The 142,359-nt window shown below is 32.3% G+C and overlaps 16 protein-coding genes and 1 pseudogene across 23 annotated transcripts in view; 8 read left to right on the forward strand and 9 right to left on the reverse strand.

Moving 5' to 3' along the window:
• Positions 1-229: 229 nt before the first annotated feature.
• LOC123882957 lies at positions 230-4,196 on the reverse strand. Of its 2 annotated transcripts, none has more exons than XM_045931618.1 (3): positions 4,095-4,196; positions 1,430-2,097; positions 230-1,181 (listed from the first exon to the last, which is right to left on the reverse strand). In XM_045931618.1, exons 2-3 carry the CDS (start codon positions 2,032-2,034, stop codon positions 488-490), a joined length of 1,299 nt encoding a protein of 432 aa, XP_045787574.1. In that variant the 5' UTR covers positions 2,035-2,097; positions 4,095-4,196; the 3' UTR covers positions 230-487. The 2 variants fall into 2 exon arrangements, with proteins under 2 accessions (XP_045787574.1, XP_045787576.1); XM_045931620.1 differs by having other exon boundaries at positions 3,953-4,183.
• A 10,377-nt stretch (positions 4,197-14,573) lies between these two features.
• On the forward strand, positions 14,574-15,351 carry LOC123886949 (LOB domain-containing protein 9-like). The gene is made up of 3 exons (XM_045936214.1): positions 14,574-14,885; positions 15,032-15,084; positions 15,228-15,351. The coding sequence occupies exons 1-3, from the start codon at positions 14,574-14,576 to the stop codon at positions 15,349-15,351; spliced, it is 489 nt and encodes a 162-aa protein (XP_045792170.1).
• Positions 15,352-16,285: 934 nt separating this feature from the next.
• On the reverse strand, positions 16,286-18,011 carry LOC123884778 (glycine-rich protein A3-like). 3 transcript variants are annotated; one of them, XM_045933990.1, is made up of 3 exons: positions 17,873-18,011; positions 17,048-17,385; positions 16,286-16,679 (listed from the first exon to the last, which is right to left on the reverse strand). In XM_045933990.1, exons 2-3 carry the CDS (start codon positions 17,361-17,363, stop codon positions 16,471-16,473), a joined length of 525 nt encoding a protein of 174 aa, XP_045789946.1. In that variant the 5' UTR covers positions 17,364-17,385; positions 17,873-18,011; the 3' UTR covers positions 16,286-16,470. The 3 variants fall into 3 exon arrangements, with proteins under 3 accessions (XP_045789946.1, XP_045789948.1, XP_045789947.1); XM_045933992.1 differs by having other exon boundaries at positions 17,922-18,009; XM_045933991.1 differs by lacking the exon at positions 17,873-18,011 and adding an exon at positions 17,762-17,872.
• Positions 18,012-18,987: 976 nt separating this feature from the next.
• LOC123885251 (tRNA (guanine-N(7)-)-methyltransferase-like) lies at positions 18,988-22,057 on the reverse strand. Its single transcript, XM_045934522.1, has 8 exons — positions 21,776-22,057; positions 21,626-21,682; positions 20,775-20,850; positions 20,327-20,406; positions 20,111-20,160; positions 19,920-20,004; positions 19,674-19,772; positions 18,988-19,315 (listed from the first exon to the last, which is right to left on the reverse strand). Exons 1-8 carry the CDS (start codon positions 22,001-22,003, stop codon positions 19,091-19,093), a joined length of 900 nt encoding a protein of 299 aa, XP_045790478.1. The 5' UTR covers positions 22,004-22,057; the 3' UTR covers positions 18,988-19,090.
• Positions 22,058-22,640: 583 nt separating this feature from the next.
• On the reverse strand, positions 22,641-24,791 carry LOC123885252 (glycine-rich protein A3-like). Of its 3 annotated transcripts, none has more exons than XM_045934523.1 (3): positions 24,663-24,791; positions 23,843-24,094; positions 22,641-23,071 (listed from the first exon to the last, which is right to left on the reverse strand). In XM_045934523.1, exons 2-3 carry the CDS (start codon positions 24,081-24,083, stop codon positions 22,908-22,910), a joined length of 405 nt encoding a protein of 134 aa, XP_045790479.1. In that variant the 5' UTR covers positions 24,084-24,094; positions 24,663-24,791; the 3' UTR covers positions 22,641-22,907. The 3 variants fall into 3 exon arrangements, with proteins under 3 accessions (XP_045790479.1, XP_045790480.1, XP_045790481.1); XM_045934524.1 differs by having other exon boundaries at positions 24,668-24,686; XM_045934525.1 differs by having other exon boundaries at positions 24,593-24,669.
• Positions 24,792-25,393: 602 nt separating this feature from the next.
• Positions 25,394-29,110, reverse strand: LOC123884752 (tRNA (guanine-N(7)-)-methyltransferase-like). Its single transcript, XM_045933942.1, has 8 exons — positions 28,831-29,110; positions 28,680-28,736; positions 27,422-27,497; positions 26,837-26,916; positions 26,634-26,683; positions 26,448-26,532; positions 25,997-26,095; positions 25,394-25,838 (listed from the first exon to the last, which is right to left on the reverse strand). Exons 1-8 carry the CDS (start codon positions 29,086-29,088, stop codon positions 25,614-25,616), a joined length of 930 nt encoding a protein of 309 aa, XP_045789898.1. The 5' UTR covers positions 29,089-29,110; the 3' UTR covers positions 25,394-25,613.
• A 592-nt stretch (positions 29,111-29,702) lies between these two features.
• On the forward strand, positions 29,703-33,174 carry LOC123887447 (NADH dehydrogenase [ubiquinone] 1 alpha subcomplex assembly factor 3-like). The gene is made up of 5 exons (XM_045936765.1): positions 29,703-30,005; positions 30,466-30,582; positions 31,411-31,445; positions 31,949-32,049; positions 32,814-33,174. The coding sequence occupies exons 1-5, from the start codon at positions 29,803-29,805 to the stop codon at positions 32,898-32,900; spliced, it is 543 nt and encodes a 180-aa protein (XP_045792721.1). The 5' UTR covers positions 29,703-29,802; the 3' UTR covers positions 32,901-33,174.
• A 1,240-nt stretch (positions 33,175-34,414) lies between these two features.
• On the forward strand, positions 34,415-40,480 carry LOC123884826 (ribose-phosphate pyrophosphokinase 1-like). 2 transcript variants are annotated; one of them, XM_045934057.1, is made up of 9 exons: positions 34,415-34,624; positions 34,712-34,906; positions 35,858-36,106; positions 36,390-36,533; positions 36,931-37,098; positions 37,245-37,314; positions 37,772-37,853; positions 39,647-39,806; positions 40,184-40,480. In XM_045934057.1, the coding sequence occupies exons 1-9, from the start codon at positions 34,535-34,537 to the stop codon at positions 40,220-40,222; spliced, it is 1,197 nt and encodes a 398-aa protein (XP_045790013.1). In that variant the 5' UTR covers positions 34,415-34,534; the 3' UTR covers positions 40,223-40,480. The 2 variants fall into 2 exon arrangements, with proteins under 2 accessions (XP_045790013.1, XP_045790014.1); XM_045934058.1 differs by having other exon boundaries at positions 34,475-34,624; positions 40,256-40,480.
• Positions 40,481-42,043: 1,563 nt separating this feature from the next.
• LOC123885290 (hornerin-like) lies at positions 42,044-45,062 on the forward strand. The gene is made up of 2 exons (XM_045934566.1): positions 42,044-42,421; positions 42,985-45,062. Exon 2 carries the CDS (start codon positions 43,029-43,031, stop codon positions 44,865-44,867), a length of 1,839 nt encoding a protein of 612 aa, XP_045790522.1. The 5' UTR covers positions 42,044-42,421; positions 42,985-43,028; the 3' UTR covers positions 44,868-45,062.
• Positions 45,063-47,396: 2,334 nt separating this feature from the next.
• LOC123887453 (putative ABC transporter C family member 15) lies at positions 47,397-57,219 on the reverse strand. Its single transcript, XM_045936769.1, has 12 exons — positions 57,025-57,219; positions 56,853-56,941; positions 51,211-53,549; positions 50,998-51,084; positions 50,088-50,741; positions 49,844-50,008; positions 49,338-49,632; positions 48,994-49,208; positions 48,573-48,878; positions 48,427-48,490; positions 48,096-48,335; positions 47,397-47,915 (listed from the first exon to the last, which is right to left on the reverse strand). The coding sequence occupies exons 2-12, from the start codon at positions 56,896-56,898 to the stop codon at positions 47,782-47,784; spliced, it is 4,545 nt and encodes a 1,514-aa protein (XP_045792725.1). The 5' UTR covers positions 56,899-56,941; positions 57,025-57,219; the 3' UTR covers positions 47,397-47,781.
• Positions 57,220-66,748: 9,529 nt separating this feature from the next.
• LOC123885084 (very-long-chain aldehyde decarbonylase CER1-like) lies at positions 66,749-77,644 on the forward strand. Its single transcript, XM_045934307.1, has 9 exons — positions 66,749-66,914; positions 68,142-68,365; positions 69,852-70,084; positions 72,564-72,783; positions 73,914-74,292; positions 74,808-75,116; positions 75,780-75,878; positions 76,907-77,080; positions 77,282-77,644. Exons 1-9 carry the CDS (start codon positions 66,816-66,818, stop codon positions 77,456-77,458), a joined length of 1,914 nt encoding a protein of 637 aa, XP_045790263.1. The 5' UTR covers positions 66,749-66,815; the 3' UTR covers positions 77,459-77,644.
• A 22,120-nt stretch (positions 77,645-99,764) lies between these two features.
• On the forward strand, positions 99,765-106,059 carry LOC123885634 (very-long-chain aldehyde decarbonylase CER1-like). Its single transcript, XM_045934920.1, has 10 exons — positions 99,765-99,922; positions 100,089-100,312; positions 100,574-100,806; positions 101,549-101,768; positions 103,432-103,807; positions 104,063-104,170; positions 104,248-104,448; positions 104,698-104,796; positions 104,906-105,079; positions 105,514-106,059. Exons 1-10 carry the CDS (start codon positions 99,863-99,865, stop codon positions 105,685-105,687), a joined length of 1,869 nt encoding a protein of 622 aa, XP_045790876.1. The 5' UTR covers positions 99,765-99,862; the 3' UTR covers positions 105,688-106,059.
• Positions 106,060-107,645: 1,586 nt separating this feature from the next.
• On the reverse strand, positions 107,646-114,283 carry LOC123885287. The gene is made up of 14 exons (XM_045934564.1): positions 114,166-114,283; positions 113,736-114,063; positions 112,805-112,882; positions 112,515-112,672; positions 112,047-112,110; positions 110,694-110,761; positions 110,023-110,266; positions 109,682-109,810; positions 109,451-109,557; positions 109,322-109,375; positions 109,135-109,218; positions 108,867-109,030; positions 108,412-108,561; positions 107,646-107,954 (listed from the first exon to the last, which is right to left on the reverse strand). The coding sequence occupies exons 2-13, from the start codon at positions 114,016-114,018 to the stop codon at positions 108,414-108,416; spliced, it is 1,581 nt and encodes a 526-aa protein (XP_045790520.1). The 5' UTR covers positions 114,019-114,063; positions 114,166-114,283; the 3' UTR covers positions 107,646-107,954; positions 108,412-108,413.
• A 2,691-nt stretch (positions 114,284-116,974) lies between these two features.
• On the forward strand, positions 116,975-124,388 carry LOC123885482 (UMP-CMP kinase 3-like). Of its 2 annotated transcripts, XM_045934765.1 has the most exons (10): positions 116,975-117,226; positions 119,184-119,237; positions 119,662-119,713; positions 120,509-120,626; positions 120,878-121,034; positions 121,163-121,243; positions 121,331-121,438; positions 121,526-121,597; positions 122,864-122,909; positions 124,081-124,388. In XM_045934765.1, the coding sequence occupies exons 2-9, from the start codon at positions 119,211-119,213 to the stop codon at positions 122,870-122,872; spliced, it is 624 nt and encodes a 207-aa protein (XP_045790721.1). In that variant the 5' UTR covers positions 116,975-117,226; positions 119,184-119,210; the 3' UTR covers positions 122,873-122,909; positions 124,081-124,388. The 2 variants fall into 2 exon arrangements, 1 of the variants encoding a protein (XP_045790721.1); XR_006801167.1 differs by having other exon boundaries at positions 121,526-122,909.
• A 572-nt stretch (positions 124,389-124,960) lies between these two features.
• LOC123887740 lies at positions 124,961-125,132 on the reverse strand (annotated as a pseudogene).
• Positions 125,133-125,998: 866 nt separating this feature from the next.
• Positions 125,999-132,930, reverse strand: LOC123884416 (phragmoplastin DRP1E-like). The gene is made up of 15 exons (XM_045933504.1): positions 131,947-132,930; positions 131,785-131,848; positions 131,443-131,550; positions 130,485-130,586; positions 129,595-129,645; positions 129,413-129,474; positions 128,669-128,759; positions 128,521-128,585; positions 128,239-128,433; positions 128,049-128,168; positions 127,885-127,955; positions 127,184-127,409; positions 127,044-127,094; positions 126,499-126,957; positions 125,999-126,290 (listed from the first exon to the last, which is right to left on the reverse strand). Exons 1-15 carry the CDS (start codon positions 132,091-132,093, stop codon positions 126,162-126,164), a joined length of 1,941 nt encoding a protein of 646 aa, XP_045789460.1. The 5' UTR covers positions 132,094-132,930; the 3' UTR covers positions 125,999-126,161.
• A 1,130-nt stretch (positions 132,931-134,060) lies between these two features.
• The window catches only part of LOC123883456 (NAD-dependent malic enzyme 62 kDa isoform, mitochondrial-like), a 14,850-nt gene continuing 6,551 nt past the window's right edge, over positions 134,061-142,359 (forward strand). Inside the window, exons 1-8 of the mRNA XM_045932263.1 lie at positions 134,061-134,482; positions 139,495-139,591; positions 140,025-140,143; positions 140,257-140,424; positions 141,005-141,133; positions 141,431-141,491; positions 141,852-141,955; positions 142,064-142,147. Of these exons, the coding sequence (XP_045788219.1) occupies positions 134,303-134,482; positions 139,495-139,591; positions 140,025-140,143; positions 140,257-140,424; positions 141,005-141,133; positions 141,431-141,491; positions 141,852-141,955; positions 142,064-142,147 (942 nt within the window). The 5' untranslated portion in view covers positions 134,061-134,302. The remainder of the gene's footprint in view (positions 134,483-139,494; positions 139,592-140,024; positions 140,144-140,256; positions 140,425-141,004; positions 141,134-141,430; positions 141,492-141,851; positions 141,956-142,063; positions 142,148-142,359) is intronic.

Below are 142,359 nucleotides of genomic sequence, written 5' to 3' on the forward strand. Positions count from 1 at the left end.
ATTAAAAGTAAAAAAAAAAAGATTTACAACAGTAAAAACAGACAAATGACATTGCATATTCCACACTTTTTGTTCTAAATAACTTCGGTACATGCAGATTTTGAAATCCAGTCAAAAGGCAATGCAATGTATAAAGGTGTCTCATGAACCCAACTCACATCAATAATGAAACAAAGATAATAAGCATGTGACAGTAAAAGCTATTATGAGAAGTAGAAGCTTTTCTGAATGAGGTTAATTTTAGAGAAGTTCATTAGCTTAAGAGGTTGTTTTGTGTATCTTAATAGTACAAAAGTTACATTGTCATATAGCCAAATACATCACATTGCTAATGAGTTGAAGAATTCTCAAGAGAGCAATGTGTGGAACCTTATGCTGTACAATTTTGTAAATATTACATCAATGAAAAGCAAAGGCATATAGCATTCACATTCATTCATGTATCATGATATTGTTTAAACATATCCATTAGCATTAGCTTTGTTTTTCAAATAGAATTCCGAGAACCTCTTCTGATCTTCCTTCGGAAAGGTTTACACGCTTCGATACTAAGGTCAACGGCTGCAGCAAGTGCCATGAAGATGGCAGCATCCTCCACGCACGTCACATGTCGCAATGCCAGCTGTACTAACGGCTTACTACGCTTTCCTTCACCTTGAACTCTACAGCTCATGACAAAACCTCCAACAACTGGACTTAGTGCGCCAAAGTCTCCGCTACTTTGTGGACTAGGGATTGGACTTTCAGCAGTAGCCATGGTTCTCATGTGTTTTTCAGTATCTATGAAAAACTCGCCACCCTTTTCGGCATTTATATTTATTTCAGACATAAGACGATTGGCTCCATCTTGAGGTTCAGATAGAAGATGGAATTTGCAGCATATAGAGTCTTTAATGCCGCGCTCTCGCCATGCTTCGAGCTTTCCCCACGGCTGCCAGCTTTCGGATATACCACCAACATCTGGACGGACAATCAACCAAGCTCCTGGGTTGGATCTTGCAACCCAGTCACAACCTGAAGATGGAACAAAGGGAGTTGTTATGAAGGCTGCAGCTACAGCTGAGCCGGATAGATCATGTATCTTCACCTTCCACCCCTTTCTCTCTCTCCTCTCGGTTTCTAAGTCAGAAGTGTCGGGAGAACCCGACCAGTAAGTGCTCAACGAATCAATCTGGGAAACCCTGTCATTTCATAACTATCAAAATTTTGTTAATAACAAACTTTTAGATACACATTGTGCATTTTATAGACATTTTGGCATAATGTTGTGTTTTGTCCATGCTTCCGAATGCAAAGAAAAACATGTTACTGACTTTGATTTTAAAACCTGAATGCATGTTATCATTTGCGAAGAATTAATTCATGACTTCTATAAAGTATTAATATTAATATCAATGAATATAATCGAAAGTATAATATTTCATATCACCTGTCCTTACTAAACTTGCAACTGAAGATTGGCTGCTTTGATCCTTGAAGCAGAACTATCTGAGGACTCAATCTCGTTATATCATCGAATTGAAATACATATCTAGGGTCAGGATCTAGTTTAACTTTCAAATGTAACTCAGCACCCGGTTTTCCATTCTCCTGTTTGTTCTTGCCAATACCTATCCAACCATTGAAAAGAATCAAAGGTTTTCCTTCACACCATTCAGGACCAACCTGCATTTTAAAAACGCCAATTTGCTGCCTTTTGACACCGACTCCACAATGAGATCCCTTCTTCCCTGAAAACACGGCGATCTCCAAACAAGCATGAGGATTATAGAAACAACCGGGAGCTAACAATGCTTTTAAATCTGATTCCTCAAGGTAAAAGCTAGACGCAATGTTTTGTGTATCGCGTATAACTTCTGCAGACGTTATTAAGGGGACTGATGATGTTTGAACAGGAAAACCTCGAAGCCGTATCTCACACACATAAGATGAAGAGAGTCTTTGAATTCCGGATGTTTCAGTGCTCAGTTCAGATCCAGTATTTCTCAAACCCAGAGAGCCTATCGACAACCTAATAAAGGTCTGTGGATCCATATAATTGTCACAATTGTCCCCTCATTGTAGTATATGATATTATTTTTGCAAAACTCGGATGCCCTGTAAAATATAAGAGAGAAATGATAATTTTATCATGAATAAAATAAAGTAAAGCATACTTGTTTGGTTGGTATTAAAAAACATTACTGCTTACACAACAAGAGTATACAATATAAATGGCTTAATTTGAGTAAAGTCCTCAGGTTTGAGGCTTGGCAAATAGAAAAGACTCACTTTGCCTTGTTTTAGAATTTAACTTAATTACACAAAATAGGGGTAACAAAGTTCAAATTCTTGACGAATTGGTCACCAAGATTGCAATAACATGTCAAGAAAACAACTCTTGTTAAAGTATCATCTGATATCTCAGTATATATGAAATACAAAGATGAGTACAGGCAGAGATTGTCTACATAAAGCATTCATAAATGTGGAGAGAACTCCAACGGGAAAAATGGAAAAGTGACTGCAATTGTTTATTGTCTTGTTATATAAGTAACTCATTATATTAGAGAATTTCAGGGGAAAAAAAAATCATAACTTGTGATTTTTAATAGCGTGTTTCGGTTACATACCAAACGTGATATTGAACTTAGCAAGTTTGGTATCAAGTGTGCCATTTTCGATTGGATAAATGTATCAAGTGTGTTACTCTATTGATTAAAGGTTATTTCTTATAGAAATATGTTAGTATGTAAGTCGGTTTATAAAGAAGAAAAATTGCGTGTGCGAGAAATCTATTCAATTCACCAGTCACATAGGTTTTCTCAACTATCAAAGAAAATAGATGAAACAACATCAACTTAAGAGTGAGGCAAAATTTGGTAGAAGAAAGAGAGAGTCAAATATTTGACTGGGTTAGCTCAAATTTGTGGAAAAGTTAAAATCCACCCTCCATTTTATCTAATACCTCTATCACATGTTTCTAATTCTAAGTAAATCCTTTTCAACTGAATAGCCAAATGACAAAGTCAACTAAACCTTTCAGTTCGGTAACATTTGATATAAACTTTGAAGAGTTTTTACCTTAGACTAATCAAGTCCAATCTAATTGAACCTGTTTGGATCGACTTATTTGAATTTATCTACTGATGATGTAAACACTTCTGAAACTGTTTGGAAGAGCTTGTGTAAACAGCTTATGACATGTCCTTCCATAAACTCTTTGTGATAACTTATAAAAACAACTTATAGCTTATATGAAAACAGTTTGACTTTATTTTATTTTTTTATTATATAAAAAATAGCTTATACATAATCACTTATGAGTGATATAGCAATAGTAATGACACTCAAACTCCCAACAGCTCTCTCTTCAATCAAACATAACCTAAATTTTTAGGGATTAGTAGCTCTTTCCTATCAAGATGAAGCTCACAATTGAACTATATGATGAGACAAAAACTATAACAAGTACAAACTCTAGAAATTCAACCAACCACAACAAACTCAAGTACCCTACAAATTAAGAAATTAAGCCAACATAATTTAAAAAAGAAATAATCAATATTGAAACAAATCAAGTACCACAAAATCCAAGCAATTTTGGAATGAAGATAAACTATTTCAGAAACAGTCAATTCTGATGATGATAGAGGATCAAGTGAAAAATGTGTCTTAAGTCTTAACAATCCAATCCATAAATAGTATCTGACAAAACCAACAAGTGAAGAACAAAGTAGGAACATAAAAAAACAAAAGTCAAAGTCATACAAAAATAATAATAATAATAATAATAAAGTGTAGCAGCAAAATGTAAATACTAAATACAACTCACCTAGTTTTCATATAATGTACCACAAACATATACATACATAGATACATACATATACATGTATAAGAAAAAGAGTAAAAACCCAGAAAAAAGAATGGATTTTTAAGATGAAAGAGAGAAAACCCAAATAAAAAATCTGACCTTTTTAGCAGTATATGATTCCAAAAGATGGAATGAGTAAGAAATAGTTGTTGGGTTGGGATGATAGTTAAAGTAAAAGAGATATGAAGAAGTAGTAATTGAGTTGAGAGTGCAGAGAGATAAGAAGGAGAAGAAGAATTACCGAAAAATGAGTGAGAGATGTTTGCGCTAATTATCTCTCTTTATTCTTCTGTCTGTCTGTCTCTCTGTCTGGTTGTTATTGTTATGTAGGAGAGAGAGAGAGAGGGAGAGAGAGAGAGAGAACATATAATATAATATATACTATTTAATTGATTAATTATGATTACTTCATTATTTTTCACAAACAGATCCCAACGAGGTAAAGTAAAAGAAGCCTTCTTTGTTTTCTTTTCTCATTGTTTATTTTTAGGGTCTTGCTAACGAGTGCCCACGGGGCACTCTTTAAACATTTTATTTAAAGAAACTTTTTATTCAAAAAGTTAAACACTACAATTTTCAATGCGTTGGCTTTACGCATTCTGATAAAAATTCTATAAAAAACTTACTATTTAAGGGCTTAAAGAGTGCCCCGGGGGCACTATTTAGCATTTGCCTTATTTTTAAGTGTCTCGCCAACGAGTGTTCCTGGAACATTCGAACACTCTTTAAGTATTTCATTTAAAAAAATTAAATACTACAATTTTCAATGCGTTGATTTTACGCATTTCCATAAAATTTTAATATTTAAGGTCTTAAAGAGTGTCTCATAGACACTCGTTAGCATTTGTCTATTTTTAAAAGATTTTTTATCGTATACAAATTTGCACATTTTAAAATATTTAAAATAATTAAATTTGTATTAAAATTTATGCATTTTATATTAATATTAAATATACAGTAACTTTTTAATATAAAAAATAAAAAATTTAGTAGTTTTAATATGTGCGATATTACACATGTTAGTTTTTAAAATTTGGTATCTAGCTGGAGGAGGAAGACTGATTTAAAGGCACTACTAATCTTACAATATATTATTAGAGGTTGAACTGAAGTTAGAGTCTTTTTTCTGTATGATTTTTTTTTCATTGTTATTTCTATGACATATCATTGGGTATATTTTGTACTATATACTATCCAACCCACATTAAGTTACTATTTTTTGAATATTAAATTAATGAAATGTACTAGACAAAAATAAAATAAAAAAATAATGAAATGTATATTCATTGTTATCAAAGTGAGAGATGTTGACTTTTAAATGGTGAATGAAGAATTACCTAACATTATTATCATAAACAAAATGTAAATATCACTTAGAATTCTCTTCATTTTTTTACTTTATTATTATAATTTTAAAGATATTTTTTTAATGTATTCTTCCTTCAATCTTATATATAAGAAAAAATTTACCTTTTTAAAAAGTAAATTAACTATATAAACTTTCATGAAAATCTAGAAATTAAACGTTAGACAAGATGAGAATCAGACATTTATCCTAACAAAGCCGATCCTAAAAACTTATTGAGAAATACAAACATTTTGCCTGTATTTATAACTAAATTATTTATTTTTTTCAAAAAGTTAAGAAAAAGTGAGTTAGACATCATACCTTAACCCAAAACTTTAAAGTGTTGGGTTAATGGGTCTTTTTACTTATAAAGTGTTCAACCTTCACTTTTCTTAGTAATGTTGGACTTAAGTCATACTTACCACAAGAATCTTCTCCTCAAGTGTGAGTCCTTCAATTCTCTATGCTCCCCCTCAAACGGAAACTTTTTTCAGCACACTACACTTGCACCGTCGTTGTGGTAGCTCAACGGGACATGCCATCTAACCACCACCTTTCGATACAAGAAGTCGGTCGAACCTTTCGTCGAACCATCAGCTCTGGCACCACTGTTGGGTCACGAGGGGGCAATTGGATGATCATCTACATTAAATTTAAGAACAACAATACAAGTGAGTTGGACACCTCACTTTAATTTGTTTTATATAAAATTTATCATTTATTTTTTTTCCGTGTCTTTTTTAACAAGTGTCCTACACAGGGGCGGACCTAGACATAAATTACTAGTGGGGCTAAAAAGTTTAGGCACTAATGGAAAAAAAAATTATTTTGATAGCTTAGTTAAACAACAAACAATATATGAGATTACTACTAATAGAACATCTATATCCAAAAAAAGAGCAACAACAAATAAACAAACCAGAGAATTTCTATTCAAAAAACGAAACCAACAAACTATATCCAAAAAACCACAAAATTTATATTCGAAAAATTCATGCATATCATTATTGTTTGATGCTTCGCAAAATACTACCTTGAACCAAAATATATAGAATCCAAAATTATACTAGCTTATCAATTAGCTTAAAACTTATTAATTTTTATTCCAATTTTACCTATATTATTTTACTTGAAAAAATTAAATATTAATTAAACATATATTTTTTATGTCATTATATGATAGTTCAATTGCTAATTTTACCAAATATACTACATATATTTTCACTAATACTTAAACTAATGTGTATGAGAGACTTACAATCATCAATAATAAACTCTAAACTGATATTTACATTAATATTTGTATGAATATGTATAAAGAATAATTTGAAATAATTTATAAAATAATTTATTTATTTTTAAAAAAAAATATGAGCTTGGGCTGGTGTGGCTATAGCCACACCATGCCTTGAACAGGTCCGCCCCTGGTCCTACACCTTGTTAATATTGTTTTTATGTATGGAGTATTTATTTATTCACGTTCATGTTTATATAAAAAACATAAACAGTGCTCCGAAACTTTAGTTAAGCATACTAAAAATGAAATAAATGATAAAGTTAATGATGAGAGAATAACTTTTACATCATTAAAATATTAAATGCACAATTTACAAAATAAAATTTTCATATTAATATTCTTAACCGGTGCCCGGACACTATTTAGCATTTTCCAAAACATATATACTCCCTTTATTGTACATATATCTTTGTATGAAGCGTCGAGGGACCGAGTACTATTAATCATGTTTCGACAAAATTTCATTAATGTCACATGAAAATTAGGTATAATTAATATGAGTATGTTAGTGGGGATTACAAATAAATAGTCCAATTGATCACCAAGAAAAGAAAAATATTTTCTCCATCTCAAAGTATTACTTCTTCCGGACATAATTATAAGCAAAAAATTACTTTTTAGATTTATTGAAAAAGTAATGTATCTGGTCAATAATATAAACCAAATATATTACTTTTTTAATAAATCTAAAAAGTAATTTTTTGCTTATAATTGTGTCCAAAGAAAGTATTTATGTTGATGAGAAAATTTGTCTTAAATTATAAGTTTTTTTTTTGAAAACATCTTAAATTATAAGTTATTATATGATATCAATAAAATATTTAATATTATTTTTTATACTCTTAATTATTTATTAAAAAACTCTTGTTTCAAATATACATAAAACTTAGAAAAAGATTGGACTAAATACATACTCCTTCCTTCCCAAATTACTACTACTATACATCTACTATCAAACTTTTTTCAAATTATTGTCATGCTTTAATTTATTTAAAGGGATAATTAATGTCTAGCTCTTTTCACCCACTTGGGTTGGTGCATTGGTATTGGCTTGAGACCTGGAAGTGTGCTCCTCTTGAGGTCTGAGGTTCGATTCTCTCCGGCGCCAATTTGGGTGGGTTAATTTAGCTTCTTCAAAAAAAAATCTAGCTCTTTTCCAAAGATCGACACGTATATATGCGAAGTTTCGTTATTTAGTAAAAAAAATAAATAAATTTGATTCAATTTTTTTTTTAATTACAACATGTCTTAAAAAATTCCATTTAAATTTTACTATATAATTTGTTGATAATCCAAACTTTGAAAAAAATATAAAGAAAACAGCTGTCTCTTGATTAGGAAAAAGGAAAAAATGCACCGCCTTATATAGAAGTTGTGTATGAACATAGAACTATAATATACTGGCAGTAGCTATGAATATAGAAAACATTATCTGAATTAAGAATATAGGGAACTGAAATAATTAGTAGTTGGAATAAAAAAAAAAGAAAAAAGGAAGAATTGTTTGGCAAAAATGACACGAATTTCTTCTAATTTAATTAAAATTTTGGGTTTGATTCTTGAGTTAGACAAACAACATCGTTGAAACTCTTAAAAAAATCGATAGCTTATTTAAATTATATAAAACTCGAGAAATTAATCTTTACAATTGTGTGAGGATGATAGATTACACCGAACAAAAAGAAAGAAGGAAGAAATTGAAAGAAATAAAAAAAAGTTGAGTAAGTAAGATAGGAAGGAAGAAGAATGTCGTGAATACAGCTGTAACCAATAGAGAGTGTAAGAAATGAAGTTAGAAATCACTATCACTCACATGTGCATTACCTCATCCCTTTCCTCATCTTTTTCTTTTCTATTCTTTTTTCTTCATACTTCAACCAAATATTTTAAGGAAAATGCTACCTGGTGCTCTTGGGGCAAGGACACTGGTTAAGGAGCTAAAAAAAAATATGAATATATTGAAATTGTGTAATTTACTTTTTATAAGTATAAAAAATGTTTTTTTCAATGCAAAAATCACTCCTTTTGATATCTTTAACTAGTATCCCGAAAACACTGGTTAGCGTAATCCATATTTTAATAATCAAAATATGATAAAATAAGTTTGTATCATGTACCAAAAAAAAAATGAAGTCTTGGATTCTTCCTACTTCTCATGGACCTCAAGATTAAATTAAAGTGTATAACTTTCTTGATTTATAATGAAGTTGATGTTTGAACTCAGAATCTCTAATATATTATTTAAATTTTTTATTATTAGATCAAATTTAATGACTTAAGTGTACCTTTAACCAAGACATCACATAATATCATGTACAAATGTACTTTTAATTATTTGATCAATACGTTTTATTACATTTAATTTAATCTAATATAATATTAAAAGTTAATTTGTACATAAATATTTTTTTTTAACTTATACTAGGTACATAATATAAGATTAGTCTAATAATTTGTCACCATATGATCGACCTTAAAATATAAGCACAAGTATTGTTATTAGATTTTTATTTTATAAAATACATGCAAAACAAACTATTTTTATGTTGGACAAATGAAATAGTAGCACCGTATTGTTCTAATCTGACCCAAGTGTTGGACACATTTACTTAGAGGGTTGGGGTTTTTCTAATCGGACCCCAGTGTTGTTCTACTCCTGTTGTCTGTTAAAAGTTCATAATTTTGTCGTTGTCGCGAGTTCTCATGGATCTGGTTGCAGCGGTGTTAGTTTGTTTGGCTCGAAAAGCCTTTTTGGCTTGTTGTGTGTTGCTGCAGGGGATTGTTGGTACGTTAAGATGTTCGTATTAACAGTCAGTTCATTCTTCATTCCTTACGGTCGCAAGTTCATTCTTACATTAAGTATACTTACCAAAAAACGACCCTTAGCGCACTACCTAGTTATGCAATTCATAAAATAAACGAAGATTTTTGCTTCTTGGCCAACCATTTTCATGATATCAATTTAACCCTATCTATCCACCCTCATGCCTAGCGTGAGTCTGGGTCAAATGTCCACATTACATTATTTAACTCGTCTCTTATACAATAATGTTAAGAAGTCTCATATCAGTTGCGAGTTGGTCTGAATATATGTTTATAAAGTAAAGATCATCTTCACCTTCCAAGTCAAGTTTATAGGGTTAAGTTAATTAGACCGACTTCCAATTCTAAGATCTTCTAGCTTAACAAAGGTCTTCAGTTTGATCTATGGTTCATACAAGCAGCAGTGTTAAAACTTAAAACCTCTTAGGTAGAGCTTGTCACTCATTTAAATTTCACAAGACTCGAAAAATTAATCTCGCAATTACGTATAGAGAATAACTGACTTACGTCGACAAAAAAAAACTTATGGGATAGTTTCCACCAATCCAGCAGCAATGCTACTAAAACTGAATTTTCCATTTGTTAGAAAAACTTAATTGTATAGTCATGTTATCTGTATTTTCACTCACTCATATAACTAACTTTTTATTTTAAAATTATTAAAAGTTCTATGAGAGATAATATAAAAATATTTATATTCATAAGTGATTGGAGACAATTATCACCTTATGATCCGATTTTTCTAAAAAAGTTATTTAATTTTAGTCCTTTAAATATTTTAATATGTATGTATAATTATATATCACTCTCTCTAGTTCTTAATATATAAGAAAAAGTTCATTTTTTAGATACATTAAAAGATTGATGTATCTAGACCATTTCATAGACTAGATACATCAATCTCTCCATATATCTAAAAAATTGGTAGAGTTAAAAGGGTTGCTGGAAGAAGAGACTATTTCTTATATTAAGGATCGGAAGTAATATTATATATTAATTTAATAACTTAATTGATTTGTGTAGAACGGATCGAAGGACATGAGTTTTTTTAACCAAAATTGATCGGAAGAAAAGAAACTGCAAAAGCTTTCGAAAGATCTAAGAGAAAGAAGAATCATCATCAAACAAAGGTCAAGAGGGAAGTAGCTAAAGAAGAGGAACATTGAAAAATAACCAACATGGTAAAAAAGAAACAAAAATTGTTACTAATATTTTAAGGACTTTAACTTTTTACTAAATGCATGCATTCACTTATATATATTATCAGATAAACCCTTCGAGTAAAACTTATTATATCAGATAAAGCAAAGTATCTTTTACGTACCAAAATAAAATAAAGCAAAATATTTCCAAAAAGTTTTATCTTGTGTTGGAAAAGAAAATTTATCTTGTGTACTCAATAAGTTTCTCAACAATTTAATCACCATTAACGGCACCAAAAACTTCGTACTTGTATAATGATAAAAAAAACAACAAAGAATCTCCAAAAAGTTTTAAATTAACTTTTTTTTTTTAGCTTAAAGAAGTTACTAATTTTTTTTATTAGATCAAAATCTATTACTAACTTTTTTTCCTATGAAGTAATTTATTATATATATGGCAAAGTATCTCAAAAACGGTTTCAATTACCTTTTTTGGGATTAAAATATGTTTTGTTTTTATTAATTTATATATATGGCTTATGAATAATGTAATTTCCATATGTTTATAGCTTTTTCAATTATAAATATGTGTGTATGTGCATGGACACATATATTCAAAATTTAGAGACAAATGGACCAGAATAATACATGTCCTTTGTGCCAAAATAACTCCCTTGGTCATGATCAGCTTCACCAAACAATTTCCTCTATGAGAGGACTACAAGTTTCTGACACACCTTTGGAATTTTGTAGGGAACATGCAAATCAACTTGGTATTTGTAGCACACAAATGCTAAGCTTGGTTGAAAGGGTAAGATATTTTGTTATCTTTTAAATGATCAATGCTATCTTTATAGCATTGTTAAATTTATTGATCTCTAATTGTTGATAAATAAATTTTGTCAAAAAAAAAATTGTTGATAAATAAATGAACATATTGAAGTATTTAAGTGTTGAATTAATTCATTAATGGTTTGAATTACTTATTTGACGATATAATTCAAAATCAATTTTTTTTCTGTATTGATTCTCTGATTTTTAAGAGAATAGATCTTATAGTTAAATCTTAAAATCTATCATTCTTCTCGATTTTTAATTTGAATTCAATCAATCTTAATTAGCCTACTGGACACGTGAGTGATATGGACATCGTGGAACAATACAGAAAGGAGAATATGCCATCTATTCATGAAAAAGGAGAATCAAGGTATAATTTATTTATTTTTAGTAGTCAATTATTAAAATATATACTTATTATGTTTTTTCAATATATTAATTTTATTTTCTATTTAATTTTAATAAACACTTCATATTAATTTTTTGTACACAGCAAGGGAAAGGCACCTGTTGATGACAAAGGAAAAGGAATTATCATTGTTTATGAAGATGAAGTAATGTCCAGTAGTGATGAAGAGTAGAATAATATGATATTCATTCTTGTTATTATATGGTATTATCATTAAGTTTATCTTGAATGAAAACTTTGTATTTTGATGTATTAGATGGTATTGTCATTATGTTTAATTATCAACTTGTTTGGGCTTGTGTATTTCATATAAAAACTGTATTTTTATGTATTTTGATAATTTGTGTTTTGATGTTATGTCTATTTCATTATCATGAAATGTCAAAAGAATTTAGAATTTCTTTTATAAAACAAGTTATTAATTTAAGCATATTATAACATTAGATTCAATACAAATTCTAAAATATACTACTTTGTCTTAAATATTCAGGTCGATCTAAAAGTGAGATCAATGTTATCGAATTCACTTATTAGTACATAGAAACGTATAAACCTACGTTCTTCGGTAAAAAATGAATTAATTTGCTTGAAGATTTGAAATTTGGTAAATTCAGTTTTGAAACCGTTTTAATGGGGATTAATTCGTGACTACGGTAAATTCAAATAAATTTATACGATTTTGCATTTTTATCCTATTTTTAAATTTAGACCCTACTTTTGAAGTCCAACTCCAAAATGGAGTGTTTCCATTTACTAAACCCAAAATATATACAACGTTTCCGATGTCTTTTTATTGTCACTTATGAAAAATGAAACTTCTTCGACAACAATTTATTAAAAACTTTTTTTTTGGATGATTTTAATTTTTAACAACTTTAAGAATATATATTTTTTTATTTAGGTGAGATAATTTACTTAGTTTGATACAAGTTTACGACTTTGAAATTTTATTATGGTGATGATCGAAGTATATTTTTGCTTTATAATTAAGTTGAAAGTTTAGATTGTTGATGCATTTATGCCTTTGTTTTTTAAGCAAATAAAATATTAGAAGGATTTACCGCACTCTAAGTTGATTAGATTAAACAAAAAAAAGTACATGAAACTGTTGCGACATGAAATCTGACCCAATATAATGAAAAATACAAACAACCTAAGTGGGTGATACAAAATAACCTTAAAATTGGATCGATGTTGATAGTTATTCAACATTAGTATGTTCGCCTTCAACCCATTTGGGTTGGTCTAGTGGTATTGGTTTGAGTCCTTAAAGTATGATTCTCTCAAGGTTTCATCTCCCGGTACCAATTTTGGTGGGCTAAGTTCATACCGAGAAAAAAAACTCTGGCTTTAAATGAGGTCCACAAGTGAACAGTTAGATTGGTCTCCTTGAATTAGTTGATTCTAGAACCGGATACCAAGTTTAACAAAAAAAAAATAAGTATGTTGGCCTAATAGAAATGTTTAGATCTATTTGATCATGCTTAGACTTAAAAAAAAAGTATGTTGGCCTAATAAAAAAGTATTTTTTTTTTTAAGCAGCGCTTTATTTTATTTATCAATTCGCTTTATTATTTTAGAAATCTTTATAATTGAGGGAAAAAAAATTAACATTTAATCATGAGAGATTTATAATTTTGTGCACTTCTAAAATTTTCAAGGATAGTTTTTGCTTTTTAGTAAAAAAAAAGGATAGTTTTTGCTTTTTTTTGTTTGACCAATTCGCTTTATTATTTTAGATATCTTTATAATTGAGTAAAAAGAAAAATCAGCATTTTTTTTGCATTAATCCTCTGATTTTAGGGGAAGAACTTATTAACAATTTGAGTCTAATGTGTTGGTTTAAAGTAACCGTGAAATATTGGCATTTAGCCATGGGAGATTTATAATTTATCTGTACTTCATTATTAATTTTTTTTTGTTTACATATTTATTTTATTTTATTTTGGTCTAGTAGCATTAGTCCTCTGGTTTTAGGGGAAGACATTCGGGTTCTCCCGAACAATCCATCTTAGGAGGAGCTCACTTGAGTCTAATGTCTTGGTTTAAAGCAACCGAGAAATATCAACATTTAGTCATGACAGATTTATAATTTCTCAGTACTTCATTATATTTATTTTTTTTTATTTTGGTCTAGTAGTAGCTAGAAATTTCATTTTAAAGGTGAAAAAGTGAAGTGGAGTGTCCGGGACTCGACCGGCTCCTACATAATATATGCGATGTTCCTACCAACTGAACTAAACTCACATAGACTCATTATATTTATTTAATTATAAACGATAGATTACACAAATTTAACCATTAATTATTATATTAATATATTAATATTAGTTAATGCCCAAACACACAAAATTTATATAGATATAAAATTTACAGCTATTTAATCAAAACTTTGATTATGCTTATAAATTTTAAAGTTTATTTTTTATTGTACAAAAATTTATGTATTTATAATAATAAAATTTATTAATGATATGTTTGTTTCTTATCATTAATGATAGGATAAGTATCTTTCTTGTCAATAGTATCATTTTTATATGTCTCTTTATATCTCTTTATCCAATTACTTTCTATGACTTTAATTATAAGTAAAAGTTCATTTTTTATATTCATTGAATAAATGATGTATTTGGACTATATTATATCAGTTATTCAATGAATCTGAAAAATAATCGCATATATTTGCATGTACTTTCCACCAGGCTACTTGAAGAAAAAAAATTATGTACTTTCCATATATATTTGCATGTCTTGTATGGAAACAAGATTGGATTATGTAGACTCAAATTTATATATAAATGTGTGTGCATAGACACATATTCATCCAAATATAAACAATGCCTAGATGTATTTTATGCAGAAAAATGAGTAGAAGATGCCCTCCTGATTGTGAATTTGGCCAATATTTTCCAGCCAATAGGAATGAAGATTTTCAGAAAGCCATTAAGCTTTTTGGATTAAGTCACATATTGAGAATTATGAGATCAGTTGAGCCAAATGAAAGACAAGCTGCTGCTGATTCAATTCTCTTTGAAGGCAGTGTTTGGAGATTTTATCCACAAAGGGGACTGCTTAGATATGAGTTGGATTTGGTTAACACAATATCTTCAACTTTGAGAGAATTACAAATTGCCAATCAACTTTTGGCATTTTTTAAGGATCATGCAAATGAAAGGGTAATGATATTTTGTTATCTTTTAATCATAATTTTTTATATATATTTAAAATAATTACACATAAATAAAAAATAAAAATGGAATTGCAAATTTCAAGATCTATCATTATTTTCAAATCTAATTTAAATTTTATCAATCTTATATAGCCTGCCGGAGATATGAGTGGTATTTCAACTATTCGTGAAAAAGGAGAATCAAGGTACATTCTTATATTTTTTTTATAGTCAATTATAAAAAAAAATTTATTATGTTTTGTTACTACTATATTTTTTTTGTTGATTATATTCATTTTATTTTCTATTTATTTTTAATAAACACTTTATATTAAAATTTTGTGTGTAGTAATGCATCCAAGCAAAAGGAAGGTGTTGAAGATGGTGAAAAGGGAAAAGGAATTATTATTGAACAAGATGAATCAGAAGACAGTGATGAGGAGGAAGGCCCAAAGAAAAAATGCAGAATTTGAAGAATAGAATATGATGTCTATGTATTTTATTATATATTATATTATATTTGGTACCTTGTTTTAGTCTTGTCTTTTGAATAAAACTTTGTATTTTTATGTATTTTGGTTACTTTTTATTCAACATTGTGTTTGTTTTATTATCATGAAATTTCAAAAGAATTTAGGACTTTCTTACAAAAACAAGTTTATCAAATAAAACATATTTACAATAGTAGCTTGAAAATAAAACTCAAATCATGTTAACTTTGCAATTGCAATATTTGTATCAAATATATTTTATATTTTGAACCAAGTTAAACCTTTTTTTCTCATGCGAAATGAAGCAATGAGGTTTCAAACTATGAATCATCATCTCATGCATACTCTAAATTTCTCACCACCAAATCAATCTTATTGACATAAATCAATCAACCAACCTAATTAATCTTGTAATGGAATGAAGCAATGAGGTTTCAATCTTATTGAGCATGTTTGATGGTCATGATAAGAGATAAGATAGAATAACTATATCATATCATCTCATTTTATAATTACACGTTTTCAACAAAAAAATTAAAGTGTAATATAAGCCGACCGATCTTAAATCAATGGTCGAGATCGATTAATGCGTGAAAATTCAACATTTTTTACTCTGGTAATCAGGATTTTTATAACAACTTAATAAAGTGCTTATAGCTTAAGTGCGTATCATACAAGTGTACAACGCATAAACTATTTTTGTAACAAAAGTTAAAAATAAAATCAAACTATTTTTGTATTTTTTAAGTTTTCATAAGTTATACTAGAGAACTTATAAACATAAGCTGAAAACGGCATATCAACATGTCATAACTCATTTTCATAATAAGCTCAAATAAGATATAATTGAGAAACTGTCTAACTCAAACGGACCCTAAAGAAAATTGAGCGCTTCATATAAATACATACAACATCTCACACAAATTTGCACAATATATAGTGATGCCAAATGAAAAAAATTGTTCATTGCAATGCAAACATCCAATTGAAACTAAGTATATTGCTAATAGCAATTAGTTTACATTATTCATCTAAAATTTCAGCATTCATGATCATGCTCAAAGTTGCATATTAATTTAAATATATTGTACGTACCCTGCATCACTTCCATCTCTTACCAAATTTTCCATGCTTAAACTTGCCAAAACCAAACCTACCATGCTTCCAACGCTTGCCAAATTTTCCATGTTTATACTTCCCATGTCCATAACCATAACCATGATGATATCCTCCATGTCCATGTGATAGACGGTGAGCACCATAAGCAGCCGCCGCACCTGCGAACAATCCTCCTAAACCACCCCCATGCCCTTTATAACCACAATAAATCAGTATATATTGTGCATAATATAACATAATCTATATGAAAATTCATACATGATCATATAATATAAACCACTATATCCAGTGACGGAGCCAGAAAATTTATAAAGTTCGGACAAATCTCAGTTTTAAACAAAAATCTCAGTTTTGCACTGAAAAATCACAGTTTTGCGCTAAACTAACCTCTAAAAATCTCATTTTTACCCTAAACTAATCGCTAAAATCCCAATTTTTTTTACCACAGCCTGGGCAAGTGCCCGGGCTGTAGATCCGCCCATGACTATATCGTAAATCTTAAGTTTATATGCATGCTCGTATGTTTATTATGATAACAAATTAGCATGATCAAGTGTACCTGGAGAATATGCAGATGGATAGCCATGTGGGGCATGATAAGATGGTTGATGATGATGATATCCAGAATGAGAATAACCAGAAGGTGGATACCCTCCTGCTGCATGTGGTGGTGGATACTGTGGCGGATAATAACCCGATGAAGGTGGATATCCTCCTTGCGGCGGATATGTAGGTGGTGGATAGGCTGTTGGTGGATAGGAATATGAAGCAGGTGGTGGAGGATATGGTGGTGGTGGTGTTGGATAGCCTGTTATATGTGAAAACAAACCTCTCTCACTAGACTCTTGATCATACTTGTTTCTACCATTGCTCATCCTGATTATGTATAAGCTATTTCTGTAACAAATGATAAAATATAGTTAAATTATTTTCATATAAGTTTTAATAAACTATCCTAGAGAGGTTATGAAAATAAGCTAAGAACAATTTATAGACATGTCAAAGGCTGTTTCCATAAGCTCGTAAGTGCCTATACTAGTGGATAAGCTCAAAATAAGTCGATTCCTATTTCATCACCACAATCATTATCAATCAAAGGATGCAGTAGGGGAACAATTTGAACAAACCCATGTTTCATTTTTCATGATCAAGCAAAAGGGAAATTATAGGAAGAATCATAGATTAAACAAAGATCATATTGATTATTGATTAGTGGAATCCAAAACCATGGAGAACCAAGTTAATCATGATGCAAAAAGATATTGAAATTTACCAAGAAAGGTAGAAGAATTATAACATTTCAAGCTAAATTCAAACCAAGAAACATTGCAATATACAAAAAAAAAAAATGCTAATAACTATTGCTTGGTTGCTTGGTGCTTACTCAATTGCAAATGCTTTTTATAGAACCATCTAAAGGTGATGAAACTCACCTATTCTTATAGTTTTTGTTTCTCAATTTTGAAAAAGAATACGTTGTTTCTACGCATTTTCTTTTTGATGATGATTATTACAAGCTCCACTTAATATTTTAACAATATGGAATGGAATATATCTCTTACTTAGTCAAAAAAAATAAAATGGAATATATCTTTATTCTTTTTACAAACATGATTGATATATATTTTTCTTAAATTGAGAACTTAAACTATTATATTCCACTTTGGTAAGGATATCTTTAAAAAAAAAAAAAAACAAAATATCATATATGTGATAAAATTTCACACATCTATTTTTCGTAATTCTTTGGTAATTTGTTTTCATCTGTAAATAAAGTGAAAAACACCCTTTGAAATTCATTCACACAGTTGCGAGATGAGATTTTAAGTCAAGTAAATGTATCAGACTATCAGCCTAACAATATCAGCATTTTCGGTTGAGTTGAACCTTTACTTCTAGTTATTATTTGTATCAAGAAAAGCATACATCAATGGGTTAGTTGGTTGAAGCTCACCTAAATACCAAATCTGGTTAATAATTTTATGGATTTCACCTGCCGTTTTGGATGGGGTGTGAGGAAAATTATGCAGTGTTTTGACTAAATTTCTACAATTATATTTATTTTTGTTAAGAAAAATTTCAATAAGTTTTTAAAATATACTAATTAAAAAATTGATTTTTGTGGTCTTCACTATTTTTTCATTATAAAATATGATATCTTATCTTATTGGTAGTGATACATCTATCTTCTAAGTATATATTCTTTAGCAAAAAAACATCTTGTAACCATTTTTTTCTTCTTTCTGTAGAGATTTATTCCCATTTAACATATAGAGAGTGAGTGGAAGATATGAATTAGAATTGATATGATAGAAAAATTTAATTCATAAAATAGTTAAAGTAGTCACTGGTCAGGACAGAAATGGTCATAGTAATATGAGAGACTTATTTTTCTGAGATAAGTTTTTTTATTGGATTATGTGAAAGAGCTTCATAGGAGTGAATCATCATAATATAATCACTATGAAAGACATGTGCAAAACAATAAAAAGAAAAACATAATAATAATCTATAATCTTTTCCATAAACTCTTTCATCTAACTTCTCAATAACACCTACAAATTTTAAATTTTGTTGTTTTTATATGTGTGTGAACCGAGTATCACATCGGCTTCTTCTCGTACAATCTTCGATAGATTTTCGCTCCTTCATATTCTGCATGAATCTCTCTCTCAGTCCTAATCCCCATAGGGTTGCTTAATAACCATCCTTCACTGTCACACAATATAGCAGCGTTCGAACCATCTATGTGTCGAAGTTCATCAACTTCATCAAACTGGTTTTTCATGTCAAGTGCCACTTCAAGCACATCAGACTGCACAAACACCTGTCATAAACACGGCCAAAAACACGATACTGTTACTTTATTCTCTTCCGAAGTTCCCTTTCTTGAAAGAAAACAACTCTTTTTAAGTCTTTTCGCAGTCATGAAATATCATTAAAAGAGCAATTCAGAACCATAATGATGAGTTAAGAACAAAACGAGAAAAAAGACCGACCCTCAACATTGCTGTAAGTTTCCATAAATTTCGTCTAAAAGGGACACAACCTTTATGATAACTGTTCTACAAATCAGCATATCTTGTTAATTCCCCTTAAGAATTGTGTTCACGGATAAATTTGAATTGCCATAACGAACGATCAAAGGAGAAGTACAAGTGTATTAGAGCATGCAGAAAATATACCTGTCCACCGGGAGTTAAATTATCTACAATAGCACCAACCAAAGGCTTCTGCAAAACTCTTCTTTTACGATGTTTTTGCTTGAAATGAGGATCTGGACACTGCATGCATATTTTGGATAGACAAATGTTAGTAAAATAGCCGTTACGTTAGTTTTTATGGTGCCACTTAGCTCATCAACCACACTAACTATGCGGGACAAATCTGGACACTGCACATGCTGGGCGACATCATTTAGAAAGACTCACCAAAATTGAAACTAACTGCAGGGGTCCAGGATATGATTCTACCAACTGCTTGAAAGAAATCGGGGCATTTGCAAACAAGAAATGTCTGCAATTTAGTGTAAAAAAATTGGTCATTATTGCAGCATTGTTAAAAATAATTTGCTGAGATGTTTTAGTTTGCCAACAAAATAAAGTTTTAGGATTGATAGTACATGTTATCCAGAGCCAGATCTTTTACCCATTCCTCAGCACGCTTGACCATCTGCACATGAATGGAAGTATACATAATCAGATGGGACGATATCCTTCTATTCGAAGCTGATTGTGCCATACAAACATAAGAAATCAAAACTTACTGTGGGAAGGAGTAATCCACAACCACAAGGGCGTTCAAAACAAAAAGCGACAAAAAGAAAATTGTTCCTTACCCTTTGCCGTATTTCCAATCCCAAATAATTTCTCACTTTAGGTGTTCTTTTTGCAAGCCACATAAGAAACCTGCCGCTTCCTGACATTATGTTCAACAACAGATATGGTGGAAGAAGTAAGTGTGCTGTTTATCAGGTAGTGAAATGGTTATTTGGTTGTCCTAGAGCTACTTAATGTTCTCAATTGCGGATTGTGGAAAATAGCAGTTTGTTTAATTTCTACGATGCTACAGCGCTATGCGCCCCAATAGCTGCTATTGAAAACACTTTGTACTAAATATCGTATAATAAACATGTAAATAATCATTGTCAAAAAAAAAAAATGTAAATAATCAACTTTCACAAACATGATATCCAAGTCAATCAATAACAGACATACATACTAACATTTAACAACCAAGGTCAAATGTGTAAAACAAAATAAATTTATCAATGAAATTCAGATTACCACATCCAATATCCACCATGAGTGGCAATGCAGGGTCTGCAAAGACCTGGTTCCAGTCTGGTACTTGCGCAGGAGCCTATCAAGAAAAAAAGCAAAAAGACCCTTTGAAATAATGAAAGACAGAAGAATTTCACCGAATTAAATGCCTATTATGCCTGGTTTTCCTTATCAATATATATCATTCTTAAAATTGGTGTGGGACAAAATGTTGAAATATGATTAAATATGTCAGTGTAAAATGACAAAACATGTTGTAGTTATCAAACTATATTTCAGTATCACAGTCAAATATTAATGCAAAGTGTTGGGAAGTACGGGGAGCACGAGAGTTACAACGGACAAATAGTCCATGACCAACAAGAGAGGGAGACACACATTTTCACCCAAAACTTTAAGGCATCAGATACATGGATCATCTCTCTTATATATCCAACATTTAATTCATTCAAAGTCGGTATAAGACTAAGCACTCACTTAATTTTTTATGGAAAAAAATTTAGGGTGAGGGGATGATGCCTCAATCCAAGGCAGGGAAGGCCTTAGTGCTCAGAAAGTTACCTTACCTCCCTCCAAACACACTAGCGATGCTCAAACCCAGACATCCTGAATCCAAGACACATTTTTTGGTCTGGTAGCCTAGTGGCTAGAATTTCACATTTAAGGTGAATAAGTAGAGTGTTTGAGGTTCGACCCCTACCTACTGAGCTAAACTCACTCGACCTCCTGAATCCAAAACATGACTTTTTAGCACTAGAGATAACTACAGTACAAAGACCCCTCCTATAATGAATATGAAAGAAAAAAAATATGAAATGCGGAAACATTTGAATTGGTATAGTAAATAAACATACAGAGAAAGAAGAACTGAGAGGGTTGACATGTTGCCTGATTCTGACATGACCCAGATCCTGAAATTGGACATGGAACATAATATAGTTAAAAAACACACACACACATAAATTCATTATACTTAGAGTTGCAATGGTAATTAGAAAACGAACCAAGTTGTAAGAGAGGTTGAGGTCAGCATATTCTAATGCCACGAGTTGTGAGCTTCGCAGTTGTGGCTTTTGTAGTTGCTGTTGGTCTTGTACTGTTACTACTGCTTGAGAAGAAGAAGAAGAAGAAGAAGAAGAAGAAGAAGAAGAAGAAAGAGGACGAAAGAGTGGTAACATTAACTTGTTGTGACTATGTATCTGTAACATACGCCAACCACACCAAAAACCCATTCATAAATCTCTTTCACTTCAATTCCTCACCTTATTATGTACCAAAAAACTATACATATATATATTTATTATTTAATATAAGGGTTAAATAAGTTTTTTGTTTCGTTTATATTTTCTCAAAAAAAGAAAAAGAAAAAAAGAAATGAGGGTTGTAGTTTGGGTGAATCTTAGTAAGTTAATGATTATGTTAGTTTTTAGGGTTTGAGGTTTGAACCCTAGATATCGTTCTTAAAACTCATTTGGTACTCCTTTAACACACGCTAACCACGTGGCACATGCAACAAATCTTGACATTTCATGTCTTTGGCGAAATAATTTAACTATAAATAATAGCCCTTTAAAAGTAAAACATTTAAGGAACAATAATGTAGTTGTTAGCGGCTGGAATGTTGACGATTTATGCCCCTCGTTTTGTTGTAGCCTTTTTCTTCCTCCGAGCGTTAAGCTTTCTTTGTAATAAAAATAAATAAAAATGTTGTCGAAATTGTTAGGTCGGACACCATGACCGGGGTTGGAACCTTTGTCCCTCTACTTTGTGTGTATGAGTTTTCAATAACTTGTCATTTCGTCTATGTATCAAGAAAGACTCACCAAAATTGAAACTATCTGCAAGCTCCCAGGATATGATTCTACAAACTTCTTGAAATCAATTGTGGCATTTGCAAATTGCAAACAAGAAATGTATCCAAACAGGCCCTAAGTTGAGGGCTTTCATATACATACATACATACATACAACATCCACACACATTGGCACAAGATAGTAATAGTGCTAAATAAACAAAAAACATCCAATTGAAACTTAGTATCTTGCTAATAACAATTAGCATACATTATTCATCTGAAAATTCAGTAGTTATTATGATCATGCTCAAAGTTGCATATTTAATATATTCGCCACTGCATCACTTCCATCGCTTGCCGAATTTTCCGTGCTTGCCAAACTTTCCATGCTTAAACTTTCCATGTCCATAACCATGATTATAACCTCCATGTCCATGTGACAGACGGTGAGAACCATATCCAGGCGCAGCTCCTGCAAACAATCCTCCTATACCACCACCATGTCCTTTATAACAACAATAAATCAGTACATTTGAATCATTCTATATCAGAAGAGTCTAATTTGTAAAACAAAGATGTAATATCAAGTATGACATGAGTATGTAACTTATGCAAGAAGCATTAGAAGAAAGAAAACATCCACAAAAACATTGATTTAGTGGTTTAGCTATAATTACATTATTGATCAATGTTGTCGAACGCGGATCGCACAAAGTATAGGTTTGTTCAAATTTTGCTATGCTAATTAAAGTGCTACAATACTGTTTCAGGCTTTTAGCTACTATTTGACAACACTTTGTACTAAGTTGTGTATTGTAGAACATTAGTGATTTGTTAAAATTACCGCTATGCTATAGCCGTTATTTGACAACACAGATTTTGAAACCTAATAACGTTGATAGATTAATGTAGCCAACAAAACTTAGTATATGTTTGGATGAGCGGTCAATTTGGAAAAATCGGTGATTTTGTTGAAGCTCCAAAGTGTAGCTTTCTACAAAATTTTCGGTGTGTAGCCGTGATTCTCACAATGAATTAAACATTATATTAGTCGTGTAAAAGCTATGTAGTTGGTGGTGGTGTTGACATCACATTTTCTATTTACGTTTCTAATTTTAACTGTTAATTACAAAACTATCACGTCGTTGTTTTGACTATTTCATGTACAAACCTTTAAAAACAGGAATTTTGCAAACTCGACATGCCTAAAGATATCCTGAATATAGGATATCTTTAGACATGTCGAGTTTGCGAAAATTGGGATGATGAAGTGTACCTGAAGGATATGCAGATGGATAGCCATGTGATACAGGATAAGCTGGTTGATTATATCCTGACTGAGGATAACCAGAAGGTGGATACTGTTGTGGAGGGTAGTAACCTCCTTGAGGTGGATATGCAGCTTGTGGTGGATAATAGCCTCCTTGAGGAGGATAGGAATAGGATCCACCTACTGGATAGCCATTTGAAAACAGATTTCTGTCACTAGACTCATGATTGTGTCTACCATGGCTCATCTTGGTTCAGCCTAAAACAGTTTCAAAGATAAATCGTCAAAAGATAAAATAAAGTCATTTTTTTCTTATAAATTATAAGCTGAAAACAGTTTATGGACATATCATAAGTTGTTTTCATAAGCTCTCTCAGACAGACTCAAGTACTCATGTCAATTAGTAAGTTCAAATAAGTCGGTCCAAATAGGCTCTATATTATCAAGGGTCAACCAAATATTGAGTCCCTACTTCAGCTTGTTCATGTCTTGTCCCCATTTCCTGTCCGTCTTTTTTCGGGTTCAGGACAGGCCCAACCCAAAGCTTACGGGACGGAACAGGTTAACGGGCGGGGGTGGGGTTGTGATGCAACAAGGGAACAATTTGAACAACCTTATTTATTTTTTTTAACATGATCAAGCCAAAGAGTAGGGAAGAATCATAGAAAAAACAAAGAGAATGATTGGTGTATTTCAAAATATATTTGAATTATAATATTTCAAGCCAAATTCAAACCAAGAAACATTGCAACATACAATATTTTGTTGGCAACAGTTATGCAAAATAAAAATAAAAAAGTACTAATAACAGTTGCTTGGTGCTTACTCAACTGCAAATGCTTTGTATAAAATTAACCAAAGTCTTCACCTGTTCTTATAGTTTTAGTTTCTCAATTTTAAAATGCATGCGTTGTTTCTAAGCATTTGCTTTTTGATGATGAATATTACAAGCTCCACTTAACAATATGGAATATATGTCTTAGTTGAAAAAATGGAATATAACTTTATTCTTTTTACAAACATGATTGTTATACTTTTTCTTAAATTGGGAGCTTAAACTATTATATTCCACTTTGGTAAGGACATCTCAGAAAAAACAAAATATATATCTATATTCTAAAAAAAAATCGGTATACAATGTGATAAACATCACTTGAAACTCACATAACTGCGAGGTATTAAGTTCGAACTCGGGTGAAGGTGTCCAACATAGTGTTAAGAGTCTCACATTGAATGAGATAAGACCTGAATATGGATTTATAAGTGAGTGCAATACTCACCTTATTTTGTAAAGTTGAGTTTAAGTTTAAACCAACACAACTTTTAAGATGGTATTAGGTCATTGCTATTAGGCTACTCAAGTCACACGTTGATGTTCAGTCCTAGCGTGAAGGGAGTGTGTTAAGAGTGCCTTGGATGAGATAAGGTTTGAGCTAGAAATATCAATATTGTCAGTTGAGTTAGACTTAATATAAGCGAAAGTCAAAATATATTTGTTCGAACCGTTTTCAATAAACATTTGAACAATCACTCATGAAAAGCAGCTTAAAAATCAAATAATTTTAACTATAATCTTTTCCATAAACTCTTTCATATAACTTCTCGATAAAACCTACAAATTTGTAAGTATTTTTCTTTCTTAAGTTACAAAACAAATAAATATTTCAAAATACAGAACCCACTATAAGAAAAAGGGAATAAATGAATATCCAGCAGCAAGAGAGAAAATACTGGCAAGCATTCTAAGACAGGATTGAATTCAAGCATGACAAAGCAATCACATCTGCTTCTTCTCGTACAACCTTCGATAGATTTTCGCTCCTTCGAATTCTGCGTGAATCTCTCTCTCAGTCCTAATCCCCATAGGGTTGCTTAATAACCATCCTTCACTATCACACAATATATCAGGGTTCAAAGCATCTATGTGACTAAGTGCATCAACTTCATCAAGCTGGTTTTTCATGTCAAGTGCCACTTCAAGCACATCGGATTGTATAAACACCTGTCATAAACACAACCATAAAAGGGAAAACGACTCTCTTAAGTCTTCTCGCAGGCATGAAAATATACACAATCTTTACGACTCTCTTAAGTCTCTCTTATGCTTTATGAAAATATATAGGACACTGTCCTATATATTAGAGCATGCAAAAGATATACCTGTCCTCCAGGAGATAAATTATCTACGATAGCACCAACTAAAGGCTTCTGTAAAACTCTTCTTTTATGATGTTTTTTCTTGAAATGAGGGTCTGGACACTGCATGTGTTGAGGGAAACCATTAACTAAAGATAAATGACCTTTGAATGTAAAAACCTTTAGGTATCAACAACGTAGCGAATAAGTGATTTGGATTGCCTGCAGTCATAATCCCATGCATTCACACAGTCAGCACATCGGTAGTTGTTGGATCAAAGATTTCAAGCTCAGCATTTTAAAGTTGTAAAAAACAAAATCTGCTTGCTTTCTGCATCATCCGATCTCAATCCAACGGTCACGGTGCTGAAAACGTGAATGTGTGGAATTGTGGCTTCAGGCAATGCAAGTCTAGCCAATAAGCTATTAGGTCAGTGGCACCCAATTTCTCTTTAGTTATTTTAGAAAGACTCACCAAAATTGAAACTAACTGCAAGGGTCCAGGATATGATTCTACCAACTGCTTGAAAGAAATTGGAGCATTTGCAAACAAGAAATGTCTGCAATTCAGTGTAAAAACAGTCATTATTGTAGCATTGTTAAAAATAATGTTTGTGTCTATTTACTTTGCGGTCAAAATAAAGTTTAGGATTGATAGTACATGTTATCGAGAGCCAGATCTTTTAGCCATACCTCAGCACGCTTGACCATCTGCACATGGAAACGAAGTATACATAATTATACAAGATGATATCCCTCTATTCTAAGCTGAATGTGCGATAACAAAATAAGAAATCAAAATTTACTGAAAGGGAAGGGAGTAATCTTGAGGCATTCAAAACAAAAAGAAAATTGTTTCCTTACCTTTTGCCGTATTTCCAATCCCAAATAATTTCTCACTTTAGGTGTTCTTTTTGCAAGCCACATAAGAAATCTGCCGCTGCCTGACATTATTTTCAACAACAGATATCATGGAACAAGTAAGTGTGCTGTTTATCAGGAATTGAAATGATCATTTGATTGTCCAAGAGCTACTCACAATATTATCAATTGTGGATTGCAGAAAATAGCAGTTTGTTCAAATTTTATAACGTTACCGCGCTATAGCGCCACAATAACCACCTTTTAGAACACTTTGTATTAAATATCATATCGCAAAACAATAGAGATTTGTTCAAATTCTGCTACGCTATAGCGCTGCTATAGCTGTTATTTGACAACAGGCATACTCATTAAAGGTAAAAGAGTTGATGAAAATATTTGACACTTCAATTACAAAATGTTTTGGCTCAATAGATCACAAAGGGTGAAATCCAACCTAAGAAATAGATCATGTAAATATATCAACTACACACATACATGATATCCAAGCCGATGAAAATCAATAAGATGAATGCTAAATTCAACAATCAAGAACAAAATAAATTTTATCAATGAAATTCAGATTACCACATCCAATATCCACCATGAGCGGCAATGCAGGGTCTGCAAATACCTGGTTCCAGTCTGGTACTTGTGCAGGAGTCTATCAAGAAAAGAAAAAAACATGAGGAAAGAAAAAGACACCCCTTATAAACAATGAAAGACAGCAGGATTCACCAAACCAAATGCCTATTAGTGTGTGATAAAATGTTGAAATGTGATTAGATATCAGCGTAAAATGACAAAAGATGGCGTAGTTACCAAACTATATATCAGTATCACACACGAATATAATGTAGAGAGACCAAAAATATATATATTTTAACCACAAATGTTTATATAATATAATGATGGATTAAATATATGTTTTTAGTCCTTATAATTTTGTTGTTTTAGTCCCTGAGTACTTACTTTTTAGTCCTTACAAAAATTCTGTTCCTTAAGAGGTTCTACAAACATGCACTTTTATTATACTGTAGACATTGAAAAGGGTATATGTACTAAATACAAAATGACTTAATTGCAGCTTTGATCTTCTTACTTTCACTCACTCGCGAACTTAATCCCCTTTTTTAAAATCCAGTTTTGTTGGTTCATCGCTTAGATTTTTGGACCAAAAAATGTGATGTGTCAAGTTTTTTATTGACATGGCATCAAACTTGTTTGTATGGAATCATCGAGGTGAATTTACATATACAGATGCATTATATAAATCCAATAATCCAAGTGAATGACCAAAAAAATAGATTTTATAAAGGGACTAATTTCGTGAGCAAATCAAAATAGGCTACCATACCATTAAGCCAAACAAAACTCATGATAATTATTACTCTGTGTTAAGCCTCTGATTCTCTGGGAAAAGGGACTCTAATAATCCATAATTCGGCTAAGAGCACAGTAAAATCTAGTCAAAAATTGCTCCGACCGAAAATCGAACTCTAATTCTCCCTAATGATTCCTTTTTTTTGGTGAAATTTATTAACCACTTAAACCGGTAATGAGTAAAAACATATTTATTATTTAACCCTACTCGTGATAATGAGGTCAAAATAGCATTTTGTACCAATGAAGCAAACCAAACTCATGATAACTATTCCTAGAAGGGGACCCTGGTAACGAGGAGTTCCTCTGGCCAAGGATTGTTCCACGCAGGAATCGAACTCGGGTTCTTCCCAATGTATTAACAATTTGAGCTCATAACAACTAGAAACTTAATTATTATTATTTAACCCTATAATGAATATGGATAAAATATGAGATTGGTGTATGTAGTAAAGGAACATACAGAGAAAGAAGGACTGAAAGGATTGACATGTTGCCTGATTCTGCCATGACCCAGATTCTGAAATTTTACAAAAAAACATAATATAGTTAAAAAAAAATAATACAGAAATTCATTATACATTATCCGTTTAGAGATAAAAAAAAATACAAACCAAATCGTAAGAGAGGTTGAGGTCAGCATATTCCAATGAGACAAGTTGTGAGCTTCGTAGTTGTGGCTTTTGTTGTTGTTGTTGTTGTTCTGGTACTACTGGTTGGGAAAATGATGAAGAAGAAGAAAGAGGACGAAAGGGTGAGAGTGATTGTGGTAACATGAGTGCAGAAAGAGCACTACAATTGTGATATAACTTGTACTTGTTGTGACTTTGTACTTGTAACTGTAACATACGCCAACCACAACAACAACACATTCATTCCTCTCTTTCACTTCAATCTATCGAAATAGCGTTGTTTATTTTATTTAAATTTTAGATCAATTAAAATATATACTTTTAAATACAATATGTCTGATTCGGGATCATAACGGTGTTTTTATTTCGGGTTTCTACGTAGCTGCTAATGTCCGAAGTATCTTATTCGTAGAACTCATGGCTGTGTTACATGGTTTACACATATGTTGGGAAAGTGGGTTCCGTCAGGTTACATGTTACTCAGACTCATTTAAGTCAGTTAACCTTATTCGGGACGGTGTGTTTGCTCACCATAGGTTCGCTAACGAAGTCTTCAGTATTCGTCAACTCCTCGCTAGAGATTGGGAGGTTGCGATTAACCATAAGCTACAGGAAGGTAATGCGTGTGCGGATGCCTTAGCAAAGATGGGTCCGTTATCTGACTCGTCTTTAGTGAAAATCTCTACGCCCCCAAGTGACCTCTCTATGCTCTTGCTCGCGCATATTGCTGATGCGCAAGGGATAGGCTTCATCCGGGAGTAGCTTTCGCTTCTGTTTTGTCTTTTTGTTTTCTCTATTGTAACAAAAAAAAATACAATATGTACATTTCCATATTCATTGGGTCGGGTCGGGTCAGTGGATACCCCATGAGATGGTTGCTGACTGCTGAAGTGACCCAGAAAGAAACAACAGACTTCGTGGGTTTGGGAAGCTGGAGAAATCGAAGAAACAGAGATGGCGGTAAGGCAAAGAGCAGTAACAGCGCTTCCAAACCTCATACGCACTCTCCGCAACGAACAACCTTTCAAGCTCAAACCTCATCACAATCCCAATCATCCCAATCACAATTCCTTGCCCTCTCTCCGACGTGCTTTCTCCTTATACGATCAGATCAATCTCATTGACAATGTCCCTGAAGATCAACTCCGATTTCAAGGGTACCCTATTCCTTTCATTTCATATTATTTCGATTTTTCTTTTCATTTTGCATAATGGGTTGTTTCAAAATTTTGATTTTTAGTTAGTTTTGCTTAATGGGTTGTTTCAAAATTTTGATTTTTAGTTAGTTTAGTTAAATGGGTTGTTTCAAATTTTTGATTTTTAGTTAGTTTTGCTTAATGGGTTGTTTGGAAATTTTGATTTTTAGTTAGCTTTGCTAAAGGGGCTGTTCAAATTTTTGAGTTTTAGTTAGTTTTGCTTAATGGGTTGTTTCAAATTTTTGTTTTTTTAGTTTGTTTAGATATGGGGTTCAAGGAAGAGAGTTGAATGTGTACTGGGTTATTTTTGTTTTTTATATGTGAATAATTTTAGTGAAGATCATTATACTATTACTATATAGCCAATAATTGTTGCAGCGATTTAACATGGTTGTATTTTTTTTTGGGAAAAAAATTGTAGGTTTAATGATACTGGGTTTACTGTAAATGGAACTGAATATGAAGGAAGTTTGCTTTGTGTTGGAAATTTGATCATGTCTTGGAAACCAAAGAAGTTTTCTGAGATCACTGCTGATAGGTTTGTTTCTTCTATTTTGCCCTTGTTTCTTCCTTCCTTATTTTGTATATCATCATCGGTTTTGTGAATGAATGAGCAAAATGGATGATACGACAATAATCATGCCTTTTTCTGGTCCGTGGAGTCAGCTACATGAATCAGTCGACACCATAAATTTTGTAATGTATTAGGTCCAAAGTAGACGGTTTATCTCTTAATCTCTCTTAATGGCTTGACCTATAGTTGTCTTTAGTCTCCTTTACCATTACCTATTTTACTGCCATCAATTTGGTATATCTCCTTACCAGTAGTAGTACTTCTATAGGTACTTTTCATACGTGTCCAAAAAACGTAAGACGAGATTCTATTATCTTTTCTAATGTGTGGCTATTCCAAATTCCCTCCTAATGGTTGTATGCCTAATCCCATTTTGATTTGTGTAATCACTCATCCAAGAGAAGTGGATGATAACCTCTGATAAATGACAATGAATCATTTGATTGATTAGCCCCTCTAATAAAATGGATCTAAGTTGTAACCATCATTGTGTGATAATCATCAAACAAACAAAGAAACAGAAAGTGAATGCATCATAACAATCTAGTTGAACTACTTCAATGTTAAATAGTGGAGCTATAGTGTAGTGAAATTTGAATGAATCGTCATTGTTCCCTGAAACGCCATTTTATACAACTATTATCAAATAGTGGTTACAGTGGCGCTATAATACTGCTGCATAACAGAAATTGAAAATGCCTCTATTTTCCGTGATTTGCTAGTTCCATATCTGCTTGTATTATTTATCTTGTTTTCGTATCTTATATGTTGTCATCTTCTTTCTTGTTACAGCTTGTCACTCTTTCAGATTGTCCGCCCTATCCCAGGTTGGTTTTTTCAGTTTTGCTATTCTTTATTTGGCTAAACTTTCTGGTTTCCCTTCTCTTTTTTGGGTGCAATTATATGTAGGCTTTCATTTTTTCTATTTGGATGCTTTGTGGGGACACTTGATATAATGCCTTATAGATGAGAAATTACTTAATTCATGATTATTTTTCTAGTTCACTTGAGAAGTGATTGAAACATCGAAGACTAGTGATACGTATAGGCGTATGTACCTGTAGTTTCTAAATGTTAAGTTGGGTTGGGACCTTAAAGCCCGATGTGCATCACACCGTCACGATTATTTGAAACAGCATAATTTCAATTTCTCATGAATTTGTCTAATTCTCTTTTTACTATCCTCTCCCTCTTGCCCCTTTTAGCTAATTGATTTGAATTAATTACAAGACCCTGCTTTTTGCTCATTATGTTACTATATCAAAGCTATTACCACCTATAAAATTGCTTTTGATCCATGTTAACTGAAATTGAAAGAATTATTTGCCAGAGATTCTAATTATTGGCTGTGGAAGGAACATTCAACATGTTGATCCTGAACTAAGACGGTTTATTCGGTCTACTGGCATGAAGTTAGAAGCTGTTGACTCGGTATATATGATTCTAATTATTGTGTTTTACTTCACCTTACATTGTTGGTGCATTATTATTGTGTTTGATAAAATATTATAAAGTAAACGAGTACATAGTCCCTTAGGACATTGTACAGAGGGGAAATGGTGATTTCACAAATGGTGAGAAAATTAATGTTCAAAATAGATGACGAGAGAATTCAGGCATGGTTGTACTAATACTAGTTAGGAAGTAGTTTAATTTTAATATATGATATTAATGTAAAATTATTTCGCCAATGTCATTCAATTATCTTTTACCGCATCATTGAAATTTGAAAGAGTTTGACTGTGCTAAAATGCATCTGTCAAACTCTTTACAATGACGTGGCAACAAATAGTTGGGTGGAATAATTTTCATTTTATTTGAATCAATCAATGTATTGTAGTTATAGATTGCGAGTTTGATAAATGTACATTGACAGTGTAATTAGGTTTTTAACATATCTCACATCATAATGTTACCTCTTAAAACTCCGTTTACAATGTGATGAGATGATGAAATATGATTGAATGCCTGTGTAAAATCTGTTTACACTGTTTGCAATTGTAATTATTTATTGAAACTTTTGTCAAAAAAAATTATTTATTGAAACTGATTTTAATATAAATGTGGCTTAAAGGTTATGCATAGTACAATTCTCATGAGATAATGGGAAATATGAGATCACTGCTAGTTTGATTGCTTCTCTTTGAATTTTGAATGTTACATTAGTTAATTATTTATCATTTATTATTTACTAGAGAAACGCAGCGTCAACTTACAACATATTGAACGAAGAAGGTCGTATTGTGGCTGCTGCACTTCTTCCATATGGAGTTTCTTCATGAAGCTTGGACCTATATTCTCAGTACCTACCATTTGCTCCAAATATGCTCACTTTTGTCGGGAGCTAAAATCTTGCGTAAATCTGCAGGAAATGCATTGTTTTTTCTATGTAGAAAGTTTTGACATATCAATAGGACACTGAGTTAAGCACAGATGACTGTGTTGATGTTTTCAAATGTAATAATAATAATGATAATTATAATGTATAGAACTGCAGCTTCACAAATCCCTGCAAAGTTGGTTTTTCTAATTGATGGCTGTTTGGTTTGAATGCTACTTCATATTGTTAGAGTTGTGACTTGTGATGAAAACTTCACATTTCTTCTGTAACTGTTTCAAACCAGCAACAAATCTATCAAACTATGTGTTGGACCACTACTTTAACACAAATAAAATAACTTTGCAATTACATTTCTCAAAGTAACATTTCTTCTTTAACATACTAGCAATATAATATGATGAGTTTGGTCGTGAGGTAGGTTTTTCATGGTCGAATTTAAGAGCTACCAGCGGAGCGGCCACTTTCTTTGACAATGGAGGAATATGGAGGTGCACAATAAGGATTTTGTCCGGCCTTAGTAAGGTATTACTTGCACGTGAAGAGTAGTAGTGTTGCTCATAATATTCAGCGAGTTCAAGCCTTGATTTCTTGGAACTCACCCGAGGAAGGATGGGTTAGACTCAATGCCGGTGGTGCTAGCAAACATGGTATTATTGCGAGGTGTGGTGATTTAATTAGAGGTGTGAATGGTGCTTGGTTGGCTGAAGGTTGATTCATAAGATTAGGCCCTTGCTTGATTGAGAGGTCAAAGTTTGCCATGAGTCCGCATTCGGAGATATTCATTTTTGGGTACTTAACTGGATTTCACGTGTACACATCACTCGTATATAATTTTTTTAATAATAGTACCTAATAAGTACGAAATCCCTCCAACCTAACATCTCTTAAAAAGTTCTAAATGAGTCTCACCAATAACACATTCCGACAATAACTATACATCATTATAAATGGGACCCACAAAAACAAAATAGGTACTACTTCTTATTGTAGAACCAGTACCTATTAGGTACTCTTTGTGTTTTGCTCCAATGGGGGTACCTATTAGGTACTGGTACTTAAAAAAATAAATACCCACCATTGGAGATGGTCTAAAGGTTCTTTGCTATTTTTTTTAAAAAAAAATTAAAATATTTTTATGTGAATCATATTCTTTTAGTACAATTACAATCCTAATTTCTTGAGTTGGGTAGGACCGCAATGTGTGAGAAAATCTTCTTTTTAAGAGATTTAACATTGTTGTATTCTTAGGACTGAATTCAAACTAATAACTTTTTGTTAAGTCAGAAGAGAACTTTTATAAAAGACTCGTTAAAAATGGAGATACATAAACAAATTAAATCCTTAAAGAATACATAAACAAAAATTTATTCTTTTTGGGTCATGTATCATGTCTATAATACCAGATACATGAACATAAAATTCTAGTATTTAAGTAAATGCATTTAATTATTTTTTGACCAATAACATAAGCATGAATGTTTGATTAAAAATAAAAAATAAAAAAACAAAGCATGGACTAACAGTATAAATAAATCCGAATTGAGCGTAATATTCAGTAACACACCTGACATCACCATGTCCACTCTACTTCAATCCTCTTCTTTCATTTCTTCTTCTCCGATCAATCCTTCCCGTCCTCGCATCTCCCTCCGTAACTCCTCCGTCGTAAGTAACTCTCTCTCTCTCTCTCTCTCTCTACTCTTCTTTCTCTCTTTCCTGATTTAACTGAATATTTAATTTCTTCGATTTCAGAGATGTAACAATGTAGTTCAATCTGGTAATTTCGACAACGGAAAACCATATCGTTCAACTCAATCATCTTCACATAACGTTACAACTTCCATTCCCAGTTTTCTTCTCGCTCCTGATACTCGCAGCATCCATGATCTCGTTAACAAAAATCGTCTTCGTATTTTCTCCGGTACCGCTAATCCTGCACTCGCTCAGGTATCTATCTATATCTACAAATTTGATTCCTAGCCTCAAATTATTGGATTAGTTTCTAGTTTGTTACAGATTTTTAATTGAAATTAGGTTACGGTTCTTCGCTTATCAACATGAACTTATTGGTGAGTTCACAGAGAAGTTAAATGTAAGAGTATATTTTTAAAATTTTAGATGTAAAACCTAATTTCTAGAGTTTGTTTGGATAATCAGTTTATTTGCAGCTTATAGCATAATCGTTTACATGATAAGCGTTTATGCATAAGCTTAGATAAGCTATTTTTATAAGCTGTTTTCATAAGTTCTCCCAAACAGTCTCACAAAACTAATGTCAGATAAGCCCAAATAAGCCAATCCAAACAGGCCTTTTATATAAGAGTTTTATGTATAAGCAGCAGGTATTGGATTTGATGCATTTACTACGTAACACAATTTTGGCATCTCGACTGTTTAATATTGTTTGCAGCGTATTTTGTTGTTGTATAATCTGAGTCATATGATATGAAATTAATGACCAAGATTGATTACAACATGAAACTTTGTGGAACCACTACTGCAGGCGATCCCGGTCTGTATAAGCTATTTCTATTTGTCAAAAAGAAAAATATGGTCAAACTGTTTTTATATAAGCTATAAGTTATTTTCATAAACTTTCAAGCAAATCTTATGGAAAATAGCTTATTAACATATCATAAGTTCTCTTCATAAGTTCTCCCAAACACCTTGTCAAGTGCTTACATCAATAGATAAGCTTAGAAAAACACCATGTCATCATAGAGAAGTTTGGATTTCAAACTGACTCATGATATAATATGATTTAGGTTAATAAGGAATGGGTATTGAACTAATGAACATATATACTTTTGTTGTTTACTAATGATATTTGAAATCTTATGTTATAACACCGGAGAATATTTGTTTATTTACTAAATTTTTTGATTTGCATTTAAATAGGAAATTTCATGCTATATGGGCCTGGATCTGGGAAAAATTAAGATAAAACGTTTTGCTGACGGTGAGATATATGTCCAACTGCAAGAGAGTGTCAGGGGCTGTGATGTGTTTCTCGTGCAGCCCACTTGTCCTCCTGCGAATGAGAATCTTATGGAGCTTCTTGTAATGATTGATGCCTGTAGGAGAGCTTCAGCCAAAACTATTACTGCGGTCATTCCATATTTTGGATATGCTAGAGCTGATAGAAAGGTAAGGCCTTTTTGTCAGCTTCGTTTGTTTTGGCATATCTTTGTATATGTGTATCATAATTTGGATCTAAAGATGACAATATCCAAGTCATTAGACATTTAGACCAATCATTTACCACAGACATCTGCAAAAGTACAACTTTCGAAGTCATATATATTTAGCTCTACAAATGTTATCTAGCATTACTTGTAGAGTATTATAGGAATTTTCTCTATAATGTTTTCAAAGGATATGACATTCAAGTTCAGTTTAGTTAAAATAAAGTCATTACTCACTGTTTCAGACTCAAGGGCGTGAATCAATTGCTGCTAAGCTTGTAGCAAATTTAATCACAGAAGCAGGAGCAAATCGTGTTCTTGCATGTGACCTCCATTCTGGACAGTCTATGGGATACTTCGATATTCCAGTTGATCATGTATATGGACAGGTAATGGATTATAGTATATGTTTTTTCATTAGTATATATTAGTTTCGAAGAATAAAACGTGTGATCTGCTAAAACACAAACTTGCTATGAATGTGTTGTTGTAAACTTTTAATAATTTATAGTGAATCAAATAATTTGTTACTTTATTGCATTTAGGTATCTCACAATTCTGAATGGAAATGACAATTTCTAGCGACATGCTTATTTTAATTTTTATTGAATATATGAACCTTTAATTTTAAATTTCTGATTTTCTTCCTAACCTAATAAATCCCAAAAGCTTGCTATTCTTAAATGTATTGAAACATTATTCCCCCATTCAGGCATGTTTTTTTATTTGTGGTTAATTTTAAGTTCTTACCTTAAAACTGTCAATGTTCTTTTGTACAACTACCAGCCTGTTATACTCGATTACCTTGCCAGCAAGACTATTTGTTCGGATGATTTGGTTGTTGTCTCGCCAGATGTCGGTGGTGTAGCTAGAGCACGTGCTTTTGCCAAAAAGTTATCTGATGCTCCTTTAGCTATTGTTGATAAAAGGCGTCATGGACATAATGTTGCGGAGGTATTTTAATGTACTCTTCTTAAGATCATTCAGGATTAACTGCTTACTACTATTTTTCCCTTTAAGCTAATGAATCATATTTGATATTTATATTCTAGATTGAAGAAACTTTAGGTTTTTCTTATTGGTTGAACCTCATTTTGCAGGTGATGAATTTGATAGGTGATGTAAAGGGAAAGGTAGCAGTTATGGTAGATGACATGATTGATACTGCGGGTGAGACTATGACCCTGTAATCAGTTATATTAGTGAGTCAAAACTTATACATTTCTGATCAATAAAAGGGCTTTACTAAAAAATGTATCAATATATCTATTGACCAAGTGGTCAGGAATTCAATCCATGCAGCTCAACTATCTACATGTTTAATTAGATTATAACAAAAATTGTATGTTGGACATGTGCTCTCTCGAAACTTTAGAGTGCAATGGGATTTTGCATGAAGGCGCATGTTATAGATGCAAATCATTCCAGGCTTTATATACCTGTCAGTTTAAACTTGATGGTTGCTTCATTTGGCATAAATAATAATCTTTTGCTTAAATTTTGGTGCCACTAGGGATAATTTATACTTCTAAGATTCTTGATTGTCTGTTTCAATTCACTCTTGTTACAGCTTGGTACAAACAAGTCTACTCAATGATCCTTAATAAATTGTGAATTTGTCTTATAGGGACCATCTCCAAAGGTGCGGCTCTGTTGCATCAAGAAGGGGCAAGAGAAGTTTATGCATGCACTACACACGCTGTTTTCAGGTATAATAAGCTTTGGTGTTCTTTCAATAAGTTATTTCAAATTGTGGTTTGTGTTGCTGAGGAAGCTTAATCAGGTCAATTGTGGCGAAGTGAAAATAAAGGGACTTTTTTTTCTCTTTTAACATGCATGTTTGTACTACCAATGTGTGTTAAGCATGTCTTGGTACAAGTTGGTTTATACTGTACCAGACTACCAGTTTCTTAATTGATGGTTTTGTTGATCGAGTGACCTAGAGGCCATCAATTTTTATAAATAGATTCATAGATTGGATGGACAAACAAGGGATATGTTTTCCTTAAGTAGCAACCATTCAGTCTTATGTTCTTTTTCTTTTTTTAATTTTTATATTCTGTCCCTCTTTAATATTCTCGTGGATCACTATTACGAGTGGCATCCTTTGGTCAAGGGTTTGGATTACTGAGCAAGATCATTTGGTAAGTTAGGAAAACTGCGGTAATCCTAATTGGGGTCTGACACATGGAAACTTGTAGGACCATCCATCTCCTAGCTAGTATAATAGCTATTATCTGTCCTTCAAATTCAGAGCTAACAACTATGATGTCAGTTGATAGTTTTTGGTCATTGTGCTGTAGTTGTTCTAAAGCACTTCCTGATTCAATTTTACACTTGGTAGCAGCAGCAGCAGCTAATTGCATTTCGGGTTTTCCGGTTTGGAGCAGTTTTTAGTGACTGATAATTGGTTATTCAGTGTTAGTAAGCAGGGAAGAGGTTTACAGTACTATGCTTTGATGATAATTGGAGTCTCCTGGATAGAGTTGTCTTTCCTGTTTACTAGATATCACCCCCTCCTCGCTGTCTCGCTGTCCCCTTCCCACCCCAACCCAAAATTCTCTCCCCAAAGCACTAGATATCATTAGCAATTTAACAGGAAGCCTTGTCCACTTTTCTCTGTATTTTAACTTTTCTTGGTGAGATTTTGTTAGAAGTCCCACATTGGCTAGAGATATGGCATAGATAGCCTTTATAAGTGTATTGCAAACCTCAACTCTCAAGCTAGCTTTTGTGGTTGAGTATAGGCCTCTCAAATTCTAATATGGTATCAGAGCCTATCCTAGATCCATTTGTTGTTTGTTGTGGAGACCTCCCATATTTGGGCCACCCGTTGTTGTTGATTCCACGTTCCAGCTTGTTCAGTTCTGGACGTGAGGGGGTGTGTTAGAAGTCCCACATTGGCTAGAGATATGGCATAGATAGCCTTTATAAGTGTATTGCAAACCTCAACTCTCAAGCTAGCTTTTGTGGTTGAGTATAGGCCTCTCAAATTCTAATATGGTATCAGAGCCTATCCTAGATCCATTTGTTGTTTGTTGTGGAGACCTCCCATATTTGGGCCACCCGTTGTTGTTGATTCCACGTTCCAGCTTGTTCAGTTCTGGACGTGAGGGGGTGTGTTAGAAGTCCCACATTGGCTAGAGATATGGCATAGATAGCCTTTATAAGTGTATTGCAAACCTCAACTCTCAAGCTAGCTTTTGTGGTTGAGTATAGGCCTCTCAAATTCTAATAGATTTGAAAACTGATATCCTTTTTGCATCTGACTTTCATGATGGTGTTGGAGCCTCACCTTCATTTTCTGCCGCCTTTAACCCCTGCCACCATCCCCAAGCTTGTACCATTCCAAAAAATAAAAGATTTGTAGTATTTATTTTCTTGTTTTCTTTTGACATTGAGATATGCGAAATATGTATTACAATGATGGTTAATACTACATAGTTGTTTTTTGACGCAAGGCATTTTACTCGTGACTTATGCATTATTCTTGCGTTTGCAGCCCTCCTGCTATTGAGAGATTGTCAAGCGGTTTATTTCAAGAAGTTATCATAACTAATACAATTCCACTGGCAGAGAAGAACTATTTCCCCCAGTTAACAGTCTTATCAGTGGCAAACCTTTTGGGCGAGACCATATGGCGTGTTCATGATGACTGCTCAGTGAGTAGCATTTTTCTGTAAAATTAGTTTAGTTGGTTATTTTTTTATTCTACCAATAGAAAAAAAGGAAACTACTCTCCATAATTGCATGCTTGCATAAATATATGCATCTATTCAAATAAATTATTTTTGGAAAAAGTTGATCATGTAACAAGGAGTCACACTCCTCCAATTTTTTGCTAGAATGTATTTACATTGGCATATCTCTCGGTTGAATTTGAGTTCTATTTATCGAGTGGTATGTTAGCCTCTTCTGTTTTTACTTAAAAAAAGTTCAGTTGAGCAATAATTTTTGCCAGTTTTGTTTGGTATAGTATAGAATAGAATTAGAAGTAGATATATTATGCCAGATTATTTCTCCCTTTTATCTTTGTCAGGGTGGAATTGAACCTTTTTCCAGTTTGGGCATTGATTGAACAATTTGTTGTATCCATGTTATGCTGTTCCAGCTTATTACACTGCAGTAACAAGACGTGGCAGAATGGTATAAGTCGATTTATAGCAAAAGCTTGTCTTTAGTAATAATACCTTTTAGAGAGCTTTTGGGGAATTTAATTTTTTGTACTTAAACCCACTGTAGGTATATTTTAAATTCACAGGGAATATCATGTCTTATTTTTTTTTTTAACCCTTGATTGAGTACAGTTTTGTAAGTAAATGTTGAATTGTGTGACTGTCTTCAGTGTAATGTTTTAATTCCTTGTTTTATATGTATTGATAAGTATATAATATTAGGTCGAATTTATTACCTTATCATTTTGATATAAATGAAAATGTGCACTGAAGTGGACATTTTAGAGTTCATGAAATATATCCTAATGCAAAGGACTACTTTTGCTTGAACTTCGAGTTTCGAGTGAATAGACCAATTGTTCCTCAAAATTGTAAGCATCGGTCAAATAGAAACTCGGAATTGTATAGAGACTATGGCGTGGCATGTCAATTGAACATGTTAATTGTACATCAATGTCAACTTAATAGGGACTTCTCTTTGTATGAAATTTTGATCGTATGGAATGAGAAAATTGTGCATGAACTAAATCACTGGTTAAATTAGTCCCTGAAGGACCAAAATTATATTAGAAAATTGTTGAATAATCTCTAATGGTAAAATTTAAAAGTTGATTGTATTTGTTAATTTGCAAAAGTTAAGGACCAGATGACCAATTTATCGGTTTGCTTATGAACGGACAAGACATTTTGTTATCCGTAGAGGTTAATAAAAAGACAACTCCATGATGCCACTAATAATTAACTTGTATTATAGGGTGTCTTATTTGAAATTAACATTCTTACTGGAAATTTTGTTAAGATCCTTCCATACATGAGATAGGCTGGTATTTATTACCCCTGACTCTCCTAATGTTGAGCTAAGTGATTTGGTAACCTTTTCATCTTCTTCATTTTCTTCATCATAATTGATCAATTGCCTCATTATATCATATATTGTTCATATACAAGTTGTATGATACAAGAAACATTATTAGTAAAAGACAAAATTCATCAACTTAGTATTTCATGTTGTCTTCTCATTGTCATAAATGTACCAACAATGAATATTATGTCTTCTCATTAGTGAATCTTATTTCTTTTCACAATTTGTCCCCATGTTTCTTTTCCAAGTTATAAACCAATCAATATTCACAATAGAAATCACAAAACTTTCAACTAAAATTCAACTTCATTTTTTAACTTCAAATATCAAAAAATGACTTCAAGTAAACATGTTCTTCAAGGTGAACCTATTGGAGCTTTCTTAACTATACATGTTCCAAATGAGGTTACAAATTTTCTAATTAAATCTTTCTTACAAAGTTTCTAATTTTTCCTCTCCTACAAGTTAATATTTTGTTTACTTATATTTTTGAATAGCGATATGGTGAAATCAATCCAAATTTCTTTAAGGAACTTCACAACCATGAATTTGAAGATACTTGGAAGTTACAAGATGAGCACGGAAAATATCATAGACTTCTATTCAATAGAGACTATTGTCATCCATTATTAACTAAGGGTTGGAATAAACTAAGAAAATATTATTCAATGGAAGGGCACACTGAAATATTAATTTCATACTATGGTAGAAATCTTTTTAAAATTCAAAAACTTTCTCAAATTACTTTTACATCACATATCACTCATTTCCATAGTCGAAATACCGTTGATGATCAAATAATTTATTTTGATTACCACATTAGAAGCAAATCTTACTTAGTAAGTTCAACAAAATTCTTAGTACCCACTTTTACTATTCTTGTGTTTTGTGGGAAAAAGGGAAAAAAAATTGATGCCAACGTTATGACTGATTATTCTTTTCAACCATACTCTTATCTTGGAGATGAATGGAAGATATTTTGCACCAAAAATCAATTGAAGTTTGGAGACTACATCCGTATCAAATTTGCACGTGTTAATAAAAATCACATGATTTGGAAATGAATCCTCTTCCGTGTGGTTTTCATGCGAGGGAGTAAAGTGTTCATCCAGACCCTTCGATACTTTTTAAGAGACCGCATCCGGTCCACAAAATTAAAAATAAGAAAAACGCGAAATTCAGACCGTGAAACAGAAAGTATCAGTGCTTCTTCCCGCCCCGTTCTTATCTTACCAACAAGGCGAGTTCTTCTTCTTCTTCTTCTTCTTCTTGCTGCATGAACCTAATCTTCAATTTCAACTTAAATCACACAATTCATTATTCTTTCCAATAATTCAATGCTCAATTTCATTTCACCTCTATCAATTTACTATTCCCCTTTTCACAATTTTGGGATTTCCCAATTCTCCATTAACGCTCCCATACTTATGCTCTTGTCCAATTCATGCAATTCAACACTTTTTTATATAATTAAAGTTGCATATCACTAATTCCCTAAATAAAAATTACATTTTTTTTATGAACCAAAATCAATTTCCCTAATTTCTATTAGTCCCAATTGAATATTTTTTTATGGAAGCTAGCTTGGTAGTTAGTTAAGCAAAAAATAGGGCAATTTTAGTTCCTTTTATTAGGTTGAAAATTGAAATCATACATTTTTCTATGTATATGTATGTACTAGTAACATTTTGGTTGAGTTATTTGGTCGATTTTTTGAATTTGTTAATTTTTGTTTCATTGTGTATTATGGTGTTGTTTTCATATCTCATTTGCTATTGGAATTATGTTTTTTGTGTTTTCCAGATAAAAGTTGAACATATTGGATGGTGGTGGTGATTTGAACCAAAATGAATGTGTTAACACCTAATGTGGTGCAACAACTGTCATTTTCATTCTCAAAATCTTTGTCAAGTTTTGAATGGCAGAACAAGAGCAAGAATGTGTTGTCTCTTACAGTGACTGGAACAGAACGACGTTCTCGTTCATCTGTGATCCGAATGGGTGGAGGGCCAAGGACATACCCAGGCGGGGTGTCCAAGTGGCAGTGGAAGCGTATGCAAGCCAAGAAGGCTAAGCAGCTCCTGAAAGCACGGCTGTGTCGGGAGCGGCAGATATATGAAATGAGGAAGAGGGCTGAGCTTCAGGCTGCTGTGTCTGAGCTGGAGAGGCCTTGGGATGTGGTTGAGAAGCCCCCCAAGTTGTTCTCTATCAAAGCTGATGAGCAGCTCAAGGTTTTGGCTGATAGGTTTCAGAAGCCTGGTGGGTTTGACCTTTGGACTGAAAATGATGGACCACAGTTGTTTCAAACCCCTGATGAGTTGCCTTCTGCAAGGTTCTTTCCTAAAGGGGTTGTTCACAGTATCAAGCCTTATATGAAGGTTACTAGGGATGATTTATTGGAGAGACCAGATGTTCTAGAAGATGATGTTGGTGAAGGGTATTGGTCAGAGGGTGTTGATGATGGTGAGGGCGGTTCTTCTTCTCCCACGAATTATGGGAAGAATGGAGTGAATGTTGGTGGCCGAATGAGAAAGAATGGGAATGGAAGGAGGTATTTGTCACAGAATGTTGGTCGCTCTCATGATGGGGAGCATTCTTCTGCTTTGAGTGGTGGGAGGAATGAATTGAATGTCCGTGGTGGATTGAGAAAGAATGATAATGGAAGGAGTTATTTGTCAGAGGATGTTGATCGGTCCCATGATGGGGAGCATTCTTCTCATTTGAGTACTGGGAGGAATGAAATGAATGCTCGTGGTGGATTGAGAAAGAATGGGAATGGGAGGAGGTATTCGTCAGGGGCTGTTGATCAGTCCCATGATTGGGAGCGTTCTTCTCATTTGAGTACTGGGAGGAATGAAATGAATGCTCGTGGTGGATTGAGAAAAAATGGGAATGGGAGGAGGTATTCGTCAGGGGATGTTGATCAGTCCCATGATAGGGAGCGTTCTTCTCATTTGAGTACTGGGAGGAATGAATCGAATGTTCGTGGTGGATTCACAAAGAATGGGAATGGGAGGAGGTATTTGTCAAGGGATGTTGATCAGTCCCATGATAGGGAGAGTTCTTCTCATTTGAGTACTGGGAGGAATGAATCGAATGTTCGTGGTGGATTCAGAAAGAATGGGAATGGGAGGAGGTATTTGTCAGTGGATGCTGATTGGTCGGATGATGAAGAGCATTCTTCTTCTTCTTCTTCTTCAAATTATGGGCGGAATGGATTGAATGTTGATACCAGAGCGAGGAAGAACGGAAGTGGAAGGAAGTTTATTTCAGAGGGTGTTGATGGGTCGGATGATGCAGATCGTTCTTCTCCTTCACGTGTGAAGAATGGAGTTAATTTTGATGGCAAGTTTGGGAATAAAGGGAGTGCACGGAGGATTTTATCCGAGGATGTTGATGCTGATAGGTCTAATGGATCTGGTGATATTAGGTCGAGGAGGAAGGGGAGTGGTAGTAGGTTTATGTCAAAGGATGTTAATGGGTCTAAATCTATGCATGCAGGAAGAGATGGTTCTGGCAGAACACAGAGAGGCGGGAGTAATTCCAGTGCAGGCAGAAGCTATGGAAAATATCCTAGGAGGATTTCAAACAATACTTCACCAAGGGTTAGAGATCCAGATTCTGAAGTTTATGATATGGGTTTACAACAAGATGGAAGTTATCAATTCCTACATAGTACAGAGTGAGCAATCTGACTCTACATATTGGTAAAACTGTGGACTCTTAATCAAGGGGCATTCTTACTTATCAATGAGTTTTGATGTTAGTAATAGGTTTGCTCGAGGAAGATGACTGATACTTTGTCTACACTTCCTCAGGTCTTGGAAAAGTATATTTTGTATATAATGCATTTAATCTTGAATGAAAACGATGAATTTCAAGTCCGAGTCTTTTTATTCATTTAAAACTTTTGAACTAAATTTTTATTCATATAATGCTCGCTACTTGCAGTTATTTCAAGACCGAAGTCCGTAGATTTTGTTTTTAATGACAGGTGATAATATGTATATCTAGATACAGGACCATTTCTTGGTGATTTCTCTTATAAGTTGTGTTTGAAACCAACTTTTTTTAGTTTCAAAAGGTAACCAACAACAATAAGTCATGTTTAATCAAATTTTTTGAAATAAATTTTGTCCTGGATAGTTTAAGAGGTTTGTGGACTACATGAATATTGAGAAATTGATATTATACTTGCATGCTAGAATCTAATGAAGGTGAACTAATAAGCAAGTGCTTCTTTTGACTCAGTTTTTTAGCATAGATTTAGATGCACAATGTCAACCTCTTCATTTAAAATTTTGGTATTGAAGATATGCATAATGGTAATACTAATATGGTATACCCTAGCTGATGTGGAGGGATTTGCTTGCAAAATATTTGAACTGAAAGTGTAGTTTTTAGCTCCCAATGATCGCTTGTAGACTTCCACATCTCATAAGCTTAGTTATGGGTTCGTGGTCTTGGAAAGGTACAAGCTCATGGAAACCTTAATTGGATCTCAGTTTCCTCAAATGATTATTAGTCTATGGAGTTGCGAGCAAAATATACCTTGATTAATAAATAAAAAAATCCAAATATGGATTTATGAAGATTTATTTTCCATTTAAATGACCATTTAAGTGCATGTTTAGATTGGATTGAAGTTTGCAAAAGCAAAAACTTCCATTTCCTTCTATTTTAAACTCAGTTTGAAGGCCAAATTGAGGCAAAACTTAATTTACAATAGATTCAAGGAAAAATCAAACAAGAATTTATTTTCTGTTTTACTTTTTGAATGGTCGTTGAAGAGCCCTAACTGATAAATTCATTTACTGTCGTTTGCTGCTTCAAGAGGACCAATTGCCAAATGGAATTTGTGATCTTCTAGGCTTTAAGAAAGAAAAAGTGTTAACTTTTTTTTTTTAACAACAAATATATTATTAATTAGGTCTCTGCACAAGACGAAGATAGACCGGTAACAGAGGCGCCGTATATATACGGAACACCAAAAATAAAAACCACCTAATCGAGGTCTACCTCCAAATCCCATAATCAGAATGACACCCATCTGCTTCCAGGCTACCAGAGAAGACACTAACCCGACCCAAAAAGTTTCCACTAGACACCAACTCCCGATCTCGAAGCAAAAGTGATCGGTCCATTAGAATCCAATAAACAGCTCTGAGGGAAAAGATCGGTGGGTCTAAACTTCTGAAACATCTAACTAAATACACAAAGAAAGGAGATAGATCAGTATTTTACATATCCGCACACAGACTTAACTGTTATCATCAGTTTTTTTTCTTTTTTCGTAGGTGCCAAAATAGATATCTGACACCTACAAAATAAAAAAAAAATAAAAAAAGTGTCATATAAGTCCGTGTGCGGATCCGTAAAACACCAACCGATCCCCCTTTTTTGCAGCGTTAATTAGGTGTTGAGATATTTCATCACCATTACATGGTTAAGAGGCTTACACCCATCGGTTGACACCTTTATGTTTTCTTTCTTAAAGCACATGTGTTGCATAAGACAAGTCTTAAGCCTACAACATCACGAATCCATTCAGATTCAATGAGAAAAAATATCCTTTATTGGAAGCTTCCATGAAGCTTCAATCTCATGTTTTGGATAGTTAATTATAGTATTAAGGAATGTGTTTTTCAGTTTAGCATTTTTGTGACACAATGATCACTCCTAAAGTCCTACCGATTAATTTTACTACCCAGTTTGTTCAAGTGCCCCAAGGAAATGGTTAGAAATTGTATATGTTGATGGTGAATTGGTGATAAAAGAAACTTAGCCGATGTTTATTATCATGGTGGATACGCCAGAATCACGATGATCCATTGTGATTTCACAGAAGCTACACTCTGTAGCTTTTGAAAAATCACGGAAGCTACACTCTTCCAGCAGCAGACCTCATATGATCAATGCGTTTCAAATTTTGGTATTGAACACATGCATAATGGTATAGCCTAGCTGATGTGGAGGGATTTGCTTGCAAAATATTTGAACTGAAAGTGTAGTTTTTAGCTCTCAATGATCACTTGTAGACTTCCACATCTCATAAGGTTAGTTATGAGTTCGTGGTCTTGGAAATGTACAAGCTCATGTAAACCTTAATGGGATCTCAGTTTCCTCGAATGATTAGTCTATGAAGTTGCGTGTGCGCAAAAGCAAAACCTCCCATTCCCTTCTATTTTAAACTCAGTTTGAACTTGAAGGCCAAATTGAGGCAAAAATTAGTTTACAATAAGATTCAAGTAAAAATCGAACAAGAATTAATAATTTTTCGGTTTTACTTTTTGAATGGTCGTTGAAGAGCTCTAACTGAGAACGAACATACTCTAAGATTACACTTTCTTAACAGATTACAGGGAACTGCTTATTACAGTTTACTAGATGAGAGACTAGACATCCCTATTTACAATCTCATCCCAATTTGCTCTTTCCTGCTCAAAATTGGAACCTATGTCTCCTCACATTAGTGTCTCACATGGATGGGACCAGGAAGGTACTCCTTTCTGTATTGAAGCTGTGACTTAAACAGTTTGGAGCCTTTTTTGTCCCATCAAAGAAGTAGTTATTTAGGACTCCATTAAATTAATATTATTATCATCCATGGACATGTTGAGATGCCAAGTTGTTAAAGCTATGGGATCTGCTAGAGTACTCCTTTATAAGTTTGTAGAAGAAGGAATCTTCTCTTTCAAGTAACTTTGATGGTTCATCATATTCTGCAATTCTCCCTGTAATACAATAAGATATATATTAAGCTTCTACTTAGCAATATCAAATGTCATTGTTATGTTACTTCATTTGACTGTAGAATATTTATCGTTATCTTTCATGCTTTTGTTGGTGTAATGCTTATTTACATCGTCAGAGTATAGTTTTTGACCTGAAAACCTATTTTGTAACACACTTACCATCACTGAGAACCAAAACCAAGTCGCTATCAATAACTGTGTGGATTCGATGAGCTATTGTGACAACTGTTCGGTTGTTGAACTCTTCACAGATGATATCCTGTATCACTCCATCAGTTGCAGAATCCACCGAGGCTGTTGCTTCATCTAGTACTAATATGCTGCTTTTCTTCAGCAAGGCTCTTCCGAGGCAAAATAATTGCCTTTGTCCGGCACTCCAGTTATCGCCATTTTCAACCACTGAGAAAGAAAGCATTTCAGTTTAGTAAAAATGATTGATTATTACCAAAAGCATAATAAACTATGCAAGTTGATAGCTAATGAATCGAACCTGGCGAGTCCAACTTATCTTCCTTGGCCCTCACTAGGTGACCTAGCTGACATTTATCTAGAGCCTGAAAATGAAAATTTCATGTGTATCAAACTATATTATATATAACCTGGTCTTAGAAAATTTACTAAAATATAAGTGTTTACCTCCCACACTTCTCTGTCAGAGTATTGCTCTAGAGGATCCAGGTTTCCTCTAACTGTGCCATCAAACAAGGCCGGATCCTGTGGGATAATGCTGAGCCTTGACCTTAGGTCATGTAGACCTATCTCACATATGTCCACATTGTCAATTATAATACATCCCTCTCTTGGTTCAACCATCCTGAAAATGGCCTGTATGAGAGTTGATTTTCCACTTCCAGTTCGTCCTACAACACCGATTTTCTTCCTTCCAGGAAACGTGCAAGTGATGTTTTTCAACACAGATGGGAGATTTTCAGCATAGCGTATCTGTAACATATTTTGTTGAATAGAAGAAAACATGTTAGGAAAAACTTGAATGTTATCGAAAGAAGTAGGGTTTTATCTGTATGTTTGTCTGTCCTAAATTCTTGCTATATCAAACCTGCAAATTTTGGAAACATATTGTTCCAGTTTCGGGCCAGTTTCTTGGTGGCCGACAGTCTTCAATCACAAGAGGTGATTCACTTGCTATATTTGTATATTGAAGGATTCTTTCAACTGATATCATCTTGTTTTCTGCATTACAAATGTTCCATATAACTGAAGCTTGCAAAACATTTAGATTGATTCCATATGTTACTGCCAACCCTGCAATGCCTGTAACATACCGAAAAAGAAGATAATCGTCAATTCCTCCGAGGAGCATTATTTGAAAATAAATTAGTATATTTGCACAAAACATGGATGATTGATGATCTTAAAGGGTTCTAGTTTTATTGTACTTACTTGGATTGATGAAACCTTCAGGGAGGCTCACTAGCAAGACAAGTGAAAAGGCGAAAACAAAATTTGAAAGCAAGTTCAATCTGAAAGAAAGCCATTCCATTGCAGACACATTATGAAACCATGGTCTTGAGAAGCCATCCAAAAGGACAAGATTTGTGCTCATGAAACGGCGTTCTTGATCAAAAGCCCGTATTGATGCAGCTCCCGCTAAAGATTCTGAAAAATGGTGGAGAATTGGAGTAATTTGTATCTGTGCTAACCGAGCCAGTTCTCTTGCTGTTGGATTATAATATCTCTGAAATAAACATCATTCAACTTCTGTTAGGATCTCATACAAAAATGGTAACTTAAACATGATCAGTTTGTCTAACTAGTTTAACATGCTCTTACACATCGCAAAGTTAAATTATTATATTTTGCATAAATTTTGGAATTAATATTGAGTACACTCGTTCTATGTCCTTTCTTTCATAAGAGAGAGCAAGAAGAAAAAAAAAGACACATACTTGATACCATATGCAAATTCCAGTTACTGGAATGAAGATGATAAATACTTGCCACGCCGCCTGACACATCACTGCAATAGTTCCGAGAATCTGTATTACTGAGAAAGCACACCATCCTATTTTGTTTGCCATTTCCATGTCTAGCACACTTTGATCTGTGGAGGCCTGAAATTAAAAATTTCAATATTGCATTGTAATAACAATAAGAAAAAAACATAAATATCGCTGATATATGCATGCTTACCCTATTCAAGATTCTTCCGGTTGGGGTTGAATCAAAAAATGACATGGGGGCTCTTTGTACATTATGCAACATTCTTGTGAAAAAGGTTTGTGCTGTCCAAAGTCCACAATTTAACACCAACATGGCTCTCAGAAGAACACAAAAAGAACCAGCAACAGAAAGTGCCATATAAATAAGTAATATGAAATTCATATTATATATTGGCTTAGCATCAGCTTTTGTAGGACAAACCCAAGCCATCCAATAGTTACTTGCAATCTGAAGAATTTGGAATGAAGACTGTGCCAATATTATGATTGGTACAAGAAGTCCTCCTTTAACAGTTGTCAAATAAGACCAATAAACTTCTTTTGATATGCTTCCTGTTTCTCTTTCTTCTTCTTGAACTAATTTTCCATCATTATTTCCTTTGTTATCTGTAGAATTATCTTGCACTTTGTCAAGCTGTGTGTGCAAAAGTTCAGAACTTGAGTGTGAGTAGGTGATGCATTCTCCTTCAGGTATTGGATTTAAATTTGTTTTACTTGAGTTTCCAACCATAAGAACTGACTCTAGTGCTTTGCTATGAGCACCAACTAATAATTCAAACCCTATATTTTGCTTTAGAAGTTCTTCAAATGTTCCGGCTTGTGCTATCCTTCCATTTTGCATCACCTGGTTTTCATTTGGATTAGTTGTGGTACAGAAGTAGTTTTACACTGTCGGCATAAAATGTTTTACACTGTCAACAAACCACGACCGATCATATGTGTATCTACAGAAGTAGTTACGATTAAAGCCAAAAGTTTTTAATGATCTGATGGGTACGATTGATTGATAGCGTAAAAAATCTTTACACTGACAGTGTATATGATATAGTGTTTATTGAATGAAAAATAAATTTAGAATCAAACTTTCAAGCATCATTTACCAGAATGAGGTCTGCTGCTGGAAGAAACTCAACTTGGTGTGTAACAAAAAGTATAGTTTTCTCTTTGAGAATCCCCATAAGACATTCCTGCAGAAAACATATGGAACCAAATATTAAAACAATGAACAAAAGTCTTCATACCATGAAATATTTTACATATTTAAAGTGTGTATGCGCGTGTACGCACACGCGTTTGTGTGTATAAAATCTGACCTTAAATAGGTGAGTGCCGGTATGAGCATCGACAGCGCTGAAAGGATCATCAAAAATGTATATATCAGCATCCTGATAAACTGCTCTAGCTATTTGTATCCTTTGTTTCTGTCCACCACTCATATTAATCCCTCTTTCGCCGATCTCAGTCAAATCACCACCTGAGAATAACTCAAAGTCCTTTTTCAATGCACATGCTTCAACAGTTTTTTCGTACTTATCTTCATCAAACTCTTTTCCAAAAGTTATATTGTCCCTTATATTTCCAGTAAGTATCCATGCAGATTGTGGAACATAAGCCTTTGTTCCACTAATCTTAACATTCCCTGATTGTTTATATATCTCTCCTAAAATTCCTGATAGTATACTAGTTTTTCCGGAACCGACAGAACCACAAATTGCAACCTTCATTCCTCTCTTAACTTTCAACTCAATTTCATCAAGTGTTGGAATTGTTGTCTCAGGATCCCAACTGAATCTTCCTCTTTCAACAACTACATCAAATTCTGTTTTATCCTTTGAAACATATTCGATCACGTCATGTTGGATTTCTTCTTTCTTAAGGAAAGAAGCGATCCTATCAACCGAAACTTTTCCTTGAGCCATGACATTGAGTAAATCAGGTAGACTAAAGATAGGATCTTGTAACATTCGAAATGTCGCGAATGCTGATAAGACTCTTCCAGCTGTCAGTTCAATCCCTAAGAACATGCATGCCCAAAAGGTTATCACTGAAATGAATGTAGGTGACCCCCAGAAGATAAAAGCGGAAAACGCTGCTTGTCTTAATGACTTTAATAACCAACCATATTCAACATTTCTCAATGATTCTATCCTTTTGAAAAATTCACTATCCCATGATTGAAGTTTCAAAGTCCTCATGTTTTTAAGAATTTCTGATGTTGCTTTCATTCTGTTGTCTTTTGCATCCATGATCTTGGTTTGGTATCTTTTCTGTATTTTTGTTAAGGGTATGTTCAAAGTCATAACTGCTAGCGTCGCAGCTAATGCAGCCAATGAACCTAATCCAAGATTTGTATGCAAAATGAAAACAGCTAACGAAATTTGTATCGGCAGCATCCATATTACATTTACATACCAAACGAAATCCGTAATTCTCTGCACATCTACACTCATGTAGTTCATTATCTCACCACCGGAATGACTTTGACGCGATCGGCTAGACAAATGTAAGCCCTTCTTATATATATGAGATATCAATGCTGCTCTAAGGCGGAGACCTAATTGCCGAGCACCGAAAATCCATTGCCTTTGAGCTATGGTCTCAACCATTTTAGCACATAAGAAGCCTAATGACAAAAGGTATCCGCTCTTTACTCCGCGGCTTTCCTTCTCGGTTAGGAAATTCACAAAGTCAGTGATCAAATATGGACCAACATAAGACGCAGAAGCATTTATTATCGCGAAAAGCGCGTTGATTGCCGCTTTCTTCCTAGCAAATAAATAAATTGCCTTGTAGATAGATGGATTTGTAGTTCCATCGTTCTCTTTAACTTGTCGAATACTGTCATCAAAAGAGAAATTTAGATATTCAGCTGAGTCCTTGATGTCAACATCAGGAATATCATCCAATTGAATAGGTTTCTTATACCCTACTGCAAACAATGGATTGAGCCATGAAAAAGTTATCAATTGAAGAAGTGTAGCTTTTCCATACGGCGACGATTCTCTTAGAAACTCAGAAGAATGTTTCTCATTTTTCTCTTCCAAAAGTGGTTCAGATATACTATCATTTGTTGCAATGATAACTATACCTGTTTTACCTCTTGTTGAAATAACTAAAAGACATGTTGAAGAAACCAAACCAAGAAAATCTGCATATTCTCTTATACCAATAATACCCTTGTTTTCTACACTGAAATGGACATGAAGGGTAGTGCTGAAAATGCTCAAAAGGAAACTAAAAAACCACCAAGCTCTTAGAATCCAAGGGAAATGAGCATTTGGTTTTTTTGACATTTTGCATATTGCTATTAGAATAATTCCACATGATAACACTTGAATTATCTCTGATGTAAAAGCTTTAAGTTTTGATGTACATTGAGGCTCATGATTGAGCATCAATATTAGAAATAAGGCATGAACAGAAAACAATAAAGCGGTCGAAACTAAGCTTATTTTGTAAGCAAAACCATATTTCATGCCATTTGGATGTATATTTGAAGCCTTGTTTTGCTTGGTGATGTTGTTCATGCAATTTCTTAGGAGTTGGACTAAGAATATCACAAGGAAGCCAAATTCTAGAGGTAAAGTTATATGTTCCAAGAAGCATGGTGAGACTAATGGCTGCCATGTAGTCCAAAAATGATTTGCTAGCTCTGTCAAAGCCAAATTAAAATTGATGTTAAAATCATGAAGATTCATTGTAGTAAGATTCATTGTTCAAGCAAAAAGTAATATTGAACTTATTAAGATTAAGGTGTATAAGCATCTAAATTTCGGATTTAGATCGTGTGCAGTGTTACTTCACGTAGTCAACAACATCTGAATCATTCAATTAATATTAGACAATTCACGTTTAAATTAAAGTCTAGACTAATTTTCATATAATAAAATATTAAGTTTGAAATTTGAACTGTCCGATAATTGAACAGTCCAAATATAACTAATTTTTTTCATAAAAGAAGACAGCACAATTTTCTTTTTTAAATGACTAATTTTTGTTCAACGTCTTTTCAAATAACGTAATTTAGATGTAGAGTTTTTATTAAAAAAGTATAGACGTGAAAAATTAGGAATGTGCATTTATGTATGTACATGTAATGTATTCATTAGTCATTATCACTTTTACCATTACTCAAAAAATCTAAATTGTTTTTTTCTATAAAATTAAAATCAATCACACCTAACTAGATAGATAGTGACAAATATGAAAAATAATAGTACTCTCAAACAATCACACCTAACTAGATAGAAGTGACATATATGAAAAATAATAGTACTCTCAAAGCTATATTAAAAAAAAAAAAAAACATTGTCCCGTTTTTAATCTCTTTCTTGCCCTTTCGTCAATAATTGAGTCAATTTTGACATAAATTAGTAACTTTTTTAAAGAAAGAAAGAAGAAAAAAAAAACTACAATGAGTATGTTTGGAGATTATTTAAGTGTGCACATTTCTCAAATACATAAAGGTCACTAACAAAAACAAAATACTGTTTTAACAAAAAATTCAAATAAAAAGTTAAAAAGTGGTACAATCACCTTAAATAATGAAATCCACCCTACTACTCATTTGTTTTATTTTGATTTTCCAAGATGCCAAAAGTATCCATAAAAAGTTACTAATACTTCTGACATTTATTGGAGATAATAAGATTCAAATATCTTAAAAATTAGGATAATATTTGAATTTATCTTAGATTTGCTAATGAAATTTCATACTATTTTCTTCGTCTCAAAATAAATACACAGTTCGACTATGTGTATTATTTATATAATTTATTTTGACACATTTTTTTACCAATATATAAATATAAATATTAAAATATAAGATTTTGTTGGATTTGTTGTCTTGATGAATATTTTTTAAATATATAATTTTTAATAGATAATTTTTATAATTTTAAATATATAATTTTTTAATAAATAATTTTTCTTTTTTAATAAAAAAAATTACTACTTTTAGTTGATTTAATATGTGTACATTGTACATATTAGACAAACATTTTTTTAATAATAGATAACTAAAAATATTAATAATTAAAATTATGCTTTTAACAAATGCGAAATAATTAACTGTATTATTTATTTTAAATTAGATTTGGCAATTTAACAAGTGGAGTTTAGACAAAAGAATAAAAAAACCAAGAGAAGGAATACAATTTTGATTTTTCCGACAAAAAAATAAAGCCACCAATAGTAGAAAGATATGATGAGAAAGAAGAACGTTAGATGAATGAATGAATCAACGCACACACAATGACAAGACAACAACATTGTCCTCTCCTCACTGACACAAACAGCATATGCTTAGCTCATTTTATTTTTAGTATTTGTCCAATGTGTGGAACCAACTTGGAAACCACTTATTGGATTTCTAAGTTCTAACATCGTCCTCTAGTATCAATAATACTACTACTAATTATTTTTTCCTTAATTCAGTTATCTGGATCATCCTAACCAGTGTCCCGCGGCACTTGTTAATCATATTAAAAAAGAAAATAAAAAATAAAATTTATATTGAAAAAACAATTTTTTATACTTTTGATGCATTGAATACATGTATTTCGAGACAAAATTTTTATTTTAATATTCTTAACGAGTGCCAGGAAAATGTTAACTAGTGCTATGTGAGTTTTTTTCTCCCAACTAATATTTATTTTATAAGCATAAGTCATAAATCGAATCTTTAACCACATGCAGAACTACGACTCTTACTACTTAGATCAATTCATTTTGAGACACTTTTTAAGCACCTTAAATGATAAAATTGTGTACTGTACTGTACAAAAATTTATAGAAATGGATGAAGTCAAACACATTGAAAATTGAAATATTTTACTTTTTATTATAAAAAAAACATGTATGAATTTTCTTTATTTTTTTAAAACAAATGAAGAACTTTATAACAAAAAAAAATTATGTATAAAAATAAATAAATTATGTCACCACTTCTAACTTCTACAGAGGTGGACCATAATACTTTTAAAATCAGTAATAAAATTCTCTATTTCTTGACCCAAAAAAAAAAAAAAAAAATTCTATATCTTTTGAAGAAAGGAAGACTATCATTCATCAAATAATATAAAAATATATAGGTGTAATTTACTTTGGGTGTGGATATTATATTTCAATGTTCCACTAATGTACAAATATATATTATATTCACCGAATATATAAAATACATTTAATCACAAAATACATTTGAGAAAGATAGGTAAGAAAGTACTGTTCTTGAGAAAAGAGTTGGTGGAGTGGGATTTCTTTTGATTGTTGGATGGACATTCATACTATGATTTTATTTAATTAATTAATTATTGAAAATATTCCCTTAGAAAAATATTGAAATCAAAACTAGAGACTACTAGTGTCTAGCACATATATATAACTATGCATAAAGAAAAAAAAAATGTTTCCCACACTGAATTAATGTTGCCATATGATTCAATTTTCTCTAATTCTGAATGTCATTGCAACATGTACTCCATGTATCTTGGGTGTAAATTAATATGTTAATTATATTACTATCATATATATATAGAAACATTTGTTCAATGATCGATGGCTATGAAAAACCAACCAGGGTACAAACATCGAACACGAAAGTAAGACTGCCATGTTGATATCAATAATAATTTGAGAAAATAAAATAATTGAATGTAACATGTATATGTGTTCGGACACTATCATATCTCGGACACCAGATACATTTTCAATCTGAAGTGTATGTGCTATACAACAAAAGTGAAAAGCCACATGGTGGATACAACAACATTTTATCAAATCTGAAAATCATTTTATGAACTTACAAGAAAAATTGGTTTGGTTAATTTTCTCTTTCCCCTCTTTGAAATTTCATATAGTTCTTTATGTTTTTTTTTTTTTTTGACAAAATATAGTTCTTTATGTTAATAAGTATTAATAGGAGGGAAAATTTTATGAAATATTGATTAGGACTTACTTGTTACACCAGATAATAATATGTTGTAGAAGTTCTCCAAAGCCATGCTTGCTTCTTCTCAGCTTGAACCACAAATTCTGCTTTTGGTTCTGTAAAAGTGTCACAAAATTATTGGCCTAAGATTTCACATTAATATTAATAAATAGTATAATACATGAAAATATGTACTAACCACTCTAGTAAATAAATTATGGAATTAGAACTTGGCAATCTAGTATTGGGAGAATAAAAGAGAAGGAAAAAAATGAGGGGACATTTAGAGAGTGAAGCAAAGGAAATTTTGAAGAGTTTGCACCAAAACAAAAGAAAAACACTACATTTATATAAAGGTAAATACCATAGGACAAATAATATTTATAATTTTGTGGTCAATTATAACACGGACTGTAACCAAAAAATGTCACGTGAGAGTCCTACTACATAATTGATTTTTGTCATGTTATAAAATTGATTTTATGTGGTGTGTTCAGCTTTTGGTAGGACAGCACAAATATACATAGAATTGGTATTAAATAAATGCCAAGCATTTTTTCTTTTTTGAAGACAAATGCAAAGCTAGTTGAAGGTGATTACTTGTCTCTATCAAGGTACAAAGGTGAAAACTCAAAGAAAATGTGAAAAGGGTTAAAAATTATATTTACCCTTTGGAATGGAGAATCTCACATTTTGAGTAATGTTTTTTATATTATGTTATGAATATGAAGTATCCAATATTGTTCAAGGGTCACTAATTTCTATTCAAAATTTTGTTAGGTAGACAAGCCAAATTCTTTTCTTTTGCAACTGAGTTTTCTCAACACATAAAAATTAGAGATCAAATTTTTTACTAAATGAGAAAAATGTTAGATTTATAAGAGAGGTGACTTATTAACCTAATACCTTAAGGTTTTAATGGAGATGTGGTGTCTCCCTCTCTTGTTGTCCGGGAGCATTTGACTTGATGGGTTCTCCCGAGCTTCCCGGACTCCCCAACAAGTGGTATCAGAGCCGTGTTTGGCTTGGTGGGGGAGCGAGAGTGGATCCTGATATTAAATCAACTATAGGATATGAGAATTCACATTTGAGGGAGATTGTTGAGTTTCAAGTATGAGTAGTTAAGTCTCACATCAATCATGAATAAAAAAAAATGTTGGATTTATAAGAGAAGTGACTCCGAGAGCATTTGATTCGATAGTTCTCCCGAATTTCTCAGAACTCCCCAACTCAATTATTATTTAAGCCGAATTCAAGCCAAATTCTCTTATTTAAGGTGTTTAAATTCCTTACAACCCCATTAATGTTGGTCTATTTTGAGTAATTTAGCTATCAAATAATTGAGAATTAAAGGTACCCTAGCTAGCTAGTCCTTACCAATCCATTGTTTCTACATTTTGAGTACTTTAGCTATCAAATAATTGAGGCGATTAAAAAATTTCAAAAGACAATATAATATTATTTCCAAACTTCAGATTTTGTAATTAATATTCTTATTTAATCTGTACAATATGGTTTTAAAAATAACACTTGCTGACGAGGAGATGCAATGTATATAATATAACAAGTTGCAGTTGTTAAATTGTGATTTTAATAATTTTATATTATAGACTTATAGTTATATTTAAAAATATAATATTATTAGAATATTCATAGTTGTCTAAAGTTATTATTGTTATTATTAGTATTGATTGTATCACAATTTCATGTATATAATATAATACAAGAGCATATCTCCTAGTCATAATTTACATTTACTACTAATTATTTACAATCAATACTAATAATAACAATAATAACTTTAGACAACTATGAATATTTTAATAAATATTTTATAATACATCATCAAAATCTATGTTCCCTGTTCTTTTATACAATTCAGGTGCATCTTGTATCAGGAACAATGAGGGTATAATCTTTGCTATAAAAAAAAAATTCAATAAGATCTAATCTCTCTCTCCACAACAAAAAATATCAAAGCAAATATTTTTAAGACCTAACATGAAATTTGAATCGATTGATATATTCATGCAGTCAACACATCTATAACTGTTATATAACAGACTGTTAAAATTTTAAGTTTAATTTTTTAAATCTTTTTTTAAAAAATTAAATCCATTACTAACCATCACCAATATATGAACAGCGTAAATGTGTGGGGTTTGAATCCTCTCTTTCAATTACTTTCTCTCTCAATTTCTCCTTCACTCATTTGTCTCTATCTCTGATCTCTCTTGCATTTTCATTTTTTCTCACTCTTCTTCTTTTATCATTGTTTTTATTGATTTTCTCTCCGCTATTACACTTAGGAGAAGGATGGAAAGAGAGGCCTCTTTGTGATATTGTTGAGTGCGTACAATCCAAAACCATGCTAAGAATATGAACTTTAGATCCTTTTTTCCCTCCTAAATATTCTATTACCTTTCATTTATCATCACAAGTTCATTATTTCATCAAAATTTCACACTATCATTCTTAACATGTGTTCGGTTCCGCGTTCGCTAACCATTGTCACTCGTCTAGAAACCTAATCACCATGAAATTGAGAAACTAGTAATTAAAGCTTCACATTAAACCTAAATTTTTGCCGTGATTTTAACCAAATGCAGAAATTAATACCAAACAAAAGCTTAATCAACTAATGAATAATGAAGAGAAAGAGAAAACAATCCCACATTATGTATATACACATACGACATTAACACACATGTATGAAAAAATTGTGAATGAAATTAAATTAAGACCAAACAAACATTACGTACCTCAATTTAGATGTCACAATCTGAAAGACAACCTCAATTAATGGATTATGTTTTGTAGTTTGAAAGTGATTTTGGATTATTTAAAAGATGAGAAGTGTGTGAGAGGTTGTGAATTGATATTTCTCAATCACCCCCACACTAGACTAAGATTGACGTTATATTTATTTTGTCACGATTATATATATATATACAGGTAATATAGTATATAGTATGTATGCAAAGTAACGTGATGCTGAAAAGCTTAAGTTTGATTTGGGTTTTGGCTCTTTAAATTTCTCAAGGAGTTATTTGTTTGTTTTTTTTTAGTAAATTGCGGGAATGATAGAGAAATTCCGTTTTACTAGGGTTAAAAATAAAATAAACTAAAGTGAGTAGTTAATAAATAGGAGTACAAAAATAACTATGTGTATAAAAAAAAAAAGGAGTACAAAAATAAGTGGTTGATTTACTAGACTCTCCCGACTTGGAGAGGACCTATAAAAATAAAAGATAATAACAAATAAATTGGAGTTTACCAAAAAAAATTATACTCTTCCACAAAAAAAAAATAAATAAATTCTACTCAAGTCATGAAGAAGAATATTAGCAATATGGAATGAATAATATATTTGAGTAGTTAAAGAAAACATGATATAATATTTAATTGATAGAAGTGAAATTAAACAACAAAAGTAATTTAATGGATGCTTGAATGTTGTAACACACTGTTTTTTGTTTTGGTTAACGGTAGTCCAACTAAAGAGTTCTCGTTTGATAGAGGTCTTCGTAAAGGTGACTCTTTATCACCATTTTTGTTTTTATAGTTTCGGAAGGGTAGAATTGTTTATTTTCTTTTGTTCAAATGGATTTGTTCCATGGTTTTTAGGTTGGAAATTATCCAAATTTTTAGATTTCATATTTGCAATTTGCAGATGAAACTTTAATTGTGCACAAAAGAGTTGGTTAAATATTTGTGCAATTAAGGTCGTTCTATTATTTTTTTGAGATAATCACTAACAATAAAGTAAATTTTCACATAAGCTTATTGGTTGACATAAATGTGAAGTTATCTTGGTTGAATGATGATTCTAGGATGCTAAATTGCAAAATGAGTAAAACACCACTTAGCTCGTAATTGCTAATCTCAGTGTAATTTGCATGAATTGATAATAAAAAAAATATATTTTTATGTCTGAAGTTTATAAGTGACAATCATTTATTTCATGTATAGTTTATTTTAAGGTATAACTTATAAGAATCCTTTATATATACACAATATATTATATGAAATATAATTAAAAGTGACCAACATTTGTTAATTTTTGTTTTATTTTTAACATTCTATGCAAGTGGAAAGTAAAAAAAAATCAATGAAGAAGCCCTTCAAAAAGTTAACGTGCCACAACAAACTAAAAGGTAAAGGAGAAAAGGATGTAGATATACTATAATATTTATAGAATACTATTACTTTTCTTAAGTTTGTATGAGATTCTGAATGCAACTATAATTTAAAGAAAAAATAATAATAAAAGTCGATTCCTGAATCCTTTATAAAAGAATATTAAAAACATTATTTTATGTTGATGCAATGCCATAGTGTGACTTTGTGAATGGTGATAAACTAATAATAACTAGCACTTGCATATTATTTATCTTATAAAATAATTTGCATCCGAAAAGCTCTAAAATTTTGAGTTTAGATTGCCAGTTGGGAAATCAGATTCATATATTTACAACTGGATCATCATCAGATACTACATGGACTCATCATTATTGTTTAGGTTCGTATATATATTACCAGTTTGAGATAGTATAGGCTTAATCGTATGTTTGTTCTTTTACCTTTATTTTATATTTTAATTTAGTATTTTTTTATGTTTAAAAAGTATTTTAGATATGGGTCTAATCCCAACCATTTTTGTAGGTATTTGTACAAGAAATCAATTCTAACCAAGAGAGCAAGAATTGGAGTTTCATGCTTTCAGCTTGCTCCCTTACCGAGGTCAAAGTCAGCCTCAAAGCGAGACCAAAGCGTGGCAAGTCAGAATGTCGAGATCTCTCAAAATCAGCTTGCTCGCTTAGAGAGGTCAAAGCGCAACAAGTCATAATGTTACGAATCCCACATTTCAATAGTCTCTCTCGCTGTAGCGACAGTCGGCGAGGTCAAAGCGAGCACAAATCTTCGCTAAGCGAGCATAGGCGGTCAAAGAGCTAACATGGCAGAAACCCTCTGATGAAGAAAGGGCAGCTCGCTAAGCGAGCCATACCTTGTTAAACGAGCATATATTTTAAGGACTTGTATAAATAGCCATCAGAAACAACATAGACATTCTTACACTTCTAAACACTTTAAGGAGAAAAACATGGCACAACCAGAACCAAGGGGAAGTGAAGGTGGATTCGCACAATCGTCGAGAAATCTTCTTCTCATCTTTGTAAAGTTACTATGATAATGAGTAACTAATTTCTCTTTTGTTGAGATTAAATGTAATTAACTATTAGTAAATTCATTGAATTTTTTTTTTGATTGATCAGTAAATTCATTGAAAAAATAATAATTTGATTTGATCATTGAAAAAAAAATTGATCAGTAAATTTCATTCAATAATAGTAAAAAAGTGGCAGTCAGTCAATATGATAGAGACATTTATCTAACATTTTGTTTCAGTCTTCAAGCACATGACAACACGTGTAAGTTTATTACCATTCAAATGAAAAAACAAAACATGTAGTTTAAAATTTTAATGAATTTTACAAAAACAAAAAATAAATAAATAAAAAAATCTACCATCTCTGTTCACTATTATAAGTAAACAAACATTTTAAATTAATTGAATAATTGATATATAGTGAATTCTTTGATATTTGTTTTTATGATGAATTCTGTGATATTCAACTTACATTGATGGATATTAGTATATTTATATGCAAAATTTATTTTAACTATAAACTTTTTAAATATAAATTAATATAAAAGTATGATATAACATTGAATTTTCAGTGAGAGATGATACTCTCCTGTCCAAATTCCACTCGAGGGGCTGCAGTTTTAATCCACACCTTTCAAATTTTTTTAATTGAATGAACAGTAGACAACAATAAAGATTTGAAAAGCTGAGATTCAACAAGAGAAAAAATGGACAGGAGAGGATTTCCTCTCGTGTATCAGTAACCAACAATATAAGTTAGGTACCAGAGTTTTCACTTTGATGTATTTGATTTTTATATAATAGATCAAATCCATTAATTATTTTTTAAATTGAAAAAAATATTATTTACTTATAATAGTAACAGAAAAAGGTACCACATATCTCAGTGAGCTTAGCTCATTTGGTAAGAATATCATATTTTATATATGTAGGGGTCAGTGTTGGAACCACGAACACTCCATTTATCCACTTAGAGGATGAAAGTTCTAGTCACTAGTCTACCTGACAAAAAAAAAATGTACCACAAACAAATGTATAGTAAATCTCTTGAGGGCATTGGCGGAGCCAAGGCCCAGCAAGCTTGGGAAGTTGTTTGGGCTTTGGCTAAAATTTTTGGTTTTTTTATCGGTTAGTTTAAAGCAAAATTGAGATTTTTAGCGGTTAATTTAGGATAAAATTGAAATTTTTTGTTGAACTATTTTTATATTATCTATGAAATTTTGCTCAGGCTCTATAATTTTTCTTACTTCGCCGCTGCTTGAGAGACAGTTTTGTCACTCATTGCGGTCAAATCCTGATCAAAAGATTAGAGAATACTTGGTTAAAAAGAAAAAATCATTAATTGTTTTTATCCTTTTTTTTTTGTTTAATTGGCCCTATCTTCTATCTTTCTTTGGGCTTATTATATTTTTGGGTCCAATTTTTGTTTCTTCTGTTTTTGGGCTTATTGTTGAAACGTTTTGTGATAATTGCTACCCACACCTTCACCCACACAGATTTCTTCACACATCCAACCATATTTTGATGCAATTTTCACTTAAATATCTCTAGTCCTACTTACATCTAAATAAAAAATAATCTATTTAGACTCAAGTATAGCCAAAATAATTTTATATTTATTGAAAATGGAAATGGTTGTTGTATCTTTGGTCCAGAAATAAATATAAAATGTTACAAATTGGTGAGACATAGTGTTATTTTGGTTGTTGTTTGTTTTTACATTTAAGATCATATAATACAATTGCTCTCCTCCTGCATTGATCATTAATCCCCCTTCAATTTTACTGAAAAATATATTTCAATAGTATATATTTTATCTGAAGATATATTTTGATAATTTTTTTATAAGAAAATATCTTTAATTAGGTAGTAAACAAAAGGAGCATGATCGTTTGTCGATGTTGTCTAAGTATTTAAGAAGTTTATGAAATTGCACTACGTGGGATCCATGAAAAAGATCTTATTGACTTGATTGGGAGTAAGTAATGCATTGTCGGTGCATGTGCATGCTTAATTTGGTGTCACGGATCAAGATGCCCTGCAGTTGAAAATCACAAAGTTACATGTTGTTTTAGATCTCATCCGTCCATTTCAGATCGGTCGGTTCATATTGCATCTATACAAAATCAGTCCAAATTAATCTGAACCATTCAGATTAGATCGGACGGTCCTGATTTAACACAGCGTGAAACTGCGTGAAAAAATTAATGCAGAAAATCCTGTTCCAATTTGGTGTGCATTAATCTTTATCTAATTCCATGTTTCAACCATATTAGAAGTTTAAAGAATAATGATATAAATAATAGACGCACAATGATGATTTGGAGGACAACCCTTATCAATAAGATTGATAGCGACAGCCTCCACACAAATTCTCCTGTATCCCTTTTCCATAGCAACTTGGAGCGCTGATAGTATACCCCATAGTTCCACCATTAGTGCTGAACAACTTCCGATTTTACGCGAGAAACCGCACAACCAAGCACCCGAGTCATCTCTAAAAACTCCGCTACTTGTCCTTGGGCCTTGCAGCCGTATCCACCCTGAATAATTGATGTTTTTCTTTTAGGCCCTCCATGGTTTTCTTTCCTCCTGAAATTTACTTTTTTGGCCTTCAAAAAAACTTCGGTTGCTAAAAAAAATTCGGTTTCTTTTAACTGAATTTTTCCTGAATTTGAACTAGAAAAAATTTCGGTTTCTTCGAACCGAAGTTTTTAGCAAGGGCAAAATTGAAAATATTTGGGGTATAAAAGATACATGAGAGGCCTAGAGACAAAACATATGAACAATTCCAACAAGTGTGCAATTATTTAACAATTCAATCATCAATTGACTTCATTGACGTGATTTTCATCAATATGGACAATGCTCATGTACAAGTCATCTCTCATCACCTCTGTCTCATGCTTAGGATTGAACATTTAAAGCGTGACGAGTGGTCAGATAGTGGAAATATGCTAACATATGGCACAACAAATCATAGAAGAATCTTATACCACTTTAAAATTTTGGGTTGGGTCTAAGTCAATTTTACAAAATAGTGTGTATTGTAAAAATTGTTCTCCCTTATAAACATATGTCAGTCATCTTTAATTTAATGTGAGGTCCTTAGCAGATATATTTTAATATGAAGTAACAAGATTATTGGTGCAATTTTGTCCAGTAAAAATCTATCTATCACATTTTAATTATTGTCCACCTTATATTGAAACTATTATTATGAATGAAATGCACTAAGTTTATTTTTGTAAAAAAAAAAAAAAAAACTACAAATACATTTGATATATTTTTTTGACAAATGTTGTAAATGATCGCAATATATATTTTTGTCAAAATATGTACATTATTTTAATTTTCAGCCCCTACCGATTACTGAATTCACCACTGTTAATGTATTTGTGAATTTTTTGTTTATATCGCATTGCATTAAGACTTACTAGTAAAAGAAAGTCACATGATATAATTTTTCTTTTTAATGCTCGAAAGAATTAACTATAATTAGTGCTTTAACAAATACTACTAATACATAGGAGTATTTATGTACATGGGTTGATGACTTCAATGGAAAGCAAAGTACACATATGAAAGCTGAGCCGGTTTTATTGAATTTGAAGAGTAAGATTAATAAAATGACTGAAAACCAATAATGTTTTGATATGAATGATCTTCCAACCCCATACTGAAATTTGGTGAGACCAATAAATGATGGTAACATATATAGTCAGTGATCCATTAATAGTGCAAAACATAGTAGGCAGGGTCGGACCCAAACTTAGAACATATATGTAGGGGCCAAATTTATATGTATTTTTATAATAATTATTTTTTAAGTAGTCTAGTTATTAGTGGCTATAATTTCACCTTTAAAATAAATAAATAGAGTGCTTTTAATTTGATCTAGTGTCGAGAAATTTGGATAGCATAATATAAGATTCTAGTTTGACCCTCATTTCGAAGTTCGAATACAGACTCCTATATATATAATGCGACATTTCTACCAACTAGGTTAATTCAATAAATTATTAGGTTGAATATATAGTGTTAAATCAAGTAATATTCTTTTCAAGAAAATATTAATTTTCTTAATATTACTGTATTAGTTTTCAATGACTCATAGGCCATTGTCCCCAAGGTCTATGCTCAGTGCCAGCCCTCTCTGCCCCGATAGCAGGCCAATGATATTATAAATATTTGTTGAATTGAATATATGAAGTGAAATAAGGGAAAAACTAACATACCATGCATCTGATTCATTTTTTAAATTAATTTTTTTATAAATTAATTGCAACATACGAGGCATCTAATTCATTTTTTAAATTAATTTTGCATCCAAATTAATTGCACAAAAGAGAATTTTTTCTTTTTTATTTTTTTTACCACCACTATTCAATCCACTAGACCGTGTAATTCGGGAGTCAATTTTGACATTAAGTAGTTCAAATCTCCTCTTGATCGCAGTTGTAGAAGATAGAAAGGATCGAACTGTAATTTTCCCTATTAAGTAAAACACTAATCACCACTAGACTAATTAACAATTTACTTTTTAATTCTTAATAACATACGATATGTCCTTATAACACATGATAGCGATATCCCCGATAAATAATTATGAAATCTAAATTTGGTTATGTTGTGAAACTAATAATATAGTAAAGTAAAAAAAAATTAATTATTAAAAAAGAGAAAGGAATATTACGTGGCTATTTGCCCATGTGAATGTGATTGATGTTAGCTTGATTATTGTTGGGAATTCAAAGTGATATGAATTGTTTCAAAAGGTTAGAGTATTGTCTATAAATACTCACGTTTATTTTGTATGTATGCACTCCAAAACACACACACAAACAAAACATCTAGATATGGCTTCAAGACCTGGAATCCTCACTGATTGGCCATGGAAGCCTCTTGGAAGCTTTAAGGTTACTCTCTCTCTCTCTCTCTCTTCTTTCCTTATTTAGTAAAATATTCTCTCTCTTTAGCTGGTTTTCCTTTCCTTTTTTGGTGTGAAATTCTCTCTCACTGAACCCTACACCCACCTTTACACTAGTCATTGCATGAATATGGTATACTAACTTGCCACATTATATTTTTATTTATTTATTTATATAAAAAAGTGAAACTAGAGCTTGAACCGAATTTTTTTTTATTTTTTTACAAAAATAATAATATGAATAATTCAATAAGATGAGAAAGTCATGTTTGCTAAGGTTTATATGTTCCATAAGCATAGCTCCATTTTTATGTAATACGTAGAAATTGAGATTTTCAAACTTTGAAATATTTATTTATTCACTTTTAAAAAAAGAAATTCTAGTTACAAAGGTGTTAGCTTGTCAAAGAACCTCTTCTGTGTACAGTAGCTTCAGTTAAATTTCAGCACTCAGCCACATAATCTTTTTTGTTGCAAAGTAGTAATGCTATTAAAATAATATTGAACGGTGAATATGAAAACTTTACTCCCTTTCATGAAAACTACACGCGAGAGGATCCGTTCCCCATGCATAATTATAGATATGCACTTTTTTTCTTAAAAATAAATAAATAAATAAAACTAGAGCATGAACGTGTTCTTTTTTTTTTCTTCATCGAATTAAAAATAGAGAAATATTATTTTGACACAATTTTTGAGACAAAAATATAACACTAAAGGACAATTTTGTCATTTCATTAATAAAAAAGGAGAAATTGATAAAGAAATGATAAAGGTGGAAGAGGGAATGACATAAAATGACAAGATCGCCATTATACAGTGTATAATTTAATTTAAAATGCAATATTGTAATTTCAACTTGAGTGGATATATTTTGTCAAAGAATAAAAATTTGAGTGAATATATACTTGAATGACTATAGATGTGCACTGCAACAAAAAAACATCTGTTAAACAATTGCATGCATAGGTTAATTAGTATATTGTGTAGTTAATTAGCTATCCTAATAAAATATATTTAACTATAACAAATGAGTTAGTTTATTTATCAAAAGCTGGTAGAATAAGAAAGCTAAAGATATGCACTTATTTAATAGATATATTTTGTCTTCTTTTAATAATTTTGATCACTTCATTAATAATAAAAAATCAAAACATCACTCAAAATATATTTGTTTTTGGTGTAAGCAATTAATACTCCTTATTTAGTTTTGCAGTATGTAGTGCTAGCTCCATGGATCATTCATAGCACATATTCATTGTTGGTGAAGGATAAGAGTGAAAGGGATGTATCAACTTTTCTTATATTTCCATTTTTGTTATGGCGTGTTATTCATAATCAATTATGGATCAGTCTCTCTCGTTATCGAACTTCTAAAGGGAATAATAGAATTCTTGACAAAGGAATTGAATTTGATCAAGTTGATAGAGAAAAAGATTGGTATGTAATTAATTTCTTAAATTTATATTTGCATCATTCATTCTCCATATCATATGCATCAGCATCTACCTACCATAGCTCAATATGATACCCAACTGGCTTTACTGGTTCCAGCATAAAGCAGTGTGGATACTCAACGCGTAAAAAGAATAAGGGGTGTCATGGTTTTTATCTAGTTACCACTTCCAAAATAAAAGTTTCACCCAATCGATCAAACGTTCGACATAAAAGGTCCTTCAGAAAAGAATATGTGATTTTGAGATTTCCAAATAGTTCACACAATAATATATCAAATTAAGAGTCACCTGACCTATCTTTTCTACCAATGCCCAAGAAAGCCTAAAAAAACCATAAAACACCACGAGGATGCATTAACTCCGCACCCAACCACCAAAAAACCTCATATCAAATTGGTGAGACTATTTGGTTACAAGAATCAAATAAGTGATCAACTGATTCAGACCCTCATTCACATAGCATACGTATAGAAGCAACTAATATCCCGAATTATCCTTAGAATACTCATTAGTATTTTCTTTTTTAGTCTCATTATAAAAATTATTATAAACTATTTCCTTACAATAATCAAGTATAACAAACCAAAACAATTTCATAAAAATATATATATCGACGGATCGAGTTTTAAGTCTAATGGAAGATGCTATACTTACACAATATGATAAATCAAAATTTAAATTTCATTATTTTTTCGAATGACAAGTCACAAGATAATATTATATAAAAATGACAAAAGTATAATAGAATATAAAATATATCATAAGTAATCTGTTAGACCAACAGACTATAACACATGTAAACAAATGGACAAGTTTAAGTTCCGATTAAAAGAGATATTCTAAATTTAGTGATCGATACTCTCAAATAGAATTTAAAAGAACCACTAAAAAAAGTAGAAAAAGTTTGTTATATGTTTCTGTCAAATATCAAACATTTGGTTTTTGTCCCTTCTTGCCATTGTTGTGCCAAGTTGAGTTAGGATCATCTTAAATAAAGAGATTTCTTTGAAGAGTTAGTTTAGCACGTTAGGATCCAAATCAATTAGGTTCAATTAACATGTTCATTTTAGACACACAAAATTGCCAACTAATAATTGTATATAACCAAGCTTTTTTCAACAAAGAGAGTACCCTAATTGATGTTCCATTTCTTGGTAACATGTGCATGTGGAAAAATCTGAAATATTTGAACAAATGAAACAACAATAGTAATACTAGTAATATTTAGCCAATTAGTTAAAAAAGAAAAGTAATAATATTTAGTCAAAAAAAATTAATACTACTAATATTTATTCGTAGAACAATAAGAGTTTGATAACTCATAGTAAGTCAAAAAATAAATATAATGTGGTCTATGATTATTTATCATTGACTGAAATTTGTTAACCATTTTAATCTATGTATATATGTTTATTTGAATACAAAAATATGTTACCTTATGAACTTTTTATTTATTGATTTTTATATAGGGATGACCAAATATTGTTCAATGGGTTACTATATTATTTGGCATGCTATACCTTGCAAGGGGCATCACGTCTTCCACTATGGAGAACTGATGGAGCTATAATTACCACATTACTTCATTTGGGACCAGTGGAGTTTCTATATTATTGGTTACATAGAGCACTTCATCATCATTTTCTCTATTCAAGATACCATTCACATCACCATTCTTCCATTGTCACTGAACCAATCACTTGTGAGTAATATTTTTTCATTAAAGTATGGTAACCACTTTGGTATTTTTGCATTAAATTGACCCCTAATGTTAAGGGAAACTACTTTTCATACAGTGGTAAAATCGTACAATTGATAATAGAGTAGTACTGCAATGATGCAATGGATCTTTAATTGTGTACTTGATATTGTCATTATTATGGGAGGTGGAAATTAATTAATTGGTTCAAACTTGCTCAAAAATATTGATAATTGAATATTAATTAGTAACTTACATCAAACAGATTTTTAGTTATTTTGGGCTCACTTCATAATTACACACATTGTATGTTGTCTAACCAGAGGCGGCTCGCATGCATGTGTGAGGTGTGCGATGGCATAGGGCTTCAAAATTTTGAGGGCATCAACTCAAAATTTTGAGGTCCTATAATATTAATTATATATTATTTATACCTATAAAATATCAGATATATATTAATAGATTAAATTTTAGGCCCTAAAATAATAGTTATATATTGTTAATGTTCATAAATATCATGAGTATCAATATATTAGTTATCTATACTCGTAAATATAGTTCTAGTCCATTTTAATCTTTGCATAAAATTTAATCTTAGATTATGATGTTCCTTTTTGACGTTATATTCAAAGATAATTATTTTGTATTTCCTGTTCCATTTAATTTAATGTAAGATTTAATATTGATAATTTATATGTTTACAAGAATTTTTTTTTATATTATATGCAATTTAAATCGATAATTTTTTAATTTTTTTTTATTAAGGGGCCACTTTTATATTTTGCACAGAGCCTCCTAAAACTCGGAGACGCCCCTGTGTCTAACTTTATACAGTACTACCCTATTCTCAAATAATAATATTACCCAAACATTATACCCTTAAAAAAACAAAAATTTAAATTATACTACTAGTATTGGTTAAGAAATTTTACATCGGATGTAAGTTGATTTGAGTATAAGGTTATAAGTAAGAGACAATTTTCGTCTTCATCTTACAAGACAGTTTTGTAGGCTTGAGTTAGACTCAACTCCTAATTTAAAGATGATATCAAAACCTCTTCAATATTTATTTGGCCACCCGCTATGGGACCACCTACCATTTATATTTACGCATCAAACCTAATAGTGCTGGGCGTGAGGGGGGTGTGCTAAGAAGTCTCATATCGGGTGTGAGTTGGCCTGAACATGAGTTTATAAGTAAGACACAAGTATCACCTTACATGTCGATATTGTAGGGTTGAGTTAGATTTATCTCTTAATTCTAAAAGTTAAAATGAGAATTTGATAGGGAAAAAAACCCCTGACATGAAATTTTTAGGATTTTACAAGTTCGCTATTTAAGTAATGAACATTATAAAAATGAGAAATTTAAGAGAAAAAATACCCACAAGATGAAATTTTCAAGATTTTACATATCCGCTACTTAATTAGCAAACACAAACTCAATTTACTACTTAAATAGTATGAAGCTCTCAAATTTTTTTGTATCATAGAGGCTGTATAGGCCACCTTTGAAAGGCCCACTTTAAGAAAATAGGGCTTTAGTATGTTTTATTTTGGGCCTTACATTTAGGCCTTGTATTATGTTGTGATGGACTTAAAACTTTTAATAAGAAAATGAATTAAATTGACGTTGAACTTGGTAGGGAGGGTTGCGGTTCGATCTCTCACAACTGTGATCCAACACTCTACTTATTCACTTTAAAGATAAAATTCTAATAATTAAACTACTTAACAAAATTTAAAAAAAATACATAATAACAAACTATAGGGGTGTTGTTTAAGACTTTCTAAAATCATCTTTTACATGGATAAGTAAAAGTGTGAATTTCTCATATTTCAAAACACATTAGTTGTATTAATTAAATATATTTTTAAAAAAATAATAATTTAAAATGAAACTAACATTGATAGATCTATTTTTTTTAAGAAAGCTTATACTCCCTCCGTCCCAAAATGAGTGAGCCATTTTGACTATATACAATATTCACATATCATACCTTGACTCTATTTTTCTAATAATAAATAAAAACAAATATTAGCATATAAGATGTTGGATTCATCTCGATGTGTATTTTCAAAATATCATATTTTGATAAATTTTACTATTATACAATTAAAAATATTAATCGTCAAAGTTATGCATTGACATTCGTGACGCAGTCAACTGACTCACTCATTGTGGGATTGAGAGAATTTGTATTTAGAGACAAAGATGACATCATACATTTAAATCATAAAGTTGAGGGACTATATATGATTAACTTTTGTTCTTTTTTTGACTTAAACTTTTGTTCTTTTATGTTTCCATGTTTAATGCAAATCTTTTCAACATTAGCCAGGTGTAATATTTATGTTGATTTGATACAATAATCATTTTTTTTTATAAATTGGTAAAATAATCATGAGTTGGCAAATCAATGTTGAGCATTTATAATTGACTTATTATTATCTAATAACCATAATATTGTCTTATTTGCAGCTGTCATCCATCCATTTGCAGAACACATATCATATTTTGTTCTATTTGCAATACCCAAGTTGACCCTTGTCTTCACAAATAGAGCTTCTATTGGGGCCATGGTTGGATATGTCACTTACATTGATTTTATGAATAATTTGGGTCATTGCAACTTTGAGATTGTTCCTAAGTGGCTCTTTGATATTTTCCCACCTCTCAAGTATCTCATGTACACCCCCTCGTAAGTATATTTACAATTATAAAATGTCTGTTATAATTGATCATGACTGTTGATTTGAGATCGAGTGGTTGATATTTATAATACAATTTTATAAAGTAAAACAATCTTAGCCGTCGATCTTTGTGAGTCTTGATAACCAACTCATTTTAAAAACTTTTCCTAGACACACATACATATAGTAAAAAAAATAAAAAATATTTAGCTTGTGTTCATTTAACTTGAAATTTCAAGGATTAACATGGAATTTCAAAAGTAGAAATTGTTTTTCATATAAGCAAGAAAAATATATGACACAAACACATGCATGTGATATTTGTCCATGGATTTTTGGTGTTGAGTAAATACAATATTTCTAAACATTACTAATGCCAACCAACTTCTATTTTCTTGGGGTATAAGCCAGTTGCTTTAATATTAGTTGAAATGCATGGGGTCACAAACATTGTCTTTATGTTATGGTTTTTCTTCACCAACTACCATTATAGTAGAGAATGACAATGCAAGTTTTTTGGTTAGACTCTTTAAAACTAAGAAAAAATATAAGTGAATGAAAAATGCACACATCAAAAATAGAAAATAAAAAATAAAATAAAATAAAGAAATTGTGTTTATTCTCATTCTATTTAAGGTGAGGTGAGACACTTCTTTTTATATATTTATATTCTTTGAATATCTTATAAAGTAACAAAAAGTTAGAGATATATTACATGATATAAATTAAATACAACTTAAAAATCAATTTCCATTATTACCAATACCATACCAACAAGGTTCTCAAATCAAATAACAACAATGTAAATTTATTACTTGATTAAAATAAATGTAAATTTATAACTTAACAATATAATCTAAATAGTAACTATTTAGTAGTAAAAATATATTTACATTTTAATATTGCATCGAGTATTGAATCATCCTCAACTATGCAACAATTACATAGCCGTTTCTTTTTTTTTTTTTATAAGTAAAAAATTACATAGCTGTTGAATTTGAATGCAATACGTTGTATAATTTAATTTTGCATCCAAATTCAATTTTTGTAGGCCCGAAAATTCGGGCCTAAATCTTTTGGCCCTTTTGAGTTTCTACTAATTAATAAGTGCACTTTGTTAATATTATTATTACTGCAGGTATCACTCTTTGCACCATACTCAATTTAGAACAAACTACTCACTTTTTATGCCACTTTATGACTACATTTATGGGACAATGGACAAAGCATCAGATGAATTGCATGAATCAACATTAAAGAGAAAAGAAGAGACCCCAAATGTGGTCCATTTAACACATTTAACAACCCCTGAATCAATCTATCATCTTAGATTTGGTTTTGCTTACTTGGCTTCTAAGCCATACACATCAAAATGGTACCTTTGGTTGATGTGGCCTATCACATCTTGGTCCATGTTGCTCACATGGGTCTATGGTCGCACATTCATTGTGGAAAGAAATCGTTTTGATAATAAACTCAACCTCCAAACTTGGGCAATACCTAAGTACACTCTTCAGGTAAACATAAATATCATCAAGACTTTCTTTCTTATATAGTTTTACAATTTAATTTTATGTATCGTCAAAGTAAAAATATTTTACGGTGCCAATCAGTTATATAGTTGTATATATTATTAAAAATAATATTTTAAAAGTCGTGTATATTATTAGTTATTATTTCTTGACGGTATAAAAGTTTTACATTGATTATGCTTGATTGCATATATTGATTTATTATTTTATTTTAGAAATATCTTTATTTGTAATTAAGAGCGTAAACCTTGGCGCAACGATTGGTTTGCTACCTTTTGACTTGAGGTCACACTTTCAAAAATCTCTCGCTTACGGGATTAAGATTGCATGCATCTACTTTTTCCCGATCTCATGATAGGAGCCTCATGAACTCGGACGCACTTATACCAAAAATTACTTTTATTTTTATCAATGGTTAATTTTTTTTTCTCATGTATTAAAATTTGCTAACAAGAATATTATTTGATATGATTAACATCTAAGAGTAATTTTTTTTTCAGTACCTAATGCAATGGCAAAAAGTTCCTATAAACAAAATGATTGAGCAAGCAATACTTGATGCTGACAAAAAGGGAATAAAAGTGGTGAGTCTAGGTCTAATGAATCAAGGAGAAGAGCTTAACATGTATGGAGGGTTATATGTTAGTAGGCATCCAAAGCTTAATGTTAAGGTTGTTGATGGTAGTAGCCTTGCTGTTGCTGCTGTTCTTAATAGCATTCCAAAAGGAACAACTCAAATATTACTTAGAGGAAAACTCACCAAAGTTGCTTATGCTATTGCCTTCACATTGTGCCAACAAGGAGTTCAGGTCAACTTTTTTTCGTAATTTTTTTTTTTTTTTTTCATAATTTCTATCTTCGTTCTTTTTTATAGGCACTTTGATTATTTTTCACATAGACTCTATTCGTTTTTATTCGTCACTTTTATAAAAAAATTTGTTCTTATTTTTATTTGTTTTTAAATTCAATGCAACATTAATTATAGTTAACGTTATATTTTAGTGAAAACAATTTTAAAAAATAACATAATTTATTAGTTATATTTTATATGTAAATAACATGAAAGGGGCAACTAAACAAGAAAATAAGAGTATTAAGAAAATTTATAGTGTAATTAATGTGTGTAGTACATATGTTTTATGTATAAATTTACCCTTTGTGTATTGAGATCTCCGAAATAGGTTTTCATGTTTCAAGACAAACTTGTAATATTAATTAAAGATATTTTTTAAAAATTAATAAGTGTCTCATAATACGGGTAACATAGGAGACGGTTTTATTTTTTCCTGGAAAAATCCCTAGAATTACCATTTCTTCGCTTTCCATTTGCCTAATATTTAAAGACGCCTTTCTTTCGAACGAGACTTATAATTAGGGTTAGATGTATATATACAAAGAAGAAGAGTTTATTTTAAACATTGTTTCTTCTTAGTTGATCACATACACATGTTTTAATTATATGTACAATGCAGGTAGCTATAATGCATGATGATGATTATGTGAAGCTCAAAAAGTCATTGATCAATAGCTCTGAGACAAATTTGGTCCATACAAAAAGTTGCACTCAGATGGTAATATAGCAAAAACATGCTAGTATTATTTTTTTAGAATTTGACAACTTCAAATCTCAATCCACTTGTTTCCTAGTAATTCTTGTGAGGCAGAGTTTTACTATCAATACAATTGATCAAAATTTCAAACCTTTGATTTATTGCACTGGTACTGGTAAAGTTGGTCCTTAAACGAAATACCGAGTTTTTTAAAAAAATTGTCAATAAATAATTTTTCACTATGAAACATTTGGTAAATAATTGTCAATAAGAGTATTGGTTTTCTTGATACTACTTTTTTACATATACTCCTTCGTTCCTAAAATATAAATAAAAATAGATCAAAAATGTTAATGTATCTTCCATAAAAAAATAATAATAAATTAATGTATCCAACCTATGTCTTACACCTTATATATATATATATATATATATATATATATATATATATATATAGAGTCAGGATCCGTTGACACCAACTAGTTTGACACCAAATGTTACACCTCTCAATAACGTTTTAACCAATATAAATTTTATAAAATCCACCGTTGGATTGAAAGTTTACATCATATAGATCATTTGTGTAAAATTTCAAATAAATCCAAAATCATTTGATATGTTATTGAGATACATCAAAATTAACGGTTTTTGTATTTTTTTAAATGCCGTTAATCTTTATGTGTCTCAATAGCATATCGAATGATTTTGGATTTGTCTGAAATTTTACACAAATGATCTATATGATGTAAACTTTCAATCCAACGGTTGATTTTATAAAATTTATATCGGTTAAAACGTTATTGAGAGGTGTAACATTTGGTGTCAAACTAGTTGGTGTCAACGGATCCTGACTCATATATATATATATATATATATATATATATATATATATGATATATCAATTTTTGTTGACCAATTTTTACTTGAATTTTAGGATGGAAAGAGTATTTCACTATGTTCTAATTTTTTGTTTCTTTTTATACAATAAACTTGTTAATAAATAATTATCAATGTTCATGTTTTCCTAATTTCATGTGTTTGGTGCATAGATTTGGTTAGTGGGAGATGGACTGACTGAAGAAGAACAAATGAAGGCACCAAAAGGAGCATTATTTATTCCATACTCACAATTCCCACCAAAGAAATATCGTAAGGACTGCTCATATCATTTCACACCAGCAATGCAAACTCCAACTTCTATTGAAAATGTCCATTCTTGTGAGGTAAATTTTTTTTTTAATCTTATTTTCACCTAAACACTTATAGCATAAGTGTTTATCATATAAATAATTTTTATAACAAAAGATAAAATAATAATAAATTGTTTTCACAATTCAACATTTTTTATTTTTATCTATATTCGTACTCTTGCACGAGATCTTTACTAGTTGACGATAAAATTTTGAAAAAATAATAAATTGCAGGATTGGTTGCCAAGGAGGGTAATGAGTGCATGGCGCATTGCTGGAATAGTACACTCTTTAGAAGGATGGAATGAACATGAATGTGGATACAAAATGCATAACATAGACAAAGTTTGGGATTCAGCTCTTAAACAAGGATTCCAACCTCTCACTATTCCACTTAAAAAAATTAGCTAATTAATTACTAATTAAGCACCGGATAAATGTGTTTGTTTGTTATGTTTTAGCTCTCAAGGTATAAAATAAGTCCTTAGTTATGGTTCTAAAATAAGTATGTTAGGTACTGCACTTTTATATAAAATTGTAATATGTCTATGGTTGGTTTTTTTATTATATATGAAGTTAATTATATGTTTATGTTTATTTTTTTAGCTAAATATACTTTTAATAACGTCTAAGTGTTTCCTATTAAAAACAAAAGTTTTGCATAAATTTGATCTAAAATGGCTTACGTATCATATCTGATACGTATTCGATAGACTGATATTCTATTCTGATACACCGCCGATATGTTCTATTGATCTCATGGTCCATCTCATAGTTGTTTAACTTTTTAGTATATAAATCAAACTTTATTTTTATCTTCCGTTCCTCTTTCATTTTATTATCTTTTCTCTCTAACTTTTTGTGATGGATTCATTCGATTTCATGGTTACCAATTGACTATTTTCAAGATTGATTTTTTTTCTTCTCATGATTCCATTACCAATTGTCCATTCAATTTTACCTTAACCAATTATAATTTTCAAAATTGTGATGCACTCATCTACTACTTCAATGCTTTTGTTTGGATGTTTATAAGTCTGTTAAAAAATGGTAGACTCGATCCGTAAACAAAAAAATATTAAAAATTGTGTATTGTGTTAAACGTATCGTATTTCAATGAATGATATATCACCGTGTACCAAGTATGTATCGTGTTATATGCTCTTATCGGTCGGTCCTCTGCTATTTCCATTCCTAAGAAAATGAATTTCATGTTACAAATGAATGACGTAGTTACAACTTTCGACCGTCTAATCTAAATTAACGGACGATATCATTTAATTGTGTGAAATTCTTAGTATAATTTGAGCCATATTTTATCTAAAATCAATAGTGGAGATTTATACACTAACTACTAACTGCTTTAACCAGCAAAATACATAGGAGTACATAATACATTCACTCTCTACTCAACGCAGCAATCAAAAAGAAAAGATCTTACATAAAAGAGACACGTGTATACTATTTGACAATAACACTCCAACCCAATTTCCAACGTAGGTCACTCCGCAACATTATAGTACATGCATACCATCAGCTGTATACATCACTTTTCAACAATGTTCTAGTATGACACTAACATTAATACCACCCGACATAGTATTATGCATGCAACAATGTTGTTAGATATACTGAGCTTTTAATAACAATTAGTTTACTATATTTTTCTACAAGCCTTTTTGATGAAATTTTATGTTTCTAAATATAAGTTGTTAGACACTAATTTTTATTTTTTCTTTGGTCAAGTAGCTTAGTGGCTGGAAATTATGCTTAAGATGGATAAATAGGATGACCGGAATCTGAACCCCGATCTCTACATATATAATACATCTAGTTAGTATCCAACCAAATAGACCCATGATAATCTAAAATTTATCCAAAATATAAATAATGTCTGATAAAAAATAGTAGCAAAACAACCTAAATAGTTTGCCTTTGTAGTTTGTGACTATACTAAAATTATACGCAAACTTATTATTAGTACATTCTTTTAGCTATGATTAAGGAATGAAAATAAAATAACCAATGAGACAACTACCTTGTGGCTTATACTCAACTGCATGATGTAGACTTATAGTAACTCTCGTACTAACTAACTTTGCAAAGTATATACAATTAAAACATGAGCTATCTAACCTAAACATCAAGATTAAGTGGTTAATAAATCGTTTGGGTGGAATCCGAATTTATTTCTTGGTAGAAATAATTTTTGGTCAAATTTTGTTTATTTTGCGGCCGAACTCTAAATTATCAAGTCTTTTTTCTAAAAACGAGAGAGTTAATAAAAAAAAATGAGCTGTCTAAATAAAATTAGTACCATGCAGATTTGAAATTAGAGGAATGTGGCTCATGGCATGAATATTGAATGAGTTCATGCAATTCATTTTCTAAAGGAGGAACGATGCCACGTTACAAGAAGCATGCATTGATAACTCTTTACCAGTTATGCTGTGTAGTGTGGTCGATATTGAGATTCAGACAGATGATATTAATTCATAACTATCTCCTTCAAAGTAGTTTGTTCATCAATGAATTTGTACTTTGGTAGTTGTATGGTAATGGATTGATAAATTAATGCTTGGTCACAACTCACAGCATATTCCTCTGTTTTTTATTTTATGCATAATTTTTCAAGAGCTCTGCTATTTAAACACAATTTTGTAGACAAAAAATTGACACCGTAGTTTTAAAAGGAGGTAGTCCTCTTTATGTATGCATATCAAGGCATCCAAAAGAAAGTAAAAAAGTGCGATAATCAAGCCGATGTCGTATTTTTATTTGAAAATTTGTGTTTACATTCGTCGATACGAGAAGCAAATTATTGTGTGAAGGAATCAATATCTTAACATCTTTCAATTCTTAAGGAATTGAATAGTAGAAATAAGGCTTCATATACTCTATGCATTCCTATTCCTATTTTAAAGGAATCATTCTTATGTTGGTGGACATGAAAGTATGTATCGTGTTATATGCTCTTATCGGTCGGTCCTCTGCTATTTCCATTCCTAAGAAAATGAATTTCGTGTTACAAATGAATGAATGACGTAGTTACAACTTTCGACCGTTTAATCTAAATTAACGGACGATATCATTTAATTGTGCGAAATTATTAGTATAATTTGAGCCATTTTATCTAAAATCAATAGTGGAGATTTATACACTAACTACTAACTGCTTTAACGAGCAAAATACATAGGAGTACATAATAATACATTCACTCCCTAGTCCCTACTCAACGTAGCAATTAAAAAGAAAAGATCTTACATAAAAGAGACACGTGTATACTATTTGACAATAACACTCCAACCCAATTTCCAACGTAGGTCACTCCGCAACATTATAGTACATGCATACCATCAGCTGTATACATCACTTTTCAACAATGTTCTAGTATGACACTAACATTAATGCCACCCGACATATGCATGCAACAATGTTGTTAGAGAGAAATACTTGCATGGACAACAAAAAATTAGATTCAATTTGGTCACACTCACATAACAATACATTAATTTAATTATTTTAAAATACACATTATTTAATTATTTTCTCTTTTTATCTTTTTCTCAATCATGTGTATGTGACCAAATTGGACCTAAATTTTTTTGGTCCATGTAAGTATTTCTCGGTGTTAGATATACTGAGCTTTTAATAACAATTAGTTTAGTTGTTTCATAAAAAAAAATAACAATTAGTTTACTATATATATACAAGCCTTTTTGATGAAATTTTATGTTTCTAAATATAAGTTGTTAGACACTAATTTTTATTTTTTCCTAGGTCAAGTAGCTTAATGACTAGAAATTATGCTTAAGATGGATAAATAGGATGACCGGAGTCTGAACCCCGACCTCCTGCATATATAATACATCTAGTTAGTATCCAACCAAATAGACCCATGATAATCTAAAATTTATCCAAAATATAAATAATGTCTGATAAAAAATAGTAGCAAAACAACCTAAATAGTTTGTCTTTGTAGTTTGTGACTATACAAAAATTATACCCAAACTTATTATTAGTACATTCTTTTAGCTATGATTAAGGAATGAAAATAAATTAAAATAACCAATGAGACAACTACCTTATGGCTTATACTCAACTGCATGATGTAGACTTATAGTAACTCTCGTACTAACTAACTTTGCAAAGTATATACAATTAAAACATGAGCTATCTAACCTAAACATCAGGATTAAGTGGTTAATAAATCGTTTGGGTGGAATCCGAATTTATTTCTTGGTAGAAATAATTTTTGGTCAAATTTTGTTTATTTTGCGGCCGAACTCTAAATTATTAGATTTTTTTTCTAAAAACGAGAGAGTTAATAAAAAAAAATGAGCTGTCTAAATAAAATTAGTACCATGCAGATTTGAAATTAGAGGAATGTGGCTCATGGCATGAATATTGAATGAGTTCATACAATTCATTTTCTAAAGGAGGAACGATGCCACGTTACAAGAAGCATGCATTGATAACTCTTTACGAGTTATGCTGTGTAGTGTGGTCGATTGAGATTCAGACAGATGATATTAATTCATAACTATCTCCTTCAAAGTAGTTTGTTCATCAATGAATTTGTACTTTGGTAGTTGTATGGTAATGGATTGATAAATTAATGCTTGGTCACAACTCACAGCATATTCCTCTGTTTTTTATTTTATGCATAATTTTTCAAGAGCTCTGCTATTTAAACACAATTTTGTAGACAAAAAATTGACACCGTAGTTTTAAAAGGAGGTAGTCCTCTTTATGTATGCATATCAAGGCAGCCAAAAGAAAGTAAAAAAGTGCGATAATCGAGCCGATGTTGTATTTTTATTTGAAAATTTGTGTTTACATTCGTCGATACGAGAAGCAAATTATATCAATATCTTAACATCTTTCAATTCTTAAGGAATTGAATAGTAGAAATAAGGCTTCATATACTCTATGCATTCCTATTCCTATTTTAAAGGAATCATTCTTATGTTGGTGGACATGAAAGATTTGGATTTTTTTTTGGTCATGTAAAAAAAAGGAAAAAAATTTAAGAAAATAATAATTAAATAATATACAATTTTTAAATAATTACTCTATTTGTTGTTGGAGAACAAGCACACACTTTGTGTTATTGAAGAAGAGGAAGGAGATTTAGGAGAAAGAAAAGAGATTCTTATTGATTAGTGAATATTGTAGAATGGTTTACAAGAAGTTATTCTACACTTTATTCTAACTCCTACTTATAGAAAATTAAGATAGGTGGTTAACTTGATAGACAAGTAACCAACTAACCAACTACTAACTAACAAGTTAGTTACAACCAACTAACTTGAAATGAAACTAACTTCTAAACTAGGTTTGAACAATTACAAAACAACATGCTCCCTTAATTTTCAAACCTATACAATCAGTTCCTTACTTGAAACACTCCAAGTGAATTCTTTAAGCTCAGAAACCTGTCTGTTTTCAAACTCTTTGTCAAAATATCTGCAACCTGAGAACCAGTTGCACAATGCTCCACATCTAGGCTTCCTTGATTAACTTGCTCCCTTGAATACCAAGAAACTGAAGCATCCATGAACTTGAAGAAATAACCAGTGGTACTCCTTCTATCAATCTTGTCACCACACCAGTCAGCATCTGAATAGAAAATTGTCTCTTGCCTTGCATTCCTTGCTGATGTTGGAAAGAGAATTCCAAACTCTAGTGTACCAGCTATGTACCTCAGTACTCTTCTAGCTGCATTCACGTGTGACTTTCTAGGCTCTTTCATGAACCTACTTACCAAGCCCTTAACAAAGCATATATCTGGCCTACTCTTGCACAGATATCTCAAGCATCTAATAACTTGCTTGAACATTGTAGAATCTTCACTATGATTCTTCACCTTGATTCTACAATCTGCTTCTGCACTTTGCTTCTTTTCTGGCCTGAGATTCACTTCCATTGTGGGCTTGCTTTCAATCATATTGAATCTTCTCAATATTTCTCCAGCATACTTCTTCTGATGTAGCATTAGCCCTCTTGTAGTTCTCATAAATTCTTTCTTTAAGAAACAAGATACTATGCCTACACCTGTCATTTTAGACTCAGTTACTGGTTTATCAGCCAATAATGCATACTGCACTAATTCTCCTTCTTTATTGACTCCACTGTCATCTGCAAGCTCACATTCTTGCCATCTGGATGGAACTTGTCTTTTCCTTTTTGATCTGGATTTTGTTTCTACACTAGCCTCAACTTCTGATTTTGTTTCTGATGCTTCAACAACTGCTTCAGCATCTGTCTCAACACTAGAGTCTCTAGCCCTTGTTGATCTGACTCTTGTTCCAACTTCTGATGCTTCAGCATCTGCTGCTTCTGAAGCTTCAGCATCTACTGCTTTTGATACTTCAGCATCTGCTGCTTCTGATGCTTCAGCATCTGCTGCTTCTGATGTTTCTGCATCTGTCTCAGCATTCTGATCACTATCACTGTCTTCAGTTAAGCTTATCACTAGCTTGCTTGTACTGCTGCCAGATATCCAATCCCAGCCATTTGCTTCATCAACAATGACATCTCTGCTGTATATCATTTTCTTTGTTGTTGGATTGTACAGTTTGTAAGCTCCAGTTACATGATAGCCTACTAGAATCATTGATTCACTTCTATCATCCAGCTTAGTCCTCCTTGCTTCTGGTACATGCTTGTAGCACAATGCACCAAAAACTCTAAAGTGACTTACACTTGGCTTCTTGCCACTCCATACTTCTTCTGGTACTTTGTCTTTGAGTTTCTTTGTAGGGCATCTGTTTAACACATACACTGCAGTACTTACAGCTTCACCCCAGAATGACTTAGGCAGATTTCTATGCTTCACCATGCATCTAGCCATGTCAAGTATTGTTCTGTTCCTTCTCTCAGCCAAACCATTGTGTTGAGGTGTGTATGGAGCTGTGACTTCATGTTCAATGCCATTTTCTTCACAAAATGACTCAAACCTCCTTGAAGTATACTCACCTCCTCCATCAGTTCTGAGAATTTTAATTCTCTTGCTGCATTGATTCTCTACCAAAGCCTTGAATCTTTTGAACACATCAAATGCTTCATCTTTTGACTGTATCAAGTAAACCCACATTTTTCTGCTAAATTCATCCACAAATGTTATGAAGTACCTGTTTCCACCAAGTGATTTCACATCAAATGGTCCACACACATCTGAGTGTACAACTTCCAAAACATTTGCAGATCTTAATGGTAAAGATTTTTTGAAAATGTTCCTGGTTTGCTTGCCTGCTAAGCAACCCTCACATATCTTATCTTGCATTTGAATATTGGGCAGTCCTGCTACCATTTCCTTGCTTGCTAACTGGTTCAGATATTTAAAATTCAAATGGCCAAATCTCAAGTGCCACAGCCAATTTTGTTTATCTTCTGACACAGCTTTCATACATTCTACTGTAGCATTGTTGATCACAGTTTTGAAAGTTCTATTCTTAGCCAAAGGTGACCTTAATACTAACATGTTTGCAGGATCATAGAGTTCAAAGTATTCATTCTTTATACTAACTGAGAAGCCTTTCTCTATTAATTGACCAACACTAAGCAAGTTACAATCCATACCTGGTACAAACAAGATATTTTCAACTATGGCAGAACTACCATTCTTTCTTTTGATTATCATGTTCCCAGTGCCTTCTGCTTGTATGGACCTACCATCTGCTAGTTTCACTTTGCTTTTCTTTGTGTCATCAAATTTAATCAGCCAGTTTTTATGACCAGTCATATGATTGGAACACCCTGTGTCCAAGTACCATGCTCCACTAGCAATTTTATCTTCTGACATAGCAGCCATGAAGGTTACAGCACCTTTACCTTCAACTGAGTTTTCTTCCACCAAGTTTGCTTCATCATCACTGTCTTTTGCCTTCTTTGATCTACATTCAGATGCATAATGACCCCACTTCTGGCAATTGTAACATTGAATGTGACTTTTATCCTTTTTCTTTGGATTTGAATTTGATGTTCCTCCTCCTTTCTTGAAGGATTCAGATTTTTCATCAAACTTCTGCTGGTTTTGTGAAGCATTCTTGGACTTATTCTTTCCTTTGTAGCCATCATTCTTCTTGAATGTTTGAGCTTTCAACGCTTCCACAGATTCTTGTACACCCTTTCTCTCATTAATCATCAATTCATGTGCTTCTAAAGAACCAACCAAATCTTCCAATTTCATGTCTGCTACTTTACCAGCTTCTTGGATAGCAACAATAACATGATCAAAATTAGGGGTTAAGGTTCTCATTACCTTTTCAACGATCATCTTCTCAGAGATTTCTTCACCACAACTCTTCATGGTGTGAATCAGTGCTTGAACCTTTGATGCATAAGATCCAATCGATTCATTGTTGTCCATTTGCAGTAATTCATACTGCCTCCTTAGTGATTGTAGTTTCACAGCTTTCACCTTTTCTCCACCATCATAATACTTCACCAAGATATCCCATGCTTCTTTGGATGTTTCAGCATGAGAGATCTTATCAAAATTTGCTGAATTCAGTGCAGCCTGAATTGCATACATTGCCTTGCAATCTTTCTTCTTCAAATCTTTGTGATTGTTTCTTGCCTCTGCATTTGCATTTGCAGGTAATGCTGCAACACCATTAATCACCACATCTAGTGTATCTTGAAATCCAAACAAAGATTTCATTTGCTTGTTCCATCGTTCCCAATTCTTTCCATCAAGAATTGGAAGATTATTGGGTAAACCACCATTGCCGCTTGCCATTGCCTCTGAATGTTGACAATCTTACCCAAGAACCTGAATCTTGTGATGCTACACAATGAACCAAAAGGCTCTAGATACCAATTTGTTGGAGAACAAGCACACACTTTGTGTTATTGAAGAAGAGGAAGGAGATTTAGGAGAAAGAAAAGAGATTCTTATTGATTAGTGAATATTGTAGAATGGTTTACAAGAAGTTATTCTACACTTTATTCTAACTCCTACTTATAGAAAATTAAGATAGGTGGTTAACTTGATAGACAAGTAACCAACTAACCAACTACTAACTAACAAGTTAGTTACAACCAACTAACTTGAAATGAAACTAACTTCTAAACTAGGTTTGAACAATTACAAAACAACATTTGTCACGTGTTATAGAAGTCTCTATAAGAAATCATGGATATTAAAAGGTCTTTTAAAGTTTCCATTGTTGGTTATTTTTCTTTGCAATTGCTTTGTAATTATTACCTGGAGATTAGAAAATAGATGGGGCAATGCTTTTGTTTTTTTTTTTACTAAAAATAAACGATATTTATTCATTCAAATTTAAAGAGTACATTGATGCAATAGAAATTCAAATTCGGTAAAAACAAAAGGGATGAATTTGTGAACAAACTCACAACATTCATGTTAATAGCATAAAACGGTAAATTACATGAGCCTACGAATATGACTATATTGAAGTGTATGGAATGTCCATGCCTCCAGATCTGTAGCGTTGATGACACAAAAGTCGACATTGAAATATGGATTTGCACTTGATCGAAACTAATCCTTCAACCTAAAACAAATGAACACCGCACAAAAACGGGATGACAAAATACACCGCACAATGACGGGACAACACCGCACAAAGACGATATGACAAAATACACCGCACAACGACGGGACAATACCGCACAAAGACGGGACAACAAAATACACAAAAACAAACAAATATGTGAAAATCACACTTATTTAATATAACGAGAAAGAAAAATAATTTTGAGGGGTGATTTTAGGTTAAGATTTGACCTGAAATCACCCATCTTTGATAAACTGAGAAGAAGAAAAGGAAAATGTGGTGTCGGTTAGGGTTAGAAGAGGAGAGGAAAAAAGGTTGTTTTAAGTCTAGATGGGGCAATGCTTTAATTACAATTGTTCTCTCAAATTCAATTTGTTATCCCATATTTATAGAAAAATAGGTTTGTGATAAATTACTGGCATGCATAGAATATACAACTATGATAGATAGTGGCATTTGATTTTTCATTTAGAAATTATACTTGCCGGTCTCTTTCGGCCAGGTTTTTCTTTTGAAAATCACAAAATCAACTCATTTTATCAAGCAAACGAAATTCAATACAAGCAGTCAGTGCAAAACTGAGATATTTTGTTCAAAACTGAATATTTTTAGTGCAAAACTGAAATTTTGCCAGACTTTAAAAGATTTTTGGCTCCGCCACTAAGACATATGAAAAACATATAGCAAGTGTATGGGCATCCACAACAATATACAACTATGATAGATAGCATTCACAACATTTTTTAAATCGGTTTCAAAGATAACATTAGTAAGGCTTCTTCGAGCTAGATTTATTTTGGACGGTTTTGGTTTACATCTTGTCATCATTGTTTTTTTATTTTTATTAAACTATGCTTGATTTTACGTGGTATATAGAATAACTAGTTTTATTTGGGGCCAACTAAAGAATTTTGTTGCTTTATAAATCAGTTTTGCTTAAAAAAAATGTATTGAAGGATTTGCATGTGATAGTGTCTACACGATATGATGGATCCATTCATATGGCTAATTAATACAAAGAACATGCAATCACTACCGTCCATGATATTTTGGGTGCTCTATTAAAACTTTGAATTCTGAAAATGCCATATTGAAAAGTTTGATTCATGGAAGAGGAAAAATGAAAAGTTAGAAAGGTAGATGAAGAAAAAATAATAGTGTTGTTGTATATCATGATGAATATATCCAAAAGAGTAAAAGTGTTTGTTCTATTTTTTTTTTAAAAAGCGGTTGCAAGTTAGGAATTGAAGAACAATAAATGAAAGCTATAGAGAATTTGTTGTTTGTCTAATCAGATTACGAAAGATGGTTATTTAGCTTACAATCTCATACTAACATTTCCTGTCGTTTATTTTTTCACAGTTTTCGCACCGTTTTATATTACAACCGTCTAATCAAAATTGTACGATTAAGATTGTTTTAAATGATATTACAACTGCATTGATTTGGACCTTTTAATCTACGATCAACGGTCTGGAATTAAAACAGTGTGAAAAGCTACCGCAGGTAATCTAAATTAATTAATTAGAGATACAATTAAAAAAAATATACAATATTAAATTAAAAAGTGAAAAATGCACTTATTTTGACAAGATTTCTTTAATAAAATATCTTGCTCTTTGATATAGTGAAAAACTATTAGTACAAAACCAGAATCAACTGAAATAAATGATTTTTAATTGATTTGGGTTTTTTCTCTTTAAAAACTCAAATAAAACTTATTCATTTCTCCATTTAAATGGAAGTACTTGATCAGGTTGGCCGGAGAAGGGTTATAATGACTTGCATCTTTGTGTTAATAACAGACACAATCTTTACCTTGTGAAATCAGCTCCAGCTCCATGGAGCTGTGATAATTTCTCATTAGGCCTTCCGTGATTCTATTTTACTCACCGAAAATCCAATTTTACTCTTGGAAAAAAATTTGGTTTGTAGAAATCGAAAATTTTCTAGTTCAAATCCAGGAAAAATTCGGTAAATAAAAACCAATTTAAGGAAAAAAATAATTCGGTAAACAGAAACCGAAGTTTTTATTAAAGAGAAAAAAAATGAAGTTTTTATTAAAGAGCAAAAAAATGAAATCCAGGGAGTGAAAAAGAAACACGGGGGACCTGAAGAGAAATTATCTGGAGTTGAACCTCCATTTTTTGGGCCTAAAAAAATTTATTATGTGGTAGGAGGCTTCAAAAAAAATGAAAAGGTTTATTTGAAAAAAGTGTGTTAATTTACAAATCTTTCTTTTTAAAAACAAAAAAAAAAAATTAAAAGATCCAATCTGAATTTGGTTCATTAGTGATTCAGAAGAATCTAAAATTGAAAAAGAGTAATAAATGAATCTAAATGTTTTTATAAGATTTTATATTGAGAGACAAACTTTTTTTTATAAAAGAGTTTTATCAAAAGAGATGAGGGAGTGATGGGAGTATATTACATGTATTTTTTTTTTAGTGTGCACCAAAAGTCATTGTCTATACAAGAATTGCTCATTTAAAAGATCATGCGAAATTTTTACGCATATTAAAAACAATTGTAGAAACTCTCAAAACATCAACTTTTTACCTTTTGAATTTTTGGGTCTAGGCCCTTTTTTTATTGAAAAAAAGGTAATGTAATTACTATATAAGGAGGCCTCAACATCAGTTGGGTTCAGGCAAAAATCATAAAATCGATAAAAATCACAACTATTTAATTTGGACTCAATTTCGACCAACTACATTTTCGGTTTGTTCGGGTGTCAGGCCGTACAGGTGACAGGTAGATCCGGTGGTTGATTATTATACGTATTAGATTGAAACTTTGTTTACATACTTCTAAAACTTTATTATCCAAAAATTTCCCAATTTTCAAATAGTTTAATACTTTATACATAATGCAACAAAAAGGATGAAAAAAACAAGAGGGTGAGAAGTAGAAATCAAACGACAATAATAAATCAAGTAAAGGAGAAGTAGAAATTAAAATAGATATAAAATATATTAAAATATATTCCACACCTCATTCATCAATGCATTATAAGCTTGTAAAATATAACATTTCTCTCATATATCAAAGGTGAATAAAAATAACAAAGTGAAAGAGGTAAAAAAATAATTTTCATCTTGGTTGTATGATCGGTTTCGATTATGAAGAGTAGAATTTTAAAGACTCACATCGGCCCGTATGCAACCATTCATAACTTTTTGCAATTGTTGATCTGTGACGGAGTACCCCTATGCTTCAATATGTTTTTACAGGTAACATTAATAAGTACCATGTATTTATAATTATCATCAATACAAGAATTGCAAAAAAATAATTATTGTTGTATCGAAAATGTCAGTTATACCAAATGTTAGTTGGTTCAGTTGTGATTAGCGCTGAACTTGGTATAGGGAGGACCACGATTCGATCTCCCACAACTGTATTTTAGAGGGAACTGAAACCACTTGATGTCAGAACTCGCCCCGAACTCTGGACTACTAGGGCTCCATTCCCCTAGAAACTAGAGGGTGAAAAAAAAATGCCAGATATTTTAGGACTTTTTTTCTTTTTTCATAAAAACATTCATTTTGAGATAGAGTGAGTAATTTTTAGAAATGAAAAACTTATTTACCATATCATCTAATAAAATAATATTGCTCTTTTTGGATCATTTTGCTAATTTTCAATTCTAAAATTTTTTAGAGTGACGGTTGTCCTAGAAAAGCACCTTTAAGTTTCATATGGGATGGAAAACTCCTCTTTGTGGTTGATTTAAATGTAATGTATATGGTGCTTCTAAATGTTCTTTGGGTCTATCCTCTTAGACTGAGTACAATGGTATGTTGAATTTGAAATTCAACACCAAAATAGCAGTTGAAACCATTGTATGGCAGCAGTTGAAACACATGTGGATGCAAGAGATGATGAAACAATTCAACTCTGCAAAAGGGACACGTGGCGCGCGCTTATTCAGCCTGTGACAGGCGCGTGTGGCACACGCGCGGGACCTGCAGCTGGGCAAAGAAAAACGCGGAGAGAGAGATGTGTTTTGGATAAAAGGTGACACGTGGCTGCTGCTGATTGGTCCGGTGGATTTTTATGATTTTTATCCTTTGAACTCAATTATTTCATTGAAAATTAATTTTTTAATTTTTAATTTTTATACCAAAATTCGTGATTTTTTTTTCTCTACAAATAGAGACTTGGTTCATTTCATTTGGACACAGAAAAAAAAACCAAATTTTTCACTATCTTTATCTATTATTAACTTTCTAATTAGTCTTTCTTTTGAAGTTTTAATCTTTTTTAGTGAAATGGATCCCAACAATTCTTCTAATTATCCCAACAATTCTCAAAATCCCAACAATTCTCAAAACTCCAACAATTATCAAAACCCCAACAATTATCAAAATCCCAACAATTATCAAAATTCAAATCAATTTTTCAATCAATATCCTCAAAACACACCTAATTTTGGTTTAACACCAAATTTCAACCAATCATCCTTTGTTCCAAATTTTCATCCATATTTTGGAATGTTTCAGGATTAAAGATGATTTGTTTCGTATTTGTGTGTTGTTTCGTATTTTAAGTTAGTTTGCATCGTATTAATTACGTAACTTGTGTGTTGTATTGCATTTTAAGTTAATTTGTATCGTACTAATTACGTTATTTGTGTGATGTATTGCATTTTAAATTAAGAAAATAAAAAAAAATATTTAAATAAATTTTGTTAAGTGTATTATTTTAATTTAATTTTAATCGATAATTATAATGTTATTTAATCATAAAAACAAAAATTAAAATTTAAATAAGAATATGAAATAGAAAGTGGTGGGGTAGAGAAAGTGGTGGGGTATGGTGTTGAATATAAAAACCATTGGAGAGGGTAAAAGTTGAATGTGTGTTGAATGATTAGGTGGAAGAAAGAGAAAATGATGTGGAGTGAAAAAGTGGGTGTTGAATATAAAATGGTGTTGAAACCATTGTGGGTAGTCTTAGTGGTAGTATTTTTAGGAATTCTAGAGCTTCAATTGTTGGTTAATTTTCTTTTTTCATGGGCAATGCAACTATTTTTAACTGAGTTTTTTTTTTTTACCATATATTTTCAATCTGAGTTAAAAACTATTATTATGGGGCAATTAAAAAAATCGATAAATCTTTCAAGTTGTGGTTGTGGCTTCTTCACGATAGTAGTGGAAATTGTTTGGTCAGCTATGCTCGCAAAATTGAAGACTGTGATGAGCTCCATGCAAAGATGTGGAGTATGTTATGTATTTAGTTATGGACTTGGCTTGGAGACAAATGATTACTCATCTTCAAGTGGACACTGACTCAAAAGTGCTAGTGGTCAGTCTTACTTTGAATTCCTATCAATTACAAGTCTTGGATGCTCCTCCTAGAAATCTTTAGAGACTTTTCTTTGATGACATATCTTACATTTCTATATCTCGTAATGTTCATTTAGCTTTATAGTTTTTTTGTTTTTTGGATTTTGCCCTCTCTCACAAAAAAAAAATGGTTTTGACAAAAGTAAACGTCATATCATATTTGGTTGGAATGTAATTTCTTACGTAGTGAAGACTTTAAAGAATCCTCATTTTATTACGTGGAGATTAAAAAATAGATTGGGCGATGCTTTGCAATTGTTCTCTGAAATGCAATTTAATTTGTTGCCCCAGTTCTCTACTCTTCTTGCTTACATCTTCATGTCATCATTGTTTTTCTTTTTATTAAAATATGTTAGATTTGCGGCATAGGATAACTAGTTTTATTTGGGGCCAACTAAAAGAATTTTGATGCTTTGTAAATCAGTCTTGCTTTAAAAAACATGCATTGGAAGATTTGTATCTGATAGTGTCTACGTGATATGATGGATCGATTCATATGGCTAATACAACTTACAAGAACATGCAATCAGTAACTGATTGGCTCTCGAGAACTACGATCTTTGGCTCTGGAACTGAATCATTTCCTTGTATCTGAGAAAGACTTCCAGATGCAAAGGAAGGAAGTTTAATTGGACTGAATCAGAAAGAAATAGAATTCTATGATTGATCAGTATAAACATCAACACCTTCGAATTGGATCAGTTTCTCCTGAATAAATAAGTGCTTGGGCAAAAAAAATCCTACCTAATGGAGAAATTGTTGGGGAGGTAACAAAACAAGTTATATATATATAAGGTCAAATACAATTTTCTACTTCTCTATTTCTTTTAAGTAGAAGTAAAAAAGTAGAAAATAGATAGAGTTAAACGGAGCTTTAGTCTCTTAAATACTCTATGGTAAAGAGCTTGATTTTGAACTATGCGAATGAAAAAAATTTAAGACTATAATAAATAACAGTAAAAACTAAATAGCGATAAAAACTTCATACATACTTTCCAATTTTTGTGCTTTTAGAATTTTACGAATGGATTAAGAAATAATAAATATTGCAATTCCTATGAAAAATCAATAAAAAGAAGGCTTAATTAATAAAATGGTCCCTTAAAGAGATCTTTGGTTTCATATTGGTTCCTTAAAGAAAAAAAAAAGGCCGAATAGGTCCCTTAAAGAAAAAAAAATGTCCAAATATATAGGTTTTTTAAAGACATCTCCGTTAATCATCAGTTTGGTCCCTTAAAGACATCTCCATTAACTGTTGATCAGAACAGGTAGAAGGCCAGCTGGAAGTCCGTTGAGCAGGTGGTAGGCAGCAATCCGAGCAGATGGTCCACGGAGGGGGGGGTTGTACCTGCAGGTGCTCCGATGCCAAAGTCAGACAAGGAATATAGAGAGCAAAGAGGTACTTAGAGAGAAGTTAGAGAGAGAGAGTAATTACAATGCTTTAGTGAACTCAGCTGAGTTGCACTCTTTCCAAATTTCTTCCTGGGTTTTGCTAAGGGGAGTATAGTTGCTGAACGTGCTGGGAGGTCCACGGGGTTCCCTAAGCCTTTCGCCTCTTCGTCTTCCTCCTCCTCGGCTGGACTGTTCAGCGTTTGAACGAGGAGCAGGTTGACTGTTTCCTGCTCGCCCATAACGGGCAGCATCTGCAGCTTGTTGCTCTTCATATTGGATGTAGGGTTGAGATTTGAGGAGGAGGTCGCCAAAGGTGCGCGGTTTTTCGATTCCGACGGCTTTTGCAAAGTCACTGTTTGGCCTAAGGCCCCTTTGGAGCAGGTATTTCTTCATATCATCAGTTGTTTCTACTTGGACGGCTTCTTTGTTGAACCTCTCTATGAAACTGCGGAGAGATTCATTATCAGCTTGGAAGATGGCATCCAGGACTGCCTCGGTTTTTGGTTGCTTGCGGGAAGCAGTGAAGTGCCTGCGGAATTGGTCGGACAGATCCATCCATGAGGTTATGGAGCGAGGAGCTAGGCTGTGGTACCAAGCCATAGCTCCCTTTCTCAGAGTGGTTGGGAATATTCTGCATCTAATTGCTCCGCTGACCCTTAAGAAGTTCAGGGTAGCATTGACTGATGCAATGTGTTCATCTGGGTCGGTAAGTCCATCATAAGCTGGTAGAGGAGGTGGTCGCTCACATCCCTTTGGAACGGGTGCTTGAAGTATGTCGTGAGATAAAGGGCAGCGGGGATCATCCTCGTCACTCTCATGTGAGTTTAGGGGAGGTGAGCCCTCACGATCAGGAGTTGGGCTCCTAGAGAATTGGTCAGTGTGATGGCTGCGGCTTACTGGCTGCCCTTGTTTGGTCATCAAGCTGAGTCCCTGAGGAGAATGACGACGAGGAGGTGTTCGCTCCACAATTTTTCCTTTCTTCACATTTGGAGAAGATATACCCTCGCGGGGAGGGGAGACGTGGTCTCTTTTCTTGCCAGGCTGCTCAATCCTCTCAAGGGCAGGTCGTCGTTGCCTGACAATTTCCTGACGAGGAGGGGATTGAGAAGTAGGAGTTCTCCTCGGGGGAGAGTTGTTCCTTGAGAGTCGTTGATTCCTTTCCAAGCGATCTAGTCTCATATTCTGCTCGTCCATTCGGCGATTCTGGCCTTGGAGAGCTTCGGTGGTTTGTTTCAGGGCAGCTATGAGTGCTGCTAGTTCAGCATTGGTAACTGAAGCAGCGGACAAGTCGGTCTCTGCTGATTTGCCCTGCTCGGACTGGGTGCGTTTGCCTGCCTGCTTCTCAGTCAAGACGACCAAGTCGCCATCCTCAGAAGTCCAGGAAGTGGCCTGCCCGTCTCTAGGGTCTGACTCGGGGAGGGCCTGGAGGTCAGTGATGAGAGCAGGAGACAGACGGGGAGAAGATGGAGGAGCAGCGTCCTCAACGTCATTGTTGAAATGAGATGAACTGGCCATGATGAAAAAGTGATTGATTGGTTTTGTTCTTTAGTTTTCTTGCTCGAAATAAAGAAGGGGAGAACTCAGATCCCCACAGTCGGCGCCACTGATCTTAACTGTTGATCAGAACAGGTAGAAGGCCAGCTGGAAGTCCGTTGAGCAGGTGGTAGGCAGCAATCCGAGCAGATGGTCCACGGAGGGGGGGGTTGTACCTGCAGGTGCTCCGATGCCAAAGTCAGACAAGGAATATAGAGAGCAAAGAGGTACTTAGAGAGAAGTTAGAGAGAGAGAGTAATTGCAATAATGAATAGTGTTCTACCTTGCTCTCCCAAGAGGGAGAGTATTTATAGCCCCCAGCTCTGGGCCAAAGGTCCTCTTAGTGGGCTGGATTAGCCAAGGCCCATTAAGAGGGACTGCCAAGATATTACCCTTAGATAGTGGGTAGAGTAGTAATTTTACCCTATCTTGGTTGAGAGGTTGTGCCATGCTGACATGGCGGTGATTGGGCAAGCCATGTGGACTTTGTGAGGGTCTAGGTGGACTAGCATTAGTCTAGTCCAGAACAGTTTTGACAAAAGTAAACGTCATATTTGGTTGGAATGTAATTTCTTACGTAGTGAAGACTTTAAAGAATCCTCATTTTATTACGTGGAGATTAAAAAATAGATTGGGCGATGCTTTGCAATTGTTCTCTGAAATGCAATTTAATTTGTTGCCCCAGTTCTCTACTCTTCTTGCTTACATCTTCATGTCATCATTGTTTTTCTTTTTATTAAAATATGTTAGATTTGCGGCATAGGATAACTAGTTTTATTTGGGGCCAACTAAAAGAATTTTGATGCTTTGTAAATCAGTCTTGCTTTAAAAAACATGCATTGGAAGATTTGTATCTGATAGTGTCTACGTGATATGATGGATCGATTCATATGGCTAATACAACTTACAAGAACATGCAATCAGTAACTGATTGGCTCTCGAGAACTACGATCTTTGGCTCTGGAACTGAATCATTTCCTTGTATCTGAGAAAGACTTCCAGATGCAAAGGAAGGAAGTTTAATTGGACTGAATCAGAAAGAAATAGAATTCTATGATTGATCAGTATAAACATCAACACCTTCGAATTGGATCAGTTTCTCCTGAATAAATAAGTGCTTGGGCAAAAAAAATCCTACCTAATGGAGAAATTGTTGGGGAGGTAACAAAACAAGTTATATATATATAAGGTCAAATACAATTTTCTACTTCTCTATTTCTTTTAAGTAGAAGTAAAAAAGTAGAAAATAGATAGAGTTAAACGGAGCTTTAGTCTCTTAAATACTCTATGGTAAAGAGCTTGATTTTGAACTATGCGAATGAAAAAAATTTAAGACTATAATAAATAGCAGTAAAAACTAAATAGCGATAAAAACTTCATACATACTTTCCAATTTTTGTGCTTTTAGAATTTTACGAATGGATTAAGAAATAATAAATATTGCAATTCCTATGAAAAATCAATAAAAAGAAGGCTTAATTAATAAAATGGTCCCTTAAAGAGATCTTTGGTTTCATATTGGTTCCTTAAAGAAAAAAAAAAGACCGAATAGGTCCCTTAAAGAAAAAAAAATGTCCAAATATATAGGTTTTTTAAAGACATCTCCGTTAATCATCAGTTTGGTCCCTTAAAGACATCTCCATTAATCAGTTTGGTCCTCGAACAAATGGACGAAAAAGACCAAACTGATTAACGGATTTGTCTTTAAGGGACCTATTCGAACCTTTTTTCCTTTAAAGGACCGATGTGAAACCAAAAGTATCTTTAAGAGACTATTTTACTAATTAAGCCTAAAAAGAATCAAAATTTATTCATGAAAGAAGGGAAGATGAAAAGTTGGAAAGGTAGATGAAGAAAAAATAATACTCTCCCGTTTCTTTTTAACTGTTTAGCAAAGTTTTCCAACTAAGATAGTAGATTGTTGTTTTTTTTTTTTAAATTCTACCCTTATTTAAATCCACCATTTATTTATTTTTTTCACAAATAAAGTTTTACCCAAATTTAGCATGAAGAAAAATGTGAAGTGGGGTTATTGAGAAAGTATGGGTATAGTTGAGAAATTGTACCTTAAACTATTAAAACGACACTAAAAGAAATGATGAAGTAGTGTTGTTGTATATTGTTAAAGAAGTTTCACATTGATCGTGAGATGACATAAATATATGTATATAATATAGAGACAATCCTCATCTTACATGTCAATTTTGTACGGATGGGTTAAGCCCAACTCTCAATTATAATATGGTATTAGAGCCTCTTCACGATCTGTTGGACCTCCTGCTATCAGATTTCTGATCGGGTCATCCACTATTTATATTCGCACTTAAAGTCCAATAGCATTAGGAGTGAGGAGGTGCGTTAAGAAGTCTCACATGAATTGTGAGATGACCTGAATATATATTTATAAAGTAAATACAATTTCAACTTTATAAGTCGGTCTTGTAAGAAAGTGTTATAGCTTATATCATGATGAATATTCAAGGGTAAAAGTGTTTGTTCATCACATCACACTTGATATAAAGACAGTATTTAAAAGCGGTTGTAAGTTAGAGAACAATAAATGAAAGCTATAGAGTATTTGTTCCTTGTCCAATCAGATTACGAAAGCTGCTTATTTAGCAATAAACTCATATACTAGCCCCCCACCCAAATGGCAGCAAAAGCATTCTCCATCCGTCCAGTCCAAGATGACAAAATTTGCTAATTTTACCATTTTTGGATATTTTGAAGAAATGTCATGAAAATGAATAGTATTGTACTATAGTTATATCAAATTAATTAACTTTATGAAAATAAATACTACTCTCTCCGTCCCTAATTATAAACACTTTTTTAAACATAAAATTTGTCTCTAAATATAAGCTCTTTTTCAATTCCCTATATATATTTATTATTACTTTTCCAAACATAACGCTACTTTGCATTGGAATCTGTAAAGTCAACTACAAATACATCTTTTCACCAAGGACAATTTAGTAATTATAACATCTAAAAAGTACACATTAATTACACTACCTACTTTTCTTAATATGCGTGAAAAACACCAAGAGGTGCTTATAATAAGGGACTGAGGGAGTATAATTTTACCAAATTAACTTTATTAAATGTATTCATCATTATCTTAATTAAATACAAATTTGAAAAATGTTGAATTCAGGGTGATATTTGAAAAAAATTGTCAAAAAAAAAAAAAAAAAACTAGAGATACAATTAAAAAAAATAGAGTATTAAATTAAAAAGTGAAAAATACAATTATTTTGATAAGAATTATTTAATAAAATGTCTTGTTCATTGTGAAATGGAAAAAATATAGTGAAAAACTATTAGTACAACATCAGAATCAACTGAAATAAATTATTTTTAATTGATTCTTTTTGGAGTAACAATTTTTTTCAAAGTTTAATTATCTTGCGATCGAAATATGAATTATTGTGGCCTGTGGAGCTAAACCTTTACCATGTGCAAACAGCTCTATGGAGCTGAACCTTCATTTTTGGGGCCTAAAATATTTATTATGTGGTAGGAGGCTTCCAAAAAAAATGAAAAGGTTCATTTTAAAAAAATCCAGTGTTATTTTTTAATCAGTCTTTATTAAACACAAAAAAAGTTAAAAGATCCAATCTAAATTTGAAGGTTCATTAGTGATTCATAAAAGAAAAAAAAATGTTCTCCTCTCAACATATTCTCATTGTCACATTCTCGACATTTTTATTTTTTTTAGGAGGAAACCAAGCTATCATTTCTTAACCAAATTGAAGGAGGCAGCCAATGAAACCAGATAGAGAAGCATCACAATTATGAGCTAGCCCACAATAAATAACATGATATAACTTCACCAATCTATCCTAAAATAATCATAGGAAAAAAATCTTGTCGAAATGGAATCTTAGACCAAGTCACAAACATGCATCGGAATTTTGAAGAAAATGTGAAACATCTTCTTCTTATACCGATGCCGACCGAGCAAGAAATTTGAAATACAACATACAAGTATGAGGCTTTGAATCTAAATTACCCCTTTATTTTTAACAATATTTCTTCTGTTCTAAAATAAATGTCACAGTTGTTCAAAAAAATAAAAATAAATGTCAGTTTAATCATGTATACTATTCATATAACTTATTTTGATATTTTTTCTTTCGAATATGTAAAAACAAATGTTAACATATAAGATGTTGGATTTATTTTGATAAATAATTTTAAATATCAACTTTTTATAATTTGTAATAATATATAACTAAATATAAATTAATGGTGTTAAAGTTATGCATCGATCAACTGCGACATTTATTTTAGAACGGAAGAAATACTCATTTTAAAGCCGATCAAGATACTCTCCATACTCTTGCATAAATTCTTCAACCCCAACCATTCTAGCTCGTATAGGTTACTCTTTCCCATTCTTTGGAGAACAAATACTTCATTTCTATCTCAAAATATATTAATTTATCCAGTGATTTGATTCTCATCTTTATTCTTGTCGACATTTGTTGGTAGAAATATATAGATATATACATGTAAAATAAGTTTAAGGAAAATATTAAATAATGTCTCAGAGTACGAATACTCACCACACAATTAATATACTTTTAAGTTTTAATTACCAATAATAAATTGGTTAAAAAAATAAACTTAGGCCTTTAAGCAAGTGGCGGTAACAGGTTTAAAAATTCGTTAAAAGAAGATAATCCATTTTATATGTTTGTCAGATTTTTCGCGGAGATTATAATCATTATTAAACGAGTTGAAAAATTTAGGCCACTTAATAACATTAACGCCTAATAAATACATTTGTTTCACATTTTTTATTTTTTTAAGAAACCAAAATACAATATATTAAGTGAAAAATACATATGAAAGAATAAACATTAAAATATCTCCAACAGTTATCTTAAAGGCACCGGTGGTAGCAAAACAAGCTTATAAATAGAGATAGACTTAGGTTCAAAAGATCATACACACAATCCTTTGATTATTCTCTTCCTACCCTTTAATTTCTTGGCATAAAAATGGCTTCCAAACCTGGCATACTTACTGATTGGCCATGGACACCTCTTGGGCGTTTCAAGGTTAATTCAAAGTTATTCTCATATCATATATAACTTGATCAGTATTCATGCATGATTTAATTCCTTATTATGAATTAATATAGATATTAAAATAGTGGTACATGCATAACTTGTATTATTATTCTTAATTGTTTGTTTGAAAAAAAAATGGATGACACATTTGCAGTGGGTGATTTTGACACCATTTGTAGCAAAAAGCACATACTCTTTCATAGTGAATGATCCAAAGGAAAAGGACCTAAGTAACTTCCTCATCTTCCCATATATGATGGTGAGAATGCTACATGACCAAATATGGATCACTCTTTCTCGTCATCGAACCGCCAAAGGCAAAAACAGAATCGTCGACAAGGGAATTGAGTTCGAACAAGTTGATCGAGAAAGCAATTGGTACATAATATTTTTTCTTCACGATAAATATTAGTCATGTTAGCAAATTCAAACTCATATTTAACTACGCAGTGTATAGTTTTTTTTTTTTTTGGTACATATGTAGTGTATAGTTTTACAACTGTTTTTACGAGGATTTTCATTTTTTTCAATAATCACCATAGTATATAAATAAAATTTTCAAACTAAAGACATAAAATATATACATACATTAATGTGAATGAATTAATACTCCAATTAATATATTTTTTTTTTTTGTAGGGATGATCAAATATTGTTCAATGCATTTTTGTTTTATATTGGTCAAATGTTGATACCGGATGCTTGTAAATTACCCATATGGAGAACAGATGGTGTTATTGTAACAATTCTTCTACATGCTGGACCAGTAGAATTTCTTTACTATTGGTTACATAGAGCACTTCATCACCATTTTCTCTATTCAAGATACCATTCTCATCATCATTCTTCCATTGTTACAGAACCAATCACTTGTGAGTTTTCATTAGCCTAGCTCAGTTGACATGGACATCACACTATATGCGTGGGAGTCGTGATTTGAACTCTGGACATTTCACTTATTTACCGGTATATTTTTTAGCCGTTAGACTACTTACAAAAAATTGTTTATCACCTCCTAACAAGTACATGTGAGTTGGTGAGAAATTAATGTGAATATCAACAATTGATGAAAAAGGAGAAACGGTTGGTCCCCGCCGGTTATAGGTGTACTTTAATAAAACATCATGCATAAATGTACTTTCTCTGATTTTGAATACAAAGTAAAAAAAAAAAAAATAAGTTTATTGAATAAAATATGTATTTTGACAATATAATGATTCTGATATATGTTTTATTTAATGAATCTAAAAAGTTATTTTTGGTTTAATTAAATTTGCTTCTTTAACATTTGAGTTTTATGGTGAATCACCTTTATAGTAGGTTGTATACCAATATTTAAAAATTATCGAGAATTTTAACAATATTTTACTAGTTCGATACTTAGGTAGCGTATATTATAAAAATGAAAAAATTAGAATAAACATCGTTATTTCCTTAAGTAGAGACGGCTACTTAATAATTAACTATCTAACATAGGAATACATGCAATTTTTAGAATTCTACATTGTTTTCTATACATCCTTGAAATATGTTTTTTTTTCTTTCCTTTTTTAGGTCAAGATTAAATTGCATGCTGCAATCATATATATTAACGTCTTGAATTAAATTTTGCAGCTGTGATACATCCCTTTGCAGAACATATATCATACTTTGTGCTATTTTCCATTCCATTATTAACAACAGCATTTACAAAAACAGCCTCAATAGCATCATTTGCTGGTTATCTTGCTTACATTGATTTTATGAACAATTTGGGTCATTGTAATTTTGAGTTCATTCCAAAGACCATCTTCTCCATATTTCCTTTCCTCAAGTATATCATGTATACACCATCGTAAGTATTTAATTCTAATAACTCCTTTATAGTAATTTTTTTTGGTTATGAAATTTTTACTATTTTACTGTATTATAAAATTAATTTTAAATTAATTTAGCTCAGTTGGTAAGGGACATCACATTTTATATGTAGGGGCTGAGGTTCGAACCCCGGACATCACACTTAACCATTTAAGTGTGAAATTTCTAGCCACTAGACTACCTAATTGTTTGAGTCCTTACCTTTTGTTTATTGACCTCTCATTTCTTTATTTTAATCATAATTCACAAGAGATCAAATTAAGATTTTTTTTATTAGACCGTTACGTTTTCAAGTTCTTTGACCGAATACAATCATTGTTAGCAACAGTAAATACTTATAAACAAAATATTGATAGACACTCATCCGTCAAATCTATACCTTCTACCAGTTTTTTTTTTTTTAATAATAAAACTGAAGATCGAATTCGTGATCTCTAAATACTATTCAAATCTAGTGGCTTATTTACGATTAGGATGAAGGTCCAACCCAAGAGTAAAATGAATTGATGAGGAGTCTAAATATCAACATCGAAACGTAGCTTTCTTTAATACGATACATTTGATTAAGCCGCTAATTCTGCTGCATACATTAATATTTTTGGCAGCGGTCACTATGTAATAAAGGCATAGTACGTATCTTGTGATATTAAAGGCCCGACATATTAATTTGGTAAGTATTGCTTTCAAGTGTGCATATTAATAAAGGCATATTGAAGGTAGAAACTTTGGTAAGTATGTATTGCTTTCAAGTTTGCATCATGGAGAAGCAAAAGCTCCAAATCATTAATTTGCAAACTATAAGGAATAATTTTTTTTGGTAAAATAAACTATGAGGAATTAGTTGATGGAGAATTTTTTTTGTATTTTATGAAAGACGTCTGTTTCATATTAACCATTGATTAAGAATCATAGTAGGATGTAGGATGTAGGAGTACTTTTTTTTTTAGTCAAAATTGCTTTTGAATGTGAAATTATCAAAACAGGTTTCAACATGTGTATATTTTTATAAGTACTTTATGTAGATTAATTAATTTTCTGCTTTATTTATTTTTTGGTAAAATTGACAATAAAATACTAAATTAGCATAATAGTAGTTTTTTTTTTAAACAAGCATAATAGTTAGTTAAACACATTGTATCCAAATAAAATCACTAGTAGGAAATACTTCTATTTTTTGTGCACATATTCATGTTTATACTATTCTTTATCTTTATTTTTTTTTCCTTTATGTCAAACTATTAAATAAAAGATAGTATATACACACACATAATTATTTTTGTTAATTTATTAAAAAAATAGGGCACATGCATGCCACATGGTTCGTTCAAATAAAGGAATAAGGATAATGGATTCCCGGATTCCCCCACCCACCACCTGATTTTACAGAATACACGATATACCAAAAACAAAGGAAAATAAAAAAAAGTTGTAATGTATTTAGAGGTCTTTTAAATTTTGTGTTTGTAATAGATAGATTTTTTTTAGGTTTTTTTTATAATAAATAGGTTCTTTACGTTTTAAATTTATTACACTGTTATCCTTTAAGTTATTCCCGTTGTAAAAATGCTAAAGTAACTAACGTGGTGGTAGTGAAAATTGCGTTTTGAATTCCAAATAACAAAATATATGCTATGTGACAGGTTCCACTCACTACATCATACACAATTTCGGACTAACTATTCACTCTTCATGCCAATTTATGATTACATTTATGGAACTGTTGACAAAGCTTCAGACACATTATATGAAATTTCATTGAAGAAAGAAGAAGGTACATTAGATGTGGTACATTTAACACATCTAACAACTCCTGAATCAATTTATCATCTAAGGTTGGGATTTTCTTCCTTAGCATCCTCACCACAATCTTCTCAATGGTACCTCTATTTCATGTGGCCATTCACTTTTTGGTCTGTTCTTGTCACTTGGTTTTATGGTAAAACATTTGTTTTGGAGAGGAACTCTTTTAATATGCTCAATTTGCAATCATGGGTTATACCAAGATTCCATGTACAAGTAAGATTTAAAGACTATGATATTATTTACTCACTTCTGTCCTTTTTATAAAAGAAAAATCATTTTTTTAGGTTCATTAAATAATTAGTGTATCTGACCTATATTATAGATCAGATACATTAGTTTTTCAATGAATCTAAAAAGGTGAAATGTCTCTTATAAAAAGGACCGAAGAAAATATTTCTTATTTTTAAGGAGCGAAATTAATTAATGACTATGAATGATATTGTTTTTTTAAAAAAAAATCTTTTGTAGTATCTTTTTAAATGGCAAAGAGAAACATTGAATAAACTTATAGAAGAAGCAATTCTTCAAGCAGAGTTGAGCAAAGTTAAGGTTCTAAGTTTAGGTCTTTCAAATCAGGTGAGTTCCGATTTTTTATAAGATTTAATTGGTATACACTAACAGAGTAAAATAATATATGTGTTCAATGGATGCAGGGAGACTTGCTCAATGGACATGGTGAACTATACATCAAAAGGTATCCCCAACTTAAGACAAAAATTGTTGATGGAAGTAGCTTGGTTGTGGCTATTGTTCTTAACAGCATTTCGAAAGAAACAAATCATGTGTTTCTTTGTGGTAGACTTGACAAGGTTTCATATGCCATTGTCAATGCTTTATGTGAAAGAGGTACCAAGGTATGTTTAGTTTTATTATTTATAAAATGTAAAATTTCAATAGTAACTTCAAGGATAGTTGATCAAATTATATATAAGATAATTGTATAATAGTCATTAGTGTCAGCGTTATATATTAATTATAATTTCTTCTTACTCATTTTTTAAAATGTAGAATTTCAATAAAACGGTTAGATAATTAATTTTGTGGAACAATTTTTTAAAATTAATTAACAATCTATATTAAAATAAAATCGCATTTTTTTTCAGGTTACCACAATGTACAGAGATGATTATGAGAATCTTCAGTTAAGGCTCTCCTCTGAATCAAAAAATAATTTGGTTTTCCCTGGATCAAACTCTGCAAAGGTAAATCTTTTTCGAGGTTCTGACAATTTCAAAATCATATATATCTTCATTTTAGTTTTACTCAAAAGATCATATTATCAAAGTTGAAGGGTTCACTTGAATTTTGCAGATATGGCTTGTAGGAGACCAATGTGATGAGTTAGAACAAAAAAAGGCACCAAAAGGATCATTGTTTATACCATTTTCCCAATTTCCTCCAAAGAAATTGCGTAAAGATTGCTTCTATCTTAGCACACCAGCCATGATAGCTCCCTCTTCTTTAGTCAATGTCCACTCATGTGAGGTTAGTAGAAAGATACACTTCACTATACTCTCTTAGAAATCTAAAGGTTGGAATAATGAATTTCTAAATTAGTTAAGAATTGGATAAATGAAGACAATATAAGAAAAAACCTTGTACATATTGCAATGTTTTAAATTGAGGTCTCAATAAGAACTATCACTACAAGAATCCTTCGTATTTCCTACAAAATATTTTGTGGAAATAGTGCCTATTTTCGTAGGAAATATAGCATTTTCGACGACATTTCCTACGAACAGATTTGTTTCATGATCCCAACCAGCAACTTGTTGGGAGTAGGGGCATGCGGTCGCAAAACATCATGATCTTCGATGTTGCAAAATGTGGCCTTGAGACCATAATTGCATTAAACAAAATATCGAAATCTTAATGAATTTTTATATCTTGTAAAATTAAATATTTTGAATATGCAACAGAATTGGCTGCCGAGAAGAGTCATGAGTGCATGGCGTATCGCTGGAATATTGCACGCTTTAGAAGGTTGGGACGTTCATGAATGTGGAGAAGTCATGTTTAGCGTTGAGAAAGCATGGCAAGCAAGTCTTCATCATGGGTTTAGGCCATTGAAGATTAATAATCACCTTGCTTGAATTATAAGTTATTATGCATATCTTAAATAGTATATAAAATATATATTTTAGTAAGAAAAATACTAATGTGGTCATAATTTTTTAGACACACTATTTAGTCACACACACCAAAATGCATATCATTTAATTATTTTCTTTTTTATCTTTTTCTAAGTATATGTGTGTGACCAAATATAAAGAGTTCAAATTTGTGATCACCTAAGTCTTTCTCTTTTAATTCTTGTGACCACCTAAGTGGTATTATTAGCAAGGTTTACAATATATAGCTATTGTGAAATTATATTGCTCCAATTAAGACATTGCCTATGTACTAGCCATTGTGGCGTATGATACATATAATAAAAAATATGTTTAATTAGTACAGATTGCTAAGTGGTTATTTTGAAATTATTTGATTTTGATATAATATATGTGCAAGGCATAGTTATAAGGTGGTACTTATGTCCAAGTTTACTGGTCGTGAAAGAATGTAAATGAAAATCAAATATAGTGTTAGAATTCGAAAAATGTTATTACACAGGAGATTAAAGAGACAATTGATCACTTCCCACGTATCAACTAAAGATGAAAAATGAAAGGGAAAGATTTTGATGATTGTATCAAAATTAACTAAAAATTTAATTCATATACACCGACAATATAAAAGTTGGATGGGGACAAAAATGTTTCTTTTTGGATGGGGACAAAAATGTTTCTTTTTGACAAAGTACGAAAATGTTATTTAATCATAGTTACCAATACATATATATATGTATCATCATTAAAGATGTATTTGGTGATTAGAGTTATAACCAAAAATTAAGGTTAATTTTGGCTTAGACAAATGTTCATGTGAAGGGCATGAACAAGTAGTGTCAACTTTGTACCAAGCAAAAGAAGAGATCTCGATATTGAGAGTGGATCCTCTCCTGTTGAAAAATAACCGGAGGTTGTCAAGTGTATCATCCATCCATCAATTAATTATTTTATGACATCAATCACAATAAACAAGAAAAAAAAAATTGAATGGTGTTGATTAAACTGGAGGAAAATTTAACCGGAGAGGATCCACATCCCTCGATATTTTGTTAAATGTTTCTCATAGTTACCAATACATATGTATCATTTTTCTCAAGATATCCACACACACGAAGTTGCAATGGATAGTAGAGACATACTTTTGATTACATCTAGAAATTCGGCACGAGGCCATACAACTAGTGAGTCCACTCACAACTGCAAAAAAGAGATGCTCTTGAAAAAAAATCTTGTGTTCAATTTTGTTAGTTGTCTTCTTAAGATGTTTTCGATTTGAGACTTCTTAAGAAGACAAGTTGAGAAATTGAAGATTCTTTCAAGTAGCATCACTCTTCTGCATCTACGAGCAAAGTCACGCTATCAGGCATAAAAGTATACTGGGAACAAATTTTGTGAAGTGATTTTTTGAATGGAAGGAGGTAAAAAGAATAAATGAAGATTGAAAAGGAATGAGACTAAGGAATGAATGAAGCTAGGCTATTGTTGATGGAAGTTAGTGATGGGATATGATGAAAATTTTGATGTATATGTTATTGGTTGCTGGGTTGATGCTTGATTCTGAAAGAAATGCTGGCTCTCAGAGTATTTTGAAGCTAAAAATATTTCTTTTTCAATCTTTTTTGTGACTTGTGAGAGTTCTCTATTCCTCCCTCACCCTTTTATGCTTTGAAATTGAATCTCCATTTTTTATTTAATGATTTTTTAAAAAATATTTTTTGTACTATAAATTTGTTTTTATTGTATGAAGACAGAGACGTGCCTGCAAAACACTTATGTGGTTGTTACACCACTGTGTTGACTGTTGAATACATGAAAATGGTAACTGGAAAAGAGAGTACATAATAAAGAAATTTTGACTTTGTGCTGCTTTTGGTTAATATTGTTACTTTGCTTTTGTGACCAGTGAGAATACACTTCGACCTTTAATTGAAGATTTAATAACTAAAACAAACATCCATAAAATCTACTATAAATTAAACATTATAAAAATGTAGGAACAAAATCATGAACTATGGGACATAAATCACCCCAGTAACAAAGGCAAATAAGAAAACCCGGAAACATGAAGAAATGCTAAGACCTATATAGAAAATGAGGGTCAACAAATTGCCTGAATTATGTATGCTACAAATGAATCATTCTGACATTTCACTGGCTGCTATTATGCAAAAGTTTTGTACATGAAGGATGAAGTTTGAGATTTGCTAAGGTGGTTGGACTGCAAACACTTTAGCTTCGGTTTATTTGAACTGCAGAAAACAAATCAAATATTAAAACAGGTTATGCTGTGTTAATAATAATCATAACGGTGATCAAGTGATAACAAAACAATAAAATTAAGGTACACCGTTTCATAAATAAAATTAAGGTGTACAATCATAGGATGATGTTTAATGGAAATTGGGGACTTGGAATAGTGCAATAGGAAGACAATTGCAATGATTGAAAACTCCCTTTTGGGTTTTCTTTAACAACACATAAAACAGAAAATCTTGAACTAGGGATAGATATAACAACCAAGAAGGGCTTCAAATTCAAGGAACATGGGATGCCTAACACCACACCAACTTTGCCCAATTGTCATTACCATATGAAGTTAGTAATGGGCGGAGCGTTAACCAACAACAACCAAGTTTTTTCCCACTAAGTGAATACATGGATCAATTGATGCCAACCAGTTCCATGTAAATCAAAGATGTATAATACCTTCAAGTGTTCACCCACATAGGATCCAGAGAGAAAAGTTTCTCATTTCTTGAGCCAGAAGTAGGAGTTCTAGGTGGTGGAGCATGTACAGTAATTGGAAGAACCCATTCAGTTTTTTCCCTTCCTTCAATCAGAAGTGGATGCTCGTACCTACGATTCAGAAGCCGTTTAAATTTAAATGACAAATTCCTGTAAGAATCATACTAAACACAATTTCTTCAACAACAATGAAAACTAAAGAAATATATGGTTCAAATTTTAAAAACTATGGATTAGGAAGCCTTTATAGTACATATACATTAAGTATGAAATTGACAAAAAAAATATGTAGAGTTAAGCCAAAGATAGAATATTTGTGGGCTATGAATTGTCGAATCAAATGAGTTGCTTTAAGACAGACCAAAATGCACACATGGGTGAATATGAGAGGAAGAGGTTAAGAGTGAGACTCATACTTTGTCCAATCCAAATATTTTGGAGTTGTGTAAAACTCGAAGCGCAGAACCCATTGTACAGATACGTGTGGAGTGGAGAAGGTCATTGGACCATCCATGGGGACAGAAAAAAGGAAACTTGTCTGGACCAGATCTGCAACAACCTCGTGATGATCACTCTGAACCTAAAAACACAATTGAGATTATATATTTCAGAATCAGAAGCCAATATTATATTGAAACGTATATATATTCTCCTGGTTTTTCATAAAGGGACAGCAGCAACTACCTTTGTGATTGTTGGGGAATTCCTTCGAGAAGGATGGACAAAGCGTCTATTTATAGTTTCTGAAGTTTCCAATGTTACTGATATCTGTAAAATGATAATTATAAAAATAAACTCCAATGCATTAATCACAATAAACCATTTTCCAATTACTCATTTAAATCTCCACTGCTAATTAAAGTCCGCTCACCTCAAGGCATCTCCTAGCTCCTTCCATGTGAAAGAAAGTTAGAGTCCCACCTATCTGTAACCATAAAGTTGTCATTTTATTGATTTCTTAACTTGTGCACATTATCCAACTATGCATGAATATATTTACCATGTCGCTGAAGTAATAAGTTGAATCGGAATTTTTAGGGGAAAATTTCAGCAAAACTTGATCATCAAGTCTGATGTTATAAGACCTTCCTCTAACAAAGCCTTCTGCTGCAGAAAATGTCTGTACAAAATTAACTAATGCAGAATCTAAAAATAAATGAAGAACATTATCAATTTGTATCCAAACCAGACTAAAACGTTTTAGAAGTGAATAAAATGCGTATCAATTTACATGATAAAGGTTCAACGGCTCCAGCTTCCGGTGAAGAGGAGACTCCTGCGTCATCTTCTGCAGGCTTTCCGAACTTCTGTTGTGAGCGTGGGGTGACCATGGTAAATGACTTCTGGGTTGATAGGACATCTGTTTGCTAAATGAATTATTATTTGGCAAAGTATGTCCTCGATTAAAATCAAAAGATGACTACTATTAAACAGACACCAATTAACTAACTTGACACAATTTTAGAACTAAGTTTTTTGACAATCACAATTTCAGAACTAAGTTCCTACATGAAAAATATGCATTTTCAAAAATAAACTACATAAATATATAAGCTTAGATTTTTAACTTACCAGCACCCGAGTCAGATAATACTTCAGCAACAGACAACCGGGGAAGTGCTATATTTGAAGATAAACTTGTCCGGTGACCTTCTAAAGCATCCCTGTTCAATGATCTAGCAGAAGAAGATCGCAATGATAGAGAACTCCCAAAGCCTCTGACCATATTTGGGTTATATGAAGAAACAGATGAGATATCATCCCTTGAGCTGTCATAACCCTCCTCAACACCATCATCAATATCATTTGCTCTAACCTGTAAAGAAATTATTATATTTTACAACAACAGTCAAGAAAAATGGACAGCATGCACTGCAACCAGAAATTAGAGAAATGCATAAGTCCCATAAAAGAATTTGAAATATAGTACAGTACAGTTAATCGATAACCAGAACTGAATTGGGAAAGAGGTTTAGACTCAAAAGGGGGGAAACGGAGAATAACTAAGGATGAAACCAAATCAAACAAAACAGGGAAAAGAATAACATTATCAAAACACAAGTGGAACAAAATGAAACAAGCCACTACAAATGTGAAGCTTAATTTACCGAATAAAAGGAACTGAAAGTTTTATAATGAAAAACAAATAAAAGGCATTCTTAAAACAATAGGTGGCAAACAAAGTTAGGCTAAACCACAGATAAGTTTAGTTTACCGAATAAAAAATATCACCAATAGCATACCCAATCGGCATCTCCATCCATCTCTTTCCAAAATATATCCAGTTGTACAGTAGTTGAGGGAACAATATCTGAAAACATAAACATGTGGATATTTTACTTACAAATGCAGATTAAGATGCCTAACACTTTCTGAAGCCTCGTCGCATAAAGAATGTATAGGTGTAAAAGAACAACAAACTTATCATTGTTAGTATCTGATTATCTGCAATACATTTTTATAAACAATTAACATATTATCCGATCAATGATAACGGGTAACATCAAAGTTTGTCAAGTTTCGCATCTCCTAGAGTCTAGAGACATTACCTAAACAGAGCTTCAAAAGCATGGACAATCCACACCTTAAAGCTGGTTGTGTGCAGTTGAGTTAGACTCAAAATTTATTGATACAAGATTATATCCTATATCTGGATGTATTGTTCACACACTAGGCCAATAGCCAGGCGCATGAATGGTGCATTGAAGACCCAAAATCTAATGATATAAGAGTATATCCTAAAGATATAAATAGGGTTTATAAAATGCCAATAGCACCAAGTCATCATGTGTGTAACATGACAAAAATATTTATAATTATAATGGCTTTAAATAATTTCTTCTTTCTTAGGTCTTCACGTGTCCATCTTAATGGGACTAATGTGTACTGATAATTTGATCCACTTTTTTCGTTGGTTTGATAGCACAGACATTTAGCCACCAAAACAAGCAATTCCCCTTCATTCTTAAACAAGCAACAAGCCTCCCAACTAACAACAAATATCTCTACCCCACACCCGGCCAAAGAAAGTCTGATATAATTAATTGATCTTTCCAAAATTTCATCAGTCTTATGTACTAGAAACCCAGAACTCAAACATGTTCACAAGGTCCTCTTACAACAATTAGAGTCTTAAATACTAGAAAAATACTTATCAAGTTATAACTATACAAGAAAACAAACAATTGAACAAATGATTAACTAATTGCAAGTCAATGAACATGACAATGAAGGATTAGGCTATCCAATGGCTCTGTGAAAAATATTAAACATGAAACAATTGGTAGCAACAAAGCATGACAGTATAAGGGTAAAGTAAACAGCGGCAAACAAGAACTAAAAGGCCTACGAGTAAATATAAATCTGCCACGTACGCATCTAGCAGAAACTATATTTGTTCTGCATTAACATTGAAAATTCATGATAAACCTTTTTCATCAAATGGGGTGATTTTTTTCTTTTGCTATTACAAAGCACTCACAGTTAAAAGTTTATACAGGAGTATATCTTCAAGTAATCTCTAGAGCGAAGTCAGAATCTATCTTAATAGGTTTATGGAAGAACTAAAAAAAATGAAAGTCAGCAGCCAAACTAACCATCATCCATTGGAGAGCCACTGCTTTTCTGGTTTACCCATATTTGTAATGGAACCCGAACTTCCTGCATAATTAAAATTTACATGTTAAAAATCAGAAAATAGGCATATTATTACGAGACTTGGTGCAAAAATAACAGCTATAAATAGATGTAAGTATGTAACCTTTACTGAACATAAAAAACAAAGCCTACAAATTATACCATTGAGCAAGAATTGAACTTTATTCTGTAATTCCACTTTTTGTTAAATTAAAAGAATAGGAAAAGCAGGAATTGAACTATAGACCACGTGGTAATAGAAGCTTTGATACTATGTCATGAAGACGTGAACCAACTCTCCTAAAATTTTAAGCTAAGCTAAAGGCCGGTGATGGTTTTCATATAATATCTCCAGAAAATTCAGCATGAAAATACCACGATGCAAAATACATTCCGGTATAATCGTAGCAAGGCATTGCAAAACCAACCAAATCAGTGACATCGTTTGTTGGCTCTGTGCGAGATTGCCCATTTTCTAGTATTAGCCACCCTCCGGTCACTGAACTTCTAACATAATACAAATAGCGAATGTTTGAACCCTTGTATGATGGTGGAATAATGCTAGGCAGCATTGTTCTCACAACATCTGCAATTAATATTCAAAGACAATCTCGTGAGTTATCGGAAAGCCAGTAAATTAGCAACTAAAAAAAAATTCATGTTGTCTTGCTGTCTTTTGTTTTAGAGCATTAATCATTTAGTGTAAAACTTGACATACATGATTTGCTTGCTCTGGCATTAATAATCTGGTTTGCTACTAGGACTGGTGTTGAAGAGTCAATAAAAACATGTTCACCTGAAACAAAAATGCAAATTTCAACAACAACAATACAGGAATGAAACTATAAATTCTCATCAGGGCTTTAATAATTAAAGCAAAACAACCATCACCCAAATAACCTATGAAGCACAAAAACCAGACACGACACTGACACGATGACGCCGATAATAATTTGAGAAAATGACATAATTCAATGTAATCACGTGCGTCGATGTCGGACACAAACATGAGTCAGAAACCAGGACACGCCTAATCCGAGGAACGTTCGTGCTTCATAGCAAATAACTACTACATCCCTCCCCTAAATATAGCACTCTCTTGAGATTAATTCTTGTTCCTTTTTATAGGACCCCCTTTCAAAATTCAACGACATTAATCATTTATTTATCAACATACCCCAAATTATGATAAATCTTTTCCTAGAGTCTGTAATAAACACTATGATTATAATCATAAACTAATTCTCTCTGATGAAGATTAAACTTTAAATCAATATCAATTGTCAATAAATTTAATACTACATCCAATTTTCTTAATTCTTGCGATTCAGTTAACAGGATTCTATATTCCGGAACAAAGGTATAGTTTAGTGGTAAAAGTGCGATTCGTTCTATAGATCCCTTAATAGTTAAGGGGTCTCTTGCGTGATTCATATTCATACTCTAAGACATTAAGTGCAATCACCGTAGCACTGACACTTCTGATTAAAGGTGTATCAGTGTCCGACACGGACACATTGTGATTACATTCAATTATATAATTTTCTCAAATAATTACTGGTGTCTACACGTCTATGCCAGGTATGTTTGTTAGTGCTTCATAGAATGCAATGCAATTATTCAAATTCAATTGTGTTATAACAACCAACCTCTTCTTTGCCTTGAACCATGCAAAGGCTTCTGAGTAACAAACCATTGAGTATCCAATTTCTCAATCCCTCTGATCTCAAAACCAAGTCTTTCCATCAAAAATGAATACTCATTTGAAGGATTTGAGATCTGAATAGTAACAATAACTGGATCACCAGGTCTATAAACTTGTTTATCAGTATCAACCTTCAATGTAGGAACAACCACTTCTTTCTTCGATGAATTCTTATCTTCTGAACGTGAATCTCCACCTCCAAAAAACAATAACCTACCTTTTAACATTGCTTTTTTGCTTCAAATTTTGAAGAAAAAATTTGTGGATTTTCCCTGCAAAATAAGCGATCAATTTTTGCAATTGATGAATATATGAAATTGTAATGAGAATTTGGTTTGAAAGGGAAATTGAAGGAATGGAATTGAAGGAGTTACCAGCAATAATGATCTGAGCTGCAGAGTGTTGTTTCTTCTTCTCAGACGGGATCTGATCTGAGTCGCAGAAAAAAATCAATTATCGATATAGTTAGATTTATTGAATACATTGGTATTGAATATTTCAATTTCAATAAATTTTGTTTGTCAAAAAAAAAAATCAATAAATTTTGAGATAGAAAATAATTTAAATAAATAAAATACTCTACCAAAATAAATAAAATAAAAATGGAGGTATTTTGCTGTGAAAAAAATTTGAGGTATTTGGCTTTTTTTTCCTTACACAATTTATATGTTTTTTAAAAAGTTTTTTTTTTTTTACCAATTGTTACTTGGTTCAGTGATTATTGGCGCTGAACATGGTAGGGAGACCACGGTTCGATCCCCACAACTACGATTGGAATGGGGCTGGAACCACTTGATGTCAGAACCGACCTCCGAATCAGATTCAACTGGTGGTGAAAGTAAAAAAAAAAAATCCATAAAAAAAGTGACAATCATACCAAAACCAACTTAACCCAAAAAACTCCCTCGGGATCCGGCTTCCAAAACCTAACATCATCCTTTTGAGACAAAGTAACCGGCGCCAACAAATTCTTCAAAGAGGTAACAAGTGCGGCTTCCCATTGAAAAAGGGACCTATGCCAAGTGAAGGACCAAAGAAATGATTTTGCGTTAAAGATAGGTCATTGTTTAATGAACTCAAAGAAATGATTTTTACGGGCTTTAGCCCTCTTTTTCTAAAAAAAAAAAAAAAAAAAAAAAGACAAAAGAAATGATTTTTACGGGTTTTACCCTTCTTTTTCTACCAAAAAACAAAGACAAAAGAAATGATTTTTACATAAAAAAATTTGTTTTCACGTTAATTTAACCCGTATGTCTGAAGATAAAATTTCATACTATAGAATCTCTAAATTACTTGTTAGTAATAGTATCATCCTTCTATAAGAAAAATTCATCAAAGAAAAAGAAAAGTATGAATTTTTATTAAAATAAAATGGTACTACTAATCATCATTTTAGGACCACATGTCAAGATTTGAATTTTATCCTTTAAAATTATAAAGAAAAACTTTACACTATATTTGAATGTTGAAGTGACCGCAAAGAGAGAAATAAGAGAGAAGAGAGATAGAAGAGAACTTGAGTAGAAATTTTATATAGCTTTGATGAATAGAAAAGTAAAAAGAGATAAATTAATAAAAATGGAAAAATGACAAATTTATCCTTTTTGACAGAATCATCTTACTTAATATTGAGAAAGAAATATTAACTAAACTAATGTTTACTTACTTTTACAACAAAGTGTTATATCTCTTTTCAATGTTTATCTTACTAAAAAATTATGATGATGATATTTAAAGTGTAAAATAAACAAGGGTTAAATAAGTTGTTTGTACTTTTAAACATCTCAAATTTTATTTTTAGTCTTTATAAATTAATCTGCAAAAAAAGTAAGACCTAATCTTCTTGTACCATCCTCTTGGTGTTCGCTTCAAGCCATACAATAATTTCTCCAACCTATAGACTTTATTTTACTTTAGCCACATATCCCACAATTTTAATAAAATGCAGACTTAATATTTATTTTATGTATTTTCTAATTATTTTAAGCTGAAAATGAAATAAGCATGCGAATTGGATTTAGCCTTGCAACATGAGCAAATACCTCAAAATAATTAATTAATATCAGGTTTTTGTTTGTAGGCTTAGCTACCAACCTCACTTTGAAAACAATCAATCTCACCATTGAAGTTGTATTTCGTCTTGTACATCCACTTCACTCGCAAAAACTAGTCACCACCACAACCACTCAGCGCAACCACCAATAAGAGGGAAGGAGAATCCAGACACCCTAAGAGGAACCACACAACTTGAAAAATTCAATCACCACATCCTTACATCGCCTTACTGAACTAACACAAGAGATGGTGCATCTCCCATCCGTAGAAGAAGCAAGGACTACCAAAACTTTTACCTAAAAACACATACATACGATTGGCGGAATTTTTCAGTTTTTTATGCACCTTGGTATGCGTGCCAAGATAGAAAAGATATACATGGTCCACCAACATTGATTTTTTGTTTCCAGATGGTCCACCGACATTGATATAGAGTGGTGTCAATAAATTGTATTTTTTGTTGTATAAATAACATTTCTCTTTTTCTATAGTTTGTAATAAATTTTATTGCATGTGTACTAATCACTAAATTTGAATACTTTTTAATTAGAATTCAATTCTATTATGAGAGTTTAGTTTCTTCCCATTAAATTCAATCATTTGGTTTAACAGCTTTGTCTAACATAACATTGGTGCATGATGCTGCACAAGACTTCGATATTTTTATAATTAATATGAATTTTACAAAATTCACAGCTGGATGAAAAGTTTATATCGTTTAGATCATGTATAAATTTTTTAAATTTTTTTGAAAATCATTTGATATGTTATTGAGACCCATCAAAATTAACGGTATTTAATAAAAATCCATAAACCGTTAATTTTGATGGGTCCCGATAACATATCAAATGATTTTCAATTTTTTTAAAAAAATTTATGAATGATCTATACGATATAAACTTTCAATTCAACGGTATAAAATTTGTATTTGTTATAGTGTTTTCGGTGACTTGTGCATGATACGCAACTTGAATACATAGACTTTGCCCGATTTAACATTGTTATTAATCAAAACTATTTTATTTTTTTGGTAGAAAAATCAAAACTATTTTATTTATATTTAAAAATGGAATAACAAATTTAATCACACTAACACAAGAATCTTCGCACCTTCTTCTCTTGTAGTTGAATCATCCTCACAATGATACTGAGAGAAAAAAAGCGTTATTGTAGCCGTTATTATCACGCAACAAACTCCTTCCCCTTCCATTACTCCATCAACTTATATTTCCAATTTTACCCCTACCGACTAAAAAAAACGAACTCCTTCAACTTTCTTACATCTGTATAAATACCATCAACGAACCTAACCATATTTTCCAATATCACAACATTTCTCAGATTCACTTTTTTTTTCTCTCTCTCCTCTTTCTCCCAAAGGTAACGCTTCTCAAATTCATCTTCAATTCGCGCTTTCGCGTTTTCAATTTCAATTTCGCTTAGATCTAATTGAATTTATCTCCGATCCATGTTTTCTCTCTGTTATTATTCGTTGCGATATTCTATGTTCCGCGCGCATTGTTTGATTTTGAATATTCATTTGTTTGATGAATACGAAATTGAATTTGACTGAATTTTTAACATTGATTAGAGATGGATTCGTGATCTTGCTTATAGTTTTGTGATTTTTTTGAAATTCGTGTTTTGATTTTGCTGAGTTGAATAAGAATTTTTGCTGAATTTTTTAACATTGATTAGTGAGTGGATTTGTGATCCTGCTTATAGTTTTGTTATTTTTGAAATTCACATGTTTGATTTGATGTTGTAGTTTGTGAAGATTAAGAAATTTAGCTGATTTATTTGTGATCTTGTGTGATTTTTTGAAATTCATGTGTTTGATGTTGCCGCATGCGAAGAATACGAAATTAATTTAACTGAATGTAACATTGATTTAGGGATTGGATTTGTGATCTTGCTCTCAGTTTTGTGATTTTAATTTTGTTTTTCATTTCTATGGTTTCTGATTGATGAAATAATGCTGTTATTCTAGTTTTGATTTTTGTTTTGATGAGATTGTACTGGTTTTAGTGTATGTGATATTGTTCTGCCTTTAGATCTGAAATTTTGATTAATGGTATTGCCTTGCGTGGGAAAGTTTAATGATAATTTATGTGTCTGCTTGATCTGTTGATTCACATTTCTGAATTAGCTGAGTTTGGTGAAACATGTCTATTGTATAAGCAAGTGTAGATATAGGCAACTGTATGTAGATTTTAATATGATAGGTTAGATACATGGATGTATAAGATCGAATACATTTTCCGTTCTTTTGTCGGTAGCCAAAGTGAAACCATAATCTTATCTAAATGAAGTATTTCCGATTGTTCAGACCTGGATCCTCTCAATCCAGTTTTATCTCAATCTCTCTGAACAATATATTTTATCCGTTTGAGTAATCTAAGAGCGGAAAGACCAAATTCCACATATTGAAAGAAATACACCGTAACAAAACTAATATGTGAAAAACAGAGTTTGTACAACAACAACAAAAAACCCTCAGAATCATTACCCCAAAATTGTGTTGCTTCTTCAACAACACACAGCCGTCGTTTCATTTGTACCCTCCGACTGCGTGTATCTTCCTCTTCAATCCTCATCCATTATGTTTTACTTCCATTTAATTTTTATTGATTTACAAAGCTTACATTAGTGTGAAATTACAGAAGATCAGATCAATTCTTAGATTGTATGCTAAAGAATAACTATATAAAATATGAAACCAACCATGGAATAAAGAATGATTGTATGAGAGACACAAACAATTATATCTTTCATCCAAACAGTACGTCATGTTTGGTCGCTGCCGCTGTGCCGATGCCAAACCACTGCTACTATGTACGTAACGATGATAAAATCAAACGGTCGTATCACCTCTAAAAAAATCAGCGGAGGCAGCACAGTTGCCACATACTAGATCTGTTGCACTGTCGCCACCTGTAGATCTGTTGTGCTGTCACCACCGCCAACATTTTGCAGAAAAAATATTTTTATGGTGTATTTCATTTCAGCATGGTGCTTTTATTATAGTACGTTAGATTAATTTAATTAATTCTAATGGCTGAGATTTATGGTTGACAGAGATTGAGAGACAAGCGGATTGAGAGGATCCGCTTCTATGATTGTTCAATTTTTTATTATTTCTTCATTAAGTGTGTGATTTGCCATTACTGGAATGGTTGTTTTACCATATAGCATTTTTCCTTATCAATTTGATGATTTTGTGGAATATTTCAATCAGTGGTGTGACGGGATACACATATAGACATACTTGTATTTTCAATATAAATAATTTGTCTTGGACTCGTCATAATATTTGCTTGGATTTTTTTATTTGCAGATAAAGACAGTTTAGTTGCTACTACCCATGGGAAGTGTTGAAACCTCAAACAAGGTATTCATTGTTGTGTCACACATGGACTTGCTTTTGCTCCTAGCTTTTTTACATATTAACCGGTTCTTTTGAAAATCTGATTGGACTATGTATTTCTCATGCTTATTATACAGTTGTACATAATTTGTAGAATCGAACTTTGAAAATATACTTTTCCATGATAGAATATGCTGTACATACATACAACTATATATTTTTTAAATTTAAATAATATGGTTTGGATTCCTATTAGTGAGATTGTGTCAATTTTAATGCAGTAAGGATTCCAACTATTTTTTCAATATTTTGTTCAATTCTAGCGTGTCATTTTCAATGCAGTATTGATTTCAACTGTTTTTTCAATCCTTTATTTGAGGATGCAAAAGTTATCAATTTTGATGCGTGATAATGTCAGCTGATTTTTTAATCCTTCATTTGTTTGCAGGATACAAATGGAAGCCTGCTAAACAAAAATCCTACAATTGTGTTTGTGTTAGGTGAGCAGTGATTAATTGCATTCAATTTAACAGATCTTCATAGTCATTTCCTTCTAAATGAGCTGTTAATAAAATCCTGCTGTATTTGACTATTTCTGTTGAACACATATACTTTCTTCATTGCTCCAGTTTATCTACAACATAGCAGTTTTGCGGCTAATACACGAATCTTCAATTAATTGTTGAGTTTTGCTACCGATAAATCCTTTCTTCTGGCTTTAAATGGGGCCCCCCGCAAGTGGACGGTTGGATTGGACCTCTCGGGTTAGTCGGTCCTAGGCCTGATACCGAGTTTTCAAAAAATAAAAATAATAATTACCCTAGAGTTGTGGTAGTTTCTTGGTGGTTCTTATATTAGTGTGTTTGGATAAACCACTAAATTACGCACTTATATATAATAGGCAATCGTGTATGAGATTTAACTCCGCGTAGCTATTTCTGTAAGCTCTCATGTGAGCTTATTGAAATAAGTTTGAAACAGCTTCTGGTCATTTCATAAGCCTTTCAAAACATAGACAATTGCTAATGCCTTAAGATTAACCTAAATAAACTGCAATTAAGCTCTTCCAAATGAATCCATAGTTGAAATGTGCACCAGTTTTTACCAATTACCAGCTATTACTAACTTAACATAAGGTGCAACACTTATTGTTTACATCATTTTTAGTGTTCTTTTTCCTTTCAAACACATGTATTTATTTATCCATTTTTCTCTATTGTGTTCATTGTTGAAGTTACAGATTACTTTTTTTCTTATATAAGTTGATTATTGTTCTAATAACGTTAATGGTACAGGTGGCCCTGGCAGTGGAAAGGGTACCCAATGTGCAAATGTTGTCGAACATTTTGGGTATACTCACCTCAGTGCTGGTGATCTTCTGAGAGCAGAGATAAAATCCGGCTCTGAAAATGGGTAAAGATTATATGAAGATAGTGATAAATTCATAGTCCCGTTTCACTGACTGTTTATTGTAGTCCCTTTTGCTCTATTAAAATTAGTAAATGGCTAGTTTAATATATAATTTCACCGACGATCACTTTTTATGAAAAAATCAATTCCTGTAAATCCCGTGAGAAATTGGGTACTATGATATGATTCTGAGCATTGAGTTTAAGTTGTCCATATCTTTACGAATTAACACATTTATTTCTGATGTTTAACAGCACAATGATCCAGAATATGATTAAAGAAGGAAAAATTGTTCCCTCCGAGGTAACAATTAAGCTTCTACAACGAGCAATTCAGGAAAGTGGCAATGATAAATTTCTTATTGATGGTTTTCCTCGCAATGAGGAAAACCGTGCAGCATTTGAGAAAGTGGTAATTCCTAATTGCTATTGTCCCCAATAGAACTTTTTCATTTATAGTTGTCTTCAAAACAGATACATGTACTTCACTGTAGAACATATTCTAACTTTTAATTTCCAAAATGCATTATGGCTTTGCAGACAGGAATAGAGCCAACATTTGTCTTATATTTTGATTGCCCAGAGGAAGAGATGGAGAGACGACTTCTTAGTAGGAACCAGGTTAGACAACATACGACGTATATTAAAAAATATGTATCCATTTCATTATGCTTTTCAGTACTTGATATTGGATGTTAATTATAAAAGGGTAGAGAAGACGACAACATTGAAACAATAAGGAAACGGTTCAAGGTTTTCTTGGAGTCTAGCCTCCCTGTGATTAATTATTATGATGCAAAGGGAAAAGTTCGCAAGGTAATTGATAGTTGTACTTTTTCAATGTTTTGGTAAGTTTATTGTTTGCCTCATATACTAAAGGACATAGCATATTATCTGTTTTAGATTGATGCTGCAAGGCCCGTTGAAGAGGTATTTGAGTCTGTCAAAGCAGTTTTTGGTCCAAAAACTGAAAAGGTAAATCACTATGTTCGCTTTATGTCAAAACTTTATATGTACAAGTTCCATTTTTTGTCAAAGAGAAAATTTGGAAATCAATGTCATTATTTTATGTGATATTGAAATATGTTGTATGGAATGTATTTATGTGATATTGAAATATGTTGTATGTATACTATAAACTATAAAGTAACTCATGCCTTGCATGGGTTTTAAAAGAAATTTAATTTTATGTACACTATTAATATTAATTATCATATTTTGTGTTTTACGTTGCATTTTGGATCAATTCACTTCTTTTTTTTTTTTTTAAGAAAATAACTATTAGAGTAAGACTAAAAAAAGATGGGTAAGAGAATGTTCAAAGAATTTAGTCTGAAGTGCAATTTTGATCTCCCAATTGTTAATTGCACAATTTAAGTCCTCCATGTCAAAACTTTTGACCCATCCACGATTTTGATGATGTGACAATAAATTAGGTGACCTATTTTAATGTCATGACTTTCACTTGTCTTGTTTTCAATACCAGGTCACTTAAATTATTGCCATGTCATCAAATTGGATGTTCAAAATTTCTTAAATGGAGACTAAAATTGCGATTTAGACGAAATAGAGGACTAAAACTGCATTTAAGCCATATTTTTATTTAAAGAAATTCTACGTGGCATTTAAATTTAAATAGAGATATAGACATAACAATTTCATTAGAATTTTCCAATAGAAAACTAAGTTCAATTCTATGGTGCACAAGTGAGACATGTCTTGCATCATGCACAAGTTGGTTTCTACCATTGGATCAATAAATCACAGCGTTGGATTAAATGATATATGATGCGACTAATTCAATGGTGAAAAACACACTTGTGCATGGTAAAAGACAATTTTGTTTGTGCACACTGCACATTAGACAAAGTCAGAAAACTAATTGTTCGCGCACAACTTGTGCTTTTGAGAAAAGACAAATGAAAAAAAATAATTAATGGAGTATATGAACATGCTGCCACTAAGGAAGGTACAGAATTTTGAAATTTTGGGAAGTTCAAAAAGTTGCAACTCCATTTCAATAAATTCCAAAACTTCTTCCGCACCAATGCCATGGCATCATTTTCACTTTTTCACTTCTCTTACAAATGAGAACTTCCTTATAAGTACATGCCAGAGCACCTTGAAATTATAAATGATGGAATTTTCACGATAGAAATGACGATGAAATATAAAATTTAGTTTGTGTCATTCAAACTGCTATATTTTCCAGGAATTGATGTTTATCTATGGTATTTGCAGGCTAATTGAGTTTATCACCATTGATTTCATGCTGGATATTTAAGAGGTAAAAGTTGCATCATGAATGGTAAAAGATCGCATATATTTCATTTTTTGCATATGATGGATGCATTTTGCTTGCTGTATTTTGTTCTTGAAATCTTTTATAATCATCTAACTAGTGGGATAAATAATGTATCGAGTAGGTGTTGGGAAAAAATAGATTCTTTGTAAAGTACGAGAGAATTATGGTTAGGACGTGGAACAATGGGAATCTCTTATTTCCCAATTCTGCATGAAAGTTCATATCATCTGAAAATATTATTAGATCTAGATATATACTCCTAAAAGCAAGGCATTGAATCTCTTTTGGGTGTACTCCTAAAAGCAAGTTCATATTTATGTCTAGGCACCCTGTCTGGATAAGATGACACGATCAATCATCTTGTGTAATAACTTCAGAATAGATATTTTCCTAGTCTATGTGGTTAGTGCTGAAAGTAAAGAATATTCTGATGAAATTGATAAGAAAAGAAAGGCACATGGCTGGTGCTTACTCCTGCATCTTGAACCATCCATGTTGCGACTATAACTTTGGTCTATATTATTTGGTTTGATCATATTTGTGCTTAATTTCTTTGGTCTATTATTTTCTTTACAACTAGGTCTATAAAATAACATTTTATATATTCTAAAATTGTTACTTATTCAGTGATGTGATGCTTAGTGAGCCATTGTCATTATCGTCAAAATTGTAAATGCATCCTCCAGTGTTTATTTGTTGGTCAATTTGGTCATCAAATGTATTTTTTATTAATTATTTTGTTCGTCAAATGTGTTTTTTGTTAGTCAATGTAGTCTATAAAATTAGAAACAATGCATTTGCAATTTTGATATATTTAGGAAATATAATGGCTGTCTCGCACTCAAGGATCAAAATGATTGTTTATCCAAAAATTTATTATACTGTGTTTGTTGTATATGAAATTTATACAATTCACGTCTCACTATTAAGTAGTATTATGGTGTGATTTAATTAGATTAGATGCATGCAAAATAAATATTTACATGATCAGTGCATAAAGATTTCTCTTTGTTATATGTGTTATATGGTGAATGAAATTACTCTTTAAAACTATTTATTTACTCATATTTCATACATTGACTTCAACGTAGTGTGAGTTTCATTTGTTTTTGTTGATGCTGATTTATTATTTGTCCCATTATTGTTTTTTCAGGTCACATTAGTGTTGGCTGCTTGTTCTTTTGCCCCACATTTTGTTCTAGATATAGAAAAATGTATTTTTATACCTGAGGTTTTTGCCTCTATATTCTATTGTTTGTACCCTGTGGACTCATTCATTTATTACAAATAACGAATTTTGTTTGGCTTATTATTTACTTATTTTAGGTGAAATGTTTGAGTTATGTATAACGTTGGTGGTAAATCATTACCGGTGAAATTGAAAGACTAGTTCTGTATATCATAATGTCTATGAACACACTCGATTTTTGCTCTATGAACACACTCGATGACTGTTCTTTATATTTTTGACTTCATTCACCTTAGTCTAGCCTATTAGTTGCCTTTTTGTGACTCAGCTTTCAAAGAGAGCATAATTGTTAAGATTTTAGCACATGAGAAGATTCATACTCAAAACACTAATCTATTAGATGAGAGGATTTTATGGTTTAAGTATCACATTGAATATTTTTATCTACTTGCTATGAATTTTTATTTGTAGTTTATCGGCATTGTCAAATAGGCGTGCATTTATACATAGATTTTAAATAGGAGTATAATTTTGGGCTAAAAATAATCGATGCTATTTTTTTTTGGAAATTTTCTCATTCCACCCATTCACTTTCTCGCCTATTCTCCTAGCGCGCAATGAGAAAATTTCTTTTTTTTTTGGTTTACAAGAGGGCTGAAGTCACTATTTGGGGAGTAGGAACTCCAATAACATCAACTAAAAAACAAGCACTAGCTTGAGCAGCACATTGCTCATATATAATCCATCACCATTTTGCACGCCATATTTGCTAACTCCAATAATCGATACTAATCACCATTTTGTACGCCATATTTGCTAACTCCAATAATTGATACTACTTTTTTTTGGGTTCCCCGGCCTATGCAGTAGTGCAACGCATGTGTGACACACGAGAAGCTCAGTAGCTTGCTACTGTAGTGACTTCTTCCCCTCAAAAAAATAATTTAATATCATATGATCCATTGGATCACATATCAGATATTAAACTGATAAGAACATATCAGAGGAAGAGTTATTTATTATAGTTTTTTCTATGTCAAAAGAGTTATTATAGCTACACGTGAATTTAACGGTAATAGTAAAAAAATTGATGGGAGGGACTAACTAATTGAACGACATAAAAGATAAGAGACCAACTTAAAACTTTTAAAAAATAAGCGACTAACTTAAAGTCTAAAATAAAGATAAAGGACCAAATGTATAATTAAGTCAAAAATAAAATGTCAACATTCCCTTCCTCGGAATGGTGGTTCATGTGGGGAGGTTGGGCATATACCCAAGAGAAAATTGTTTAGGCACACACTCATGAAAAGAAAAAATGTAAAGCAAAAATAATATTGTCACATCACTTAATATTTTCTTTTTTATTTTATTTGGCTTATGTATATGTGCCTAAATATTTTTTTCTTGGGTTTGTGCCCAAGCAAGTCTTTCTCAACAGTGATTATTTTAAAAAATATGTAGAAACTTCTTGCTTCGTTACATTGTAAAGTAGCCAAACAATAGAATGAGATATCTACTTCATTCCATTCCGCTCAATTTGATTACATTGCGTTCCTTTCCGCTCCATTATGTCCCATCAATCCAATCATAGTCTAACGGCATATATTAAAATGACTCTTAATTATTTACTTATGGTAATAAAGATAGTTTCACTTGGACTTTGTCAAATCATCATTTTTTATGCCACCTCATTTTTTATTTTTTTTAAATAACCAGCTACATCACAAATTTTTGTGCCAAGAATAGAGGGGATAAAATAAAACGTTCAATTTTAAAATATGGGAACCAATTTTGTTAAAATGTTAAAATAAGAGAGACCAAAAATAGAATTAATGTGATTTTCAATTTTGATCAAAATTGAATAGTTTGTGGTCTTGTGTTGCTGATCAAATATTAATCAACTAATAATGTGGTCATACAAAAATCGAGAAAAATAATACTTACAAACTGTAAAAATCAAATTTAGGTGTATCAAACCACCATCATTAACTGTAGGCTACATATAATACAACACACTGAAGACAGTCAAATAGAAACCAAGCTCATCGTACCCAAGAAACCGAATCAATTTCATCCCTTGCTGCTTTATATAGTTCAAGCCTTTGAAAACATTGTTGTCTTCTCTCCATCACGGTAGGATCTTCGTCTAACAACTCTGCTAACTGTTTAGCCTGCGCCGACATTATAGCAAACAAAATCTCAGGGATATGAAAACACGAAAAACAGGAATTATGTGCATAATGGTATATATGACAAAAAAAGTCGAGGTTAAAGATAAACGAAATTGAAATGCATAGATATGGAAGAGAAGATAGTTTTCATTCAGAGAGGGGGAGAGAGAGAGAGAGAGAGAGAGAGAGAGAGAGAGAGAGAGAGTACCTCTTTCTTCCCTATTTGTGTGTAGAAATAGTTTAGCAATGATTGTTTTGCTTCTCTGACCTGACAATAAACCACAGCCTTTGGAATAGTGATCCTGAGTGTTTCCGACACCATACCTATGTAGGATAACACATTTGATCCAATCCTTCTAAAATGCCCATCACCATATCGATCCTCATTTGAGCCGGCACGATTAGATGGATCAGTAGGTTGAGCTGATTTAGTAGGTTGAGATGGATTAGTAGGTGGAGCTGATTTAGTAGGTTGAGCTGGATTACCAGCTGGTCCAGCTCTCTCCATTTCTTGAGGAAGTTTCCGGAAGAAATCCACAGTAAGATACGTAGACTCCATATCCACAAGCCGAATAGTTGTCTTCTTACTCTCGTCGCGGAACCTCTCTAGAGCCTCATTTGAAGCTGCAGCTAGTTCGGCTTGAAAAGTAGGGAAACGTCTAAGTTCCTGTTCAGAGACAAAATTTATCCTTTACCGGCTATTCTCGAACATTTAAAACAGGGTTACTACAAAATGAATCCAGAAATTTTTACCTCAGTTTCACCGATTGATTTTCTCACAAGTTCTTTTAAAACGAAGTGAACCTACATCCAAATCATAGAGATACAGCTTAATACTTTTATTCAAGTTAGCTTTAACACATACATAAAAGAAAAGAACTATGACAGCTTACAGCATCGACTGAAGCTTCGGCTGGGCCTCTAAAGAAACTGAGAGTCCCCTCAATCAGTCGCCGGTAACCTTGCTCTGGGGCAATTAAGTGAGGCTGGTAACCATCTGCCTCTGACACCACTTTCTTCACATTTTGAAGAGACAGATGTTTGTCAATTGGAAGCTTCCGTAAAGCAGCGGGAAGCTGATTGTCAAAGACATTATATATTCTATCTCCTCCTGACCGCCTATGACAATAAACACGAGAGATGAGTGTGTAACCAAAGAGACATATCAATTTGTCCATCAGATAACAAGCTAACTTCATAACTATCATTCGAAATTGGTTAAATATTCAGTTGGTATATTAATTAAATCTTTGTCATGCCTTTGCATAGTAGTGTGCAGTAGTTTTTCTCAAAAAGAACCAGCAGTGAAAACAAAAATGAGAATAACTCAACAAATAGTGCATGTTGAGTTGAGACATCAAATTGAATCTTTGCCTGATGGTTATAGTAAAAAGAATCAAATATGAAGTTAGAAATAACTGCACTTTTAGATCAATTTTTTTTCTTTTTTCCCATTTTTAGAAGCTGGGACTAAAAAACATTGTTTTACCAAAGTATGGACCAAAAACATCAAGTTACAAACAGTAGTCCAACACACAGAAAATTCATATATAATATAATAGAGCAAAAGTAGAGCATGATAGTATATATTTACCCTCCATCTAAATGCTCTTTGAATACCCGCTCAAATTTGCGGCAAAGTTCAAGGATGGTGTATAGTTGCGCCTAAAAGAGAAAGACACAGTTAAAACATTATTTTGATGGATGTATATAAAGCCTACACTCTTTTTGAAATAATTACAAATGCAAACTGCTCACCCCCGCATCAACAGCAATTGGTCTCCCAAGATGATCCATCTCTGATTCAAGTTCTTCGATGCTTTTGTTTATCAAAGATGTTATACTAGGTATACGTGCCTTAATTACTTTCTCCAAGTGCTGCAAAATAATCAAACGGTATTACTATACCATATTTCACTAAAGGCAAAAAACTTTCCATAATACAAACCTCTGAGAGAAGTTTTGCAAGGTACTCTGAACCCATTTTACTGGCTAAGTGGCCATAGTCCGGACTGGTTTCAAAATACTCGACCTCCTTGCGTCTAGCAACAATCATATCAACATTTTTGTTGATATCTGCTTGAGATCGATTTACTATACCAACCCAAGGATGTTGCAGACGATAAGATCTCCCTTCAAGGACCTAAAAGCGAATAAAAACAGGTGAAACTCTGAAAGGACAAACCAATTGTACAAGGAATCATGCCAGAGTGTGAGTGAGAGAGATTACATCCAATGCATTAGTTCCTTTGTCCATCAAATCCAGCTTTGTCAACACTCCAAATGTCCTCTCACCTGGACAGTTTACAAACAAGGATTTTAGTGACAATTACTCAGACAAAGGTAAGAAGCAATCAATACATGGAACATTAAAATACCTGAGGGATCCACTTCCCTAGAAAGTTTGATAGCATCGGAAGTTGCTATGTCCTGGTTGGCTGGAGATATAGCCAGTATGATACAATTAGGCTGCCAAAAGCATAAACTGTTGGTTAAAGCAAATATGCATATCGATGGCATCCCTTGTTAATTCATCATCGTTAAGAACTTCAACAAGGTAATAAAGTGGTACCCACACCAAAGAAACATAGTAAGGAATTTTGTTTGGAAATAAACAGTTTAGAATTGCAGCTCCAATGCAATAAATGAAAAGAGCATTAACACAATAATGTACTGTTGTGAACCATGTCTAACTCTAATGATTGACCATTAAATTAAATCCCCAATCTCTCTTAATGGTTTCGCCTATAACTTTCTTTGGTCTCTTTATCTCTAGCAATTGAATGATTCTCTATTTAATTTACCCTCAATACTAGTGCTTCTATGAACTATGGGTCTTCTCCACACATACACAAACCATCGAAAATCAGACTCTCCTATATTTTCATTCATAATATTATCTTGTCTTGTCTGGCAACTCATCCAACATGTCATTTTCATCTATCCAAGATGGCAACAATGCTTACTTTCTACTTTCTTACTGATTCTTCACCATCAAACATTCATTCCCATTTAGCATAAACCTTTTCCTTATATTGATATTGTGGAGCAACATCCAATCAAATCATTCAACCAGAAGAATGAGGATAAATTAAGACAAAATGGGAAAAACTTCGTTTTACCTTCTCAACATAAGATCGAACCATGTCTTCAATTTCTTGAACAGTACTCTCAGGCTGTCCGTCTGAAAATGACAGTTGTAAACATTTTAACTAAGTTTATCATATTGTGCAAAATATTTTTTTAACAAAATTCACAGTAAAACTTTATACTAATAATTATAACAGTAGAATGCAAATTATACCTACAGCGACTTTAGTCAACCCCGGTAAATCAATCAAAGTTAGGTTGACAACTGCTCAAAATAAACAAAGAAATTGAATTAGGAACTAAACCAAATGTGATAGGTACACTTCAAATAACAATTGAATTACTAGTCACTTTCAATCCACATCCACAAACACACAAATATACACTTAGACCTTTATAAAATGGAAGAAATATATATGCTAAATTAAGAAGTAATAATTCAAAAACTCTTTTAAGTGCAGTTCTTATAACCTGAAACACAAAAACTAAGGAACATCACTTTCAATTCAAGAGTAAATTGCAAAAGAGTAGGATGCCACTAGCAAGAGAGCAAGTGATTACGTAAATCCTACTAAAGAAGTGCTAATCCTCCTGCCTGCTAAAATGGAAGCAACAATTATGAGACATAGCAATTTTCTATATCATTGTGCTTGTCCAACAAACAAGGAAAATTCTTTCTCTTGTACATTCACAACTTGGCTGAGCAAAACAGGAGGGAATTTTGTGAAGCAGATTCCAAGATTTGGATGGAAAATGATGCAAGGGATTTGTTTGAAGCAGAAGATTTTGCATCTTTCATTTTAAAGAAATGGATTCTTGATACCTTATAGTGTTCAGGCAATGATGGTTGTGACGGAGCGTACATTGCCAGCACGCACACAGTGTAGGGAACAGTTATATTGATTGACTAATACACTACTTGGGCTATTGCATTTTGTTTTCTTTCAAAATGGTAGGGAAAGACCATTGCCTCTGTTTTCTTTATTTCAATACTAAAATTTCTTATAATTCAAAATTTCAAAAGTAAACATGGAAGTGTAGACCACGAGTTTATAGCAAACCATCTAATAAAATTTTCGGAAAAGGACAACAATTGAAGCGCACCTTTTGGAGAATAAATGCTAAGATGAATTGGAATAGGAGATATTTGCTTTGTTTTTCCCGTAATTCTATCAGTTTCGTCCTGAATTTCCTGGCGTACTATGGCTGCAAAAGGAAAACCAAATTTAAGAATAAAGGCATAAATATTATTCATATTTATAAACTACACTAAAAAAAAGATTGAGGAATAGAATGCAAATTATTGTACCATTAAACTTGATTATTAGTCCATGAATATTAATGATTAATGATGAGAAACAATTCACTTGAAAGATTAATGCTATGATTAAGTAAAACATGTAAACGAGTCTAATAGAGTAAAGTATAAAATCTGCCACCAAAACTATAGGAGAAACACACATGCAAACAATTAAAACATAATAGAGGCAGATAAATATAATATACATATATAAAACCAAACAGGTTCAACAGGCTCCCCAACGTGTAACGAACATGACTTTAGTTACAAGCAACCGATCAATTAATAGAGGAAACAAAAACAAGGGTTTCTTATTCCCATAATTAGACAATATGCAATCAGGCGTTACAATCTATGGAGCACCGACACTTCATATCAAAGGCTCGACACATGTGATTACATTAAAATATTTCATTTTCTCAGTATGATGTTTGGTGTCCGTGTCTATATCACTGTCACAGCTTCATAGGTTACAAGCGTACAATCAAGTCTCAACTAAATAATCAAAAGTATCAATTTATCAATTTATAAGTCCATACAGAGTAAAAAAAACTCTGGCTTTAAATGGGGGCCCCGCAAGTGGGCGGTGGGATTGGTCTCCTTGGATTAGTCGATCCTAGGGCCGGATACAAGTTTTCAATTTTTTTTTATCAATTTATAAAGTACAAAACAGTTATTAATGAAATGTGAAAAACAATACAAATACAAAAGAAGAAAGAAAACAGAATATATAGATAATAATTAACTAGAGTACAACATTACCATAATCGGTTATCTTTCTCCCCGGTCTATGAAGAAACTCAGCATACTCGTTTTCACCATCATCTATCTTATGAAGCTGCAACACCAATGGCCGCCTTGTCACAATCCCTGCAATTCAAAATCAACATCAATTTCAAATTCCACTTCAAATTCAATTCACAAACACACACACACGCGCGCACACACACACATCAACATCAACTTACAAATCACAAACAAAACAAACAAAAAAAACTATTAAACTATACTTAATTCCTATAACAAAAAATATCACAAAAATAAAAAAAAAATCTAAAAAAAATTGAAAAATCTAAACAAACAAAAAAAGGAAAAAGAAAGAACCTGATCCTCTAGGAAGAAAGTCACGTCCAACGATACTTTCCAAAACCGAAGATTTACCTGAACTCTGTTTTCATTTCCAAAAATAAATAAAACAAAATTAGAAATTAAATAAAATGAAGTTGAAATTGAAATTGAGTGTTTGGAAGGTTCTAGAAACGTTACCTGACCACCGAGGACGGCGACGGAAGGAAGAGCTTCCCATAAAGAAGAGAAGGTGTTGTTGTTATCGGAACCGCCATAGTCACCAAGCTTAGTACAAGCTTGTTGGATTCTGTTCACTAATCCGATTAAACTTCCCATAGTCGTCATCTTGAACAAAACAAGAAGAAGAAAAAGATGATGATGATGATGATTTTCAGGTGAAAACTAGTGTGGAGTTTTGAAGAAGAGAGAAAATTGCAGAAGAGAGAAAAAAGAGAGATTAAGGTGTTTTTTGGAGAAGAAAGTCAAGTCACGTTTCAAAGAAAGGCGGAAGAAGAAACGAAGATGATAGAAGCGTGGACTGGACGGGGTCTTTGAAACATTGGTTTAAACTTTAAATTACTTATATATCCCTCCCTCAATGTTAACTAGGGTGATCGTATCCGAACCAATCCTAAAGTAAAATCGCAAATCGAACTAATCCAAACTGAAACCGCAAAATCATTTTTCTTCTAAACTGCATGGTTTGGTTTGATTTGCAATTTTTATTTCATAAAAACGAACTAAACCAAACCACACCGCACCGCGAGCATCCTCAAAACTATGTCAGTGTAACCCAAATTGATTTCTTAGCAAAGTTTGGAACTTCATCTGATGCTGTCTCATAATTATGAGAAACTAATACATCAAAAAAACATAAAAAAAGATCGAATAAATGAAGGAAATAAAAAATGAAATCGAGCGAACTGACAAAAAAAAAAAGAGACAAACGAATCTCTATACATAGTTAGTAATATAAGAGTCAGATTTCAAATCTAAAATTTCTCATTTATTCACTCGATACATTTTTAACCAATTGAAAAAAAAGAAAAGCAAAAGAGAGTGGTGATTAAGAAAAAAGTTAAGAAAAGCTTGTAAAGAAAAAAGTTAGGAAGGGAGTGGTGTGATGGTCATATTGTTTTGAACGTTGAAAGATGGACGTTTGTTTGTTTAAAGATGGAAAGCAAAAGGCGGCCCCAAAACCCACTCCATTGTTCTTTTTTGTACTTCCGTTGCCATAGTTGTTAAAGAAAAAGGACAGTAAAATCATACTTTTGGTTTCTAAAACATTACTAAAAATAGTGCTGAATACTGAATTGTGAATTCTGATTGATAAATGATAAGGTACAAATAATGTACCCAACAAAAAATAAAATGATAATTTAGTCAATAAAATAAAATCGTAAGGTATAATAAATTACTACCATAGAATTTCGTTTTTTTAACAGGCACTATCATAGATGTCACGATCATATTTTTATCTACTTTTTTTATAACTACTACTGAAAATAGTTTATAAATTGTCAAAATTGTTCATGCGGCCTGTTACATTATTTTATTTATTGTAACAAATTAAAGTATTTTTTAAATATCTTTTTTAAATTGATTGTTTAACACTTTAACTTCATATTATCGAGATTGACATTTTTTCAGTTTTAGTTAAAAAATATCATATGTTAATGTGACTATCATTATTACAAAGATGATGTACTTCCTCCGCTCATAATGAATGAGTAAGTTGATTCTTGTACATCATTTATATATATTGGTTTGATCATATTTTTTATAATTTTTATTATTATATAATTAAAGATATTAATCGTCAAAATTATGCATTGACATACATAAAACAGATGAAGTAATTTTAATAATTTTTTACACATCGATTCTAATGTGTGCGGTGAAAAGAAATCAAAAGCTTTGAGAAACGTCTGCACCGAAAAGAAATTGATAAATCATATGGACCAAACTTATGTACAATGCCTTATACACAATTCTTACCCTAGACCATATTATTATTTAAAAACAATTTTTTTTTCTTTTTAATTAAAAAATAAAAAACTACTTGAGAGAAAAACTGTACCCTAGACCATATTCTCTCTATGAATTGATTAGAAATTTAGTATCATCTGCTCAACAAAATATATCTTCCAATATAAATCATCCAAAGATATTTTCCAATACTATAAATATTGGGTGACCTAAATATTGCCAAAAAATATTTTTATAAAAAATATATATATTTTTCTTTTTTGTATTCTTCCATGTGAATCAACAACTAAATTACCCCAAATTTAGGTATTTGAGCCCAATTCCACACAGCCAAATGGCAACATTCCAAATCCACACTCTCAATTACCTTCATCTGCACTCATTCAAACAGAGATAAACCAGAATAATACTACAACCCCACTCTCAAAACTCAAAACCCCGCAAATCAATACAACACCAAACAAACGCTATTACCATTGATTTTTCTCACACTCACTCTTCTCAACTTCAAAAACAAACGATATAAATATCTCTTAGATCGATCTTTCACAAGAGATCGTTAAAAATGCCGATCTTCTGGAACCACATGAAATCATCATCATCTCCGTTACTTCAACGCCTCAAACGCCATGTCACCGGCGGCCACTTCTTACAGTCGCGAATTTTCACGACGTTGGAAGGTCATCGTCCTACAATCGTCCATAAACGTAGTCTCGATATTCTTCACGATCCTTGGTTCAATAAAGTATATATACTCTTCTTCATTCTATTCTACTTCACACTATCGCTTTCAATTGATTTTACTGTTCTCAGTTTTATGATATATTCAATTTTGAAATTGAATTGAAAATAAAGCATGTTTGAATAGATAGATGAATAATTTGAAAGTCAAATGTTAATTAATTTTATTTTAAGGTATGTTTTTATTCGGATAGTTTTGATTATGGTGAATATGATTGGATTAATAGATGAAAAATAAGTGTAGGCATTTTTAATTTTGATAATGACTTAGTTCAAGGAAACTAGAATTGAAAACAAGGTGTTTGAGAGTTTGAAGTAGTTACAATTCACAAAGGTCACTAGGAAAGGATATGGCGTGCTGTATGGAAGGACTGGTAGATCGGTATTAACCGAGCAATGCCTAGAGAAGACTAGGATGAATTGAATAGGATAAGAAACAGTCTAAATTGAGGCTTGACCTGCGGCCTATGAAGCACAAACAGGAAGCATACGATTACACTCGTCGGATTAGGTGTGTCTCGGTGTCAGACACGTGTCAGTGTCGGACACTGACAGGAAGCATACGATTACATTGAATTATGTCATTTTTTTCAAATTATTATTGGTGTTGACATGTTAGTGTTCGTGTCCGGTGTCCGTGTCTATGTCGTGCTTCATAGCATGCTGCCATGCACCGGTTGAATGAGTCTTATGTAAAACAGAGGGTACATGAGAGGCTCATTAGCTATGGGTTTATAGAGGTTTGACAAATTGAGGATAGTGAGACTTTTGGCAGGGTTGTTGTTTAGAGGAGTGATCGTAGTCAACAGCAAACAGCTTTTGGCTGGGTTGCTTAGTTATGGCAGATTTGAGCAGAATTAAGGTGTAATGAGTAGTCAGACCAATTGTAATGAAGGCGGCTGCTATAATGCCAACAGTGAAGCAGACTATGGTTGATTTGTAGAAGAAGAGTCTTTTAAAATGGAAGCCCTAGTAGTAATACCAAATTGAAAGAATAATATATCGAATATTGTTACTTGAGTTTTTTTATTGTTATATAGTGATAGGACTCGATCTCGATTACGATTAAACATTAGGATAAATATAGAGCAGAAAAAACAATTGTTGTTATATTGATAATTCAATAGAATCAAATGATTCTATGGCTGAATCACACTATAAGATTGAATGATAAAATGCAGAAAATGTAAAAATAGGCTAGGTAGTTCGAGACACCTAGAATCTCCCAAGTAGAGTGACTACTAAAATCATTGCCTAAAAACAATGGCAGGGAACCTTCTCCTATTTAATCAATCAGATCCAGATCTATTTTCCCTTCCCTCACCGAATAAGGAAACATTCCTATAATGGTATGATTAGTTGTATCCTTCTTCGCACGTTTCTTTTTATAAAATCTGTCATAACTATCAATACCTCCCCCTTCAAAATTCTCCTTGTCCTCAAGGAGTAATCCTGAGAACTCTTTGTGCTCTTCAACTACCGGTTCCCATGAATTCTGAAAGGTATGTAGTCTCCTCCCTTTTACTAAAACCTCAACCTCCCCTTGTTCATTCCTTCTAATTACCATGGCTTCTTCAGGCTCATCATCCAGTCGACAAACTTCATTCAAACAAGTAACTTTAGCCATAAAAGCATTGGCTTTCCCTGGGTCCCATGGTCTGATCAAAACTATTGTGTAGTTGGACACCATTTCAAAACCAAACTTATAGTCTCCATTCCTTTTGTACACTGCTATCATTTCCTTCATAAAGTGAAGGTCATACGAAACTGTCATAAATGGAACCAAGACCTTGTGTATCCATGAATCATGCCCACACTTCCAATTCATCTCAATCAAAGCACTCACAAAAACATCTTCCAATATATCAAATATATTGAATATAGTAACGAGAGAAAACTCATTTAAAACATCAAATATTGCTTTGTCTGCATTTCCCCAGAACTTGACAACCCCATAGTCATTTACTGTATCCTCCTCACAAAAAATCATGTTATTGTAACTTGATATAATTTTAGGTAAATAAGAGAAGGAAACATCCAATTCATCTCTCAAGCTTGTTGTTGTCACATATAGTTGCTCTGTTGATTCCATACTGGTGGAAAGAAAACTACATTCCCCTTCACGAATCAAATAAGAATTACCAAAGTTAAAGCCAAGAGATGTTAGAACCCTTGCTGCAATGTCTTGAATATATGAAGGTACGCTGAAAAGTGCATCTGTTGCTAGGTTTTCCTCCATCTCAATGTTTTTATCTTCACAGTAAGCCAAACCAGTTACAAAACTTAACATAATAACCACAGGCCAGTCTAAGTCAAGCTTCATAATTTCCATTCTTCTATTTTTTGATGCAAGAGCTACATGGAAAAAATTTCTCCTATTCATGATCCTTTCTCTACTCTCCTTATTAATGAACATAAGTACTTTCTCACCTCTCAGTAATGTTTCAGTGTTCGGGGACCTTTCCACTAATTCCTCAAAAATTATGAGAGCACCATGACTCATCAAAGCATTAGTTGATAGTTCACATGGACCATTGGTGGGATTTATCATAAAATTGTAATTTTTCTTAGTAGCTGCTGATTGAGGTTTTGAAAAATGATCAAGGTTACTAACCTTTGCCATGAACTTGAATAATAAAAAAGTTTCCTCTGCATTTATTTTAGATAATTGTTCTCTAGAAGAAAACAATTTTTTTCCAGGATGTGGAGTTGAAAAGTAATCCTTCCTTCTAAGCTTCAAATTCCCATCATCCTTCCTTATGGCCCGATTGTTTTTAAAGCCCAGTAACTTTATGCCAACCCATATTACTACTTTCTTCAAATTCAAACAAAAATTATCTTGGGTCTGACCCACAAGGTTAAAAAATTGACCAAAGTCTCCTTGCAATTTGTAACCATGACACATAACAGATGATAAAGGGTGTCCACTAAGTGGCACATGGGAGAGAAGATGGGATGTGTGCTGACCTGCTGAGAACACGTGTAACAAGATGCTACTACTGTGCAAAATGGACTGCAAAGATTTGTACATCTGGCCCCTTGATTTTAGGAATATACCCAACTTGCATATTTCCGACTTTGCCCCTTGGCCTCTCCTCAGATTCGCAAATTCCTTCAACCAAGGAAAGTCTTCGACGACGGCGGTCTCAACTAACGGCATCCCGACGGCGGTTGGTGGCAATTCGTCGTCCGGTGGCTTGGGTGGTGGTATGATTGTGATATGAGAACAATCCATATGCCTCCTTCGTAAACTCTCCTTCTTCAGCTGAGTCGCGTTTCTCAATGGTTGTTTCCATGGTGATTCGTCCATTATCTCCTTCCACAGTGATTCCTCTGATCGTGGATGTACCGAAATCCCTGGGTTCCACGTTTTGTGAATTACTCCAACCACGATGAGCAGATTCGGATCCGGTGATTTTGCTTGCGGTGGAACCGTAGCAACTGAGTCGCAGTATGGCGGCTCTAACGTGTCCGATGGTTGTTCTGATAGCAGTCCCGACAGTTTTGGTGGTGGCTTGGTCGGTGGTTCCAGAGCAACCACTTGCTCTGTTTTCTGCATCACACTCATCTTTTCTGTCGCAACCTTCACACCAATTTCAGATACATTCACTTCTGTTTTCGGCTGAAACTCAGATTTGTTGAGGTGAATTTCTTCTTTGCGGTCGTAGAATATATCGTTACCACCATCAGTTTGCGGTGGTTGAGATCGTGAGTCCCACGACCACGTGCTATTATCGCTCCATTCCTCTTCTTTGTCATAGTGGTGCACCCTTTCCCGTGGTCGACCTCGACGACGTTTACAACGATCCCGTTGTTCTAGGATGAGCTCGCGAATCTGCTCCACCGTGACTGGTGGCGGTCGTGATTGTTGTTCCAGAACCAATTGACGAAGCTTCTCAACTGCAACTTCAGCTTTGCTCATCCTTTGTTCTAACGCATCAACACGTTTCTCCATTCGGTGATTGGATTTTGGGTTGTAACCAAAGCTCTGGATACCAATTGATAGGACTCGATCTCGATTACGATTAAACATTAGGATAAATATAGAGCAGAAAAAACAATTGTTGTTATATTGATAATTCAATAGAATCAAATGATTCTATGGCTGAATCACACTATAAGATTGAATGATAAAATGCAGAAAATGTAAAAATAGGCTAGGTAGTTCGAGACACCTAGAATCTCCCAAGTAGAGTGACTACTAAAATCATTGCCTAAAAACAATGGCAGGGAACCTTCTCCTATTTAATCAATCAGATCCAGATCTATTTTCCCTTCCCTCACCGAATAAGGAAACATTCCTATAATGGTATGATTAGTTGTATCCTTCTTCGCACGTTTCTTTTTATAAAATCTGTCATAACTATCATATAGGGAATACATTATATAGATTGACGTTGACAACTTCTTGCATAGAATATTGCTACACTATATGAAGTAAATCTGCCGACAAGAATTAAGGAAATAAATCTGTATAGATTAAAACAGAAATAGAGGAAATAATTTGTCCTAAAAAAGGCAATAATTATTCAACACATCCTTTCATTTCAAAGCCAGTAAACTTGATGCCAGCTTGATGATGTTCTCCATAGATATTGGAATTAGCACATTACCAAATGAGTGACTAGGAAATGTTTAAAACTTATTTATCATTCTTCTTGTCAATATCAGATTGTGATGTATATATAAAGCTGATATGTTACTTTGTAAATAATGTTTTCACTCAATTCCTAATAGTTTGATACTCTTCTTTATAAACTGCAATCCATAAAACAACTCCGTTAATCTTCTGCTTATTTTACACGATGCTAGAAAGTACACATGAAATATTGTGCAACTTCCCTTTTTTTCATTCTGATATTTCGCCCAGGCTTCTTTTCAGTAATATTCAGAAGATGACTGTGTGCTTTTGCTGCCAAGTTTTAAAGTCACTTACTCAATTGTAGATATATTTTTCATTTCTATAAACTTCCGTTCTGATTTAGTAATATATATACTCTGGTTTTTTGAATTTAGGGAACAGCCTTTTCCATGACCGAACGAGACCGCCTTGATCTAAGAGGACTGCTTCCTCCAAATGTTGTGTCTCCTGATGTACAAATTGAGCGCTTCAGTATGTTTTTCTATTTTCTTTGGTCTCATGCAATGTTAACCATAATGAATGTGGGTTTGTTTGGTAGTAGTTTTTTTTTTCTTTTTCTTGTGGTGTTAATGATTGAGGTCCATATGGCCTTTAAATGGGAATTAGGCCATTCAAATTTCAAATCAAGGTTTTTTTCCATCATTAGTTATCTGCTTATAGAACTTTGCATGTTAAAGTAACTCTATTCTAGGATATCTTCCGTTTAAGGTGTTTGAGTAGTTTTTAGAAAAGTAACAGACATTTTTTTTTATTGCTTAATCCCCAATTGGTGCTTTCGTGATGGGGAGTAAGGATTCTGTTTTTCCTTTTCTGATATGCATATTTACTATTTTCGTCAATAATTTTTGAACTGTGCACTGTTCTGTTTTTATTTATTAATTATTCCTAAATTTTTTGTTTATAGTGGTTGATTTGAAAAGGCTTGAAGTTCATGCAAGAGATGGGCCTTCCGATCCTAATGCACTGGCCATGTGGCGGATATTAAACCGCTTGCATGACAGAAATGAGACTATGTACTATAAAGTATGTCCAGTGTTTTTTATTGCACTATTTTGATAACAAACAATTCTAGTCTTAAAAATCCCACTTTATCAAAAGAATGATTTTAACTTCAATGACATATTGTATAATGTCAGGTTTTGATTGCTAATATTGAGGAATATGCACCAATAGTATATACTCCAACAGTGGGTCTTGTATGTCAGAACTATAGTGGACTTTTTAGAAGGCCAAGAGGAATGTATTTCAGTGCTCAGGATCGTGGGGAAATGATGTCCATGGTCTATAACTGGCCAGCTGAGCAGGTCTATAACAATCCATTTCCTTTACAAATTTTTAGCTAGTACTTTTTTAGGTATCCTAGAAAGTATTATACTTTTCTTATTTGTGGTTTACCGATTAATACGGTCCTTATTCTTTCAATCAACAATTGATTTTCCTCAGTAGTTAAATAGGAGAAAACATATTTGGAACGGAACTTTTGGATAAAATAACTAAAGCCTAGACTTTCTCAGTTAGGGAGAAGGGGGCATCCCTTGTAGGATGACTATTCTTTTGACACTTAACCATTGTGAAACAGATATCAAATCCTTTGTAAATAGCTTGGTTGCTACCAAACTTGTATCTTAAGTTCTCTCTCTCTCTCTCTCTCTCTCTCTCTCTCTCTCTCTCTCTCTCTCTCTCTCTCTCAGTCAAATCAATATTAAACTGCCTATTTCCTTTCTCCGAAACACTCTCTCTATGTTCATTAACCCGTATTTTGAAGATTAAACACTAGCATTTTATTGTTCTAAAGTAGCTATGACCTATGTGATTGGATAATATTTTGATACATACTAACTTATTGAAGTGTCAAATGGGGACATCTCATTTGATGCTTTTCAGGTCGATATGATTGTGGTTACTGATGGGAGCAGAATTCTGGGACTTGGAGATCTTGGAGTACAAGGAATTGGCATTGCCATTGGGAAGCTTGATCTATATGTTGCTGCTGCTGGGATAAATCCTCAAAGGGTATGGAGTTGCTCAATGTTTTGTTATTGTTCCTTCAGACTATTAAAGTTTATGATTTAGTTAATATTTGTAAGACTTGGTAACGTAAAAATGATATGATATAGTTGCGACTACCATTTAAGGTTTTGTCTATTGGATCATAAGAAATGATAATAAATGTGGTGCCATTGACCTTTATAACTATGCTGTTTTCCCCCTTTACATCATCATCGTCATCGTCATCATTATGTATTTTATGGTTCTTCTATTGTAAGCTGTATTTACGATTCTAAGAATTCTTTTCCCTTCTTGTAATAGGTACTTCCTGTGATGATTGACGTTGGTACTAACAACAAAAAGTTACTCGAAGATCCCTTATGTAAGTGCTTCTATATCTATTCTGTTAAAGATCTTGTAGCAGGACCTATATAGGGTGACATGACTGCACCACAATGAGCGCCCATATCTAAATTTTCATCAAACCTTTACCTTGTGCTAAAATTCCTAGTCTAAATGAATGTGAGTCCCAGGATTGAATTTTAATCACTTGGGCTAAAAGATCAACTTCACAAATGCTTGGTTGAAGCCTATGCGTGGTTTGATATCTCTTAAGTACAACTCGTGCTGTGCAGTTCACTCATATGTTTGTTATACCTATTGTTGCTTCAATTACATTTATGCTTGTTTCAGCATAACTTAGTTGAATTCACTCTACGAAACATAATTCCTTTCCTGTCAGATTTAGGATTGCAGCAGCATCGCCTTGATGGGGATGACTATCTTGCTGTTATAGATGAATTCATGGAAGCTGTCTTTACTCGCTGGCCAAATGTGATTGTACAGGTATTGAAACTGACGTTTAAAATAAAAATTGTAGCTTGCATTTGTGTTTTATTCACAAGGTCCATATTTTTCTATTATACGACTATAAATAATCTTGTCCTCTCACAGTTTGAAGATTTTCAAAGCAAATGGGCTTTTAAGTTATTACAAAGGTACAGAACTACCTACCGAATGTTTAATGATGATGTGCAGGTAAAATTTCTTTTATATAATATTGTATCATGACATTTTTCACACTGTGTAGTTGTAGTAAAGGAGAGGATTTAGGAATTAATGGCTTTGGAAACTTAGGTGATGGAATTAACACATTGTTCAATAAGTAACTAGTTCCAAGCAGCATTGGAAACTTGGTTTCCTAGGAAATGTTTTGCTTATTTATTATGGCTGTAAATTGGAGATTGTAA

The sequence above is a fragment of the Trifolium pratense genome, linkage group LG5 (genome assembly GCF_020283565.1).
Source record: "Trifolium pratense cultivar HEN17-A07 linkage group LG5, ARS_RC_1.1, whole genome shotgun sequence".
In the NCBI taxonomy this organism is placed as follows: Eukaryota; Viridiplantae; Streptophyta; class Magnoliopsida; order Fabales; family Fabaceae; genus Trifolium; species Trifolium pratense.

Bases quoted from the DNA above. Each gene is read 5' to 3' on its own strand.
- LOC123885251 (XM_045934522.1), bottom strand. From the start codon at position 22,003: ATGGGTTTTTGGTGTGGTTGGCGTATGTTACAGATACATAGTCACAAC. The intron at 21,683-21,775 runs GTTCGTTTTCTA...GTCCAATTTCAG, and splicing joins TCAACCTCTCTTACAACTTG to GATCTGGGTCATGTCAGAAT. The intron at 19,316-19,673 runs GTATATTTTCTG...TGTTTATGACAG, and splicing joins ATTTAACTCCCGGTGGACAG to GTGTTTGTGCAGTCTGATGT.
- LOC123885634 (XM_045934920.1), top strand. From the start codon at position 99,863: ATGGCTTCCAAACCTGGCATACTTACTGATTGGCCATGGACACCTCTT. The intron at 99,923-100,088 runs GTTAATTCAAAG...ACACATTTGCAG, and splicing joins CACCTCTTGGGCGTTTCAAG to TGGGTGATTTTGACACCATT. The intron at 104,171-104,247 runs GTGAGTTCCGAT...CAATGGATGCAG, and splicing joins GTTTAGGTCTTTCAAATCAG to GGAGACTTGCTCAATGGACA.
- LOC123885252 (XM_045934523.1), bottom strand. From the start codon at position 24,083: ATGAGCCATGGTAGACACAATCATGAGTCTAGTGACAGAAATCTGTTT. The intron at 23,072-23,842 runs GTACACTTCATC...GTTGTTATAAAG, and splicing joins TCCATCTGCATATCCTTCAG to GACATGGTGGTGGTATAGGA.
- LOC123887447 (XM_045936765.1), top strand. From the start codon at position 29,803: ATGGCGGTAAGGCAAAGAGCAGTAACAGCGCTTCCAAACCTCATACGC. The intron at 30,583-31,410 runs GTTTGTTTCTTC...TTCTTGTTACAG, and splicing joins TCTGAGATCACTGCTGATAG to CTTGTCACTCTTTCAGATTG. The intron at 31,446-31,948 runs GTTGGTTTTTTC...ATTATTTGCCAG, and splicing joins GATTGTCCGCCCTATCCCAG to AGATTCTAATTATTGGCTGT.
- LOC123884826 (XM_045934057.1), top strand. From the start codon at position 34,535: ATGTCCACTCTACTTCAATCCTCTTCTTTCATTTCTTCTTCTCCGATC. The intron at 34,625-34,711 runs GTAAGTAACTCT...CTTCGATTTCAG, and splicing joins CCCTCCGTAACTCCTCCGTC to AGATGTAACAATGTAGTTCA. The intron at 39,807-40,183 runs GTGAGTAGCATT...TATCTTTGTCAG, and splicing joins GTGTTCATGATGACTGCTCA to GGTGGAATTGAACCTTTTTC.
- LOC123885482 (XM_045934765.1), top strand. From the start codon at position 119,211: ATGGGAAGTGTTGAAACCTCAAACAAG. The intron at 121,035-121,162 runs GTAATTCCTAAT...ATGGCTTTGCAG, and splicing joins GTGCAGCATTTGAGAAAGTG to ACAGGAATAGAGCCAACATT. The intron at 121,439-121,525 runs GTAATTGATAGT...TATCTGTTTTAG, and splicing joins CAAAGGGAAAAGTTCGCAAG to ATTGATGCTGCAAGGCCCGT.
- LOC123885084 (XM_045934307.1), top strand. From the start codon at position 66,816: ATGCACTCCAAAACACACACACAAACAAAACATCTAGATATGGCTTCA. The intron at 68,366-69,851 runs GTATGTAATTAA...ATTTTTATATAG, and splicing joins GTTGATAGAGAAAAAGATTG to GGATGACCAAATATTGTTCA. The intron at 72,784-73,913 runs GTAAGTATATTT...TTATTACTGCAG, and splicing joins TATCTCATGTACACCCCCTC to GTATCACTCTTTGCACCATA.
- LOC123884752 (XM_045933942.1), bottom strand. From the start codon at position 29,088: ATGTGTTGTTGTTGTGGTTGGCGTATGTTACAGTTACAAGTACAAAGT. The intron at 27,498-28,679 runs GTATGTTCCTTT...TTTTCTTGATAG, and splicing joins CTTTCAGTCCTTCTTTCTCT to ACTCCTGCACAAGTACCAGA. The intron at 26,096-26,447 runs GTGAGTCTTTCT...CAACACATGCAG, and splicing joins TGCAGTTAGTTTCAATTTTG to TGTCCAGACCCTCATTTCAA.
- LOC123886949 (XM_045936214.1), top strand. From the start codon at position 14,574: ATGAGTAGAAGATGCCCTCCTGATTGTGAATTTGGCCAATATTTTCCA. The intron at 14,886-15,031 runs GTAATGATATTT...AATCTTATATAG, and splicing joins AGGATCATGCAAATGAAAGG to CCTGCCGGAGATATGAGTGG. The intron at 15,085-15,227 runs GTACATTCTTAT...TTTTGTGTGTAG, and splicing joins CGTGAAAAAGGAGAATCAAG to TAATGCATCCAAGCAAAAGG.
- LOC123882957 (XM_045931618.1), bottom strand. From the start codon at position 2,034: ATGGATCCACAGACCTTTATTAGGTTGTCGATAGGCTCTCTGGGTTTG. The intron at 1,182-1,429 runs GTGATATGAAAT...ATGAAATGACAG, and splicing joins TGCAAGTTTAGTAAGGACAG to GGTTTCCCAGATTGATTCGT.
- LOC123885290 (XM_045934566.1), top strand. From the start codon at position 43,029: ATGAATGTGTTAACACCTAATGTGGTGCAACAACTGTCATTTTCATTC.
- LOC123884778 (XM_045933990.1), bottom strand. From the start codon at position 17,363: ATGAGCAATGGTAGAAACAAGTATGATCAAGAGTCTAGTGAGAGAGGT. The intron at 16,680-17,047 runs GTACACTTGATC...GTGGTTATAAAG, and splicing joins TCCATCTGCATATTCTCCAG to GGCATGGGGGTGGTTTAGGA.
- LOC123887453 (XM_045936769.1), bottom strand. From the start codon at position 56,898: ATGGCTTTGGAGAACTTCTACAACATATTATTATCTGGTGTAACAA. The intron at 51,085-51,210 runs GTCAGATTTTAT...TGTTTTCTGCAG, and splicing joins CCGGCACTCACCTATTTAAG to GAATGTCTTATGGGGATTCT. The intron at 47,916-48,095 runs GTAAGTGTGTTA...ATTGTATTACAG, and splicing joins GGTTTTGGTTCTCAGTGATG to GGAGAATTGCAGAATATGAT.
- LOC123885287 (XM_045934564.1), bottom strand. From the start codon at position 114,018: ATGTTAAAAGGTAGGTTATTGTTTTTTGGAGGTGGAGATTCACGTTCA. The intron at 109,219-109,321 runs GTGAGCGGACTT...ATCATTTTACAG, and splicing joins GAGCTAGGAGATGCCTTGAG to ATATCAGTAACATTGGAAAC. The intron at 108,562-108,866 runs GTATGAGTCTCA...TCTGAATCGTAG, and splicing joins AAATATTTGGATTGGACAAA to GTACGAGCATCCACTTCTGA.
- LOC123884416 (XM_045933504.1), bottom strand. From the start codon at position 132,093: ATGACGACTATGGGAAGTTTAATCGGATTAGTGAACAGAATCCAACAA. The intron at 128,434-128,520 runs GTAATCTCTCTC...ATTCGCTTTTAG, and splicing joins AAGGAACTAATGCATTGGAT to GTCCTTGAAGGGAGATCTTA. The intron at 127,956-128,048 runs GTGAGCAGTTTG...TTTCTCTTTTAG, and splicing joins CAATTGCTGTTGATGCGGGG to GCGCAACTATACACCATCCT.